The following is a 144,179-nucleotide window of genomic DNA, read 5'->3' on the forward strand; positions in this document are numbered from 1 at the left end:
AATATCGGACATAAGTATGTTCTACTTTTGGTTACTACACATTCATGTCACCACTTTCAATGTCGAAAAAATTTACCACCATACGCACCATACGTTGCAAATCACCAATAAAAAGTATTAAAATACCGATAAGTTGTTCATTTATTGACCAATTTCGGCTGCGAAACAATGAGAGAATCGTCATTAAAAATTAACTGAGAGAAATCATTACATTTCGTGTCGTTTTTTTTTCCATCGTTATACTTTATTGGTAATTGATAATGAGTGCGTTTAACAAATTTGATGTCCTATCGAGTGTCTTAATCTGTTTTGTTCTACTGTTCTTTCAGAACCTTGGCGAAAACTTCCTAATGCTCAAAACAAACGAGGCATTGAAGACGTGTTTTGGTCCTAGTTTTCATTGACAGATGCAGCAGTCGCGATTTTGAATAGAAAAAGTTCTAACTTCATTTGACAGTTTCGAAAATTTCGTCATGAAAAATAGGACCAAAACACGTTTTCAATGCCTCGTTTGTTTTGAGCATAAGACTTTGTCAGACAAAAAAAAAACGAACGTCAATTTTACATTAGGTATTTTTTTTGCATCGCAACGATCGCAACACAGCAAATGTCAAACTCGCTTCGAGCATCTTTATCGGTTGCTTCATTGCTTCAAACTCTGGAAATAACAAAAGAATCGTTCCAATTATTCGGGAAACAGCAACTTTTTATAATTTATTTTGACGAATAAGCTTATTTTTAGAAAGTAATTCTACAACATATGAAAAAAAACATAATTTTATATTTTTTAAATTGAAATGAAAATCTACAAAACTCACATCAAATTGATACAACAATCTACATGGCTCCGATGTGTCTTTGTTATTGTTTATATGTAGGTTCTAAACTGTTCTAAAAAACTTACAGTCTCCTGAAAGTCTCTTGACAGCCTTTTTGATTTATGAAAAATATTTAAAAGAAAGTCGTACAAAATTATTAAAGTGCTTTTTAAATATATTTTAATAATCGTAAAAAAATTCTGTATGCGCAGAATATTTCTATTTTGTATAGAGAATGTTATTAAATTTTAAAAATATTGTGTGTTTCCTGACACACAACTCTACTCGAGACTCTACAGTCATGTTGGAACGATCATGAGCTACGACACCACCTTTTTTTAGACCCGTACGAAGTACTGGGGTCTTATAGGTTTACGCATACGTTTGTAACACGTCGAATTGGACTCCCTGAGTAAGGGGAAACCTATTGTGGTTGTCTAGAGATGCCAAATCCGCGAAAAAAAAATGTCCGTCTGTCCGTCTGTCTGTCTGCACGATAACTTGAGTAAAACGCATCCGATTTTGAAAATTCTTTTTCTTCCTGTAGTACCAAAACCGTCACATTCACTCACCAAATTTAATACCGAAAGAGCAACATTCTCCGACACTTTTTTCTCTCAATTTTCATTCCCGCTTATGTCATTTTCGATCCTATCTGTTGGGAATTCTACTTCACTAATGAATTGAAACACTATCGATTGGGGATGCTGTCCCCGTGAATTCACTTTTATTGATCGATCGTACAATTGTAACTGACTTTTTACTTTCTTTCCTCCGTTCGTGTGTACTCTGATGTGATTCATTCTAATGGCCGTCTAGATTAGTATTTCCACGAGTGATTGTGAGATACAATTCTCAACATACTCCCACCTTGACCTTCCATAACCTTGTTATTGAGGTCAACCAAATTGTTCATTTCACCAGGGGTACGAGAAAATCTGATTCCAAAATGTTCACCTACTCAACATACTTCCATGTTCCTCGCTTTTTCGTTGTTCCCACTGCGGTACTGTCTTCATTGAATGTTGCACTGACCAAAACAATCATGATTTCTTTCTGTAATTGCATGCTGCCAAGATTTCTTGTCGATATTACTGCCAGTCCGATACTGACCAATTGGGAGCTTCCCTCGTCACAGTTGCCAGTTAGTTCGCTACTGACCGAGCCAGTTTCGGTGTTGAATTTTGTTCATCAACACCATCTCAGTCCGCCATTGACCAACCAATTCATGAAATTTACTAGCTTTTTCGTTGAATGTGTTGTGTTCATTCGATGTCGACCACTGCGGCTCGACCATTCACCCATTGCGTGAATTCGCGCTTCCAATTTGATGGCAACCACTACGATTTGACCATCATTTACCGTGCGTTGTGTATCGTTACACTTTCTCTTGCTGTCGACCACTGCGACTCGACCATGTATTACCACGTGAATTTCGTATCTGTGAGTATTCGTCGTCGACCGCTACGTCTCGATCATACATGGTGTGGATTGCATCAGCGCGTTTCCATTTCGATGTCGTCCAGTACACTTACATGTTGCTTTTATCTCATCTCTGCTGCCACTACTCCACTGAGCAATTTCTCGGCTTGTTTGTTATTGCATGTTGTCAGTCTGCCACTGACCAATTCAGGTTTAAAGTTGTTCTAGTCACTGTTACTACTCCTGGTGTTGCGCTTCTCTTCATCGTTGTGATCGTTGTATACTGTCGATTTATTTCTGCTTTGAATGTTGCCACTCTTTGACAGTCCACCACTGTCTGAACTTATTTCGACGTTGTGTTTCTCTGCATGACTGAATGCTGTCAGTTCAGCCCACTGTTGATGCCAACTCCTTTCTACCGTCAGATGTTCCCAGTCCGCTACTGTTCACTACTGCTTGACCAGCAGGCCATTACTGTGCGCAATGTACCTCTGCGCCATCTTTCGCTGCCGACCTACGGCTCGACCTTACATTATCACGTGAATTGTTTCTCTGCTCTCTCATATGTTATGTACCTCTACAGTTTGACCGACCATGGTGTTAACTTAAGTCATTTCTTACGGGTACGTTGCTCGTTCTAATCATTACATGCTGCCAGTACGCTACTAACGAATTTCGAGTTTCGTTGCATTTTCTCTCTCGCTGACTCAGTCGCTCCCACCATCCAACTTGATTTAGTATCACCATTCTTCTCGTCGTGAGACATAGACATCGTCGATTTCGCTCTGCATGTTGTCAGACCGCTACTGACCAAACCAATTTCAGATGAAGTATCTTCAAAAATTTTAGCAATTTGAGAAATCACTTGGTATTCTGTCAGGACAGAATTAACCACTGGTAAACTATCCACATTTCCACTGGCTTGCCATTATCGGATGTCGCTAGTCTCCACTGACTAAGGAATTTCGATATCGACCGCTACAGCTTGATCATCATTACCGTGTGAATTTGGGTTGTGATTCGATGTCGACCACTACGGCTTGATACATTTCTGTGAAAACTTGCGCTGTCACTCGACGTCGACCACTACGGCTCGACCATCCATTGTACCGAAATGTATGACACAAACGCTCAAGTTGTTGCAACCGCCGACTGGTTTTCTAGCAAACTCCACCCAATGCATTGAAAAGTCCGCCACGAACGACCTAGTCGTAACTCCTGCAGCTGTCGTTCACTACGAATCTCGTTGAGACCATCTGGACTTGATGTTTTGTAAGCCTCCGTCGTTCCATTTTCATTACTAGTCGTTCAATACAACAACAACTACTCAGCAGCGATAACCATTTGAACGTCCGTCCTTTACGTTACATTAGTTGTGTAGTTGACTGTAGCCATAAACAGTTCTCTCAAAACAGCTGTCACCTCCACACCTTAGCTCGTCATCTTCCAGCTCAAGTGGCAATCTTTGCTTTAATAAGTGCCGCTCAACTATGTCGATTATGCATAACGGAATCATTGATTTACTGAGCATTCTCTGCTATCGATTTTCAGCTTCAAAATTATTTGTCATTGGAATCCACGCTTGATCTGCTAAGATAAATTTCAAGGCTTCTTGAGAGAATATTTACTGCCTGTGTCCAATCCACACTCTGGTGAGCTGACTCCGGCCACATCCCCAGTAAATATTATCACCTCTACTCTTATCAAACATTGTTCGACTTCCAAGGTATCAATGGTCAGGCCTTCAAGAACTTTACCAATTTGCCTTTCTCAATCACATTGATGCACTAGTTGCTACTTTTCGTGTCCGTTGCCGCTTGTAACCATTGTGTGTTACAAACTTATCTCATTGCAGTGGCTCTGTTTTCCGCATACAATCTTTCTCGCACCAGTTAATGTTCATAATCACTGTACGCGTTGCCACAACGCTAAAACAGTTCATTCTCGACCGCTTGTCTTTGTCCACTGTCAATCTAAATCACAGCAACACCTCTCCTTAACAACGTCCACTCCCCAGCCTCCTAGGCGCTAACTCCCACACGAAAACGTCGTCCTCATCAACTGCAAGCTGTCTACATCTCATCCTCTCTACCGATTTCCCCTACTCAAACCCTCCACCTAAGAAATGTCTAAATCGTTCACGCTCAAGTTACAGATTTGTAAAACAATATCCACGGAACATAAATGAGCTCAGCAAAATTACAAAAAAAACCGCTGTGAAGTGAGCATGAACTTTTCCATTTCTCTGAAAGCAACTGAAAAACAGCAATCTAACTCAAACAGCAAGCAGCTCCACGTCTCTCAAAGCCCGACCTCAACACCCAGACTCTACTCAACAGGAACATCTCACTCAACCGTAGCCACAAACTAAATCCAATAACGTCCTAGAGTCACTCACCTGGTCGAAAATGAACTATTCAGCGAACCTCCGAGCACAACTTATCCTGCAGCCAATAATGTAGATTGCTTCTATGCTGTATCATGGCCAACAAATGCATAGTGCGACGCTCAACCCATATTGTAAAGATTGGATTTTCAGCAATCAACGAACCAACGACTGATTCGAAATAAGCCACCAACCAACGTATACGGTCGAATCACCGATTCCACTTTGTTGCGACCAACGACTGGATTTTAAGCAACCAACAAACCAACGACTGATGTAACCACATTGGGGAAGGCTCTTTCTGTACTAGCTGTAATGACGTTCCTTATATTTTCCGTCAAAATGCTGACGCCTTATCCACCATTGGCTTAAGCTTTCGCGTAATTCTTTTCTTTTTTTTTCAACAAATCCATTTCAAAAATTGTATCCTGGTGCTTCGTCCATAGAAATATTCATCTTGCTTCGGTATTCACAAGCGATGATGGCGACCAAATTTTTTCATCGGCGCGACGCTTTAGTGTAAATCGTCCTCGACACACAACTAAATATTCACTAAACATTCACAAATTGTAGTTGTTCGGAGCTTCACTGACAGGATTATTTTACTGTTGTTTTCAGGCTGCGCCACTTGTTGGGAATTCTACTTCACTAATGAATTGAAACACTATCGATTGGGGATGCTGTCCCCGTGAATTCACTTTTATTGATCGATCGTACAATTGTAACTGACTTTTTACTTTCTTTCCTCCGTTCGTGTGTACTCTGATGTGATTCATTCTAATGGCCGTCTAGATTAGTATTTCCACGAGTGATTGTGAGATACAATTCTCAACACTATCTTTATTCTTTCCCAGATGTGTCAAGTTGTTGTATGCACAATGCACACACATATAATTTTTTTAGACTTTTGTGACTGTTCAATTCGTACATTAAATCAACTACATTTTGACGTATGTACCTTTAATGTCGCCTATTATGTCGTCTATAATGTCCCCTTTTTAATGTACTTTTAAAATATGACAGCAAAAACTTCTGACGCAAAACAGTGTGTGTTCAGTTGGATTTTGTTGTTATGTTTTGTTCGGAATGTGACTTTGGTACTCCAGGAAGAAAAATAGTATACATACCACGGATCAAAAAGGTGTGTTTTAGACCACGATGGTGAAAACGGCCTTGGTCTCCGCTCCGCTTCGCGTCGCTCCATCCCTGAACGTTTTCACCACCTGGGTCTAAAACACACCTTTTTGATCCTTGGTATGTAACATACTATTTTTTCCCGTTTGGTAATGTCAAAAGACAGGCTAAGTTCGAAGATGAGTGATTTTGGATCGACCCCTCCCGAGCTGTGGCCCAATAAGTGCTTTACGGTTTTTCGAAGATATCTCCGGACATTTAAACGTTAAACTTGTAAGTGATACGTCAAATAAAAGGTATTTACAATACCGATCGACAAAAAAAAAGTTTATGGAAATCGGATGACCGACTCGTGAGTTAGACCCCTTGGTGTGGAACAGGCACAGGGTGGCAAGCAGTTTTTGCTTGTAGGTCGGCCACATTTGAACATATTTCGTCTGTTTTAGCTTTATTAGATAGGTATTGACCGTACCAATCAGAGAAATTTTTTTTTATGAAATTATGTTCTCCGGAGCGTGAGATAGGTCTCTTGGAGTGAGCTCTTATCTGGCTACTCGGAAGTACAGTGAACGTGGTGTATTTTGACAATATCTCGAGTAAATTTTGACCGAATTTCATGAATTTTTTTTTGTTTGAAAGGTATTAACGAATGTAAAGCGTCGGTACTATTTCCGGTCTCCTAACAAAATGGCTGCCGGCGGCCATATTGGATTTTATTAAAAGTGATATATCTTGGGAAAAATGGTACTTAGAGAGTTTCTGTTAACATGGAAATAATGTGTTAAGTGTGAGGACATCTATATATACCTATATACAGCTATATTGAGCTATATACAGGCATATAGAGCTATATAATAGCATATTCATCTGTGAAATGTTTATTTATAGGAAAATATAGTTAAATATAGCGGTATACAGCTGTTTAAATAGGAATTTATGAAATTTGTCTTCGTACAGGGCTGTCTATATTGCCTCCGGCAATTTAGTTGTATATGATAACAAGGCAAAGAGTGGATAATGTAATTGATTTTAAAGGGAGAATAGTTTTTCAGCAGAGAAGAAAATGAAGTAAGAGAAATGAAGAGTTTCACATTAAAGGCTTTTGATACGAATAGGTGTTTCGTACGGGTCGGCGTTAGCTATGTTCTTAATTTTGATTTCCGTCGATGAAATTTGCGAAAAATAAGGAAAATAAGGATTTTTTAATAAAATAAGGAGGAATAAGTAGGTTTTTATAAAAATAAGGAAAAATAAGGAAATAAGGAGAAGCGAGAGGCCTGGCCATATTATAACATTGGCGATTGTATAAATTTGATGTGAATTTCGTGGATTTTCATTTCAATTTTTTGTGTTTTTTTCATATGTTGTAGAAGAACTTTCTAAAAATAAGCTCATTTGTCAAAATAAATTATAAAAAGTCCTTGTTTCCCGACTAATTGTCAACTAGGACAGTATCCACAAAATCAGGCAATATCCCAGTTATCAACATCTGTCCTGTAGGTCAAAAAACTTTTATAAACAAAAATGTTTAACTTTCTTAAATATAGCTTAACCGCACTGTTCAAACAATTGGCGGGATACGCGGGAACACACCATGTGAATTTTTGTATGAAGAAATCCGCCATGTTATCATCAAGTGTGGTGTGTCACCCGCGTATCTGTATCTGCGTGACCTCCCCAAAGTTTTACAGTCTTAACATATCCATAGAGAGACTTTCTGTACGCAATATTATTCCATACACAAAATGAAGCCGAAGTAAAATACAAAATGTATGGTAACCTTAAACTGTTGTAGAAAGTGGTGACATAAACGCGTACCGGAAACAATATCGTTACTAAGAAGTACAAAGCATACATAGAAAGCGCTGGCATTTGTTGATCGTGAAAATGGCCAATTATTTCGAAGCAAATTAATTGAACATTTCTAGCATAAACATGATCAAAGTGTAAATGTTTTTGGTTATCTGGAAGTTAATTTAAAAATTAATTGAACTATAGGTATTTTAGGTATGGAAATGATGACGTAGTCTCGCTGATACTCATTGGACATTTAATAGTATGTTACATACTTGGTCAAGTCATGATTGCACGAGTTTGAATGTGTGCGAGCGTATATATCTGTGAATCTATATCTGTATATAGTGTGTAAGCTTGTGAAACGAGTGGAGCCGAAGGCGAAACGAGTGGAGTAATTCACACGAGGATATATACGAGCGCACACATTCAAACAAGTGCATGTGACTCACTTATTTGACCAAGTATGTAACACATTTTATCACATTAGCATTCGGTAACGTCGAAACCACAACAATAAATTTTGATCACACATACACACAACTCGTAAGACACCATCGATCAATTATTTAATTTCTACATAAATGAGCTGCACAAAATTCAACTATAAAATTATTTGCACCACACAATTTATGAGAACATTTTATTTATTAATCACAATGGCATGGCAACCACGGCAGAGGATAAGGAACCCAGGCAGGAGCGCTTGTTTGACTAGGGACCTGAATAATATAGTAGCCCTATGTTTTTCGCGAATTAAATTTTTCAACTTATGTCAGTGTTCATTTGAGTTCATTTTCAAACAGTGTATTAGGTCCCTCATTTGACGTTTCAATAATGAACCGCTCCTGCCAGGTTTACTTTTACTCTGCCGTGATGGCAACTGTTCGCTACAGTTGAAAATGTAAAACATTGAATTTTGATAGAACAGTTAACTAAGCAATAGCCAACCATGATCAAACCATTGATTTATCGACATACACTTCGCCACATAAACAATGAGTTTTGAAATAAATTAAAATGGCCGCACTTTACGATCACAGTTAGTAGGGTTAGTAGTGACTGTAATAGTAGATTACGTTGGCTGCTGCGAAAGTAATTCATTACACGAGGACACAATTTTGTGATACGAGCAAACTCACGAGTAAGTATTGAGCAGCAAGCTTGTTACCGAACAGTTACCGAAGCTTGTTGCTCAAAAACACGAGTGAGTTTGCGAATGAATTACATCGCAGCATCCAACGTAGTCTGGTTTATTGCCTGCTCATGCGAAAATTGACTATTACACGGCTGTTCTGCAGAAATTCTACATAAATTCAGTATCTCAATAAACCAACACCAACAAAACAAAAATAAATCTGTTCTTCCGATAAAACGTTTACAAACAAATCTAGTGTACTGACGAAATCGGCTCACACGCTACACGGTCTCCTAAAAAATTGATCCCGAAAACAGCACTCGTGTTACATTAGTATTGTCGCAACAGTAGTTACAATTGCGTTGGTGACATGTTGACATTGAATAGTTTTTCGCAGTTAGTATCCTTTTTAATGTTTTCAAAAAAATGTGCAACAAAGTGTAGTGTTTGTACTATAAGCAAAAGCATTTAGTGTTACAAGTGAAAAATACAACGAAATGTGAGGCCATAAAGTGTTACTTCGGAACATCAAAATTATTGTTACAATAAATATGGCCGACAATTCTGTGTTGCGAATTCTTCTAAAAGTATGTTGTAGCCAGATTACTTGCGTAACAAGTTTTTCTGAAATACAATCGCTAAACCGAACTGGTGTGCATACGTTATTTTGCACCAGCTGGTCCCATTTGGAATTGTATGTGACCAGCTGGTGCAAAATAACGTATGCACACCAGTTCGGTTTAGCGATTGTAACTGTGTTCATCGATCAATATTTCTATCAAAAAAATGTTATTTTAGCGACATTTCTTACATTCTTTTTCGATCGATCGATTCATTCAACAAAAAGATAAAATGAAAGCAAGGCAAATTTTACTTGAAAGAACTGTCAACTTGAAATAAACCCCAAATATCCCTAGTGTAATGGATCACTTTCGCAGGGGGTAATAGTCAATTTTCGCGGCAAACAGTGACCGTAAAGTACTTTACCATCACTGAGTCGCGTTCAGCAACAGCAACAGTCAAGTGACTCTTACGAGAGGTAGAAACATACACAGCAAAGTCAACTTACCGGGCGCTGATGTGATAAAAACAAGAAAAAGCATGATCATCGAGTCTAGATGTCTAAATAAGGAATTTTTTTTCCTGGCTGGTATGGTATACCTATCTGATACAGCTAAAACAGTTTAAATCTGTGCAAACCAAGGGTTCACTCCAAGGACTTTAACTTTAACTCCGTAGCATAAACTTTTGCTGAATCCACTTTTTGAATGGGAATTCGCATTCAAACGTTGATTTTGATAGGTTGGTTTGCATCTTTAAATTAGTTTAATCGACTCATTTGTGTAAAATGTGAATTAAAAATGGAAATTGACTTTGTATGAAATCTACCTAATTGTTATACTACCAAAATTTGAGAAATAAATAAGGAATGGTAGATATTATGTAATATTCGTGAGTATCAGCGTCACCTGGGCATCAGTTTTCTTAAAAAACATCGGCATGGGCTAACCTTCAGACCAGTGGCAAAGTTAAGCGAAAACATGTTTGCTAGAAGAATCGGTTTCACTTTTTGAGCTACATATAAAGCGGTCATCATGTCCCTTTGATACTTTACTTTGTAAGTGTACCACTTTGCATTGCAAATTACCGTAGCAATCTGTTTATTCTGATAATGGAACAGACAATCAACTGAATTTTTGAATAAAAAATGTACAAAAAATTTTACCGTGTTGTCCAGCAATTGTCCAATGTAACAGTACATTAACATTTCAGTATAAAGACACACGGCGGCCCCAAGGCCACCAACATAGTCAAACTAAAAAAAAAAATGAGATGATTAGATTACGTTGTTGGATCCCCCATGAAGTCCTATTCATACGGCCAAGAATGCACCTAGACAGCTCACCACCACAAGACAGGACATTGCAACTTGTACAGTTGACACAAAGCTGAACAGATGACCCATATAGCAGCTAAATCTAAAAAGAGTAAAAGTCTATGTCTAAAATTGTTAGTTACATCAGAAGCAGTGCCGCCTTTTCTAAAACGGATACTTTATGCAAGTGCCTGTTGCGCCCAGAAAAGACTGAAGAGCTTAAAATTACAAGAACAAAAATTGATTTATAAGAAAAACCTGATATAAAAATTGATTTCTTTTGGTTTTTCTCTTTCGTGATGCATTTTGTCAACGCACTTCACGCAAGCATGAGTGATACTATAAACAAGTTACTGAAACTTGACAGTGTGTCACACAACTGAAACACTGTAAAAAAAACAATTTCATCCAAAATAGTACTCTATTAGTTTTTGGCATAGTTGTCGACTATGATCACTTTTGCTTGAAGTGTGTTGATTTTGTTCACAAAAATTGGGCGTAAAACAGAAGTGCAATTTCTCTAATAAAGGAAGAATGGAGTCGGGAAAATCTACCAATAGTAAACTCTAAAAAGACAAAAAGAACACGATCTGGCTGGAGTATACGTATGTACGCTGTACTCAAATTAGTACTAGAACTGGTTCCAGTAGAAGAAGATGGAAAGGCAATAGTAGTGACTAGATGATTAAAGCACTTATATCACCGGTTACGAAATCGAAACTGATCAAAGAGCTAAAGCGGACCCTTAACCAACTAGGACCGATAAATCAAATCACTGAGGAGGCCTACTGGGTCCCAGATGGTAACAAAAAGGCAGATGAGTTGACTGTACACGGTTCTGCGTCTGCAATTCACAGTTCAGAACATTTTATCCCAATCCCACACTCCAATGAGTTTTCACAATTGAGAACGGGATCGGACACGAAACTCTTTATAGTAGGACCCAATAAAAAGTTATCCAAATAGTTGATTGAAATGGATCGGAATCGTATCAGGAGGGAGCGATTACCGGGCACTGACTGATTTGGCGAAGATAACGGTCTCAATTGTAGCTGTGACTTAGATAGAAAACGGGTGACAATGTCATCTGTAAATGTCCAAAGTATTACATTCTAAGATGTAGGAAGTCATGCGGTTCAACCGTCTGAAGTGCCCAGACCTGGGCCTATCGCGCTGTATAGGGTAATGTCTGAAATGGAAGGTTTAGCCTTAGCCTAAGCCGTTTAAGTTCTGAACGGGAGAAGAAACAAAGGTTCATTCGATCTCTGTTTCAAGGTCTGTAATCTGACCATCCCAAACTGATAAACCTAAAATATGTTTTAGATGTTTGACTTTACGCAATTACGCAATTTCATTTGTTGATTTTGATAGATTACAGTAATAAGATGCTGTTTAATTTGCATACCTTACTAAGTCCATTAATTTCATCATTAAATTGCGAAACGTTACATCATACGTCCTTCTGCTTTCATTCTTGGTACACATAACATCGAACGTTCCGAAATCGTGCTCGAGTAGGCACACCAGGCCATTGTATGCATCAACAAACGCGAAGAATAAGGAACTGGTAGCAATGCTAATAGTAAGACTGAAGGTAACAACAAATATGTTGTAGGCGGAGGTAATTAAATAGCCTCGGATATGATTCGGATTGACATATGGCAACAACATCGGAGAAACTAATGTCAATTTCCCATTAAAGAAGAATTCGTAACACGGGAAGGCTGAATAGAAAACCAATCCAGCGAAAATACCGGAAACATTAATTTCCAAATGATAATAAATATTTTTCGTTACATTCATGAAGATGCGCTCTCGTTGTGCAGACGCTTCGCATTTAAGCACTTTGTAAATGTATTGCACTAACGACATAAATTTCTCGTGTTTGACACTGACAAAAATCAATTTCGTCCAGACCTGTATTTAAGCACATTTTACTGACAATCCACATCTGAAAAATTTATTCTATTGCTTACCGTGGAGTTGAAAGCAATACCACCCACCAGAATGATGTTATCTGTTGACGGGAAAAAAACACAGATGGTGTAGGTAGCACAAGTGAGCACCAAGGAAAGCACGATGACAGCGAACCCAATTCTGACATTTTTTCTCCAATCATCTATAAACTCTATCCCCGAAACGTAAGCAAAAAAGTTGATACATTTCATGACTCCATTCATTCCATCGAGGGCTGTTCCACTCTTTTGTTTGTTCTTCTTGAAAATTTTTTCTTTGAACTTAAAATTGAAAATAGAGAAGAAAGGTGATGAGGTATGCTGGCTGTTACATAACATTAATCTTATAGAAGGAGTCATATTAGAGAAAATATGAACTCAAGTTACATTAGCAATTCAACATCATAATGTGCAAACTTTAGATGGCTCTGTTACATAAATCATTGTATGAATCTCGGTGCAAGTAACCTTATAGATCAATGAAAAAGAAGAGGAACTGCTCAGTTCCTCTGTATAGAATGAGACACACTCATATTCTTTTTGACGTACATCGGCCGACACCAACGCACTGTCTAGCACCGAAGCTAACTTTGACGTCACTCAAATAGAGGACTGAACCGATCAAAGTTGGCTATTCTTTTTCATACAATGGCTATCAAAAAATTTAAAAAAATAGTCAACAGGTGTGTTTTTGGCCTTCTAATTGAGTGATGTCAAAGTCAGCTTCGGTGACTTGTGACAACTGTCATTGCAATTTTAAAAAAAATGTAGATTTTCACTATTTACATACAATGTCATCACTCAAAAATAATTATTTTTCATCAATACGAAAAACGAAATTTCAAGTTTCACCGACAAGTTAATTCTTCAAGGACAAATTCGGCGGTGGAGAATCTAACCTCACAGTTAACTTTGACAGTAATAACTGAGCGACAAAGTTTACGCCAGTGAAACAATTATATTTTCTGTACGCGCCCTTGCATCAGTCTATTATTAGGCTCACGATGTATATTATGACCCACGGACCTCGGTCTCGTGTCATAATGAATACATCCTGGGCCTAATAAAGACTCGACGTCATAATAGTTATTTATGACATCGAGTGCGAAGTGAGCCGAATTAAGTACTTTGCACCTTACACTTTTATAATTTTATCTTTTTCGCCTTCGGTTCATGCAATAACTCCCCAAGTGTCTAAATAAACATGTGGACAGATGTGAATAATCTACTATTATTACATAAAAACGAGACAACAACATATATCTGAAGTGTAATTTTTGAATTATTCTTCTATAGTTAAGTAATTTTGAGATCCGAGCACCGCGCGTATGTGATAAATAAGCTAATACAATAAAACAAAAGGTTTACCTGAATCAAAATATTTGTTTCATTGACCATTGTTATGCCCTTAACGTCGCTTCAGACTCTCCTTATTCGAAGTGAAAGTTTAAGTGACCTAGCACTATTACCACTACCTACAGAATAACTACGAAGAGGATATGAGGAAGTCTGTAAAGACTGATACAGGATTGTTGACCAACCGTCTTATTCACACAATATATTTTTAACAAATTTATAGTGACATTAGCCCCAATAAAAATTACGGAAAATGTTTGCCATGCAACTCACTTTTAATTACACTAGATTCAACTCATTCCACCACACCTTGCTAACAGGAAATTTGTTCGTAATTGATGGAAATTGACCTCTGAATTATTTATGATAGAGATACGTTTCATTGTCAGTAAGTAGCGATAGCAGTAGATATGTTAGGTTTTCTGTCGGGTCTCTAAGTTTCTATTTTCTCTGTGAAATATGGGCCACTGGAATAACGATTCATGAGAGCTAAGATCATCATAAAGTTTAACCGATGAAAAGTACAATAATTGAGGCTACGATTCGTTGGGATTTGCGATGCTCGGTGATAAATATGGTGAGTAATGAGGAACTACGATTTTCGAGGAAAATACATATCGGGGTTGGATCGGGTATCCAAGGTCAGTTCGGGTTGTATTGGGTTGTGAGAATGTCGAAAAGCTCGGCCGGGCAGTGTTCTCAAAAAACGTTTCCCTGGACATCACAGCATACGGAACCTTAGTTCACATTAGGTGAGTTTGTGGTGAATTTGTATATTTCGTATATCGACACACATACGTACAACAATGTTGTAAATGTATTTGCGTCATAGGAAATTTACCCGAAAGTTGGGCTCCATACTTTTTTTTGGTCTGCTGAGGGTTTGCATTACCTTCTGTTTGTTTTCAAACCATAATTCTGCTCGAAAAAAATTATTTAGGGCTTCTCCGACAATAGGTGATATCAAATTCGTGTTAAACTTTAGGTCGCCGCTACTTTCTCATACCGTTATAATGGCTAATAATAAGCCATAACGTCAAGAACATAACATAATTATCCTTTTTTGCCTAATGACGTAACAACGATGTCATGGTCATATGATTAATTTCTCGACTTCGATAAAAATCGGTCCGACATCAAGCCTACAAAATCAATTAAACCACACGTCCACTTCTCCATTCAATCAATTATTTATAATTGGTAAAGTTGCTCGTCCGCACATAGCATAGATTGTTGTCATGTAAGCAACATTTTTGCAACACAAATATGATTATTTATGTAACTAGTGTAGTACCCGGGATTATTTTAATGACAAAATAGTACGTTACATTTCGTAAAAGGATGAATTACTTAGGAATGAACTAAACGCATTTACGTTCCATTTCGTAAAAGGATTCCCTAGGAACCAACAAAAGCCTGTGTGGCCTCAATCTCAACTCAACAAAATCTTTAGTTGTGTTAAGATATTCCTCATCATTAAACGAGCCATCAGAACAGTCGGAGCGTTTGCTGCGACTGAGCCCCGTACAAACCCGTATATCTATTGCGTACGTGACCCTAGTGCGTCTGTCACCCTACTTTGACCGTAAGCCTATTGCGCCGGTTAATGTAGTTAAAGTAAAATTATTATGTAATATGTACATCTTACAAATTGCGCATAGCGCAATTACGAAGCCCCGTACGACGTTCCTTTCAAATGAAACAAAAATTTCAAATCGCCCCCAAATTTTTTTTTTGAAGGGCCTAGTATCGGCCTCAGTCCGAGGACCCAAATTTAAAATTTTTTTCAACTAAATTCTATTCGGCCTTTGATTACCTTCCAAATGAAACAAAAATTACGAAAAACGGATGAAATTTGCTCGAGTTATATGTAAAATACACATAGGGCCCTAGTATTGGCCTCAGTCCGAGGACCCAAATTTAATTTTTTGTCAACTACTTTCTATTCGGCCTTTGATTACCTCCCAAATGAAACAAAAATTACGAAAAACGGATGAAATTTGCTCGAGTTATATGTAAAATACACATAGGGCCCTAGTAGTGGCCTTAGTCCAAGGACCCAAATTTAATTTTTTTTTCAACTACATTCTATTCGGCCTTTGATTACCTTCCAAATGAAACAAAAATTACGAAAAACGAATGAAATTTGCTCGAGTTATATGTAAAATACACATAGGGCCCTAGTATCGGCCTCAGTCCGAGGACCCAATTTTTTTTTCAACTACATTCTATTCGGCCTTTGATTACCTCCCAAATGAAACAAAAATTACGAAAAACGGATGAAATTTGCTCGAGTTATATGTAAAATACACATAGGGCCCTAGTAGTGGCCTTAGTCCAAGGACCCAAATTTAATTTTTTTTCAACAACATTCTATTCGGCCTTTGATTACCTTCCAAATGAAACAAAAATTACGAAAAACGGATGAAATATACTCGAGTTATATGTGAAATACACATAGGGCCCTAGTAGCGTTTATTTTGCCATAAATATCACCAAAAGACCTTAAATCACTTAGGTGGCCCTAACTCACGAAGGGTCGACCCGAATATGCCCATCTTCGAACTTAGCCTCACTATTTCGACTATCTTTCAGGGAAAAAAAAAATTTTGAAATCGGATTTGATTTACTCAAGATATCAACGGACAGACGGACAGACGGACAGACAAAATTTTTATTGCAGATTCGTCATTTATGAACATAGGCAAACACTTTGCCCTTACCGTCTGCTTCGAATTCCATCAATTACACACGGCATCGTAATCCTATAAGCCCCTTTGTACTTCGTCCGGGGCTAAAAAAGAAGTATGATGCGGGTGGTGGAACTCGCGTCAACCAACATCCAACTGGAAGACATGTTTCCAGCGACATGTATCACTTTCACCACAAGCATCAAAAATAAATTTTCCCCAAAAACATTTTCACGCGTCAAAATAAAAATTTTCTTTTAAAAATAATTTCACGCGTTAAAATAAATTATCACCAAAAAATAATTTCAGTCGTCAAAAATATTTTCACGAGTTAAAAATGTTTGACGCATCAAAAATACATTTCACAAACAAATTTTTACATGCGTCATAGCAACGCACTTCAAGCAAAAGTGCTATTTATGACAGCTGCCAAATAGAGTACTTTTTGTATGCACTGTCAAGTTTCAATACCCTATTTAGAGTATCACTTTTGCTTGAAGTGCGTTGGTCATAGGAAAATTTTCTTTCAAAAATACTTTCAAGTGTCAAATATAAATTTGTCACAAAAAAAATTTCACGCGTTGAAAATTTGCACGTGTCAAAAAATTTCACGCATTACAAAAAATGTTTCCACTTTGAAGAAACACAAATAATGCATGAAAGTAACAAAAAATTTCTAGCGTTCTTCCTAACTTTTCCTTATTAGTCGGTATGCCAAGTTTCAAGTCTGTAAGACTTTCCGTCTGGGCTCCTATAGAGAGACAAACAAACCAACAAACAAACATTAAACTTTATATTATAGATTAGGTGAGGTCTATCTTCATACAAAAGGCACAATAGGCTATTTTTTATTGACACATCCACATCCACATGAACAATGAATTGAAATTGAACATAGGCACACAACGTTGAAATTTATGGTATGGAAATTTGAACGCGACTAATTTTGTTCAAGGCTGTTTACTTTGGGGAGGTCACGCAGATACAGATACGCGGGTTACACACCACAGTTGATGATAAAATGGCCGATTTCATACAAAAATTCACCTACTCTGATGATTCTCGTCGTCTTGATGATGTGGTGAATTTTTTGTATATGTAAAGTCATCAGAAGTGGTGTGTTCCCGCGTATCTAATAAAATGGCGGTCTGCGTGACCTCCCCAAAGTATACAGCCTTGATTTTGTTGACACCTCGACAGCACCGGTAAATATGAATAGTACATTGGGTGCTGCGGAGGTAGTTTATTACGTGAGGGATCAATTTATGATACGAGGTGAAATAATAGCAGTGAAAAAGTGCTATTATTCCGCAGTCGGTAGATAAATTAGCGTATTCAACTCTATCCAAATGTTTATTTAGACACTTGGACAGGCCTCTCACATTTTTAGTTGAAATTAAAGAAAAATGAGGAGAAATTATTCGATAAAGCTTTAGCAATTATCACTGTAAGTGCGCTTCAAAATTCAAAATAAAACGCATCACTGCTTATTTTGACGTACCTATCGTTTTTGTAGGGTGGCAGTTTTCAATCAGTTTTCTATGCGACAAAATAATTTGAAATGTAAAAACTTGCTGGATTCGATTTTGATCTCGTTAACTGCAAAAGCTGTTGTCTGTTATTCCGGTCGAATTTCGAAAAAATAATTAATTGGTGAAAGTATAAAAGTATAAGTTTGAAAGAAGTAAGTGTAAATAAGGCTAAAACCTTGAATTGTTGGTAATAAGGACGCATGTCTGAGACAATGTTAAGGGTTACATGTTAAATCATATAGTTCAACTAGAGACTCGCGAGCCGAGAGGCGGCGTGGAACCACAAAAATATATGTTAAACCGGTCATGTTGGAACGATCATGAGCTACGACACCACCTGTTTATTAGAGTCCTTTGTGTTAAATAATTAATAGTACATTACTATGCAAGGGAAGTAAAGTGATATCTCGTATCCAGATGAGAAAAAGTATCCGAGGGCGGCAGCCCGAGGTACTTTTACTCATCGTGATAGGAGATATCACTTTATTTTCCGTGTGTAGTACGACGTTTTACTATGCGAGTGATGTAAAGGTTATTGCCTATACATGTAATAGCCTTATTACATGCACCTGCACCAGCATAGTAAAACTGTTATTTTTGCCACGCAGCGATTTTTTTTTTCTTAATTTTGATTTCCGTCGATGAAATTTGCCAAAAATAAGGAAAATAAGGATTTTTTAATAAAATAAGGAGGAATAATGAGGTTTTTATAAAAATAACGAAAAATAAGGAAATAAGAAGGTGTGAGATGCCTGCACTTAGGGTTATAACATTCGCCTTCGGCTCATATAATAACTCCCCAAATGTCTAAATAAACATATGGACAGAGGTGAATAATCTACTATTAATGCATGCCCCTCCGGAAAATAACATTATATGTGTGCGCCCCGAGGAACAACTACGAAAAAAAAATTAGGCAAATACATTTCCTTCTCACAAAAAAAGTGAAAATATAAACAATATGTTGTTGCATTGAAACGTTACACAAACGAATCTAGCTAATTGGCGAAATTGGCTCACACACCACACACACTTTTTAAAAAATATTGATCCCAAAAACATCAGTTGTCTCTACGTGCTATAACAATAGTTGTAACAGTAACACAATTGATTTGGTGACATTTTTATATTGAATTGTTTTGCGAAGATGCTACATGCAAATTTTGTGTTTTGTGTTGCTTTGGTTAAATCTGTTGATATTAAAATAAATTTTGCAGTGAAGTGAAGAGACCTAATAACGTAAGAAATGTAGTGATCTAAAAAATAAGTGAAAAACTCGGTATTTGAATTGTTTGGCCATTAGTGTTCGACAAATAAAGTGCTTGCTTGTTGTGCATTAAATTCAAGCCACAATTGCTGCAACAGTTATTAGTCTTACAATGATGTATGTAAGATGTATGTAATGAACTATTACCTCTCTAGGGAGGTAATAAACTTTCCACATCGGACACACAATGTGTTTAATTTTCCGGAGGGGACATACATTAAAATAGTTTAAACGATAAAATGGTAAAACCAATTCCAATCTCGAAGAGCAGTTCCAGTTTCCCGATAAGCTCATCAGGTGGTATTGATGGTCTGAGACCTCGCCACATTAAAGATTTAACGTCGTACACTTGTGGCAATGCAGCTGAGAAATTGAGAAAATCAATAGCCAAACTGTCTGACTTGGTGAAGAACGGAAAAATAGATCAGAATATTGTTCGAATAGTCTACAGTGGACGATTAGTCGCTTTCATAAAAGACAATGGCGATATAAGACCGATTGCGGTTGGAACGTTTTGGCGTAGACTGGCCGGAAAAGTAGAATGCTATGACATTAAGGATCCCCTTTCTGAAAAACTAAAACCATTCGAACTTGGTTTCGATGTCAAAGGAGGAGCAGAAGCAATAATACACGCTGTCCGATCATTTGTTTCCAACTCATACGATGAACCAATGGTACTCCTGAAATACGATTTCTCAAACGCCTTTAATGAACTTAAACGACAATACCTACTGGACGAAACGAAACACATTTGTCCAAGCCTATATCCGATGATGAGACAAGCTTACGGCAGCTTCACTAACTTATACTTCAACCATCAAGTAATTTTATCCAGAAGAGGGGTCCATCAAGGAGATCCATTAGGTCCAGCAGGTTTTTGTATCGGAATATCAAAACTAGTCCACTCATTGTCATCCCGTTTAAATGCATGGTATCTCGATGATGGAACAACCGGAAACAACTTTAAAACTACCATGGAAGATATTAAACGTATCAAAGACTTCCGAGAGGTTTCAGGCCTGACACTTAATCCATCGAAGTGCGAAGTACATATCATAAACGCAACCAAAGAACAGAAAGATGCCATGTACGCTGCTATATCGGAAGAATTACCCGGCATTCGTCTGATGGAAGAAATTGATCTTCTCGGATCGCCAATACATAATTCATTAATTCCAAACTTCATTAAACAGAAAAAAGACATTGTACAATCGATGTGCGAAAGACTGAAACTTCTAGATGTCCACCCGGCATTGTGCCTGTTCCGATATTGCATGTCATCGCCGAAATTCATCTATCTGTTACGAACTTGTCCAACTTTCATGTTTCAAAATCTTCTGTAAGAAGTTGATGAACTTTTTCGACAAACATTGGAAAATATTTGCAACATTAAAATGACCCCGAAAGTTTGGAGACAAACAACATTACCTTATTCATTGGCTGGAATTCGCATAAGAAAACTTGAAGATTTGGCGATTCCCGCATATCTTTCTTCAATTTTCCAATCAAAAAATTTATCAAATGTTTTAATAGGTCAATTGAATTTGGACATCGTTGACACTGAAATTAAAAAAACTGATCGATGATCTGCCGTCCAGCCTGGTACCAGACACAGAAGCAAAACGTGAAAACCAAACAAATTGGGATTACCCGAATATGAAATTAATTTTCGAAACATTGTTGAGCAATGCTGACCAAACAGATAGAGCGCGCTTACTTGCATCATCCAAAAACGAATCGTCAAAGTGGTTGCAAGTGATACCGTCGTCTGAGTTGGGACTACTTTTGAACAACAATATAGCTCGAATTGCGATTGCCATACGTTTGGGAGGGAAAGTATGCGAAAAACACACTTGCCGATGTGGAAAAACTGTCGAAGAAAACGGCCACCACGGTTTATCATGCATTAGGAGCGCTGGCAGAATTCTGAGACATGTAGGATTTAATAAAATAACCTTGAATGCCTTATCTAAAATCGATTTCCCGAGCATGCTAGAACCGCCTGGAACAAGCAGATCGGACGGAAAGCGCGTTGACGGTGTAACCATCACTCCATGGGAACGAGGAAAATCTTTGATTTGGGATGCTACAGTTAGCGACACCATTGCTCCATCATACCTGGCCCAATCAGCGAAAATCGCTGGCTCGGTCGCAGATCAATCAGAACGTCATAAACATAATCACTACATGGCATTAAAACGTGACTACATATTCACTCCTATCGCTTTCGAAACGTTCGGGCCAATGGGAGAGGACACTAAGAAATTCATAAATAAAATCGGAAAACTGTTGCAACAAAAAACTGGAGAAAGGCGCTCGACAAATTTCTTGATACAACAATATTCAATAGAAATTCAGAGAGGAAACTGTGCATCAATTTTGAAAACGTTTGAAAATGAGGATGCTAATGCCGTTTCAAACATATTTGATTTGCTATAAATCTAAAACTAATTAGAATAATTAAAAAAAAAATAAATCCGCCAAAAAGCCCTAAAGGGTGAAAGTGTGACGCAAGTCCTTGTTTCTACTTACAAAATAACTGATATCGCTGAGGGTGACGCATTTTGCGCTTCAATGCAAAAGTGCAATCAACAAAAAATTGAACCAAAAAATTTAAGATAGAAAATTTTAGAAAAAAGTTGCGTCACAAGTGGCAGATGATTTAGGACATTTTTTTCTCTATTTGAACTATTTTCCTAAAAGTAGTTTCCTCAACAGGATGCCTAGATTCCAAATATCCAATATTGGGGGTAGTTGGGGCTAAGGGGGAGAATTCAAAAAGTTGCTGTAAATATGCTCCGCCGTCTTCAAAAAAATTTTGTTAAAACATTTTTAGTAGTGGACTTGCGTCACGCCCGCTAACTAACGTGCGGGCATGAACCTTTTCTTGGTATTAAAAAAAAATGAAATTCCAATCAACATTGCTCTGAGAAAGCATTCATATTTAAAATATCGAATTGAATCGTCATAGGATGTTTTCAATAAAATTCGGACGAAGATGGGGAATGTGTTAATGTTAAGAAACTTAAGGAATTGGGTGTTGGTTGATTCCAGTTTGTTGAACTGGATAAAATCATATCTGGACAATCGTTTCCAATGCATGAGAGTCTGCCAAGATTTTCGTAGATGACCTGAAACTGTATGTTAAGATAAACAACTTGGATGATGCGCGGCAAATCCAGGACGATATCAATTTGTTCTCAGCTTGGTGTAAAAGGAATGAATTGTCTCAAAGTATCCACGCCATTAGTCGTATAAATTTATACGTCAGATAGAGCTTTTTTCTCCTTTGCAGGCGCGGATCCACCTATGTGCGGTCGAGGCGGTCGCCGGGAGACAGAAGAAGATTTTTACAAAGAAAAAAAAAATTTACAACAAAAGCCGCCTGGGCCAGAAACTTTTTGTCTTCTATCCGCCTGGGTCAGAGCAAAAGCTGGATCCGCCCCTGCTCCTTTGTATGGAAATGAAAACTAAAATTAAGATATCTTTGCTGTTTCAAGTGGTTGTTCATATTTTTTTTGGACCAAAATGTTTTAAAGTGTGTTTGGAATCGATTAACATTAACAAAATAATAAAATAGAAACAAATATTTTCACACAATCTGTTAATGCCAATCGATTCCAAACACACTTTAAAACATTTTGGTCCAAAAAAATATGAACAACCACTTAAAACAGCAAAGATATCTCAATTTTAGTTTTCATTTCCATACTAAATCGTAGAATAGAAAAACTGACAGATCGTAACAAAGGAGAAAAAAGCTCTCTCTGACGTATAAATTTATACGACTAATGGCATGGATTGATACATGTAGATCGATCTCTTTTCATTGAAAGTTGGACCCGATTATCTACTATACTGTTGTCACAAGAGTTTCTGAAATCCGTGATATCGACGTTGTGTTGGATCGGAAGCTCAGCTTTATCAGTCACATTTCAAGATTACTATCGAAAGCTTATTCGTTACTTGGCAATTTGTTTCGACTTTCAGAATCTTAAAGCTCTTACGAGTACAGGGCTCGTACTGAAATTCGATTCGTCCTTATAAGGAAATAAGGACAATTTAAATGCAAATATGAGGACATTCTAAGGACAATTTTGAACTGAAAATAAGAGCAATTTCGCTTGAAAGAAGTATTTTATTTGCGAAAGAAAGTTGTAAGGTAAGCTAGGTAGTAGCTGACCGTCTAAGCAATTTTTCAACTTTGGTCATCAGTATCTCAGAATGATTTCGATGAAGCTAAGTTTTTCCTTCGTCAGAATTTAATTTGATCTGTTCCCATTCCGTAGAATATCAGAGATATTGACAATTAATTAATTTTTATTGTAAAAAACTGATTTTACTGAAGCACTGTTTTTGATGCAGTAGCTGACCACTAAAAAACGGATGTTTTTATACCTGACCAGTCTAGTTGCAGTAGTTGACCGCTACAAAATTAAGACATTTTTCGCAATAATTTCGCATTATTCGACACATTTTCACTCTTAATTCACTGATATTAACCAATTTCAATGATAAAAACTCATAAAAACACAAAATATCAACGAATTTTAATCACATCATTTTGTACACAACAATGCACATGGAAGGTGAATTTGTCACATGAAGAAAAATGTACGGAATTTGGTGCGGTCAACTACACAAACATGGCATATTTTTGATGCAATGTTTTGACCACCATGTAATTAATCAAATATTAACTTTTAGACGCTATTTATGTTAATAATATTAATTGTCGAACTATTTACTACCTAAAAACACCAAAACTTTGTCCATTAATAATTCTTTTGTCAATAAAAACCTTAAATTAGACCACACCGATCTTACGATTTTCTTAAGAAATGTGCAACTTTGTACTGATATGGTGCACTGGTTTCATTTTATGGTTGTATCAAATAAGTAAACATAATAATCGCATTATTTTCATGAAAAAATTAATCTTTAGGCTCTAAAGATTAATTATAACGTTAATTTGCGTATTTTCATTTGTAATTATTTTTTAAAACTGATAAATAATGTAGCTGGTCAGGTACACCTGCACGGTCAGCTATACCCCCGCTTACCTTATAGTAGGGCTCACTTGTTGAACAAAATACATTTTTTGGTGCATTTTGGTATAAAAGCGTGAATTTTCTACTATTGATAAATATACATTTGGGGAATCAAAAACAATTAGGAGACTTTGAAAAAGTGACCTCTAGCGCCTCTCAAACGAAAGCTAAGGGTTCAAAGTTTTTTTAGTGCAAAAAAATTTCACGAATTTTCCGATTTTCCCGTAGTTTTTCCGAATTTTCATAAAAATGATATTTTAAAACTGAGGTGAAACTTAAGTAATTTTTAAAATTGATTCAGAAAAGTTTTTTTTCTTCGCTATTATCGTTGCACATTCAGTTTCCAAACTTTTAACGATGAAAAAGTTTTTGGATGTTCCGCAGCAGTGGTAACTAGTTTCAGTTTTCATCGAAAATTTGATCCCTTTTGCATGGCGAATTTTTTTCGGCGAAATTTTTTTTCGTAAATTTAATGAGACTAGTACTGGGAATGCTAGGCATGATCTAAAAACAAAATAAAACCAGTTTTTCGATTTTTAAAAAAATATTAAGTTTCCGAAATCTGCTAAAATCTGTAAAATTTCCTCCTTCGGCGAACTTTGACAGACCCTAAAAAATCTATAAACGTTTCAAACAGCACAAGATTCCTTATAATGCTATGCTGGGACCCTCAGCTTTCAAACGATACCAAACCCTCCACAACCGGATCAAAGGATGTATGACTTGTGATGTGAGATATGTGATTGGACCCGATTTCAAGCAAATTTCGAAATATATGAGAGGTAAGTGGAAAAGGCAAAACAAAAACGATTTTAATTATTTTGGGTGAGTCAGTTTTTGACAACTTCCGTTTTCTAATCAATATCCCTTTAAAAATGATTTTTGCAGCTTTTCCACTTACGTCTCATATATTTCGAAATTTGCTTGAAATTGGGTCCAACCACATATCTTACATCACAAGGCATACATCCTTTGATCCGGAAAATTAAAGAAAATAAAATTATTTAGAGCTACTCATACTTTTATCTATTTTTTGATTCTGTTCTGTGAACAAAAAAAATCATAAAAATTCAAACAGAAAATAAGGACAATTAGTACAGTAAGGACAAAACAAGGACAATTCTCGAAAAGTAGGAAAAATATGGAAATAATTACAAGAACGACCCCTGCGAGTATCTATAACACTCATGTTCGTTCTCATCTCAAATATGCATCAGTGATTTGGAATCCGAGCTACGACGTGCACAGTGATAAGATTGAAATGCAGTATGAGTTAAGAAGAACAGACAGACTTAGAAACGCAAGAAAACTCCCCACATCATTTACGAAAACACTTTATTTTAAATGACGTAATGTTCAAACGACATTTAGTACCGTTATGCTTCAAACAAGAATGTCGTAGTTTTCAGGTAATTCGTAACTCGCAATTAGTCAGGAAACAGATGATTTTTTTATAATTTATTTTGATTCTATAACCAAAATTAGAAATATTTGCGTTGTTAGAAACAATTTAAATTGAGCAGATTTTTTTATAAATTAATTTTTAATGATCGAGCTATGCGAAACGACATTTTTGTAAATGCTGTCAAAGAGGCAGTCAGAAGGCAGTGAGCTGCTAACACAAATACATTTAAGCAAATACAAAGGGAAATGTCATAATTATAGAGAGAAACCAAAGCCGTAAGAAGAAAAAGTCGACATTGTTTTTTGCGTTTTTTAAAAGAAGATAATGCTGTGAGTTTTGATTTCAATTAAAAAAAACTTAGTTTTTTTCAAATGTCGTCGAACAATTTTATTCTTAAAATAAGTCAACGAATCAAAATAAATTAAAAAGATGTGGCTGTTTCCCGACTAATTGACTAAAAAGTGTTTTCTTATACGTGCTCACTGCTCAGCTCACTGACACTGTTCAGCATTGGAAAACTGCATTACTTTGCAACGGAACGACGAAATTCGGCAACTGCTTATCTCTGCTTTTGTCTACTGTAAAAAATGAACACATTCGGTTAAATTAGATTGTGTCAAGTCCATGATTAAGTGTCAAGTGCAGAAAGTGTGGCTTCGATGCTTTCTTCGTAGATGTTGGTCTCTTCAAGCAGTAGGCGAGCTTCTTCGTATGTTGGAAGTCCGGAATCTCGAGGAAACAGAAAATGTAATTAAAGGACAACTTAAATAGGCAATCGAAACAAGAATTACCGTCATCGGGGAATGGTGGCGGAGTGCTTGTATAAGTACGAATCGATACTGTATCATCATCCGGGAATGTTGGAAGCTCAGATTCAAGCGGAAATACTTCAGCTGTCGTTTGCATTGTTCCACCCGATAGTCCAACATTGTTCGTTAAAACGATACATCCGGAACCGGTTCTTGTTATACGTGCAAAGACCATGTTTGTCTTGTTCGGATAAGATCCCATCAATATTGGGGTTAATGGATAATTTCCTATCGTTATTGGTAAATCAAGTGAAATCGAGACTCCTGAACTTTTTCTGACATCTCTGACTATGCTTTCGATCTGCAAAAAGTGATCGTTACAAACATTAATTGTGGAGAAATTGTTGAAAAACTTACCGAAAGTAAGTAACTAATTTTAATGATATTGCATGTTTCAGTGTCGGTTGGTGCGATTTCTGTCGGAACTTTGATGCTTACAGTCGAAAACCTTTTATATGCCTGTTTTCCACATATCCAATTGCCTGCATTCCGTTTTTGTACAGTTTCATACTCAGTTTTTCGACAGTTGTCAGACTTGATGTAGGTGATTTTCTAAATACAACAAAATATTTGAGGTAAAGCTTCGATTCATTCATGACATAAATCATTTGAACGGTAGTACCCTCAAAATATAAATACTGAACTTTGAAATTGGATAGTCAGATGTATTTTCAACCTCTACTCCACTAATAGGAATACTTTGACCATACGCATAGCCACCGATCGGAATTTTAGCTGAAATACAAATGACTCCTTCTTCTGTAGATCCCGACTGAGCGTTTGGCGAAATGGTATGTAATTTTTTGTCTGACACTTCAGCCTGTTAAATTAAATGAATTAGTGAACTATTTGAATGATAAAAATACAAACAAATTTACTCGCAACAGTGGATCATCGTTTAAATCAAACCGCTTGAAAACGTGAAAAGCCCTTTGAAATTTTTTATCGGGCCAGAATGGTATTCGAAGTGCAACGTTTGCTGTGTACTTAATGTTGCCATACGTGCCAAAAAATTCTTCTGGTAAATTCGATGGCAGCGTGCAGGTAAAGTTGTAATCATGTGTTCCTACTGGTATAATTTGCGTTTCACCTGTTAAACAGAGAGTTTATTATATTAAGTGTAGTGTTCCTCCATTTACAAAAAAGTTCTCATTTTTCATTCGGCTTTACATCCGTTTACGATCCAAAATTGAACACGATTTAATCTTGTCACGGTTCTACACAATTTACTCTTAAAAATTTATTTTGATTTACTGGCAACGGAGTTTAGTGCATTTCGTGCTTAAAGGAGGCCTCAAAATCATCCGTTTTCATTCCGTTTTGTGTACGTGTCCGTGTACAGTTGTCATTTCAAATAATGTGCTCTATTCCGTACTCCACTCCGTTTACTCACCGTATATGCTACACAAATGGAAAGAGAGAGAAAATACACGCAAAAAAATGAAATTTTGGATCTACATTTTAGACGTACATTCTACGTACTAGACGTAGTGATGTACGTCTAAGACGAAAAATGTACAGATAAGACGTTTAATGTACGGATAACTCAACCATTGATCTCATCGTCGAAATGTACGTTTTAGCCGTAGCATGATTTACGTAATTACGTTTAAGACGTAGGATGGTGTACATGTAAGACGTATAATAATATTTTGTTTGGTGTTGATGGCAAAAGTTATTTCTGAATTGTTTCACAAATTATTTGAAAGAACGTGATTTTAACGTTCATTTTCTGAAAATCAACTTCTTGCCAATAGAGTTCGATCGAATTAATCTGTGGTTATTGACACTTCATCGAAGAAAAAGAGTCTCACCAGTCATTATTGCCTTAAAGGTACTCAGATTTTCTAGCTCAATAATTACAATCCCAACAAAAATCTCTTCGAGAAAAGTGTGACGCAGTCTTTGAAATTTCTAAATAAATAATAAATTTTCTTGCTGGTCTGTTCCTGAACATCTGCCACTTTGCGACGCAGATTTTTTTGGTAAAATTTTGGTAGTTTCCAGTCTAAATTTTTTTTGTAAAAATTATTTGGCAGATGATGAGAAAACCTAAGCCAGCTTGTTTGAACTAATTGGGTGTAAAATTTAATTTTTGCGTAACGAAGCTGAAAGCGTCAACTCTAGCGATATCATTCATTTTAGAAATTGTATTTCAAAGACTGCGTCACACTTTTCTCGAAGAGATTTTTGTTGGGATATCAGTCGTTTTAGAAGTGTAGTCAACACTGCTTTTTATAACAGTTTTCAGTTTTAATTCAAAAATTTTACGAAAATCGAAAATTTGACGAAATTCGAAAATTTGACGAAATTTGACAAAATTCGAAAATTTGACGAAATTTGACAAAATTAGACGAAATTTGACAAAATTTGAAAATTTGACGAAATTTGAAAATTTGACGAAATTCGAAAATTTGACGAAAATTGACGAAATTCGAAAATTTGACGAAATTTGAAAATTTGTCGAAATTTGACGAAATTCGAAAATTTGACAAAATTTGACAAAATTCGAAAATTTGGCGAAATTTGAAAATTTGACAAAATTCGAAAATTTGACGAAATTCGAAAATTTGATGAAATTCGAAAATTTGACGAAATTTGACGAAACTGAAAATTTGACTAAATTCGAAAATTTGACGAAATTCGAAAATTTGACGAAATTCGAAAATTTGACGAAATTCGAAAATTTGACGAAATTTGACGAAATTCGAAAATTTGACGAAATTTGACGAAATTCGAAAATTTGACGAAATTTGACGAAATTCAAAAATTTGACGAAATTCGAAAATTTGACGAAATTTGACGAAATTCGAAAATTCGACGAAATTCGAAAATTCGACGAAATTCGAAAATTTGACGAAATTCGAAAATTTGACGAAAGTAATTCTCTATCTGCCACCATTCAAGAAATAACTCTAAAACCCTAATTGACCCACCCATTTCCAACTTTCGACATTTTTCACATATGCCCCTCTGTTCTACTCGTAAAACTCTGAGACTTTGCCGAAGAAAGTAACTCTCTATCTCTCATAATCGCAAAAATATTAGTCCTTTCATCCTACGCTCGAGTAGCTCAAAATTTGGTCACTCTAATCACTCTAGCTCAAACGAATCTGCCCCGATTTTTTTAATTATTTTTTTGTTCGAATCATGTTACGAATACCTTTCATTTGATGGGTCGCACGCCTCTGTAGGTTTCAATACAGCCAAGCTACAGCCGAAAACGCGTTCCCGACCCTCGAAAACCACACTCAGAAACCACTTCGAGGCCAATAAAACAAAATTCTGGTTTTTCCTGGGGTAATGGCGTATCACATTTTCATTTTTATGCCCACCCCGAGGTTCCTGCAAAATTTCATGGAGATTGGCTGACTAGTTTCCGAGATCGACCGTCGATAGATAGACAGATAGACAGATAGACAGATAGACAGATAGACAGATAGACAGATAGAAACATACAGAGTAAGTTGAAAGATTTTGATTGTTTGGAAAACGTTAATTTGGTGCATTTTCTATCAAAATGACCAACTTCAAAACGATGTATCTCCGGCAATTTTAAAGTTACATAGTCGAGTGATAGCTCGTTTTGCTCGTATTAGAAGCGCGAATAAGATAGAATTGTGGTGATACAGGCCAAAGGAAAGAAACTTAAATTCTCGCCTATATATAGTTGCCGCGTCTCAAAAAAATTTCTTCGTTCTTTTTTTGGAAGTTAGACTGCGTCAAGTCCTCCGCTATCGCTCCGGACATGATTACATAATAAAATATCCAAAAATACCGAGAATCGTATGATCATGTGTTCTAGATGAAACTGTACACTATATTTTTAAAGGAACACGTGGCAGAAATTTCATAAATTATCAATAATAGCACATCTCGTACCTAGGACCAACAGTCATTTTTAGCGTGTGAGAGGTTTCCAGAAAGAGCCGAAGGCGAGTAATACAATAATATTTTTCATATCCGACGGAGAAAAAGTGCAACGAAGTCGCAATTCTTTGGTCGTTAGTATAAAAAATTATTTTTTAAAGTTTGAGAACTCGACTTTTTTTGGAAGTCTAAAATTCGATGTTTAATCATTAGAAAATATTGCCTGAATGTTGCTACTACGTCTAAAACGTACATCCTTTTTCACATATGTTTAAAAGAAAATGTCAAACAAAAGAACTCTTCAAAGTAAACTGTTCTTAATTCAACATCCAGTTAGCTCAGCGCGAAAATCATTGACTCAAGATCGAGAGGTCCCCAGTTCAATTCATGCCCGTGACAATTCTTTTTTTTTTATTCGCGTTTGAGACACTCAGCATTTTGTTTTGTATAAAGTAATAGATCTCACATCTGTAAAGTGGGCAAAGGACGAAATGTAGTAATATTATTTCTAGAATAATAATTAAAAAAATTAAGTGAAATTTCCAATTCGTACGTTGTATACGGTGCGGTTGAATTAATTTTAACTGAGCATTTCGATGCACTTTTGATATTTTTCGATATTATTAGTCAGCTCGGAGCCCTGAACAAGGTTCCACAAAATTTTTTGATTTTCATCCGTATTTTCGGTGACAGTGGTGCATCGTCCATCCTGTCTACAGAGAGAGTGGAGGAAAACTGGTTGTGGCTTCAATCGATAGTGCCTGAAATTCTAATAACAATTGTACAAAAATGTGGTACCCTAAGTGCAAGTGAAGCCGACAGAGACATGCTAAAGTTGAAAAAACGTGATTTTCAAACAGTCATAGAGGCGTGGATACATGAGGGATGAAGCTAATAAATAGTTCTAGCAGTAGAGCAACATTTCCTCTACCAATGACCAAAAAAATATTTTTGGAGACCAACTACATAAAGGCCGACAGTAGCTCAAAGTTTTTCCCTCATATTTGGTAAAATTTGCAGGTTTCAGAGGTACCTGAGACGCACTTATTAAAATTTTTTTTAATTAAAATGGTTAATTCTGAAATGCTGGAAGTCTCAGCTGTCCATCGACACCACACATGCAATGACTCATGTCAATAGTGCCGATATGTTGCTTGAATAAGTGAAATGTGTCCTTCCACAACGAAATTTTGTGCATGATTTGAAATATCTATATAAAATGCGAAAAATCGATGTTATTTTGTTTTTTTCGTTGTTCCTATAACTTTGTTTATCAAACAAATCATTCCAGCAGTGTTTTCAAAGACTTTTCAAATCAAGCACAAAATTTCGTCGTAGAAGGACACAATTCACTTATTAACGCAACATATCGGCACTGTTGACATGAGTCATTGCAAGTGTGGTGTCGATAGACAGCTAAGACTTCCAGAACTTCAGAATTAACCATTTTATTTACAATAAAATTTAATAAGTGCGTCTCAGGTACCTCTGAAACCTGCAAATTTTACCAAATATGAGGGAAAAACTTTGAGCTACTGTCGGCCTTTATGTAGTTGGTCTCCAAAAATAATTTTTTGGTCATTGGTAGAGGAAATGTTGCTCTACTGCTAGAACTATTTATTAGCTTCATCCCTCATGTATCCACGCCTCTATGACTGTTTGAAAATCACGTTTTTTCAACTTTAGCATGTCTCTGTCGGCTTCACTTGCACTTAGGGTACCACATTTTTGTACAATTGTTATTAGAATTTCAGGCACTATCGATTGAAACCACAACCAGTTTTCCTCCACTCTCTCTGTAGACAGGATGGACGATGCACCACTGTCACCGAAAATACGGATGAAAATCAAAAAATTTTGTGGAACCTTGTTCAGGGCTCCGAGCTGACTAATAATATCGAAAAATATCAAAAGTGCATCGAAATGCTCAGTTAAAATTAATTCAACCGCACCGTGTGTAACTCAACCGTTTTATCCGTACGACTTTTTTTTGCGTGTAATGTCTAGAGCCTTTTGAAGTAGTTGCAAAACTTGTTGCAAAAAATATTTTCCTTTTACAAATTTTGCAACTACTTTGACAACTACTTTGACAACTACTTTGACAACTACTTTGACAACTACTTTGACAACTACTTCAGGTTGCTCCCAGTCGTTTGAAGTAGTTGCAAAAGTTGTCGCAAAAAACATTTTCCTTTTACGAATTTTGCAACTTCTTTTGCAACTACTTCAGGCGGGTATTGTCTAGTATAACGAATTTTGTCGAAGACTCTGTGACCAAAGAGGGTTTTTTGGAAACAATTGTCGTAATTGTAGAAATGTCGTGAGGGTGACGTAGAAAGTCGGGCAGCGCCCATTCCTATTTTTGAATATTTAAAGGACTAAAAATATAATGGTGTTAAAGGCTAGTTTACCAAATGTACAGTTCTTTTTCGCTGATTGGACAACTCTTAACAACTACGATTGCTTCCCGTCAGGAACATGAATTCAAGGTGTTACAAATACCAACGTGATAGTAAACCTATAAGACCCTAGTACCGTGTACGAGCACAAGCTTTATATATGCCTATCAGAAAAATTGCGACAAACATACTACGATACCGTAATGAAAGTGTGCAACTATATCAAAAAATTTGTCCGAAATGCATGTGATTACCTTTACCATTTCCTCCGGCTAAACATTTCCTAATGTCCAAAACATTCTCACGTTCTGTATGGTATCCATCCCTGTTTGAATCATCCTTAAAAAAACGCACATGCGCTGTTCCATTCAAGTAAAAATCAATGGAACGCACTTTAATTTCTTCCGTCAACCTTAGTCGCACTGTAACATATATTTTTTCACCACAGTACACAATTTTCTGTGGATTATGTTCAAAATTAATTTCACAAGCTGTCGGCATTCTAATGTCGACGTCTGTATCACTGTCTTTAGCCCAGCTACGAGTAATGTATACACAAGTTAAATGAGCTTTGATTCACTTTCCATTTGTTTGTTTACAAAAACATTGAATCTTCAGTTAAATAATAGAGAAAAGGCCTCACACCATACAAATCCAATTAGTCTAGATATTGATTTGAATGACTACGAGCAATATGTTTGCGATGCTGTTGCCCAGTATTTCCATTCACAAAAAATTGAAAACACAAACTTTACGCTTCATGCTATCCACAACTTTACTATTATGCGTACGTTTTCTTTACATGCGTACGCGCAAATCACTCGTTCTAAAGGAGTCCAGTTATTCCAATGTTTAGAGTCAACAGTTGGGTTTTTGCCAAATACGGTATAAACGAGTGGGGAACGTAGCAGACGCTGCGACATAAGCCCCGTACGAACCCATATACCTATTGAGTGCGCTGCGCATGAAAAGTCGAAGATGTTAAGCAGGTTAAGCCGTTATCACTTACAAATTAAAAAAATGCCTTTCAAAGGTTTCGTGCTAGTTTGGCCGCAAAAAAACGTGCCCATTATACAACAAGTTTTGTATCGTTGAATGGCCATTGAGATTTATTGTGTAAGATTAAATTTAGATTACTCCACTCCACTGACCTCTTGCAGGTTCGAACCAATATTATTGACGAAATTTTTCGATTCTGTACTCCATGGACCCATAGTCCCTACTACGAAAGCTAAGATATCAGTTATTTTGTAAGTAAAGACACAAGTTATAGCGTCACCTTCACGCTTTGAGTTTTTTTTTTTACTGATACCAGGTCTTTTAGATGCATCGGGGAATCTGACACACGCGATTATAGTATGCGACCTTTAACTGCATGTAACGAAAAGTCATGACTTTCTGCGAAATATATGATTGGTATCTTGAAAATTAACGCCTAAGTCTGCCGCTTAGTGAACCATAGTGAAATCTCTTTAAACAAGCGAATCGTGAAAACGCTTTTTTGAGCAGCTGAGACCAGACTAATAGACCGAATTGATAGATTGTACCCTGAAGGGCTGGAGCTAAGCTTTCTTGTTGTTTTTCTTCTTCGAATAGAATAGGTGCTTAGGACTCACTTTCCCGTTTCGACAACATCTGTGTATGCGCGATGGAGTAGATATACACCCGATAAGTATTAAAGTAGTAAAATTTTATTCACAAAAAATTACGCAGTCAATTACAAGCCAAAAATCGAATATAAATTTTAAAAATAGGATTTTTCGTTACTGTGGGACGAAATATTGTGTTACATGCCAAAGTAAATTTAAATTGCAAAAAAAAAACATCTTATGACTTAAAATAATAAATCTATGAAAACGTTGACATCTGAGAATATGTTATTCCTCAACCTCATCTTCATCCTCTTCGTAATACTCCTCAAATTCCTCTTCTTCTGTTGTATGTGTGACAATTTTTTTCACGGTACGTGTTTCTGTGCGTGTGATATTGCCATCCTGTATCTGGTTTTTCGTTGTTGTGGTTGTAACTGTTGTTTTAGTGGTAGTTTCTACATCGCCGCTTTGCGCTATGTAAAAGTGAATGGTATTATAATATAAATGATAACTGTGTTTTCTTGCTACTATCTGAACCCTATGTTTCGACGTTAGCAGTTATTTTCTAACATTAGGCGAAAGCTCTTAATTAAAAGAAGAAGTGGCAGAAAATGATTCCACCTGTCCGGTGAAAACAAATATTTTCTATGTATGAAGTCTAGGGAATGCACTTACCGTCGATTTTGAAAAACCTGGAAACGGGAAAAACGGTAAATGAGAAAAAATTTCCCGGGAAATTTCCCGGGAAATGAATCGTACCTTCTGTCCTCGTTCAGACATTTGTTATTGATGATTTGGGAGTTTGTGACTCGCATCGATGGCAAAAATCGAATCGCATTGAAGCTCTACCATTACACCCGTTTTTGCATTCACTCAATAATAGCACTCTACCATTACACCCGTTATCGTACCCGTCGTCAAGATATCAATGTCTAAACAACTAAGTGGCTTATTGTGCTCGTTAAGCTCTGCAGAAATGAGTTTACCGTTTCTTTATTTGCATTTTTCAGGATGATAAATAATTCCATCAACTGTGTAGATGTTCAACAGAAGTATTGGAAATCGATAGCGTGACCGAGTTTCAAAATTTCTGTTGAACTGTAAAAATTGAATTTTTTATCGTCCTGAAAAAAGGAAATAAATGATGGACAAGCTCCCTATTGTACCGTTTTCTCAAATTTTTACGATCTTGTAGATTTTCTACAGAACTGCGATTTCGGATTTCCAAACTTAAGGCCGAAAGCACAAGAGCAATTTTGCGTTGATGGCATTGATTGACAATTATGCTGCGTTTTCTTTTGTTTAGCCTATGGCGAAAATTCGATTACAATACAATAGAAATTACAGCATCATTGTCCACCTCAGCAACTCAAAATTGATCGTTTGTTCTCAGCCTAAGGCTGTCATTGACTTGCTTATCATAATATATTAGGCCTGTTCATTTTAGAGAAATAGTCTCAAATTCATCTGGCATGGTGTCTATCTGGTCCGGAAGGCTAAAATATTGGACCCGTATTTTTTTTAGAATTTTAAAAAATAGTTTAGATCTGGGGAGCGAAGCATTTGTTCATATGTACGAATGTGTTGGTTAGAAGAGTAAAAAAGATATATACCATCATTCTCCTCTCTTCTAACCAACGCTTTCGTACATTTGAACAAATGCTTCGCTCCCCAGATCTAAACTATTTTTTAAAATTCTAAAAAAAAATACGGGTCCAATATTTTAGTCTTCCGGACCAGATAGACACCATGCCAGATGAATTTGAGACTATTTCTCAAAAATGAACAGGCCTAATAATATATACAATTTGCGATGAAAATGTTTACAACGAGTTCAAATGAGATGTTTAAGCGTTACAACTTGAAGAATAAGTCCATTCAAACTGAATTGAATTATTGCAAAAGAAAAATGAAAAAATTATTCAATTTTTGAAGGTCGGTTAACCGGTAAATGACAAAAAAACTTCCCGGGAAATGGTAAACGGTTAACCGGTCTTTAATTTCCCGGTTACATTCTCTAATGTAGTCTACTTTAGCCGAACCGGTCTGGTTTGTAGGCTTTTTAAGACTCTTACTTGTTCAGGGCACAATTTTTATTTATGGTTAATGGTTCAGATGGAGTGGTGAAAAGTAAATTCATTTCACCACTAGCAAAAAAATTCTGCAGCGCAGTTGGAGAAACAGTATATTTTTAATAATGTCGCTAATTGGCCAAACCCATATGCACATGGTTGCAACAAAGGTGCACTGACGAGTCTTATAAAGACAAAATTAGCTGTTAAAAGGGTTTTCGGCAAAAATTTTGGTTTTGAGTCAAATTTGATCTGAATTTTTCGTCGATTGAGAAATGTGTTTACGAACTTGAAGAGTGTTTGAAGTAACGTTTTTAGATATTTTCGTTTTTTGAGAGTTTTTATTCTTAATCTAAAAAAATTTCGTTGTGGAAAAATAAGGCGTAAAAAGTTTTCTTTTATATAAAAGTGTTATGATGAGCAGCAAGAAGCCCATTTATTCGGCCAATACTTTGAGGATCAGGATCAGCTAGCTTTCTTCATAGTTATTGTCGAGTGGACATTATTTTGTATCTTAATACTTATCTACTCCCTATGCTGTTTCATACTGTATTTTAAAAACTATTTTGATTACTGCCGCACGGCAAATACACTCCATACCTTTTTAGTAACAATTGAGTTACAAACAAATTTTTTTTAAATTTTTTATCGATGGAGAACCTAATTATAAGACACTTTGTCTCGTATCATATGCCAAAAAAAGTTACAACTTTTTTTATAAATCATTTTGAAAGTCACTAAAAACACGAAAATTCGAATAGAAATACAGTATGTCATCAAAAATTTTTGTATTTCGATTCGAATTTTCGTGTTTTCAATGACTTTCAAAATGATTTATAAAAAAAGTTTTAACTTTTTTTGGCATATGATACGAGACAAAGTGTCTTATAATTAGGTTCTCCATCGATAAAAAATAAAAAAAAAAATTGTTTGTAACTCAATTAAGATAGAAAGATGAACAAATTTACCTCTCCGTTCGGTGGTGCATGTAGAAACACCGACTTCAGCCCCAGTGTCACTCTTGTATTCGACAATCTCGGTTTCTGCTTTCCTGGTCATCGTCCAATTTTCAGTGACTAGTGACTCAGATTCTCCTTCCTTATTGATAGCCGACACACGGAATTTATATTCAGGACCATATGTTAAATCAGTGACGGTATATTTCGTTTTATCACCACTAATTTTAGTTAGGAGCGACCAATTATTGGTTGTTTTGTTAAATATTTCAATTTTATATTCCAAGATCTCGATACCACCATTGTCATCGGATTTGTTCCACTTAAGTTTGCATCCGTCCTCAATTATATCGAACACTTCTAATGGTCCTTTAGGTGCTGATGGCTTGTCAAGAACAATAACTTCTCCAGTAGAATCAATCGTTCCCGTGCCATTGGTTAATATAAGTTTGTATTTACCCGAATCACTACGAACCGCATTTTGAATGGTCAAAATGGTGGTGCCTGCAGATTTTTCAATTTTAATGCGATTATCAGACGTTAGTATCTTAGCATCTTTTTCCCATTTGACTTCCGGTTCAGGCTCACCGCCGTAACGAATTTCGTACTTAACTTGCTCGCCTTTCTTAATTACGATTTTTTTCAACTTATCACCGGTAATGAACGGCTTAACGAATCGACTTTTCACAACCATTGGCTTAGTTGCATCACTTGGCTCACCGGGACCAGCTTTGTTAACAGCACGCACTCGGAACTCATATTCATGGCCTTCTATAAGTTCGCTAACAGTTGTTGCTGTTTCAGTAGCTGACACCCGTTTCTTTTTGACCCATTCCTTGCTCTGTTTGTCCTTCACTTCAATTTCATATTCAGTAATTTCTGCACCACCATCCTTATCGGGCTTTACCCATTTCAGCTTAACGTGATCTTTATCCCAATCAGTAATCTCAAGACTCTTCGGTTTACTTGGTTCGTCCCACGGATTTTTAGCCAGGATTGTGTTCTTGAATTCGGTCGGTTCACTTGTGCCGACTTTGTTGACAGCACGAATACGAAGTTTGTATTCTTTGTTAGGAGTAAGACTTTCGACTATAAATGTGGTTGGCTTATCGGCCGGAACTTCTCCGGCGGTCTCCCATTTACCCTTCGACGAAACATCTTGATGTTCAATAATATACTTTTGGATCGGTGTGCCACCATTTTCTTTCGGGGATTTCCAGTTAATAACGCACGATTTTTCGAAGATATCACGCACATTAACGTCTTCGGGTGCGTTTGGAACATCCTGTACCGAGATGTTAATATCTTTCACATCATCGCCTTGGCCATTGGACAATTTTATTTGATATGGCCCGGATTGATCGCGTGTCGGCTTTTTGATCGTGAAGATTACCTTGTCATCTTTAACTTGAATGTCAACATTGTCAGACGGCAATGGTTTACCATCTTTGAGCAGCGAAGCTCCAATCGGAGTCTGCTTTTTGCCGTCAACTTTTTATGAAAGCAACGTACAAGTAAATGTGTTAGAACGCATCGCATTGAGACATTCGCTTAAAATATTTTGATTCAAAATACTTACTTGTATAAGGCACTTCGAAAACAATTGGAGCCGTGATTGATCCTTCTACTACCTGCGGTGCATTAATTTGAGGTTTAGTTTCACCTTTCTGTACGGTCAGTTTACATGACGACTTCAATTTTCCAGATTCTACTGCAATTTCGCCAGCGTCAGCAACTTTCAAATCTTTGATCACTAATTGATGTTTTCCGCCGCCCAGATTCTTGATTTCAATACGATCACTTGGCTTAACGGGCTTTCCGTTAATTTTCCATTCTGCCGGTGCCTTTTCATCATCCATTTCAATGTCAAGCACCAGATTGTCACGTTCTACAGCCACAGTATCCTTGAGCGGCGTGTTAAATTTGTTTGGTTTGACAAAGAGTTTAGTTGAATCACTTGGCTCACCAGGACCGGCCTTGTTAACAGCTCGCACACGGAACTCATATTCCTGACCTTCTTTGAGATCAGTGATTTCAGCCGTTGTTTCAGATGCTGGTACTCGCTTCTTTTTCCAATCCTTGCTATCTTTGTCCTTCACTTCAATTTCATATTCGGTTATCTCAGCGCCACCATCATTATCCGGCTTGAGCCATTTAACTTTCGCGTGTGCTCTATCCCACTCAACAATTTCAAGACTCTTCGGTTTGCTTGGTTCATCCCATGGGTTTTTAGCTAGAATCGCGTTTTGGAATTCGGCTGGTTCACCCGTGCCAACCTTGTTAATAGCACGAACACGAACTTTGTATTGTTTGTTTGGTGTAAGATCTTCGATTTTGAATGTGGTTGGCTTGTCTGCCGGAACTTCGCCGGCGGTCTCCCATTTGGCGCCCTTCGATGACACATCTTGCCGTTCAACAACATATTTCTGAATGGGTGTGCCACCATTTTCTGTTGGAGTTTTCCAGTCAATAACGCACGTCTTTTCAAAGACTTCGCGGACAACAACGTCTTTCGGTGCATTTGGAACATCTTGTACGGAGATTTTGACATCCTTCACATCATCGCCCTGCCCATTTGACAACTTAATTTGATATGGACCGGATTGATCGCGTGTAGGTTTCTTGATTGTAAAGACTACTTTGTCATCTTTGACTTGAATTTCAACGTCGCCTGGTGCCAATGGTTTTCCATCTTTCAGCAGCGAAGCTTGGATTGGAGTTTGTTTTTTACCGTCAACTATTGAACAAACAACATAATGTCAATATTTTGATAAAGTACCTACTGTTTATTCTAAAATGTCAACCGCATTTCGTAACTTTCAATTTAAGAATGAAAGTTGCTGCATTAGAGAAATTCGCATCTGTCACTATGGACTCATTCTGACAGGAAAAAACCTAATAAAACACCGAGCTCTGTGAAGAGGCTGTGATATAAGTGAATGGGTCTTAAAATTGGTAGGTTTGTGAGATATGATCGAGTCGAATTGCCTGTCGTTTTTTTTTTGAAAGACGCAGAAGAAATATTCTTTATGTAATAAATTGGTGCAAAGGAAATGAGATAAATCAATAGCTGTTGTAGCTACTAAAACTACAGGCTAATTCAGACGAAGTTAAGTATCACGTTTAGGATGCGGGTGGACAATGTCATCATTTTCATACAAAAATATTGCCGAAGTAATATTTATAATGCGTTCATTTTTTAAATAGTTTTTTGTGTAGGTTTTTTCCAAATAACTGTAAACGCGAACTTTGACAACCCGAACCACGACGATTTCATCCATAGACGACATAACCTTTGAATTTTGCTGAAATTTTGAGGCGCCGTATAGTGACAGATTTCAAAAAATTTTATGTATTGAAGCTGATTCGCGCTAGTTTCGGCAGCTCATTTTTCATGAGCATTTGTTTAGGTTATGTTGTCTATGGATGCAATTTGACAATTCGTATGGCCTTGGAACAGACCTATGCAAAATTATAACATTGTTCACCCGTCTCATCTAGTCTTTTTCCCAACTTAAACAGTCTAAACCACGCAGTGCACAAAAAAGCAGTCAAATCCGATATTTCAAATTTGTGTATAGGATTTCGCATTTAAACTTTGATATCTCCATTGTTTTGATGAATAACTGTTCATACACATAGCGATGTAACCCAAATAATTCGAAGCAGAAACATCAAAATCCAATTTTTTTTTATGACAACACTAAATTCTATTCATCACAGTTGTCAGACTTGCGATGGTAAAATTTATTTGTATGCTTGCTAAGAGGACCGAAAGTAAAGCTGTCAATTCGCGGGGCAAAAGCTTTCGCTTTCGCCCCTTGAATTGACATTTCTTTACTTTCGGTCCTCTTAGCAAGCATACAAAACTTAATACGTAACTCTTCCGGCCTACTCAATCGATACGTAAATAACTATTGATCAACGCACTTCAAACATGAGTGGTCACTGAAAATGAAACTATGTAGGTCCTACGAAAATCTGTGTAGGTCCTACAAAATTGCTGGGTTGATTTGGAATGAACATTGCTATTCTGTTGATTTTACAAAATACTTGGTAGATGTTACCGAAAGTTAACTCAACAGTGAAATTGTTGTGCTTACGGTTGGTTCGTATTGATTACTGGACATATCTGCAACATGCGGGTTTGTTAATTTTACAATTTGTTGGTAATGTTAACAGAACATTTTGTTATACCATTTCAGTCGGTAAATTTTACCAATTTTCTGTAATGATTACGAATTTTCGGTTTTCTACGATATTTGGCAGCTAATGGCATTGGGAACATTGCTTACCAACTCGGATTGGTAAACATTACAAATTTTCTCCTAAATTATTTTCTAAGTATTTCATACAAATGAGTATGCCAATCGATAAAACTCATTAAAAGATGCAAACCCATCAAAATCTGGCTCTTATTCTTTAAAAACAACGGAGATATCAAGGTTTGAATGCGAACTCTCATACAAAAGTTTGAAATATAGGATTCGACCGCTTTTATTTATGCAGCGCTTAGTACCATACCACTAAACGCGTGGATAGTCATAATCGGTGCTGACTTTTTGCGATTTTTCGTGGTCTAAAAAATATTTTTAGAACTAGCAAAGTTCATTTTTTTTGGAAGTATATCAAGAGTAGATCCGAGAGTAGCGCTTTTTTGCAAATATCTTAGAAAGAGCGAACCGAAGGCAGTTCCTAAAATTTCAAAGTTCAAATCACTTACTTGTATAAGGCACTTCGAAAACAATTGGAGCCGTGATTGATCCTTCTACTACATTCGGTGCATTGATTTGTGGTTTAGTTTCACCTTTCTCAACCGTCAGTTTACATGAGGACTTCAATTTTCCAGATTCCACTGAAAGTTCTCCAGCGTCAGCAACTTTCAAATCTTTGATCACTAATTGATGTTTTCCACCGCCCAGATTCTTGATTTCAATACGATCACTCGGCGTAATGGGTTTTCCATTAAACTTCCATTCCGCTTCTGCCTTGTCATCATCCATTTCAATATCAAGCACCAAATTTTCACGCTCGACAGCCACAGTATCCTTGAGTGGCTTGTTAAATTTGTTTGGTTTGATGAACAGTTTAGTTGAATCACTTGGCTCACCAGGACCGGCCTTGTTAACAGCTCGCACACGGAACTCATATTCCTGATCTTCAACGAGTTCGGTAATTGTTGTCGTTGTCTCTTTAGCTGACACCCGTTTCTTTTTGACCCAATCCTTGCTACCTTTGCTCTTCACCTCAATTTCATATTCGGTTATTTCCGCGCCTCCGTCATTATCCGGCTTGAGCCACTTAATCGTAGCTTGTTTTCTATTCCACTCAACAACTTCAAGACTCTTCGGTTTGCTTGGTTCATCCCATGGATTTTTAGCTAGGACCGTGTTTTGGAATTCGGCTGGTTCACTGGTTCCAACTTTGTTGACTGCACGAATACGAAATTTGTATTGTTTGTTAGGAGTGAGATCTTCAACCTTAAATGTGGTTGGCTTGTCTGCTGGAACTTCTCCGGCGGTCTCCCATTTAACGCCCTTCGATGAAGCGTCCAGGCGTTCAATAATATACTTCTGGATCGGTGTGCCACCATTTTCTGTCGGAGTTTTCCAGTCAATAACGCACGTTTTTTCAAAGACTTCGCGGACAACAACGTCTTTCGGTGCATTTGGAACATCTTGTACGGAGATTTTGACATCCTTTACATCATCGCCCTGCCCATTTGACAACTTAATTTGATATGGACCGGATTGATCGCGTGAAGGTTTCTTGATCGTGAAGATAACTTTGTCATCCTTAACTTCTACACCAACATTGTCGGATGGCAATGGTTTTCCATCTTTCAGCAGCGAAGCTTGGATTGGAGTTTGCTTTTTACCGTCAACTATTGAAAAAGATATAAAGCATGGTATTACAGAAATATAAGTTTGCTAATACTTCGTAATAATGTTAATTTGAAAAAGTCTGAGACTGGTGAGCAAAATCCTTTCTCAGTATAAAAGAATTGAAGTAAGCATCACAAATCAAAAAGATCAGAAATTCGTCAAATTATTTGCTTAATTACTCTTAGTTTCGGCGTTACAAAAAACTTACTTTTGTAGGGCACTTCGAAAACAATTGGTGCCGTAATTGATCCTTCGACTTCCTTCGGTGCGTTGACTTGTGGTTTTGTTTCACCTTTCTCAACGCTTAGTTTACACGAAGACTTTAATTTTCCAGATTCAATTGAAATTTCTCCGGCATCAGCCAGTTTCAAGTCATTGATGACCAATTGATGTTTTCCACCACCTAGATTCTTGATTTCAATACGATCACTCGGCGTAATGGGTTTTCCATTGAACTTCCATTCTGCTGGTGCCTTTTCATCGTCCATTTCAATGTCAAGCACCAATTTTTCACGTTCAGTCGCCACAGTATCCTTCAACTGCTTATTGAATTTGTTTGGCTTGATAAAAAGTTTGATTGGATCGCTCGGCTCACCAGGGCCAGCTTTATTAACAGCGCGTACACGGAACTCATATTCCTGATCCTCTATGAGTTCGGTAATGGTTGTCGTTGTTTCTTTAGCAGTTACTCGCTTCTTTTTGACCCATCCCTTGCTACCTTTGTCCTTCACCTCAATTTCATATTCGGTTATCTCAGCCCCACCATCATTGTCCGGCTTGATCCATTTAATCTTAGCATGTTCTCGATCCCACTCAACAATCTCAAGACTCTTCGGTTTGCTTGGTTCAACCCATGGATTTTTAGCTACGATCGTGTTTTGGAATTCGGCTGGTTCACTGGTTCCAACTTTGTTGACTGCACGAACACGAAATTTGTATTGTTTGTTAGGTGTGAGATCTTCAGCCTTAAATGTGGTTGGCTTGTCTGCCGGAACTTCTCCGGCGGTCTCCCATTTAACGCCCTTCAATGAAGCGTCTAGACGTTCAATAATATACTTTTGGATCGGTGTGCCACCATTTTCTGTCGGAGTTTTCCAGTCAATAACGCACGTTTTTTCAAAGACTTCGCGGACAACAACGTCTTTTGGTGCTTTTGGAACATCTTGGACCGAGATTTTGACATCCTTCACATCGTCGCCTTGCCCATTTGACAACTTAATTTGATATGGACCGGATTGGTCGCGTGAAGGTTTCTTGATCGTGAAGATAACTTTGTCATCTTTGACTTGAATTTCAACGTCGCTTGTCGCCAGTGGTTTTCCATCCTTTAGCAGAAAAGCTTCGATTGGAGTTTGTTTTTTACCATCAACTATGGAACAAGACAGAAATTATTGAAAGTCCGTTAGTTCATTTGTAATGTGTTGACAACACTTACTCTTATAGGGAACTTCGAAAACAATTGGTGCTGCAACAGATCCTTCGATATCTTTTGGTGCCTTGAATTGTGGCTTTGTTTCACCTTTTTCCACGGTCAGTTTACATGAAGACTTCAGTTTTCCCGATTCAACCGTAATCTCGCCTGCATCAGCCAATTTCAAGTCATTGATGACCAATTGGTGCTTACCACCACCCAAATTCTTGATTTCAATGCGTTTGCTCGCCTTAATAGGCTTACCGTTGAGCTTCCATTCCACTGGCGCTTTGTCATCTTCTAATTCAATATCGAAGACAATCTTTTCACGTTCGACACCCGCAGTATCCTTCAGTTCTTTATTAAATTTATTCTGTTTATTGACCAATAGATCGGCTTTAGTCTTATCGGCGTTACTAGCGCAAGTGTATTGATCAGCATCCGATAGCTTAGCATCTTTGATGATGAGTTTGCGTTTGCGACCTTCTGTGATGACCTGAATGCGATCTCCGTCTGGTTTGATCTCTGTGGCTCCTTTGAACCATTTCACATCACCAAGTGGATCGTCCAACTCACATGCAAACGTAATAGTGTCCTTTTCAATGTTCTGTTGTGATTTCAGCAATTTAACAAATTTGTATGGATAATCTGTAACGAGAATAACGAATCAAATATTTTCAATTGACCATTGGACAGAGTACCGCTGAGTTCATGTAACAAATGTCAAAAACTGCGTCGAAATGTCCCGATATGCGTTGTGTTTTGAAATAGAAGGAGCACTTACGGCGTAAATTGTTCATTTCATTTGTTAAACTTTCCCCTAGTTACTTACCAATGACTTTAACTTTAGTTTCGGTTTTATCGGGCTGCATTTCAAGTTGACATGTGAAATCGCCAGCATCGTCCAACTCGCAACTTTTGATTTGCAATGTACAAACTCCTTGCAGATCCTTATTGATCAAGTATTTGTCGTTGCTAGACAATTTCATATTAGCTTTGTGCCATGATACGATGGCAACGGGATCGCTAACTTTACATTCCAATATCAGTTCATGTTTTGTATAACCATTGTAGTTTTTCTTTAATGGCTGCAGGAACGAATAGGACGGATCTGGTGCTTCGACATTCAACGAAGCTGATGATTGTACACCTTCAATATCGATCATATACTTTCCCGAATCGGCGAATTTCGGATTTAGAATAGTTAATTGATACGCATCACCATCGCTCCGGAATTTGTATTTCACACCCATGAATAGCTCCTGTGGTAAGTGTTTCAAAAGTTAGAATGAAAAAGGTTCAATTTGTGCAATGTGAACATACGTTCTTTCGAAAGAACCATTTCGCTTTAGCGTTTTGTTTCGTGAATTTTGCCAAAAATTCGACCTTCTTGTCTTTACCTTCTTTGACTGTTTGATCAACTAATGGGCTTGTAAACAAGAGATGAGCCTGCAAGAGATGAGCCCATTTTCTTTAAAAAGTCACATACAATACCAGCATAACAAATAGACAAAATCCTTACCTTTTGCACACCTTTCAAATCGCCCCACTTTGGATCGCCCTTATCCTTTCCCCATTTGGCGTACTTGCTTTTTCTCAATAAAGTGCGAAAGTCCGTAACGCCCGGCTTTGAAACGTACAGTTGCGTTTCGTCGGACACGGTACCATGACAGTTTGAAAATACGATTTTGTATTTGCCTTCATCGTTTGATTTAACGTTGCGCATACAAAGTGTGACTGTGTTGGTTTCACCATCGGTATGGAATTTGTAGCGAAGCCCTTCCGTAAGTGGTGTCACACCTTTGTAGTAGAATTTGAATGTGGGCACCGGTATACCTTGAACTTGAGCACTGATATATCCAGTTTCTCCTAATGGGTGGAATCCGTTTAATTGCCATCACACGAATATTTAGCAGACCACAGTTTTACCTTCAACGGCCGAGTAACATTCATACATGTCAACGAATTGTGGTGGTCCCACCTCACCGATTTCTCGTAAAGGCGTCGATTCGTCATTGATTTGGCCTTCAAGTGCTTTGGCGAATATTGACGACTTCCGCCCCTAAATTTATTAATTAAAAATTAGATCATCATTTGGACATGCTCATAGAAAAAAAAGAAATAGTGCCGAAGGAAACGGTGAGAAAGATCATAATTTTGCCAACGATGTCATGCCAACAATAGGGCCAAATCAACCAGATCATACCAAAGAGGACTTAAAACTGAATTCGACCGAGCCCAACCTGTTTCAGTTTCACGTGAAAGGCTGAAACGTTTGGACTACGTTATATCAGGAAAATTAAAACTCACCGATTCAAGTCAAGTCAACATGAATTGGATAAGATGAAACAATGATCTGACAATTTATGTCCGAATCTTTGACATCTGGTCGACAGATACGAATCGACTCTAAGCTATTTCAGCTCAAATAGAATGAAAATTCCAATTTTTTTGATCAGTTACAGTCGACGTCAGTGAAATTTAGACATGAATTTGATTCAGCTGTTTCACAGCTAATACACTTATACAAACAATATAGTGCCTATACGTCGTTATACGGTTGCGGTAGACTGTATACCGTAAACACATAAAAACATAGATCGTATTACTAGACTAAAAACACATTATTAATGACCTACAAATTAGCGTTTGCGTTCATACGAGAAACATTCTGAAGTTATAAACATAATAAAAAAAATAGATTTCTATGCGATTTTTTATAAAATTAGAACTAATTTAAACGTAGCAGTATCAAACTATTTTTAGAATTTCTACATCGATCGGTATACTGTGATCATATGAAAAGTTGGATATGCATCTATCTCCCTCTCTAAAATAATCTCAAATATATAATTCGTCTTAGTGTATTCGGTGGACATAGCATTATTACGTGTGTCCATCGTTTGTAACTTTTACCGAAATGCATTCAATAAAACCACACCTGTAATAATGAACGCACCTGTAATTTACAGTAACCAATCCAATTACAATGCTTCTATTTCCAACTTATTGAAACATCTGAATAGGTTGGTTCCAAATAACTGTAAACACGAACTTTGACAACCCGAACCACGACGATTTCATCCATAGCAACGTCGCTTGCGAGATGTTTCATACAAATATGGCAACGTCGCCTACGCGATTTACACACAAATATTATTGAGGTTATGGTTCTATGGATGAAATTTGACAATTCATACGGCCTTGGAACAAACCTATCACACATGCAGAGTTATGTAACTAGCATAGTAGTCAAATTGAATAGACATCATTACTTTGAAACGTGAATTTCGGTACAAAGACCTGCGGCCTCTTGTCATAATTACACATCTAGAGCGCTAGAGCATAATAAAGTATGTACTCGATGTCATAACGGTTATTTATGGTCCAATTCTACACTTAAAATACAATGAAAACATAATATTCCATTGATTCTGCGTTTGATGACAGACATTTTCTCCGCTCTTGTTTTGACAGTAGAGAAATCTAGGCATTTTCTCAACCGAACTGTTTCCTTTGTTTTTGATTTGAAAAATGATTTATTAAATCGATGATGTTTTTGTTTTAAAGTTTTCTTACCTTTTTCTCTTCCAGCACTTCACCAGGACGTAATTTTCGATTTTCCTATTGTTGTGGTCGTTTTGTGTTATATCATCGTGGTTGTCCGGAGATTGGTATGAAACGAAAAAGAAAATTTTTTGTCAGATCAACATGTCCTCGCTTAAAATGTCGGATTTATATAAAACAAAATCAGGGACGCGCCAGTGAAATTAAGATATGAATCTGCTTAAGCTGTTTTTCAGCTGGTGCACTCATACAAACATCATACAGATGGAGAGGTACACGCACTCTCTTTTGTTTCTATGAGTGGATCAGCTGTAAAACAGCTGAAGCAAATTCATTTCTAAATTTCACTGACGTCACCCGTGATCATGTCAGCTGCAGTAAATTATCACACACGTCGTACTGTCGTTATTAACAAACGCCAAATCCACGCGTAACAAGTTAGAAACGAACAATACATTCCTATGCGGACCTTCAATATTCATGTCCCGATAATGACAAGTGCCGTATGATTTTGCATTTTGACTTGTTGGATGCAATCATGACTTAATATCGGCATTACAGCTTTACAGTTATTAAGGAAATTGCGATTTTCACTTATAGGTTGACGTACAACGTGGAAGTTATAAGTAATTTCTGCACACGAGGTAAATGGAAGAATTACGTGTAGTTTTTTACTTGATATGAGTGAAGATCGCAATCTCTCTATAGTCGTCCAGTTATAGTTCTGTATCGTTCATTTTAAGGTACCTATCCGATAAAGGTTTAGTACGCTCATTCAGAATTTCTGAGGGCGTCGAGAGAAATATTTACAAAAAGACGGTTTTCTGTCAAATATGTAAAATGTGTCAGCCAGAATCATCAGATATATTTTCTACATTTGTTATTTTCAGTATTATGTATGTATGTAAAGTGAGAAAAGAAATTACTGACAAATTACTTTATTTTTAGATGTTTGTACTTCGATGTTGACTTTCGTATATGCAAAGATTGAATCCCTAAAGTATAATCGCATAATTTTCGCGATACGTAGAATGTAAGTTTTGAACAAAATGACTTGTTTTCGGTGTGTTATTCTGACCGTATGCATTCGATGTTAATTGTGTTTCATTTCCATATTCACAACAGACGTTGAGTCGATTTGGTGTGTTGAAGATGTATTGAATGAACGTAAGCACTGAGCAGTTCTTTTGAACTGGACTGACCAATACGAGTATGCGTTAGTAAGCAAACGTGACGCAAGCCATATTCTATAAAAGGGATTAAGCACTAAGGAACATTGATGACGAATAACACGCCAAAGTGGAAACGAAAATTCTCGTTCACATTTCAAAAAAGCTACACAAATTTTGACACATCTATACAAATTTGCTGTTTATGTTTACTTTATACTTTTATCACATACGGTGTGTGTGTGTATTGTGCGCTATATAAACGACGTACATAAGAGTAAACAAAATTACCCTAGAGTACTAAAGGTTTTGCAAGCAAAATTATATCACTATTCGCCTAGTCGGTTGGCCTGTAGAGGCGCCACATTTTTTTATAGTACTTCATTCTTACTGGACTATTTTTTTGTGAAACAACTTCACATTGATTCATTCCTATGAAATGTCACAGCAGTAAAGTTGGTTCATATGAAAATAAGCGCAGTGACTGCAGTAATTTTATGACAGAATGTACTAAAATATGGGAAAACTCTATTACATTTCTTCTTAGTTTCTAAACATCATTCTCCTATAAAAAGAGATGTTTGCCTACTGCGATAAAATACCTCACTGATATAAGGCTGGATATAAGAGACTCGTACTAATAATTGCGCAAGCGCTCGTATACGTACACGTCTCATATACAGCCTTATAGCAGTAATGTACTATTCTATTGTTCTTATTGATATTTCGACAAGTACCTTTTTTATTGCGTGGCTGGGATTGGAATTGGACCACAAATTTTATTAATTTTCTGCCAACTAACAACTATAAATCGGTCCAACTTAAAATAAAGTCAAATTTTTAGAACCTTTAAATACCTAATATCACTAGATGATCAAAAATAATTCTCCTTCTTTTTTTTGAGAAAGTTATAATAGATCGATTAAAAAAGAGGATTCGCTCAGTTCCGCTGCATATTTTATTTTTGTCGTTGTACGGCATTGTTTAAGTTTCCATTTAACGTACATCGGCAGACACACACACCTATTTACGAAAATGCCATCCGCGTTAAAAAAAACCTCACACAAAAGAATGAATGAGGTTACAGGAGTGAATTTGAGCAATCAGATGATAATATTTGCCTTACGGAAGCAAAATATCCCGTATTTCCAGTTGGCTTACACGGTGGTAATTTTAAATGTGATTGATTGTAATGCATTCTGAAAGTGGCCCTTAAACAAAATGTGAAGAGAAACCACGCATTTCCATTTTATCAAAAAGTTTACGTGTTTTACTTACGTTATTGATTTCTTCATATAAACGCAAAATTAAAAAAACACATTATCAAACCACAGAACGGAAAATGCGTCGGTTTTCAAAATTCTTTGCGTGTAAATTCCAAACATTGCAAAGTACACCTACATCGAATGTGAAACCGAATTTTCTTACAGTAAAACGTCTCACTAGCCTATAAGAATGCAGTTAAGCTTTGATTGTATTGAAACTGTAACTTATCTACGAACTTTATTCAATTACTATAATGTATGAGTCCGCAGTCCGCCTTTAGTAAAATTTTGAATTTATTTTTCAAGCGCTTTCTATCCTCAATTTAGACTGAATGACTCATAATTTTTGGTTGAAAAAAATAATTTATTTTATTTGATATTGGACAAATGAATCAGATAATGGTGTGTCTTAAAATGCGTGAAGCTATTAATATGTGACTGGAATATACATATATTATGAATACACATATATAAGATTGTGTAAACATTTCGGTTTTAAAAATAGAAAATTAAACGTAAAAAAATGTTCGTCCAATCGTTGTATACAAAATCAACAAGATCAGTGATCTCTAGGAAAATGCTTTTCGATTATAGTTGTGAGTATGCGCAAACTATGCTACTGAATGTTTGTGTGAATGCATTTAGAAAACAAAATTAATATCAGTTAAAACTAAGATGCAAATCTAGAGTTTTTATGGATTTCATAATATTGTTTGCCGCCTATTCCTTTCTGTACAAAAAAAAAACAACAACAACAACGAAACATCGACAAATCCACTGCTGAGCCACCAGCTCGTTTAGTTCTGCTCTAGTTAATTGAAAACATATTCGTAAATTATGTGCCATAATTACACACTTGAACATAATGGTTTATTTATTGCACTAGGCGTGTGTAAGTATAGCAAAATGTAATGTGCCAAAGCACTCGAAAAATCTTTTAACACGTTGTATTGATAGCCACAGCGATTTTTCGAAGATTTTTTTGTAAGTCAACGGAGATTGCTGTGTGTTAAAGAAATGTTAGGGGGTAAACCGTTAGAGCGTATACGTGATAAAAATAATTCGAATCGTCTTAGAATATTCGGCGACTGGAATTCGTTTTAGCACTACACTCCGGCCAATTAAACAAAAATTCATTGTAAAAATAAAAAATTAATAAATTTGAAAATCTATACAGGCCGAGGTTTTGTCGAAATCTGACAGATCAGAGGCCCAGTCAGAATTTCATTAATTTTCATAACATTGATGTCACATAAAAAAGGCTGTGGTTCTAAAAATGTGTACCCATAAAATCCACAATTTTTTTTGACCAACAGTCAAACAAGACGCATAGTCACCGAAAATTTGTGTGCATGAATTTCGCGGTTTAATGCCAATATAAATGGTTGAAACGTGTCTTCTTCAAGACTGTGACGGAAATTGCGTTTTTCCTATGTTAGACACTTCAGAATTCTATGATAATATAGCATACGAAGGAAGGGTATATCCATCCGTCCGCATGGTGTGATGGTTGAAGCCCGATCCAAGTTGGCTCGAATAATTTAAGGTCCTTCTACAGGCCGACAGAAGCCGAGTTCGGGCCAATTGTTCGTGAAAATCACAAATCAGAATAGCCCTATCACCTTCAACAATTAACGGAGCTTATCGATAGTTAAATTTATTGTATTTCCGACACTAGTTTTTTGATCGGATAAATTTGACTGACAGTTGTTAAAGTCAGCAGTGTTGATAGGAATTGAGCTAATTAATTTTATTCAACCGAACGTTCCGATAAATCGTGAAGACATAAATACGAACCGAATCGCCTAAGATCAAACTTGGTCGTCGTCCCAAGTCGGCTGGTGGAATCAATGCACGATGGGCTGACGAGCCAGATGGCCTACGTTCACCGGATGCACCTGGCGTAGCATCTGTTGCTTTGGTTGCTTTGGCCTCTCTCGATTTTGCCGCTGCAGGATTCTATAAGTAATATAAAGAATACCCCCACATAGATTGGCTACAATTTTAAACCGAGGAAATAAAGCTACACAAAACACACTAACCATTTTTTTTTTTAAATAATTTTGCTTTTGGTTTTAAATTGGATTTTTGTATAAATTTTTCATTCGCTTCGAATGCAACTAACTAATATTGACGTGGAATCAGTATTTAAGTTCTAATTAAATGATCATTAGGACGTCAATTGCCTTGTGATTCTAAGTTACGACAACAGAAAAATTCTAAAATTTATAAACACAATACGGTTGCAGTAGGGAATGCAATACCAACAATAATGCACGATTTAGCTTTAAGCATTGACATAGATTAGATTTGTGTCAAAATTGATGACCAAAAAAAGCTTGTATGGCCATTGGCTTGTCTATCTCTAACACACACATAGTGTTTTCTAAATTTTACGAAAAATCGCAAGAACTCGTTGGCCTCCAATTTTTTTTTCTTCTTCTATGTCCATGCTTCAAAACGAAATCGCTCTGACGATTAACGTTTGATCAAATAATTTTGATAATGATCTCCCAAAGCGATCGAATGTCTGTCAATAATTAATTGAACTTGGATCGAAACAGAAATTATTTTAATTTCAACACGAATACATAACAAGCACATAAAGAAATGCAATTTTACAATAACACAGAAAATTCACTTCAAAACACTACACTGAACAGTCAATGCAAATTTTCACAAAGAATGGAAAGAATTCGCGCGTTTCATAGCCAGATCTTTCTACTGCTGCCGCACACTTTGACTTGATTCACTGAGCTACTTTTGAATTTTCACGAAAATGTATTTTAAATAAAACCACTTCGCCCACGATCTATACGTGAAATTTAGCTGGAATATGAATTTTCTTTCAGGGCATATTATGAGTAAATTCAGTGATTCAAATAAATTTTTCTCATTTAAATTTTTCCGAATTTTTAGACCCGTACGAAGTACTGGGGTCTTATGGGTTTACGCATACGTTTGTAACACGTCGAATTGGACTCCCTGAGTAAGGGGAAACCTATTGTGGTTGTCTAGAGATGCCAAATCCGCGAAAAAAAAATGTCCGTCTGTCCGTCTGTCCGTCTGTCTGCACGATAACTTGAGTAAAACGCATCCGATTTTGAAAATTCTTTTTTTTCCCGTTTGGTAATGTCAAAAGACAGGCTAAGTTCGAAGATGAGTGATTTTGGATCGACCCCTCCCGAGCTGTGGCCCAATAAGTGCTTTACGGTTTTTCGAAGATATCTCCGGACATTTAAACGTTAAACTTGTAAGTTATACGTCAAATAAAAGGTATTTACAATACCGATCGACAAAAAAAAGTTTATGGAAATCGGATGACCGACTCGTGAGTTAGACCCCTTGGTGTGGAACAGGCACAGGGCGGCAAGCAGTTTTTGCTTGTAGGTCAACCACATTTGAACATATTTCGTCTGTTTTAGCTTTATTAGTTAGATATTGACCGTACCAATCAGGGAAAAATTTTTTATGAAATTATGTTCTCCGGAGCGTGAGCTAGGTCTCTTGGAGTGAGCTCTTATCTGGCTACTCGGAAGTACAGTGAACGTGGTGTATTTTGACAATATCTCGAGTAAATTTTGACCGAATTTCATGATTTTTTTTTTGTTTGAAAGGTATTAACGAATGTAAAGCGTCGGTACTATTTCCGGTCTCCTAACAAAATGGCTGCCGGCGACCATATTGGATTTTAGTAAAATAGAAATATCTTGGGAAAAATGATACTTAGAGAGTTTCTGTTAACATGGAAATAATTTGTTATGTGTGTGGGGTTTCAGGGATTCCATATACGGACATCTATATATACCTATATACAGCTATATTGAGCTATATACAGGCATATAGAGCTATATAATAGCATATATTTATCTGTGAAATGTTTATTTATAGTTAAATATAGCGGTATATAGCTGTTTAAATAGGAATTTATGAAATTTGTCTTCGTACGGGGCTGTCTATATTGCCTCCGGCAATTTAGTTGTATATGATAACAACGCAAAGAGTGGATAATGTAAGTGATTTTAAAGGGAGAATAGTTTTTCAGCAGAGAAGAAAATGAAGTAAGAGAAATGAAGAGTTTCACATTAAAGGCTTTTGATACGAATAGGTGTTTCGTACGGGTCGGCGTTAGCTATGTTTATAGTTTTTTGTCACATACGCGCGGTGTTGGGATCAAAATTATTTAACTAGAAGAATAATTCAAAAATTACACTTCAGGTCTATGTTGTTGTCTCGTTTTCGCTTATGTAATAAAATAGAGTACACACTTTTCGGCAAGCCTCAACTTCTTCATGACAAGTGTGTAATATATATTATGCGTAGATGTCTACATAACCTCAATTTTTTTGTTCGTTTTCGTTAAAATTTTCGATACTTTTTCAAGTGACTTTTAGTTGGATTATGTGTACGATTAGTGCTTAGATAACCAAAAATTAGGTGCTAAGCTAGGGCCATCTAAGTGGCTTGAGGTTTTTCGTGTATATCTACGGAAAATTAAGTTTTGCAAGAAAACATGAAAAGGCAAATGAATAGGTATTGACAGAAGTGACCGACTCGCCGACAATCTATTAGGGAAAAAGTAGTTTTTTTTGAGTTGAATGAAAGGATCGTGAGTTTGTGCCCTAATACTGGAAAGCTTCCTTAGTGTGGTTAATTGCTTTATAAATATTTTCAAAATATTATCGTTAAAAATACGCAAAAGTTTTGAACACCGAACCTTGAGGCCAGGTTAAGGCGCCTTACATGGCAATGTAAAAATTTGCGATGTATAACGTTTTAAACTGGCCCTAAAGAAAAAAAAAATCTTTTAAGTATGCCCTGCTTTCGATAGACCAGCAAAAGTTTTCCGATAAAAAAGATTATAAGGCGGAGAGATAGTGAGAATATTTTGATTCATTTCTACATCTATTTATAAGATTCGGAACAGTTTGGATATATTATTTTGAGAATATGCTATGCACACAAACATATTGAAAATACACATAGTAAAATCGGTCATTTCCAAACTTAATTTTGAACTTGCCAGAATTCAACATTATGAGAATAAATTTCAGTTCGTATTGAGAATTTTGTTTTTGCTAAGAAGTAGAAAGCGTAATCTGAGTGTGAATTTGAAATCGTTTTTCATTTCATTTCCAATGTTTGATTAGTAAAAAAGATAAGGTGACGTCGGTGACGTCTCGTAGTCGATGATTTCTGGTTTTCAGTTGCTTGCGACACGAAACGATTTTTGGTTTAACAATATAGTTTAAGACATTCATATGCCACCATGTCACATTACACATTTCCTGTTAAAATGATTGGGCTTAAATATGAATACTGTTGTATTCTGTTATTGCCTTAAACAAATGTCGTGGGTACTCGGGAGGACGTTTGATTACAACATTGAGACATAAAGACTTTTGATGTGTACATCTAAGTAACTTCCAGGTAACAGGTATTGACGTAGTCAATAAATTTTCGATCAAGATTGTGTCCGCAGTAAATAGCCTCAATACAAACAAAGCACACTCTACGGATAATAGCGGCAACTTCAAATTTAGCCGATATAATTTTGGGTCATTTTGACTCTGCCGCTATTAGAGTGTGTGTAATGTGTTGTTCGTATTGAGGCTATTTAGTCCGCAGCACTGGAGATGCGGGAAATGAATGTGTGAAAAACTAACGCCGGGCTATTGTCGTTGATCGATGATGTGGTTTTGGTTGTACTGATGACTAAGAAGAAATCCGTCCTAATGCTGTTCCAGCCACTTGCTATCTGTGGCAAATGTTATACATTAGTCAACGGTACATTAGCAAATTCGTCTGATGTGATATAAAAATCTCCTGCCCACTTTACTCTCAGCTGTCTCAACGCTGGGCAATGACAAAGGAAGTGTTATTGTCGAATTACTGGCAGCTAAAATTTCATTGACTGGTTTATCTTGTGATTTCGATGTCATCTAATCACGCTCGTGCAGATATGATATGACGATCTAGAGTCAATTACATTTATCAACATGATTTGCGATTTGTTTGCATTATTGACGCCGGCTTGTTGTTGATTTTGATTCTTCTTCGATTTGGTGGACATTGGTTGGCCCTGCGATCATACTGATGACAAGTAAAACACTTTACTGATGAATTACATGAATTTCGTGAATGATTGCCAAGGTTCTTGTCTGCCAGCTGATGATCTGCTGTAATTTTCGCCTTTGGAATAAACTGCTTTTGAGGATTCATCGACATTCACTTGCTTGACGACCTGGAGGAATTTTGTTTGGATATAAACCGATGTAATATTAAACTCAGACGATTCTATCGCCATAATCATTGGTCAAAATGATTCGCTTAAACCGGCAAGAAGAAATATACCAATCCATTCATACATGTAAACTGGATCAAGATTGAAATATTAAGACAGCAAATTAAAATTTTAACGCTACAAGTAAAAGAAATAAATTCGACTAAAGTTCCCAAGTATAGGCGTACCATACATTTTCTTAATGATTGAATCAAAAAATTATCAAAAAAGCACTATCCATCGCTGAAATCAATTTTATTTTGTAAAATGGATCAAGACTGAAACAATTAGATAACAATTTAAAAATTTGACAGTACACGTAAAGGAAATAAATTCGAATTAAGTTCCCAAGTATAGGCGTACCATACATTTTCTTAATGATTGAAACAAAAAATTATCAAAAAAACACTATCCATCGCTGATATAAATTTTATTTTGTAAAATGGATCAAGACTGGAACAATTAGATAATAATTTCAAAATTTGACAGTACACGTAAAGGAAATAAATTCGAATTAAGTTCCCAAGTATAGGCGTACCATACATTTTCTTAATGATTGAATCAAAAAATTATCAAAAAAACACTATCCATCGCTGATATAAATTTTATTTTGTAAAATGGATCAAGACTGGAACAATTAGATAACAATTTAAAAATTTGACAGTACACGTAAAGGAAATAAATTCGAATTAAGTTCCCAAGTATAGGCGTACCATACATTTTCTTAATGATTGAATCAAAAAATTATCAAAAAAGCACTATCCATCGCTGAAATCAATTTTATTTTGTAAAATGGATCAAGACTGAAACAATTAGATAACAATTTAAAAATTTGACAGTACACGTAAAGGAAATAAATTCGAATTAAGTTCCCAAGTATAGGCGTACCATACATTTTCTTAATGATTGAATCAAAAATTATCAAAAAAGCACTATCCATCGCTGATATAAATTTTATTTTGTAAAATGGATCAAGACTGGAACAATTAGATAACAATTTCAAAATTTGACAGTACACGTAAAGGAAATAAATTCGAATTAAGTTCCCAAGTATAGGCGTACCATACATTTTCTTAATGATTGAATCAAAAAATTATCAAAAAAACACTATCCATCGCTGATACAAATTTTATTTTGTAAAATGGATCAAGACTGGAACAATTAGATAACAATTTCAAAATTTGACAGTACACGTAAAGGAAATAAATTCGAATTAAGTTCCCAAGTATAGGCGTACCATACATTTTCTTAATGATTGAATCAAAAAATTATCAAAAAAGCACTATCCATCGCTGAAATCAATTTTATTTTGTAAAATGGATCAAGACTGAAACAATTAGATAACAATTTAAAAATTTGACAGTACACGTAAAGGAAATAAATTCGAATTAAGTTCCCAAGTATAGGCGTACCATACATTTTCTTAATGATTGAATCAAAAATTATCAAAAAAGCACTATCCATCGCTGATATAAATTTTATTTTGTAAAATGGATCAAGACTGGAACAATTAGATAACAATTTCAAAATTTGACAGTACACGTAAAGGAAATAAATTCGAATTAAGTTCCCAAGTATAGGCGTACCATACATTTTCTTAATGATTGAATCAAAAAATTATCAAAAAAACACTATCCATCGCTGATATAAATTTTATTTTGTAAAATGGATCAAGACTGGAACAATTAGATAACAATTTAAAAATTTGACAGTACACGTAAAGGAAATAAATTCGAATTAAGTTCCCAAGTATAGGCGTACCATACATTTTCTTAATGATTGAAACAAAAAATTATCAAAAAAACACTATCCATCGCTGATATAAATTTTATTTTGTAAAATGGTTCAAGTTCAAGACTGAAACAAAAAGATAACAATTTAAAAATTTGACAGCACACGTAAAGGAAATAAATTCGAATCAAGTTCCCAAGTATAGGCGTACCATACATTTTCTTAATGATTGAATCAAAAAACGAACTGAACTCTCTTCTCTCTTATCGGGCAATACTAAAGTAAACATAAAAATCGATTGATCAATGCGTTTACTGATTTTTACTTGAATGGAATTTATTTCAATTTAAAAGAAGCCACGCTAAACTATTCAGACAATTCGTTTTGACAACTACCTCAATCAGTGGAATTCGAGATATGGGTCGCATAGCTCACACTGAAAACGCTTGTAGCTCCCAAATAAACGACCTTTTAGAAAACCGTGAAACACTTGTCAACTAGAATGTGAAACTCTATTACTTTCTCTTTTAAACGAACTTTCTACATGCCATATTTTCCGAGCTATGGGTCCCATAGCTCAATTGTTTAAAACGTTCATAGCTTCGAAATTATAAGCTTTTATGAAAATTCCTCAAATTAGTTTCTTAGAATTACGCCCTTGACATATCCTGAAAATTTCAGCCGAATCCACCGGTAAATTTAAAAGTTTTGTTGTAACAAACTCACAAAGTAACAAAGGTTGGTAAAATTCATCTATTTCAAAATGTATGGAAATCAATTTCTTCATACAAATTTACAAGTTTTGAAATTTAATATCTCGGGCAAATCTTAACCTTAAGAGGCGTGTGATTGCTTGTTGAACTCGTATGGACGCCGAGATTGCGAATAAAATACTTTGGGGTAGTAGGAGCGGAGGGGGAAAAGTCAAAAATTTGTGTATATGAACGGACTTGCGTCACGGCCCTTCACTAACGGAGGGCCATGATAATTTCGAATTAAGTTGTGAGGCATAGGTTTGTTCCAAATAACTGTAAACACGAAGTTTAACAACCGAACAACGATGACTTTGATCCAAATGGACATAGCCTGCACGATTTTTCATATATATTATATACAAATGTTGATAAGGCTATGTCCATTTGGATCAAATTTGACAGAAATTTGACAATTTGTACGACATTGGAACAAACCTATAGGCGTAGTATATATTTTTCTAATATGATTTGTACATTGTTTTTTTGTGAACTGAACAATTGACACTACATATTCTGCCAAATTTTTATTTTCGCTCGTTGTATTTACAACTTTTATACCAGGATTTTCAGAGATGAGGTGCTAATTTCGCTTTTGGTTCCATTTTCATAAAATATTGTGTGGAAAGAAACATTTTCCAGATTTCGTTAGTTCCAGTTTTAAACATTCAAAAGTATCGATACTTTTACTGTAGATGAAAATTATTTTTCAAAATTGTATCTGAAGTAGATTTCGTTTCAATCTCTACTAGGCAATAATGAAACAAGACATAGATTCTTAATAAGTCAAAACGTTGACATCAACTCTTTCATCCTTGAGCAGGAATTGCATTGTCGAGGCAGCACCGGAAAAAATCGAAACACAAGAAAATTTCTTCGGATTTTATAGCCAAAATATTTATTTATAAAATCTACTTAGTTCCATAGAAAGTACAAAATTTGGCATCTTAAGTCATTCGAAGTTTAAAACCGTTTTCTTCCCTGATCGTTAAATCGAAACAATAAACTTCTAGCGGATTTCATGTTTTGAAATAATTTACGTTAAGAGAAGGACATTCAAAATACATTCATTTCGGAACTTAAAACATCACTCATTGGTACGTCCACAACATTCTGCGGTTGATTTATCGTAACATTGCTGTTGTGAAATTGTTGTATTATCACTTTGTCGGCTGTATAAACAGGGCCCACCTGCTGACACGAATGATGAGTTAATTTATCGCAATTCAGTGGAGTCGGACAATTATCGGTCTGGTAACTCTGATAGCTTCCTGGTTGAACACTTCGACTGAAGAAGTTATTCGAATTCGTACTGGTTGCATTTGTATTGTTCACATTTCCGAACGCTAAAGAATTCCCACATTTAGATTCTTTATTGAACTGGGTCGTTGCTGAGTAGTGTTGCTGTTGATTGTAGTGGTGTGATTCATCACAATTAGCTTGAGCAGATGACAATTGATAGTCAGCGCCAGTCACATTCGCGTCGAAGTCATATGTCATGTTAGATGTTTCGAGCACTTGTAAGAATTCGTATAATGCTTTGGAATGGTCAATTTTGTCTACTTTGTTGTTCAAAGCCAATTCAATGTTTGTATTGTCGGGTACATATTGAAATGGTATCGGGTCACTGCAGGTTCCATCGGATATGGTTTCCAGCTGAAAGAAGACATTCACCGGCTTAGTTATTGTTTGATCTCTGTATTTCGGAGTTCGGAACGATATAGCCACTTGCTTGTGGACATCTTTCGGTTGGAATTTTGCCCAATCCAGCCAGATGACGGAATTATCCGTACCGGTCTCATAGAATCGCACTCTAATGTCTCGTTTGTCCACCTTATCGCAAAGAATGATAATTTTTTTATCACCACATGCGGCACTGTAATTATCGCTTTTTTCGAAGATCCGTAATTTGACATTTGTCTTTTTGTCGCATATAATGTCAGAAACGACTGGTTCCAGTGGGATCAGGTTCTTTGCGGGATCTGGTATAAGAAAGACTTGAAAGCACAGCCGCATTTGATGTAGGTTAATCGATTTTAGTTCCTTATGTCCAAAACCAGCTGTAACAAAAATAAAATCGAAATTTCAAATAAATAAAAGGAATTTAAGGAGTCGTGAATTTGGCTTACTCTTGAATGGATCAATATTCTGTGCCTGTCGCTTTTCCAGATTTTCTTTAACTTCAATGAGTTTCGGGCATTGAATTCCGAGTTGTGGAAATGTAACACGTCTGGGCGATGCAGCTTTCGTAGTAAAATTGAACACACAAATTCCTTCGCTGCACGGCTTTCCCACCAAGCAATTTGGATGTGGCCTAAATGAAAATGCAAATTCTATTATTTTATGCTATTTTTAAAAGAATATTTTGCGATTCTACCGTCAGAGGCAGTGAAATTTCAGCATGAATTTGCTTCAGCTGATCTCCACATACAATCGAAACTGTTTATACTGTGGAAGCTGCTGCACGCACGCGCGTAGTATTGGTAAAACCGTATAATGACGTATAATAAACAGTTTGATTGTGTGGATCAGCTGAAACAAATTCATGCTGAAATTTCACTGGCTTTAACTGCATAAAATGCAAAATTTCATCTTTTACTGTATTAGATTGAATTGCCATTGCACACTGTTGGAAATATGTCAGACATCACCTGGCTAGAGACTAGGCTGATGTAATGTACGACATCAACACAGCGAATTGAAATAGAGTTGCCGTGCATAATGGGTTTCTATTTACATCACAAAGCCAAGCATATAACACATGTAATGTTAGAGCGAAAACCAGTGATTCTTGAAAAATCTTCGAATGACATAATTTTTGACCCAATTCTGTACTTTTATGCACTCAGTCTTAAGCTCGGTGGATACAATATGTTTCTCAGTTTCGCCTTGGTCAATGCCCAAACAGGAAAGTCGTATGGTTTTATGAATCTTTAGAATCTTTAGGATTTAGTATTAGGCTTGCGATGTAGACCGCAGAGTTGGATCGGTTATCCGAAAAACCGAAAATTTCGGTTCGGATTAAACCGAACCGAGAATTTCGGTTTGGATTGAACCGAACCGAGAATTTCGGTTCGGATTGAACCGAACCGAAAACTTTGGTTTTGTCGAAAAACAATATGAAATGAAGGCAGACTCGTCAAAATTGATTGATTTCATTATGAACTAACCAAAAAGAAGTAAATGGAGCAATTGCATGATACTTTTATTGAGAATTGAAAATCTCATAAGTTCTTGTCAAATTCGTTTTCTCACAAAAATCGCATGCAATTGCTCCATTTACTTCTTTTTGTTTAGTTCATAATGAAATCAATCAATTTTGACAAGTCTGCCTTCATTTCATATTGTTTTACGACAAAACCAAAGTATTCGGTTCGGTTCAAACCGAACCGAAAATTTCGGTTCGGTTCAATCCGAACCGAAATTCTCGGTTCGGTTCTATCCGAACCGAAATTTTCGGTTTTTCGGATAACCGATCCAACTCTGGTAGACCGTGCCTATTTTGGGTAAATTCTGATGAGTTAGGGAGGTTAATTTTTCAAAATAAGCCGTGCGGTGAAGATACGCCAAAAGTATGTAGAAAAATGAGAGAGAAATGACAACTCGTGATCTTTGCTTTTGTATAGAAAAGTAACGCACAATGCAGATCAAGTGCCAATACGACTCGACAGCAACATGAAAGACACCAAAGCAAACTTTGAAATAAATGTTGTTACATTCACTTGGATGCAGAATGCAAATTGCAATTATTACTGATACATTGGTCAATAAAATAGTAATTTTTGTTAAAAGTGTCCTGAAAAATTCTGCCTTCATCACGAATTACAAACTGGCGTTTTTACACACAAACAATAACAATAAAATCACTCTACGAACAATTTCACTTTTACTTGGCACACTCCATTGCGGCCACAAAAATAAATATGATATTCCATTGTGGGCTTAATTTGCCGGCCAACAAAGTTACTTTTTCAGACGCACATATAACGCTGTATAAGCAGTACTTTGATCGAACTTTTCGATCGTAGATGCAGTGACGAAAAAAGTCGAATTATGATCGTAAGGCACAAAAATATTTTTTCATGCTTCGGGGCCGAAAATGAGGGCAATTTTTCGAATTTTCTCGGGTTTCCGGCCCGCTGCATGAAAATTTACATGTGCACCTGTTTTGGACGGTTGATCTAAGGCACTTTTGCTTGTAAGCCTCACTTCGTTCGGCCTACAATCCGCGAAATTGCCTAAAATCAATCGTCCAAAACAGGTACACAAATAACCAATGTGCGTCCTTAAAAGTAACTTTGTCGCCCGGTAAACAAATCGAACAATGGAATTTCATTTCGGCCGCAATCGAGTGTGCCAAGTAAAGCAGAATTTTTCATCGCTCGTAACGAAAAATACTATTTTGGTTGGAGCGCCTTGGTTGTCGAAATTCATTGGGCACTGGGCATTGGGGAAATCGAAATGTAAAAAAAGAGCCGGACAGAAAAATACAGTTTTTGATCACTGCAACCATTTTAATCAATTCGTGTCAATAAAATGATAAGTACAATGGGAACGGACTTTACTAATGACATTCGACAACCAGCTGTTCTACTGTCAAAGAAAACAAGAACTCATGTTAAGTTTCTTGCGCGTCATTTAACACAATCAACAAAACGTTTCTTCAACCTCTTCTGAGATGAGATTGAAACAACAAAAAATACTAAAATATGACCGGTTGTGTGACTAACTCAGAAACACTTACTTGGGAATCTCATCGATCGTAACACATGATACACAAACACGGGCGGCTCCTTCGTAATTAAGTATACGAATCGATGGATAGGTTTTCGCGTCTTCTGTGCTGTTCACTCCAAAAATAGAACCGGCCGAATTTCCTTCACTAGAATAACGAAACCTCATTGATTTTGGTTGAGGCTGTTCAATAATTTCCACTTTCACATTATTATACATCGTTTAGTATGAACTTTCGGTCTTTTTTTAGGTATGTATACGTCCGCACAGAATGACGGCGAAGTTATTTGTGACTTACACTTCACGAGATTAAAAATTCAACTGAGATTTTGTGGTTTGTTTGTGGTTCGGAAAAAGAGAGACGATGCACATAAAGGAAAGATAGACCCGTACGAAGCAAAGTATATTAACATACTGAAGGTAATGCAAATCCACGAAAACTCACGAAACTTTCGGGTGAATATAATTTTTACAATGCTGGTCACTCGTTAAATTCACTTTGTTAGTATGCAGAACGTCACATTTCCACCAACATTAAATTCCAAACGACCATGCAAGCAACATAACAAGTCCTATATTCACCCGAAACTTGGGTTCCGACAAATTTGTGATCCGCTGAGCATTTGCATTTACCTTCAGCCGCTGAAGTTCAGCGTGTTTATGTACTTTGGTATACGAAGTACATTGCTAATTTCTTTATTGCATCTTTCTGCACTGGTCCTATATTCTTGAGTATGCCAGTAATCACCTGTTAATGACGTTAAAAAAGGTTCTGTTCTAATAATAAAATGTCACCTGTTTCGATGTTTTATTTAGGCCAGAAACACATGATTTGGTAAACCTAAAAATCTTTTCAAATTCACTGCAAAATAAGTCTGAATTCACAATCCTCCGTTTTCATTCCGTCTGTCTTCCATGAAATTTGGAGGCCAAAAATCATACAGTGTCCGCTTGTAAATTTCATGCTAGCGATGCGAAAATTCTTATTTTGTCCACTAGCGTTTTGTGGTCATTCTGGGAGGCACAATTTTAGGTGAGAAAGTAATCATTTTCTCCTAAAATGGCGGGTTCAGCCATAATGAGTGAGAAATATTTATTGGTATTTCTATTTTGGACGTTTGATTTTAGGCAATTTCGCGAGTTGTATATGCGAAAGTGCCTAAAATAAATCGTCCAAAACAGATACTCAAAAAAAAAATTCATGTAAGGGGTCAAAACCCGAGAAAAATCTTGAAACTCCCTCATTTTCGGCCCCGACGCATGAAAATGAGCAAATGGGGCGAATTTTCAGTAGGTTTATTTGCTAAAACAAGGCTTAAAATCTAGAAAATAGATGAAAATTTTGTCTCACTTCTTCGAAATTAGGTTTTATTAAAAACACAGTTTTTGGTTGACGCCACACATTTTGTTTTCCCAAATTTTGTATGATGGACGACTGCGATGTTCGAATTTCTATTATCTTTAAGGATAACCACAATGATATTAAGAATAATCACCAGCGTTTCATTCGCAAACGACTACAACCAAAACTAATTTTTATTTAAAGCTAACAGATTCGTGGTCGTTATTGCGGTCGCCTGTACGGTCGTATATTTTTCGAAAAGGATTCTGATGAAGAGATATCAAAAAGGGATATTATATTCGACCGATAAATTAATTCAATACTACCGATAAAAAGTAATAAATGACCGATAAATATGGTACCGATAGAAAATAATAAATGATCGATAGGAAATCCACAAGTACCGATAAAAATATTCAAAACTACCGATAATTTTTTACCGATAAAAAGTACTAAAATACCGATAAGTTGGGAACTTTATCGATCGTTAATCACTTTTTATCGGTAATCTATTATTTTTTATCGATCATTCATTATATTCTATCGATAGTTCAATATATTCTATCGGTGATTTATTATTTGTTATCGGTAGTCTTTATTATTTTAATATTTTCTTATTATTTTTTATCGGTACTTCCGTTTTTTCTAACTCAATAAAATATATTCGAGCCAGAAAATAATGTACTTTTACGGCTTTGGATTATTATAGCCAAGAAGAAATATAAAAAAAAAACAGAAAAATCACGATCCCACAATAATAGAGAATTATTATCCCCATCTATAATTTTGAAATAACTTTGAGATTGGAAGTAAGCAAGTCATGTTTGACTCTTCTTATAATAGACAAAATTTTAATTATTAGAGTTCGGCCCTAAACAACCATATACCCTACGGAGATCATTATAAGTAGGGTACATGTTTGCGCTGAAATACATCAACTGATTTATAAATAACTCGAATCAGTGAACATATTGCAGTGACAAAAGTTAGGATTTTGGACCTAAACAGCGATAGATCCTACAGGGGTGATCTACTTATACTGATACGCATCTACTGATACATAAATAACACAGATCGCACAATATTTACTGGACTTATCACAATGACAAAATTTTCATTTTTTGGAGTTTTGGACCAAAACCTTTTTTTCTCTCATTTTTCAGGGATAGATGCTACAGGGATGAATATCAATAGGGTTCGTTTTTGCGCCAACGCGCCTCTACTGATACATAAATGAAGAAGATCGGACGACATAGGTGTGTAGACCAAAAATAGAGGTGTTATCGAAGAAGCATCGGCGAGGAAAACCATTTAACGGCGTGAAAAGTATAAACTACGTTTTTTTCATCATGATGATTCCTTACACGTACCATGAAACCAATTCATTCGCTTGTTTCTTGCGGTCAAATTCATGAAAATTCCTAGAAATTCATCAAAATTCCATAAAATTCCCAAAAATTTCTCAGAATTCTTAAAATTCCGGAAAATTCTTGAAAATTCTATAAAACATTCCCAAAAATAGGCTTTGGACGACATTCACTCGACTTATCGCAGTGACAAACTTTTCATGAAATTTTTGATTTTCCATTTATACCCACCACATCAGGTCTCCCCGAATTATCAGATTTTATCCGATTGGCTGCCGATTATCGCCCATTCTGACGTAAGACTCTTGACTTTTAGTCAAGGGATTTTCCCGATTTCCCTCAAATTTATACAAATATCTGATTTTCCGCGAATCTTCCCAATTTTCCTCATTTTCTGCGAATTTCCATGATTTTCCACAAATTTATCTAATTTTCCACAAATTTTCCAGATTTACCACAAATTTCCACGAATTTTCCTGATTTTCCACTAATTTTCCTAACTTTTTCTGATTTCCCAAAAATTTCCATACCTACCAACTTATGACTTATAACTTTGACTTATACCTATGATTTCGTACGTAGTCGACTTATAACTTACGACTTATGACCATCTGACTTATAACTTATAAAATCAGATTTATGAGTGAGATAAGTCACTTTCGCAATCCTTCTAGCAATATATAAAGGGCCGTTGAAAATTATAGACTGGGAGCCTCACCACCACCACACTATTACCACATTCGTATCATTCCTCTATTATTGTGGGATCGTGACCTTTCTGTTTTTTTTTGTTAATATTTTTTCTTGGCTGTAAGAGCCGTAAGAGTATATCATTGTCTGGCTCAAATATTTTTAGCCCCGTACGAAGTACGAAGGGGCTTATAGGATTACGATGCCGTGTGTAATTGATGGAATTCGAAGCAGACGGTAAGGGCAAAGTGTTTGCCTATGTTCATAGATGACGAATCCGCAATAAAAATTTGGTCCGTCTGTCCGTCTGTCCGTCTGTCCGTCACGTCGATATCTTGAGTAAATCAAATCCGATTTCAAAAATTTTTTTTTCCCTGAAAGATAGTCAAAATAGTGAGGCTAAGTTCGAAGATGGGCATATTCGGGTCGGCCCTTCGTGAGTTAGGGCCACCTAAGTGATTTAAGGTCTTTTGGTGATATTTATGGCAAAATAAACGATGGAAATGTAAATGACACGGCAAATGATAGGTATTGTCAATACCAATCCAGGAAAAAAAAGTTTTTTAAAATGGGTGAGTGGACCGTGAATTAGGGCCTTAGAAGTGAAATGCTACTAGGGCCCTATGTGTATTTTACATAGAACTCGAGCAAATTTCATCCGTTTTTCGTAATTTTTGTGTCATTTTAAAGGTAATCAAAGGCCGAATAGAATGTTGTATAAAAAAAATTAAATTTGGGTCCTCGGACTAAGGCCGCTACTAGGGCCCTATGCGTATTTTACATACAACTCGAGTAAATTTCATCCGTTTTTCGTAATTTTTGTTTCATTTGAAAGATAATCGAACACCGAATAGAATGTTGGTGAAAAAAAAATTAAATTTGGGTCCTTGGACTAAGGCCGTTACTGGGGCCCTATGTGTATTTTACATATAACTCGAGCAAATTTCATCCGTTTTTCGTATTTTTTGTTTCATTTGGAAGGTAATCAAAGGCCGAATAGAATGTAGTTGAAAAAAAAAAATATTTGGATCCTAGGACTGAGCCCGATACTAGGCCCTATGTGTATTTATACTCAATAAATTAAAATTTTAGGGCTACTTGAAATTTTTGTTTTATTTGAAAGGAACGTCGTACGGGGCTTCGTAATTGCGCTATGCGCAATTTCTAAGATGTACAGATTACATAATAATTTTACTTTAACTACTTTAACCGGCGCATAGGCTTACGGTCAAAGTAGGGTGACAGACGCACTAGGGTCACGTACGCAATAGATATACGGGTTTGTACGGGGCTCAGTCGCAGCAAACGCTCCGACTGTTCTGATGGCTCGTTTTATTGAGATGGTTTTATTTCGAGCCGAATATTTCGATGAATATTTCCCATAAACAAAAAAAAATCCCGGCGAGACAGAACGGTATTTGGTCATTAAGAATAATAAACTACCGGTAGAAAAAACGGAAGTACCGATAAAAAATAATAAATTACCGATAGAATATATTGAACTACCGATAGAATATAATGAATGATCGATAGAAAATAATAGATTACCGATAAAGAGTGATTAACGATCGATAAAGATCCCAACTTATCGGTATTTTAGTACTTTTTATCGGTAAAAAATTATCGGTAGTTTTGAATATTTTTATCGGTACTTGTGGATTTCCTATCGATCATTTATTATTTTCTATCGGTACCATATTTATCGGTCATTTATTACTTTTTATCGGTAGTTTTGAATTAATTTATCGGTCGTTTATTAGTATCCTATCAAAAATGCTCAGTTTTCTCAGGAAAGATATCATTAAAATTAAATTAAAATCCAGTATTTAAAAAACGCATCGGCGCCTCTTAACTCATATGCGAACAGTAATATACTAGTATTGAAGTTGTTCAGTTTTCTTAGACACAATGTACGAAAAAAAAGCCCGAGCCCATTCACCTCTAATGATGATTTTCTTGATTTATTTTCAAAAGGTTTCAGGTTTCAGTACGATGCAAAGTTCTCAGTTTTAAACCTAATATTGAAAGCGTAACATTTTCGAATGATTCTGTAATTGGCATTGTAACTACAAAATCTACAAAATAAAAGTATTTCTTTAAAATGGCACTGACGATGTGGCCGTCCAAGAATCTAAAATATCTCTAGACGCTTTCTCAGCAACAAGCATAACTCCTGCATTTAAATTTGCATTTGTTGTTCTGGGCATGACACTGGCATCAGCCACTCTTAAGCGTTGAATTCCACGAACTCTGATAAAGACAGAAAAAACCACAAATTACTTCGTCAATTGCATAGCAAGAAATGAATAGTTGAACCTAAGCCTGGAATCGACAACTGCCAATGGATCTGCACCCGATCCCATTGAGCAAGTACCAACAATATGCAGCCAAGAGTAGCCGCGCTGCTTGACATAACACTTCCAATACGCCTGCGACCGAAATGCGAGACTACGACATTGTTCGGGAGACGCTTCTGTATATTCTACAGTCATTTTCTGAAACGATGTCGTATTTTCCATGATTTGAAGACCGAGCTCTATGCCTGATGAATAAAATCGTCAAATCGTTCTGAAGTGACCAAATAATTCGATTACCTTCAATCAACACATCCGCATCACTAGTATCCGAGAAAAGACGATGATCAATCAGCGCTAACTTCAAGTCATCTCTGTCTCCATTCAGATATGCTGTAGTGTTGAATCCGATCTCGCCCGACGATTTCATTCGATTCAAAATAATTTGGAGTGATGTTGTCTGTGGTACGCCCTTACCCACGACAGGTTGCTGAACAAAAACGATTTGAAGATCTGGCCAATGGTTTTGCCCATCTGCCTTAGCTCTTGATGAAACAATAAATGCTTGTGGTCCAACATCCATTCTAGTCAAGAATCCTTTCCGGTTAGTTTCGTGGTATTTCTTAATTTCCTTTTGCACATCGTCCTCATCCAGTCGTTGTAATAGAGTAGTGTCCGGGTTGTTGACAGTAAAGCGTAGTATTACTGCTCCATGATCCCGGAAGTTTTTCCCAACACCTTTAAGGTCACTTAAAACTGGAATCTGGATATTTTTCAAAATAAGAATTAATTGATAATGTAAGATTTAACAAAACTCTACCTCAGCTTTGTCCAAAATGTCTTTCGGTCCGATTCCTGACTTTATCAGAAGCATTGGTGACGAGATTGTACCAGCACTTACGATTACTTCTTTGGATGCATGAGCGATTTGAATAATTCCATGGCGTCGATAAAGCACACCGTAAGCTACTTTGTCCGAATTGATAAGAACCTAGCGAGAAAGACCCGCTATTATCGATAGAGTGTGTTGTTTGTACTGACATTATTACACACACAGAATTTTGAAAAACGACACATTTTCTGTTTCTGTTTTCTCCATATAGACTGTTATGATCAGGGCGAGAAAACCGAAGATTAGTTATTATAACTTGCTTTGGGGTACTTGTCAAAACCTTTTCTCCTCTTTCATCATAACACCCTATAAAAATACATGCAAAATTCACAAAAAACCAGTAAACCACAAAACATAAAATGTGTCGTTTGTATTGAGACTATTTGATAATTACTATTCGCACCCGAAGGTTAAGAGGGTACACTAGAGCCTACATTTGTGCGTTTCGAAATTTTTGATCGCTGATATCTTTTTACACTAGTTTTTTTTTGATATACGAACAACATTTCGAGTAAACATATGTCAGCTTTGAATAAGAAAATACAATTATATGTGAAAGTTTCATGTGCTTTAAGAAAAGATTTCCTTTGATGCAAATTTGGGGTATCGGGGTACACTTTTCTGAAAGCACATGACACTTTCACAGGCGATAGACCATTGTCATGTGCATTTGATATGTCAAATTAGTTGCCATTTTCGCAAAGCTAACCTCAACCTTTGAAAATTTTATTTTTTTAGAGGTTAGCTTTGTGAAAATGGCAACTAATTTGACATATCAAATGCACATGACAATGATCTATTGTAATTTTTATTCAAAGCCCTCTGACAAAAAATATTTTTTGAAATTACCCGTGACATATAATCTTTTCAATAAGATTATATTACCTACTGACACAGGTACTGTTATAGAAATAAATTATCTGTGACTGGTATCGTGCCCCAAAGCTTGCTGCAAATAGGCTATCTGTTAAGCATTACCTGTGACAGATAATGTGTCCGGCAAATGTTAGCTGTTGCAGCTAATGTATATTATCTGTCGCAGGTAAATTATGTTGGCTCCCACTGATAATATTTCAGCTATCACCTGTCACGGATAATGTAACGAAAATACATTACCTGTGACCGCTGTTTAGTTTTCTGTCAGTTGATATAACGTTGTTGGTATATTTTTAAAAGAAGACTCCCGTAAAAACATATCAGCGATCAAAAATTTTGAAACGCACAGATGTAGGCTACAACTTCAGCGTACTAGTGTACCCTTTTAACAGCGTCTCCCCTTTGATCTTAAAAAAATGTGAAATTACCTGATCAACGTCTGAATATGTTAGAACAGTTAATCTTTTACGTGAGTTCCGGTATGGCTTCACAAAGGCTGTGTACGTACTTTCTCGCTCGCCGTTTTTCATAGACATAGCTACTGGAGTAAATCCTACGATTTAAAATTGATTTTGTAAAAAAAAAGTTTTAATGAAAGAAGACTGTCACTCAGACGTACCTTCCGTTTGATTTCCATTCGGATCGCAAACGTTATAGCCGAGTTCCTTAGCAGATTGAAACCATGCTGTTATGATTGGTGGCATTTCTGAGTTTACTGTTAACGGTCCCCGAGTGCTATAGAAAGCTGAAATATTTTATTTTTTGCTAAAGTTTGCTGCGATTATATGGATTTTAAACCTTTTGAGAAACAGTCTTGCTGGGAACTTTGGTATTACAACCCCAGCAAAACGTAATTCATAAATCTTTATCAATTCAGTCAGCCACATCGCATTAAGATTACACCTTATCGAGATCTCAATTGACCCTTATTGACCCTTAATAGTAAGCTACTATTCGTACCTGCACGTTCGTTTTCCTTTACCAGCTTGCCAATAAACCGTTCAAAATTCTGGAAGTGTTTCAATGCATATTTGTAGGACCACAAGTCATCACCAGTTATATTCGCAAAATTATTGTAGTCGCACGGAGATCCTCTGTTGTAAAAATTACCGTTATGAGAACCAGAACCGCCCAGCATTCGACCAGTGTGACTTTTGACTATCTAAAAAATGTATGTTAAAATTGATGATGCAATAGGTTTGTTAGGTGGTAACTGCAAACACAAATTTTCACGATCACGATCACGATTTCATCCACAGAGATCGGTTTTATATGATCGGTTGATAAGGTTGCGTCTCTATGAATGAAATTTAACAGTAATTTGACAGTTCGTATGGCCTTAAAACAAACCTATGTCTGTACAACGCAATCTTCAAGGCCGTTTCAAATGACATACACGCTAAAAGAACCTCATAGAAATGAATGAATGAACGAAACATTTAACGAAACTTCAGTGAGGTTACGTCTAAAAGTACCATATCTCAAAGATGAGCTAGTTCGTTTCGCGGATTTTTTTAGAAATCCGATTTAACATTGGAATCTTACCCCTCCATCCTCTTGATTAAAATGATGCTGTGGTACTGACGAGAATATGTTGTTTATGGCTGGATGCGTAGATACATAGGCATTCAGGAATGGGTTTGCTGTAGTAGGAACCGGATTTCCCCCACTCTCTAATAGCAATACATTAAATTTTTCCGAAAGCCTACCGGCAATCAGAGAACCAGCCGTACCACCACCAACTGTGTTAGAATTTTTGTTAAAATATGGAGAAGTTTTTCCAGCTAAATTACTCACCGACAATGAAATCATACGTCGCGATTCTTGGAACGTTCAGGTCTTCACTCAGCTCAGAAAGTGTGTTTTTATAGTCCGTTTCTCTGTCGTAGTCGGCATATTTCTGAACCAGCAACGCTACGGTTGACAATATCAATGACATTAAATTCATTTCTGATTTTCCTAAAAATAAGATTTTGCCAGTGATACTACTCGCAGTGATTGAAGTGTTGTCTTTTTACTAACGCTCTGAATGATCAGAAAATGAATGCGAATGTGGAGACCAGCTATTTATGCTATCTGACGCAATTACAGCCTCATTATCTAAATTGGTGCTTTGCGAATTTCTTAAGAAATATTTTTTTTATTGTTGGTAAATATTGAATATGTACACGTGCTAAATGCTGTCAAAATGATAATTAATTTGTTTATTTACTCTCATTCATTTATTATCGAACTTTGTACTTCTCCCTTTCTGTGAGAAATTCTGCCTTTAGATGAGAAATTGCGTTTTAGCAAATCAAAGGGTGAAACCAAAGCACCTAGCAGGGTAATAGAGATTTTTACACGTCAAATAGAGTAGTTTTTCGATACCAATAATACCATTAGCAGCCTTAATGGTAATTTTGCAATGACATTATGAAAAAAAGGTATGGAAATATTCGCATACTTCGATTAAAGTGCTAATTTATTTTTTTCTGTTACCCTGCTAGGTGCTTTGGTGAAACACTTATAATGTAGTATCATCAGCAAGCTAGCGCTAAAGAGATAGAGTCGTTTTAAGGGTTGCAGAGCAATTTGGTGAACGGAAAAAAGAGCATTTAGAAGCCCCTTCAAATTGACACCAAATTCCTTTCGCCAAAAACCGAGAGAAATGACACCTTCAAACAAAAAAGATCTGCAGCTCAAAATTCTTTATGAACTATATCGTGTGGGTTCCAGGTTCTAGTTATAAAGGGGAAGGTTAGAGCTATCAGATAAAATTATTTGAATCTCATACTGGACCAAAGTTTTTTCAATCTAAACTTTCAGACTGTCGTATGTTGCTTTTTTTCTGTGATAAAAACTGGGTCCCACCTTTTGGGTGGGTCAGGTCGCTTGCTTGACAATTTTTGCAATGTAATTTTGATAGCTTATTTTTCATTCTTCCAAAGCATCTTTAATAACTATCACCGATACAAAAATTTACATTCTAATTTTTTCTTTATATGCTAAACTAATTCAATCGGTCGAAGAATACACGTAAGCATCTCTTCAAAAGAAAGGACATACTCCGCAGTCAAAGAGTAAACCAATCAAAGCAAAGTACTGCTGTTTTTGTTATCCGGAGAGGCACTCATGTATAATAAGGACACAGAAGAGAATTGTTGAGCTGTGTGGTATGTTTGGTTGTGCTGATATCGTTTGCTATGCTAGTTGATATCTCTTGTGTGCATAAATATTGTGCTCAAGGTTTTAATGACGGTCGCTCGAATGACAGCAATATCTACTAATCCGGCTAAATAGCATCTTCACATGCTATTTAACGGTCCCAAGCCCGTGAAAACGCAGAGGCGTACAGTAGGGTATTAGTAGGGTTTAGTTTAGTTATGAATAATTTAGCGACAGATAGGATATCACGTTAGGGAAATTGTCTCCCATCGATGTGTAACAGCTAATTTTGCAAAGAAATTCGAATCTAATGTGAACTCTCCACTGGTAAGATAGGTGTCCTTACTTGATCCATTTGCATAGCACATACATGTGTAGCGAATGTGTCTTGTTTTACCACTCATTGCCGCCGGTATACGTTGTATATAGTTCGCATTAGATCATTTGACAGGTGATCAATTAACCTAACTCCTGGTAAGGCAATGAGAATCCGTTTATACGATCATTGTGTATCTGTATAAGCAAACTCTCCTTGAAATTGCCACATTAGATTGGGGATGGATGCGACGCCACGTTAGGGAAATTGTCACCCATCAGAGAAATGATAAGATATGGCGCTTGGCCGGTGCAACGCCATCTGTTATCATTTCTCTGTCACCCATCGATGTGTAACAGCTAATTTTGCAAAGAAATTTGATTCTAATGCGAATTTTCCACTAGTAAGATAGGTGTCCTTACTGGTTGCTAGGAATTTCGCGCCGCGTCATTCACAATAATTGCCAAAATGACATATTTTGTATAAGGAAAATGTCACTTTGTGGTTTATTGTGAATGACGCGGCGCGAAATTCCTCAACACCGTCCTTACTTGATCCATTTGCGTAGCACCAACATGTGTAGCGAATGTGTCTTGTTTTACCACTCATTGCCGCTGGTATACGTTGCAGTATATAATTCGCGTTAGTTTTGAATTTCTTTCGGGTTAGTGATCATTTGACAGGTGATCAGTTAACCTAACTCCTTGTAAGGCGATGAGAAACCGTTTATATGAGATCATTGTGTATCAGTTATAAGCAAACTCTCCTTAAAATTGCCACATTTCGGACCTAACTCCTCGCCGATTCCTACGGGAAGAAAAGAGGGCACAGGCAGGGCCTTGGGGGCAGTTCCCAAGTGCGCTCAACTGTGGCCATTCTTTTTCAGCATCAGTACATGAAATATTTATCTAATAAAAAAATCGTCATAATTGTCAATATTATATAAAATCATGTTAAAAGTGACGCACACGCACCTCTTTGTGTTTTAATTTACAAAGTAACTGATGTTATATATTGTGGTGACGCATTCTGCGTGTGAAATAAATAATTTGAGAAAAAAATACTTAGTCGAATGTACTTAGAAAGGTCAAATTTTTGGTTAAATTAAAAATCCATTAGACAACAGTATGTTTGAAACAGTGAAGTAAATCTTTAAACTTAACGATTTCTTTTGTTCTAAAATAACATTTTTAACTAACAATACCTGAAGTAAGGGTAGGTCCGGAAGGAAAGGACAATTGAGGACATATTTTATGTATAATTAAAAATGATTTATTCTTTTTTTCTTGAAATTTTATTTTACCAAAATTCAGTTTACAAATAACTTTGATTCATTTAAATATTATGGACGGATGACTTAACTTAACTTAACAAACTTTATTATTCAAAAAAATACAAATTACAAATATAATATAATATTTCACTTGCAGCAACGGACGGCTTTCCAACTTAATTTAGAAGGTGAAAGGAATTATGGACGGATGATTACTAATTAAGGATCACTATTATGGACAAATTGAAGACAATTGATTGTAATAAGAGAAAAGAGAACTAAGGGATTTAGCACCAAGGAAAATTATTTGATGTGTGGACACAAATTTTCAGATCTTCAACTATTTTTTTTTGTCTAATGCACCTTTTGGTCGACCGATATTTTCTCAATAGATTTTTGTAATTGTAACAAAAACGTAACCAAATAAGTTAAAACTTTGAAGGATCGTTGGCCTATCCACGGCCGACAAATTGAGCCCACTCTGACGTCCGCACTCACCACCCATGGCCAGTCATCAGTCAAAGTATGGTCAACTTTCAAACAGTGCTGTACGTCTGGGCCGCTGCTATTTGCTCGTCGTGCATAAAGTACCTCTTGGTCATGAAACATTGTTTAGCCACATCCCTGCTTGCAGTTGTTTAGACGAAATGATGCTTCCGTTGTAGTTTTGAATGTGTGGCATGAATCAATCACAACATAAATCAAAAAAGGACCTAGCTGTATTTACAGCATTCTAGGGGCTTACCCTGTACATGTAATTCTGGGTATCTGCTGCTTGTTAATTATCAATTATCAAATATCAACTAGGTCCCACCTAGGTCCCTTGACTGATAATTTTTCCAAAATAATTAATCAATTAAAGTGAAAGCAAAATAAAATTATCGAGCCTCATTTTTGTCAATTGAATTTCAATTGTCAAAAACCAGATTAGATCATTTCATTTTGCTTTTACCTTATATTACACCGAGGGGTCACGCACTTCTTCAAATTTAATCCATTTAATACATTTAATCCAAGAAATACATGGGATTAAATGGATTTAAATCCATTTAATCCTTAGTGCGTCACCCCTCGTATTACACACTGTTATAATCAAGGTTCTGAAAGAATTTAGTTTTTGTGTGTCACCGCCTTCGTGATCAACTCAGGGTTGTCTTAACCTGGTTCGTTTGATTATCTTATTTTATTTTAACTGATTTTTCATCTGGGTGAGAATGGACAATTCCTGAAGTCCAAACCTTTTTGTCACGGTATGGATGTAATAATCTAACACAATTCTCAATTTGATATATTTACTTCTACAAAAATGAAATGTTGTCACTTTGTATTCGTTCAAATTGTGCAATAATCCAATAAGACCCGAGCTGTTAAATAATGTAGTAAGATACCGCAACTCGTGTCAATTACGGCCTTCGATTCGCTATAGCCGCAAACTTATCACTCGTCCGAGCTACCTAATATTGCAATACGATACCGCAACTCGTGTGAATTACGACCCTCGCTTCGCTCGGGCCTCAAACTTCACACTCGTACGAGTTGTCTAATATTAGGTGTGGCCTAGCCGCAAACTTCTCACTCGTTCGAGCTGTCTAATATTGCAATATGATACCGCAACTCGTGTGAATTACGACCCTCGCTTCGCTCGGGCCGAAAACTTCACACTCGTCGGAGTTGTCTAATGTTAGAATTGTAATACTATATGCTCACTGCATATGTAATTTCAGGTACAGAGGCCAACATGCATTTCACTCAATCCACACAGCTCACACTCTGTATCAGTATGATCCGCTGTGGTTTCCAAGGTTGTATTATTCCGTGTGAAAGAAAAAAAAATGAATTTTTGCTTTGTTTACTTGACAGTTCGCTATCTCAAGGAGTACTTTTTTGTTGAGTGGCAACCATACTTAAGTTAAAGCGGTAAATTATTTTGTTTACTTAAAAGTCATACGACAGTCCTAAAGGTTTGTTCCAATTAACTGTTAATCCGAACTTTGACAACAGGAACGACAACGACTTCATTCAAAACAGACGTATCTTCTTCTCTCAGTGAAGGGAATCATCAATGATCAATGATCAATTACCAATAATAATTATCAATTATCAACATAGTAAATGGAATAGCTTCCGACCTTAATCTCGGGAATTCCATTCCTCGTCGATTAAAAGAAATTTTATTAAAATCGGTTAAGAATTATTACTCAAGTTATCGTCATGACAAAAAAAATTGTTGCCAACAATTACGTTTTTGATAACATTTCATACAATATCGCCACAATTAATGTTGTCAATGTGTTATCATTAAATTATCATTATCACAATATCAATTATCAGCGGTGTATTATCATGTATTATCAAGTATCAACAGAGTAAAATCCTGTTTTTCTGGAATAGTTTCCAGAACCTTATACATTGCCCATCCTTGAACTTAACCTCAGAAATCCCATTCTTCTACGTTTTTAATAACATTTTATATAGCACTGTATTATTAATTACAATTATCAATAAAATCATGTTTTTCTGGAATAGTTTCCAGAACCTTATCCCGACATGGCTCATCTTCGAACTTAACCTCAGGAATTTCATTCCTCGTCGATTAAAAAAAAATCATCAAAATCGGTTAAAGAATTACTCAAGTTATCGTCGTGACAAAAAAAATGCTTACAAACAATTAAGGTTTTGATAATTTTTCATACACTGTATGGTTACTAACATTTTAGAGTATTTTCTGGCGTAAGACCCTTGACTTTCAGTCAAGGGAATTATCACATCAATTATTCCCTTGACTGAAAGTCAAGGGTCTTATGCCAGAAAATACCCTAAAATGTTAGTAACCTTACCTAACCATACAGTGTATGAAAAATTATCAAAACTTTAATTGTTTGAAATAATTTTTTTTTGTCACGACGATAACTTGAGTAATTCTTAACCGATTTGGATGATTTTTTTTTTTAATCGACGAGGAATGAATTTCCTGAGGTTAAGTTCGAAGATGAGCCATGTCGGGATAAGGTTCTGGAAACTATTCCAGAAAAACATGATTTTATTGATAATTGTAATTGATAATACAGTGCTGATAATTGCTATTGTGATAATGATAATTTAATGATAATTTAATGTGTTGTGGTGATATTATATAAAATGTTATTAAAAACGTAGAAGAATGGGATTTCTGAGGTTAAGTTCGAGGATGGGCAATGTATAAGGTTCTGGAAACTATTTCAGAAAAATAAGTATCTGATAATAATTGGTAATAATAATATTGTTCCCTTGACTGAAGTCAAGGGTCTTACGCCAGAAAATACCCTAAAATGTTGGTAACAGTTTACAGTACAGTGTATGAAAAATTATCAAAACCTTAATTGTTTGTAGCCATTTTTTTTTTGTCATCACGATAACTTGAGTAATATAATAAATAAATAAATAAACTTGAGTAATTCTTAACCGATTTGATGATTTTTTTTAGAAGGTGGGCTATGTCGGGATATAAGGTTCTGGAAACTATTCCAGAAAACAGGATTTTACTCTGTTGATACTTGATAATACATGATATTATACCGCTGATAATTGATTTTGTGATAATTTATGATAATTTAATGTGTTGTGGCGATATTGTATGAAATGTCAAAAACGTAATTGTTTGTAACCATTTTTTTTGTCATGACGATAACTTGAGTAATAATTCTTAACCGATTTTAATAAAATTTCTTTTAATCAACGAAGAATGGAATTCCCGAGATTAAGGTCGGAAGCTATTCCATTTACTATGTTGATAATTGATAATTATTGGTAATTGATCATGATTCCCTTCACTGAGAGAAGAAGATACGTCTGTTTTGAATGAAGTCGTTGTCGTTCCTGTTGTCAAAGTTCGGATTAACAGTTAATTGGAACAAACTTTTAGGACTGTCGTATGACTTTTAAGAAAACAAAATAATTTACCGCATTAACTTAAGTATGGTTGCCACTCAACAAAAAAGTACTCCTTGAGATAGCAAACTGTCAAGTAAACAAAGCAAAAATTCATTTTTTTTTCTTTCACACGGAGTATTTTTGTGGTAAATGGTAAATGGAGAAATAAAAATGGTTACTACAGTGGTATTATTGATATTTAGGTATTTATCTTCGTTCTGGTTACTTCATTTTCGCAATAATGCCACAGCGAAGAATTCGCCTAATTTAAAATACAATGCACTACGGCAATTATTTTTTATTTAATGCCACCACGAAAAAGGCTGTTGGCGCAACCTTCTAATAATACAACCTTGGAAACCACAGCGGATCATACTGATACAGACAGAGTGTGAGTTGTGTGGATTGAGTGGAATTCATTGAAAACGTCAAATTCCTAACAAAAAAGACATTTGAAATGTTGGCGACTGTACCTGAAATTACATATACAGTGAGCATATAGTATTACAAACAAGCAATTCTAACATTAGACAACTCCGACGAGTGTGAAGTTTTCGGCCCGAGCGAAGCGAGGGTCGTAATTCACACGAGTTGCGGTATCGTATTGCAATATTAGACAGCTCGGACGAGCGATAAGTTTTCGGTTAGAGCGAATCGAAGGCCGTAATTGACACGAGTTGCGGTATCTTACTGCATTAGTTAACAACTCGGGTCTTATTGGATTATTGCACAATTTAAACAGATACAAAGTGACAACATTTCATTTTTGTAGAAGTAAATGTATCAAATTGAGAATTGTGTTAGATTATTACATCCATACTGTGACAAAAAGGCTTGGACTTCAGGAATTGTCCATTCTCACCCAGATGAAAAAATCAGTTAAAATAAAATAAGATAATCAAACCTGAAAGAACCAGGTTAAGACAACCCTGAGTTGATCACGAAGGCGGTGACACACAAAAACAAAATTCTTTCAGAACCTTGATTATAATATTCTGTAATATAAGGTAAAAGCAAAATGAAATGATCTAGTCTGCTTTTTGACAATTGAAATTCAGTTGACAAAAATGAGGCTCGACAATTTTGTTTTGCTTTCACTTTAATTGATTAATTACAGTGAACGACATCTCAAATGTCTCACTGTCAAATTTTTCTGAGAATTTTATCGTGTCATTGCAAATTCACAATGACATTCTCTGAAAAAAATGACAGTGAGACATTTGAGATGTCGTTCACTGTATATTGGAAAAATTATCAGTCAAGGGACCCGACCCGCCCAAAAGGTGGGACCTAGTTTTGTTGCATTTATATTTTCTGGCAAACCTTTTGAAGAATTGTTCACACATAGTTCATCGTCGAACTTGACCTTCCAAATGTCAAATGGATAATTTTGGGAACCTAAATTTTTCACTATCAATTATCAACAACAGAGTAAAATCCTGTTTTTCTGGAATAATTTCCAGAACCTTATCCCGAGATGGCCCATCTTCGAACTTAACCTCAGGAATCCCATTCTTCGTCGATTAAAAAAAAAGTCATCAAAATAGGTTAAGAATTACTCAAGTTATCGTCGTGACAAAGAAAAATTGGTTACAAACAATTACGTTTTTCATCCCATTCCATACATTGTTAGGTTACAAACATTTTATGGTATTTTCAGTCAAGGGAACTAGATGTTCGATCAGTTTCATAAACGACATATTTTCAGATAGTTAGTTCGAAAGATTTATTTCAAAAAATTTCCAATTTATTTTTAGTGCGTGGCTGAGCAGTACATAGCATTCAAACGTTGTTTATCTAAGTCAGTCATACCGCCGGAATTACCCATACCTATACAAAAGAATTGTGCAATTAATAATCGAATTAAATAAACTCAATTAATTGACACCAAACATACCATCAATCAAACTGATATCCTTGAAATTAAAATTAAATGTTAAAGTCACATATTGTCGGTCTGTGATAAGTGTAATACAATTTCAATTCTTTTAACTTACATGCGGAACAATTGTCGCGAATCCATTTCTAGTGAATCCATAAGCGTTATAGTGCATCAGACTGAGCACATCGTATTTAACACCGAAATTCGTTATCACATTGGCATCAAATATGTTGAAATTATGTTCCATTCCCGGAATAATATTGTCCCATGCAATGGTAACGTATTCGTCTCTTTCCGTTGCACTTTGCATGTGATAGAATCCGAGTGTGTGCAGAAATTCATGGGCAGCTGTACCATTACGGAAACAACCAGTTCCCGGTTCGAACAGTTGAAGATTCAATTGCTGACGGCCGCGTCTCAGGTTACCGACTTGTGACCAACAGCCACTAGCTTCGCCCTGAATGTACATTTGAACGATAGAAAGAAGATCCGATATGATTTGACTATTTTTCCGCTTACAATCACTTCAACATAATTCGCTTCGTCGGTGCGTTGAACGAAGCGAACGCAACTAGCTGCCTCAATCAATCTTAATTCACGTTCAATGTGTTCGATTTGAGCTTGAGTGAAATAACCATCAGCATACACATATGGAACAACTGCGTCCGGCCAGCGATAGTTCAAATTAATTAGTCCAGTTTTTTCCAGACCTAACAGGGCGCGTTTTTGTCTCTCGTCAAGTATCATGTCGCCTTCGAATTGACCACCAAGTGATTCAATGTTTTGCTTGTAGTCTCCGGATTTGATGAGTGCCACTGTGATGCAATTTTATGATATATTCAGAATGACTTGGGGAAAATGAAGTGAAAAACAAAAATGGAGAAACATAAAAACTGTGGAAACTGGACTGCACAATAAAGATCAATTCGCTCCGCTTCAACTTCATCGGCTAAAAAGTAAAACAATTGCAGCACGAAATCTCAAATTTTCCGCAAAATTAATTTATATTTTTCTCTCTACTTTGCAAAGAAATAGTTATTTGTTCAACGGGGAAGAAAAGTTGTAAATTGCAATTCAATGGTGTTTTTTGTGGCAAGATCGTAGCGAGTGTCACGAGTCAACCAAGGAAATGTAATTTCCAACTTTTTCCCAAGGTAAGCACAACATTTTTCACAACAAAGTAATCCGAAGCTTCAGCGGAGGGGAGAAAATCACCATTTTCTCGCCTGCGTTGTGAAAAAAGAATTTTCAACAAAATTGTGGAAAATAATTACGAGTGATAAAAAGTTGAATTTTTCGGTGCTAGTCGTAAGCTTACAATGTGTACGGAAAAGTTCAGCTTTCATCATGAGTCAAAAAAAAACGTCTTTTGCGCTTGAAAACTGAAATGAGACGAAACCACAACACACTAACAAATTACTCAACAACCATTTTAACTACAATTTTTCGATCGTAGTTTGCGTGTCCAAATCCGTCGAATTTCAGGCTTCCAGCACAACAATGATTTTTCCAAACAACTGTTTATTGTTGCGTGCGACTTCGTCTCGTATTTCCGACGTCATTTAGGAAAAACGGTGATCCTAACTTATGTTAAAAGTTGATTTTAGCAATTCGATTCCAGAACTCGCCTCCGGCTCGAACCGGAAACTCTCATTTGATGCCTTTTAGCATAAGTTAGTAAAATACTTGGATGCTAAGCTCATTGCAAATACTAAGTCAGAAGCACTCACAGTTCTCAGCCGTATTCGCTACATATTCCTTTGGCAATGGTCCAGCCCATACCAATTGAATGACCGCTAACACAACTAGTAGTAATTGCATGCTAATTTGATTTCATTAATTGTTAAAAGATTCAGAAATGTTACATAGTTTCTCATCGAAGTCGAGGTCGTACACTTACCTTATTGACTGGTGGTTTCAATCACAATGAATGACCGAATGATATAACCGACCTACTCTCGATGGCTTCACAATCAGCTAGATAAAAAAATTGATTGTATACACATCGGATTGAATGAATGCGATTTATTATTTTGGTTTTTCAATATTTTATCAGGCGATGTGCTGACACTATATTTGAGTAGAAATTGATATGGCCATTGACGGTATCATCTTCCAATTGAATAGCATTATACGGATTAGGAGTGAAGAGTGTCTGTCGGCAACGATCGAGACCTCCACACTCAGCTCTTCAAAGGATTCACTCATTGCAACTTTGGTCACAATATATGTCACTTGTCACTTGGCAGCTCTCTGGCGAGGTGATGCCAGCCTCATCTCGGCAACGATGTATGACGATGAGCACGGTGGCGATGATTATTATTGATCGTAGAGAAATTCCGAATCAAACGGCGAAATATGCAAAAATCAATTGCTAACTCGAAAGTTAACTCGCAAGCTAACTCGAAAGCTAGTAGACGAAGCAGCGTTCGAGAAATTGTCAATTTGAAGAAAACTATGGCAGAAGAAGAGGCAGGCCTCCCACTAAATTTTGCCCTGTCCGAAATTCGGACATTTCGGACAATTTGTATAAAATTTCGGACATTTCCTGAAAAAATTTCGGACAAATGTTTTCCAGTTTTCACTAAAGAATCGCAATAGGAATAGTCTGTGAGACAATCCCTCACCAAATTTCAACGTTTTATATCAGCAGAAAGCACCCGACAGAATCAATTTGATCACTCCGCACAGAACGACGTTTTAGTCGCCGCATTTCGAGCACTGCAGACGAAAGAAGTTAAGGATCTCCCAACGTTCAGTGGAGATATTGTACTGGAATGGCCGAATTTCATAAGTGAGTTCAGGCGATCAACGGCTGAATTCAACGTTAATCCGAACAGAAATCTACGGCGTTTGAATAAAGCACTTACTGGATCCGCACGAACGTGTGTGCAGACATTGCTCACATCACCCGACAATATCGAACAAATAATTTCGCATTTAGAAATGAGCTTTGGACGTCGTGAGTGGATTTTAGAACATTTGGTACTGGAATTGAAGAATCTACCGAATATGAAGGAAGAGAACGTGCATCCATTCCAGCTATTTTACAGCAAATTATTCGGTTCCGTAACGACGATCAAAAACATGAAGGCCAACACTTATCTGGATACACCGGAATTGTTAAGAAGCTTAGAGGAAAAGCTGCCAGGAACAACGAGAAATTATTGGATCCACTACAAGGCCGAATTAATGCGTCGACAAGCAACCGTAAACATAGAATCCTTGGGTGATTGGTTTAAATTCGAACTGGATGCGCAATATGCTGGATTGTCAGCTAATGACGTAATCAAAACATCAAGATGGGAAGACGACGATGACAAGTACATTCCGGAGAGCAACGAATTCCCATGAGGCAGCAAAATTTAAGAGTCGGAAGGGTTGGAGTATGTTATTGTGGATTGCTAATCCTAGTGTGCAAATTGAAATAGGAGAATCGAGTAATTTAGACAAGTACAAATGACAACCTTGTCTGGGAGAATCACCACAACACATCTGGTGGTAGTTCTCGAAAGAAGCCTTTTCTACTCTTTGTTAACATGATAACTGGAGCAAAGTTCAACCGATTTTCAAAAACTTTTTTTATTCGACGAAGTATTGAAATCTTCAGATCAAGTTCGAAAATGGGTGGTATTGGTTCAACCATCTGGAAGGAGTTCTTAGAAAAAGCCTTATCTGCTCTTTGTTCACACCGTAACTGCACAGAGTTCCTGAGGTTAGGTTTCAAGATACATTATATCGGTCTAACGATGTAGCTGCTCTTGCTAAACGAATTTTCAATAATTGTTTCTTGTTATTTTATTTTGTCTTGTTAACAAAAGCGAATAAACCACAAAAAATTAACGAGTGTGAAGTTTGCGGCCAGAGCGAAGCGAGGGCCGCAATTCACACTAGTTTAATTTTTATTGAAGACATTCATCATTTTATAGACAATAACGGTCTAATATCAGCATAAAACCAGACCAGAAAATAAAGTTGTGAATCAAAGATTAATATCGTTTCGTAACTTCTGTAGTACGTTCAACCAAAGTATGCTTAAGTATAAGTCTCGGTCCAGCGGCACTGTAGACATATCCTGAATTAAAGCTCTTCTGACGAGACTCTGACATAGGTCCCCAACAACGAATCATATGAAAACAATTCTCTCAATGCTTTATTTATTCAAATTTTGTGTTCAATCGACAGATAGAAATTAAGCAATATAGGGGTCCTGCGTCATATACCATCTTTGTCACACTTGAGCTAATATTATGATACATAAAACGAGAACAATTTTTTTTTATCAGGGACGCACTCAGGACTATATTTTCCCTGGTGTTGCATACACTGAACATTTGAGACCCACATAAAGAAATTATTAACATCCCATTGACGCCCAGAAACTTTCAGTTTCTTCAGCCATTTCGTGTAAACGGCTCATACTGTGGATTTCCTGCAACAGGAATATTTGAATTAGAATTGGAATTATCTTTATCTTATCGTCTTCTAGTTTCGTAGAAACTCATCTAATAGATAAAAGTGCAGATTCAGTCATATTTACGTTGTGAGTAATTTGTGAAAGGTTCTCTAATGAAATTAACAAATCATCGATATGTGCGCATCGTTGTAGTCTGGTTTCTGCAACAACCGACTATCTTTGGATGCAGTAATTCGTCAGTCCATAAAGTCATTTGTTGATCTCGGACCATTTCCGTCGATTTGTTCTGGTCCTTAATTATAGCCAGATACAAATCGGTGTAGGCTTTAATCGATTGTGATGGATGCCGTCTGAAGTGCACGTCTACTGAAACATAGCTAACGCCGACCCGTACGAAACACCTATTCGTATCAAAAGCCTTTAATGTGAAACTCTTCATTTCTCTTACTTCATTTTCTTCTCTGCTGAAAAACTATTCTCCCTTTAAAATCACTTACATTATCCACTCTTTGCCTTGTTATCATATACAACTAAATTGCCGGAGGCAATATAGACAGCCCCGTACGAAGACAAATTTCATAAATTCCTATTTAAACAGCTATATACCGCTATATTTAACTATATTTCACTATAAATAAACATTTCACAGATAAATATATGCTATTATATAGCTCTATATGCCTGTATATAGCTCAATATAGCTGTATATAGGTATATATAGATGTCCGTATATGGAATCCCTGAAACCCCACACACATAACAAATTATTTCCATGTTAACAGAAACACTCTAAGTATCATTTTTCCCAATATATTTCTATTTTACTAAAATCCAATATGGCCGCCGGCAGCCATTTTGTTAGGAGACCGGAAATAGTACCGACGCTTTACATTCGTTAATACCTTTCAAACAAAAAAAAATTCATGAAATTCGGTCAAAATTTACTCGAGATATTGTCAAAATACACCACGTTCACTGTACTTCCGAGTAGCCAGATAAGAGCTCACTCCAAGAGACCTAGCTCACGCTCCGGAGAACAAAATTTCAAAAACCTTTTTTTCCCTGATTGGTACGGTCAATACCTATCTAATAAAGCTAAAACAGACGAAATATGTTGAAATGTGGCCGACCTACAAGCAAAAACTGCTTGCCGCCCTGTGCCTGTTCCACACCAAGGGGTCTAACTCACGAGTCGGTCATCCGATTTCCATAAACTTTTTTTTTGTCGATCGGTATTGTAAATACCTTTTATTTAACGTATCACTTACAAGTTTAACGTTTAAATGTCCGGAGATATCTTCGAAAAACCGTAAAGCACTTATTGGGCCACAGCTCGGGAGGGGTCGATCCAAAATCACTCATCTTCGAACTTAGCCTGTCTTTTGACATTACCAAACGGGAAAAAAAAGAATTTTCAAAATCGGATGCGTTTTACTCAAGTTATCGTGCAGACAGACGGACAGACGGACATTTTTTTTTCGCGGATTTGGCATCTCTAGACAACCACAATAGGTTTCCCCTTACTCAGGGAGTCCAATTCGACGTGTTACAAACGTATGCGTAAACCCATAAGACCCCAGTACTTCGTACGGGTCTAAAAATCGGGTCGAACTGGGTAGCCTTACATTAACCTATTTCGATTCAACCACCTTAATTTTTCAGCGAAAGGTGCAACATTGCATGATGTTTTCTGTATGGTCACTTTTTCCTTTGTAACGCTCATCAGGTTTTTATTTCTAATTATAATGACCTGCCACCACTCTTTCCATCTAGTGTTGTCCAATGCAAATTGTTATCTGTCACATGACAAAATGATCAGAAAATTGGATAGATAACAGCCTACCAGGTTTTTGTTATTACACCTGTTTCGAGTGAATGTGATCGCTCCTAATAATTTGCAATGAAAATGAGAATGACTTTGAGTTACAAATTCCATTTACGGAAAAGTGTGAAACGCTTTGTTCGAATTTCTGTTTACTCATTCAAATATTCAACGATACCTTATTGATACAAACAAAATTTCTCATAATTAATTTTTGATCATCCACTTAACTCGTGAACTCATCTGCCTTAATTTATGTCAAAATCGGATTATAAAAGCGGAGGGATTACAGTTGGTGAAACTCAGTTGGTGTTTCTATAATAACTGACAATGAAGGTAACCAGTAGAACTAAATTGTTGAAAGTTTAACGGAAAATTCTTTCATTTACCTTGTAGGTTTTCCTCGTAACAATCTCTCTGTTTGTAGTTTGTTCTGCCCTGAATGGTAGTTCCACGCGGTACTGGGATTGCTGCAAGGTAAGACTATCTTTATAAATTGTTTTAAAAAAAAATCAAAAATAGTTTATGATTGTACACTAACTGGCCTCAAGTACCTCGATAATCTATCCTACTTGCAAGAAAACAAAATTATTTGAAAGCTTGCCAATATTTGATGTTACGAGTTATAGTGGAAGGCGTGCAGCACTTCGTCTCTAAATTGGTGGTCGCGGTTGTCAGATAACCCAAAATCATTGACAAACGGTTCCACAAACAATGATGTGATCTAACAATTATTATATCATTATTTCTTCTATCACACTGTGATCCCAATACTGTAAATGTTGACGAGATTCGTGTACGAGACTGCAGAAATTAACAATAAATCTTATATTTTTCCTAAATCATAGCCATCCTGTGGATGGAACGGCAAAGGACCTTTTGTCAACAACAAGCCGGTTACGACATGCGCAGCCGATGGTGTGACACCTGTAGATGTTAATGCACAAAGTGGATGCAACGGAGGAAGTAGGTTTGCAGCTTTCAATTGGCAGAAAAAACTTTTGTCTCTTCCGATCTTTAACACTTTGTTTATTCTAGATTCTTACACTTGCAACAATAACCAACCATGGGCTGTCAACAGTAACCTTGCATATGGTTTCGTTGCTGGCCGGATTACAGGACAATCGGAATGGGACTGGTGTTGTGCTTGCTACGAATTGACCTTCACTTCCGGTCCAGTTAGTGGGAAGAAAATGGTTGTTCAAGTAACAAATACTGGCGGAGATCTTGGTGTTAGTGGGAGAAAATGGTGTTTTTGTTAATGGAGATTTGCTCATTCTAATCTTACCCAACAGGAAAATCATTTCGATATTCAAATTCCTGGAGGTGGAGTCGGACTCTTTAACGGTTGTCAGTCCCAATGGCAATCCCCTGCTGACGGTTGGGGAGGTGGTTTTCTTCTATGATAAAATCGGCAAGAAATGTATTTTAATTTAAATTTAAATTTTTAATTTGCTGTAGCCCGATATGGAGGTATCAGCAGCAGAGATCAATGCAGTCAACTTCCATCTCAACTTCAACCAGGGTGCCAATGGAGATTTGATTGGTTCCTCAATGCTGACAATCCATCCTTTAGCTTTACCCAAGTTACATGTCCAACTGCTATCACTTCCAAGTCTGGATGCGTCCGCAGCCAATAAATTTGACACAAAGAAAAATCTATTTCCAGGACCAAGTGAACATTTTTACTTTGTAAAATTGAAACTTTCTCATCTAATATTTGGAATTAAAAAGATCGTCTAGCGAATATCATCTGCTTTTTCTTTGATCACGTTTACATCTACATCGTAACTGGATTTTTAGGTCTTTTTTCTTCTAGAAAAAATACCCTATTATGGCCGGTTTGTCTGTCTGTCTGTCTGTCTGTCTGTCCGTCTTTCTGTTCCACAAATTTGGTAGTTTTGGTAGCTCTCAGTCGGTAGTTGGTATTTGTGGTAGTTGGTAGTTTCGAGCTGGATTGACATTCAAAATTGCAAAGCCACCATGAGCATATCAACACCAGGCAAATAATAATTATTTGTTATCTGATCACTGATAGCTCACAGTTAACATTGCAATTCGAAAATTTGGTAGTTGGTAGTTGGACTACCAAGGCTATAATTGACTACCAAACGTAATTTTTGGGGAAGAGATGTTTACTATTCGAGAACTACGCACCGACTGACGAAATTATTCTACATGCTCGGCTATTTATAAATCGGAAATTTGGTAGTCGGTAGCTTTGGTAGTTATGGTAGTTGCGAGGTGGATTGACATTCAAAATTGCAAGGCCACCATGAGCATATCAACACCAGGCAAATAATAACTATTTGTTATCTGATCACCGATAGCTCACAGTTAACATTGCAATTCGAAAATTTGGTAGTTGGTAGTTGGACTACCAAGGCTATAATTGACTACCAAACGTAATTTTTGGGGAAGAGATGTTTACTATTCGAGAACTACGCACCGACTGACGAAATTATTCTACATGCTCGGCTATTTATAAATCGGAAATTTGGTAGTCGGTACCTTTGGTAGTTATGGTAGTTGCGAGCTGGATTGACATTCAAAATTGCAAAGCTACCGTGAGCATATCAACACCAGGCAAATAATAATTATTTGTTATCTGATAACCGATAGCTCACAGTTAACATTGCAACTCGAAAATTTGGTAGTTGGTAGCTGACTACCAAGGCTATAATTGACTACCAAACGTAATTTTTGGGGAAGAGATGTTTACTATTCGAGAACTACGCACCGACTGACGAAATTATTCTACATGCTCGGCTATTTATAAATCGGAAATTTGGTAGTCGGTAGCTTTGGTAGTTATGGTAGTTGCGAGCTGGATTGACATTCAAAATTGCAAAGCCACCATGAGCATATCAACACCAGGCAAATAATAATTATTTGTTATCTGATAACCGATAGCTCAGAGTTGACACTGCAATTCAAAAATTTGGTAGCTGGTAGCTGAGTACCGAGGTTATAATTGACTACTGAACGTAATTTTTGAGGGAAAGATGTTTACTATTCGAAAACTACGCACCGACTGACAAAAATATTCTAACTGCTCGCCTATTTAAAGTTTAATTTATGGTAGTTGACTACCAAACTGGTAGTTGAATTCCAAATTGGTCAAACATTAGTGGAGATGTTTACTCTTCAACAGCTGGATATTGACTGATGAAGCTATTCTTCCACCTTGCCTACAAAAAAAGAAAAAAGACCTCACCAGGCTTTAGCCGGTCTATTCTTGTTCTAGATTTATAGCATATATGAATGAGAGATGTAGAAGAAAAACGTGGGCTAAAATTGTAGCTCCTTCAGCGCTTCAGCGCATCGCTACACCATCGTCTCATACAATTTTGACAGCTAACTAGCTCAAATTCGGTACTACCAACACATGTTTTTTTATTCCACAAATATTCAACTTTGTCGTATATATCACTCTTTCATATATATTTATAGAAAATTAATGTACTCTGCCAATAGGAAACAACAAACTGATATTTGCGTATCGTGAATCGTTGAGAAACATTGACGCATTTGGTTTAATTAATCCGATACCCAGGTAAAAATTTTCGTTGACATCTCAAGTTCTCAGACATTTCTGCATTTTGTGGTGGACAACGCCCCTATGAAATGAGAGGTCATTTTTAACATCACCTTGAATCATTTCGATGTAAAATCTATTGTCACGAAAGGAGTAAATCGAATTGAAAATGACTAAAAATATGGAAACACGGCTCAAGCTGCATCCGCCACACTCATCAAAGTATAAAAAAAATCTCCAAACTAGTACTAAATGATACTTTAAACCTCGCTTTAAACAAGATAAGTAACAGATTTAACCGTATGCAATAATATGAATAATATGTTTGAGTTTTTGATCAGTTTGTGGATTCTGCAGATAAAGGGAGAGAAAAGTGAAATTCGAAATGTTTTCTGATTTGGTAGTTGTAGTGGTAATAAATTTAGAAAATAAAAATCTAGATTTTCATTTGTTCAACTAACTTCCTGTTGAAACAATTACAAGCAACAATCAGTACAACAATCAGTGCCACTTTTTCATTTTTTGCGTAGTACTCTTCGATAAACAGGGTTCTTTAACTCGCTGATCCACATTTCTTGCTACAGTCGTAACTTTTCTTTACAAAGTTCCGCAACAATTGGAACGTATTTGACCGAATCTACTGATTTTTCCAGCGATGAATCTACTGATTCTTCATTCACTTGAGGAATCATAAAAAATCAAATATTGTTACGCTCTGTGGATCGGCGATAATGTACACGCAGAGCGTACAAGCAAATTACAAACCGCAGAAAAGCACCTAGCAGGGTAATAGAGGTTTTTACACGTCAAATAGAGTAGTATTTTGATACCAATAATACCATTAGCAACCTTAATGGTAATTTTGCAATGACATTAGGAAAAAAAGGTATGGAAATATTCGTATACTTCGATTAAAGTACAACTTTATTTTTTTCTTTCTACTACCCTGCTAGGTGCTTTGACCGCAGCAAAGTTAAATAATTTTTTTATTAACCAGCTTCTTCACAAATAACCGAAATCTAAAAATGTTTTAAATACTTCCTCAGTCTTCGCGCCACCTCGATAATTAAAGCGAATGATGTTTTATGTTTGGTAGAAATCTAAACGGTTGTTTACTGCTTCTAGTACTAATACTACCGATGTTTAATTCGATAGCGAAATCTGAATCCGGTCTCGTTCCCATCAATTGTCTTGTTATCAGTGTTCACATGAATTACAATCGGTCCCGTTGCATGTACTGAAAATTGATCTCGAATTTTGAACTGAAATCCTTTATGTTCATTTACACCTACATTGTATCAATTTTCCGTTTAAACTGCTGCCACAAAATAGATTGTGCCGTTGCACATTCACGCCATCAACAATTTCGGCGTGAGCCATTGAAATGTAGTCTTCCGACAAATGTTCATCGTAAACGTCATTCAAACATGAGTCATCGAAATTCGAGCCACTCATTTTGAATATTATGTCGTTGAGCCTAGTTTTGGTTAGAGAAAAATGTGGTAAAATGGAGCTATGGAGCTAAATACACGTATAACATCTTACTCAACAACAGCGTTGTTGTTTTGCTTCTTATCGAAACAGATAGCATAGCGACTGTTGCCAAAGTAACTCATTCCATAATTGAACGACTCAATCTGACCGGTTGATTTATAAAAATATTGCAAGCAACCTTTGGGTGCTATCAAAAGGAAAAAATAACTGGGTAAACATAAGTCATTGCCGAAGAAACCAATGTTTCATCTGTCAGAAGTCCAGCGATGCTCCCGTCATTCTACGCTCGACTTGCTCGACCGATTGGAATAAACTTTGTTTTGTTCAATTCGTACAGTTCATTTGATACAACGCTCACCATCGTACAGTGAGTATTTCTGTCGAAATTCGGTAGATAATGATCTATTGAACGCCCTAACATCCCAACTCAATCCACCGATTTACTCCAATCGTAATTGTCAATACTTTCTCACATTTTGCGACATGTTTGTTACTGTTTGAAAAATCTTGCTCGACCATTTTTTTCACCCAAAATTTTTACAATCCAATCCAAACACACCAACACCCGGGACCATGTTTTTTCCACGTTTCAGACCAATCCCCACAACAAAACAAAAAGAATATCTTTGCTTTACATTTTCATTTCGACGGTCATCAAACACCCTGTTTGTCGCATTTTCCCATAAGAGCACAAACAGACATCGCGTTTTTATAATATGTTACCAACGCAACGTCCTAACATACCTTCCAGTTCGTCGGCTATGATAATTGGTGATTTGTAGGTACACTCGATCTGATTCGCTTCGATGAACCACATAGCATTCGAATTCGTTTCAAGTTTGAAATGAAGATATTTTTCATCAGTTTGATATTTTACATCCCAATCGATGTAGACTACACAACAAAAAGTGAAATTTAGTTCAATGGCTTCAACTCGTCGTCGTCGAATCGTTAAATTACTGTGTTGGTTGTTGAGCAGTCCACATAAACTGAAATCGAGTCCACTGATGGACAAATTTTCGCCAGCACAATGCGTGTACGGTTTGGCAAAGTTACCGCTTGTTGATGGTTGGGCCAAATGGAAAAATCGAAAATCAATTCTTAACTATACAAATTATTGAAGAAAAAAATTAGTTTAAAAAGGTAACGAAGCTTCAGTGGACGAAAAAGCACTTCGCGAAACTGTGGCATCTTCTGAGACACAAGAAAATATAATTTAACGAAAATTTTGTGTCTTTGGCAAGTTAGAGGTTTCGTTAAATGACAGCTCGCGGTCTATATGTATACCTGGCACACATTTATACTGTACGCTCGAATAGCATAACGACAATCTGCTTGGCCACTGATTTCATTAAAATTGGACATTATAACTTTCTTTGCAGATGACCGACTGTTGCACCGGAAGTTTGGCTGGGCTTTATACGTTATTAAAGGGTTTAATTTAAGTTTAAGTTTTTAATGAAACACCAGGACACTCACGGGGTATCGTCCTCTGAAACGAAATGTCTTTATCTTCCATTGGAAAGGCTACTGCGTCTCGGACCAACATTACGGCTAAAGAAAATTTTATCAATGGAGCCAGCATCGTTCAACGCTAAAATGTAAACAGTCTTTATTGTAAAAAGCACCTTTCTTTACCAGTTCAACTGATTAGATTTGTTTAAACTGAACGTTTCATTGCAACATGTGCTACTTTTATAGTTCAACAGTCCATTGGTCGTTATTTTTGGCAGATTTTTCAATAGATATACTGCGACTGATACCGGTAGCGATAATGTTAACATGGCTACTTAACACATGAAGCAATTTCGCAATTAACACATACCATCAAGATAATAATTAATTTTCAAATTGCCTGTAAGAATGTAATTGGGTCATTTGACCATTTCTCCGATATAAATAGCCACAGTTTGTTTGTTATGAAAACAAACCCATATCTAACAATTCTATCAGTAATTAGCCGTTTATTTTTTGTAATTAAAAAATCAACATAGGCACGTCAATGCCGGTCAAAACTAGTTTTAACTAGTCTAAGTATGTAAGGTGAATCGTTGGCTCTAATGGTATTAGATGACACTATGCTTCACTGTATACTATAAAATATTCATATCAAACGAGAGGTGCTCTGAAACAGTATACTACAGTGTTTAAAGAGCGAAGAAACAGGGGAAAACCAGTTTATCTCCTGCAAGCTGATATTTCATACATTACGCGTTTCTGCATATAAACACAAACACATACATAACCACAGCCTATACGATTGGATAATTCACACATAACCCACCTAGGGTAAATTTACTTTCCATCTACTACATATTTGAAGAAAAAAAAAATCGCCGAACGGCGGAAGCGAACACGGGACCAGCAGCATATCAACCAAACATGCTGACCACTACGCCAACAAATCACATAACGCGATGCAATTGGTGTCGGTAGTGGTTTGTTAGTCACTTCTACATCGATCAAATAATCAGAGTAGTCGGAATGATGTGATTTGAACGAAATGTTGAGGTGGATAGTATATGTGTGTGAGTAAGTAAATAAAGGATTCTCTGTATGATGTTTTTTTTTGTTGTGAATGCGTTTTAAAACAACATGCTTAATTAATTAATTTTAAATCCAAATTTTTGTGGTTATTTCGCTAATGTATGAAATATCAGCTTGCAGGAGATAAGGTAGAAAATGTACTATAACTTAACTGAGCTCGATGGGTGATACGTCATAGTTATTTATACTACAAGAACTGTAAAGGGTGTTTTATGTTCGAGGAATGGTAAATGGTTCGAGACGAGGTCGAGAACCTATTTGCCATTTCGAGAACATAAAACACCCTTTGCAGTTCTTGTAGAATAATTTTTTTTATATATTGAGCGCTTAAACGCACTTTATTTGACCAAAAACAAATCACATATTCTGTGTGTATATAAACACATCATATATGTACCTTTACAGTTCAACTATAAAACTTATATACTCGACTATAAAGTTTATGTATTTGATGTTTATACGCGAATCGGAAAGCCTTCTTTATATCGAGGTTTGCGGTCAGATAAAGTGCGTTTTTTAAGCGAGAAATATAAAAAAAAATTACTATCTTTTACCACAATATAGTGGTCAACTAAATTATTTACTATGCCGAAGATCGCCAACAATTGCTAAGACAGCTAAAACCCAGTAAAATAGCTCCCACCTTTTGGGCGGGCCAGGTGACTGACAATTTTTGCAATGTAATTTTGATCAGCAAATTTTTCATTCTTAAACTTCCGAAGCATCTTAAATCACTGTCACCGATACAAAAATCTACATTCTCATTTATTTTTGCTAAACTAACTTCAATCGGTGATCAGCTTCAGTTGTTGAAGAGTACATCTAAGCATCTCTTCCAAAGAAAGGACATACTTCGGTTGGTGATATGCTGTTAAAGAGTTAACATCCTTGCCAATTAAAGGACATTCAGTCGGTGATGAGCTGTTAAAGAGTAAACATCTCTGAGGACAAAACAAGGACATACTACTACAAGGTCTTACGTAGGGTCATGATTATCTTAAAAGAAATTCTGTGAACGCAGAATTTTTCTATTTTGTGTAAAGAATGTAAATAAATTATAAAAATATTGTCTGTTTCCCGACTATGACTTTCGTTCGCCAGTGGCCAGTTTTTAGACCCGTACGAAGTACTGGGGTCTTATGGGTTTACGCATACGTTTGTAACACGTCGAATTGGACTCCCTGAGTAAGGGGAAACCTATTGTGGTTGTCTAGAGATGCCAAATCCGCGAAAAAAAAAATGTCCGTCTGTCCGTCTGTCCGTCTGTCTGCACGATAACTTGAGTAAAACGCATCCGATTTTGAAAATTCTTTTTTTTCCCGTTTGGTAATGTCAAAAGACAGGCTAAGTTCGAAGATGAGTGATTTTGGATCGACCCCTCCCGAGCTGTGGCCCAATAAGTGCTTTACGGTTTTTCGACGATATCTCCGGACATTTAAACGTTAAACTTGTAAGTGATACGTCAAATAAAAGGTATTTACAATACCGATCGACAAAAAAAAAGTTTATGGAAATCGGATGACTGACTCGTGAGTTAGACCCCTTGGTGTGGAACAGGCACAGGGCGGCAAGCAGTTTTTGCTTGTAGGTCGGCCACATTTGAACATATTTCGTCTGTTTTAGCTTTATTAGATAGGTATTGACCGTACCAATCAGGGAAAAAATTTTTTATGAAATTATGTTCTCCGGAGCGTGAGCTAGGTCTCTTGGAGTGAGCTCTTATCTGGCTACTCGGAAGTACAGTGAACGTGGTGTATTTTGACAATATCTCGAGTAAATTTTGACCGAATTTCATGATTTTTTTTTTGTTTGAAAGGTATTAACGAATGTAAAGCGTCGGTACTATTTCCGGTCTCCTAACAAAATGGCCGCCGGCGGCCATATTGGATTTTAGTAAAATAGAAATATCTTGGGAAAAATGATACTTAGAGAGTTTCTGTTAACATGGAAATAATTTGTTATGTGTGTGGGGTTTCAGGGATTCCATATACGGACATCTATATATACCTATATACAGCTATATTGAGCTATATACAGGCATATAGAGCTATATAATAGCATATATTTATCTGTGAAATGTTTATTTATAGTGAAATATAGTTAAATATAGCGGTATATAGCTGTTTAAATAGGAATTTATGAAATTTGTCTTCGTACGGGGCTGTCTATATTGCCTCCGGCAATTTAGTTGTATATGATAACAAGGCAAAGAGTGGATAATGTAAGTGATTTTAAAGGGAGAATAGTTTTTCAGCAGAGAAGAAAATGAAGTAAGAGAAATGAAGAGTTTCACATTAAAGGCTTTTGATACGAATAGGTGTTTCGTACGGGTCGGCGTTAGCTATGTTTTCTTTTTTATATTGCCAATGACGATGCCTATGACCATTCGATGCGTATGACCATTCGTTTGTTCTGCCAAATAATACTGTACCACCCCTACCAACGATACTTTTTCGTTTGATTGTAATGTACCAATCCAACGATTGTTGTACCAATCCACTGATTGCTGTACCAATTTATTGCTGTACCATCTCGACTGCTTGTTGTACCAATCCAATGATTGTCGTACCAATCCAATGAGTGTCGTACCAATCCAATGATTGTCGCACCAATCCAATGATTGTTGTACCAACCCAACGATTGATTATTTCTAATTTGCTTGACTTGTCCCTTGATCACTTAAATGTTATATATTATATGTTAAAGAACTAAATCCACGCGTTTAGTGGTATGCTTTGTAGCGCTGCATAAAAAAGCGGTCGAATCCGATATTTTGAATTTTTGTATGGGAATTCACAATCAAAGGTTGATATCTCCGCTGTTTTTATAGAATAAGAGACAGATTTTGCTAGGTTTGAATCTTTTATGGAGTTTTATCGATTGACATACTCATTTGGGTAAAATAATTAGAAGAAAATTTTTACTCAACATTTCCCATACAAAAATTCAAAATATCGGATTCGACCGCTTTTTTATGCAGCGCTACAAACCATACCACTAAATGCGTGGATTGTAAACGTTCGGCGTATTTTGCTCCTTAAATACTAGACTCTAGAAAGGTAATTTCAGGGTAAATATGGTCTTATATATTTAAGCGTTTGGAAGCATCTCGACGATGAAATTTGAGAATCGTCTTCTTGAATGGTCCTTAATCGTAAAGTGTGAAATAAGAACGGTTCTTGTTTTCATCGAAACTACTGCAAATGGAACAATGAATCAATCGCCAGCAGGAGTTGACAATGAGAAAAGAAAAATATCAAAATGGCTGTAGGACAAGGCAGCTCTGTCTTGCTGTCGGACCTTGACAGTGGAAAATTTGAAAAACTTACATAAAATAATTCGAAACTTCCTGCCAGTTTGTCATATGCAAATTTCTGCGTCATAATAGATCATTTTCAAGGCCGTTTGAAATGCCATAAACGTTAAGAAATGCCATAGACGTTTAGAAATGCCATCCACGTTAAAACTCTCTCATACAAATCAATGATTGAACAAAACGTTTAACGAAACTTAAGTGAGGTTACGTCTGAAAGAACCGTATCTTGAAGATGGTCTATAATCGTGTTCGAGGTGCCATTAACCATTACGACGGTCAAGGGCAAATGTGATTCGAACTAATAAGTGTCAAACATAAACGAAAGAGCATTGACACCTGTACGGATAACATCTCTTTTGACGTCTACTCATTGTCTCTGAGTGCTGGCGTCAGTCTAGTATACACCTTGATCAAGAGCAGACATATTCAGTTTGAGCGTCAGTAAAACAACGTTATCGTCTATTTCTGGTGAGTCACGTTTACTTTTTGTTATTAGAATTAATGTTACAATTGTTATTGATCCTGTCACGATCAATTATTGATAATTAACGTGTCGTATATTCTTTGTAACAAAATGATTGTTAGGTTCGACAAATGTTGCAAAAAAATTATTTATCCAAGCCTGTGATGGTAATCTAGCGTCTCCAAGCATTTCACATTAAATTGTGTTGAAATGTAAGACATCATTCATTGCGCTTTGACGGCCAGATTTCAATAGCTGAATTTTTTATTGTTAAATCTGATGATAAGCAGGTTTGAATGAAACTTAAAAAAAAATAGAATTGTCAAATCTGTCTGTCAGAACGAATAAATCTATAAAACAAAAATAAAAAATGGTCGACTTCTGGTTGAAAATATTTGATTCTGAGACGATATTTTGATTTGTTGTTCTTTGACTCTTCTTTAGCAGTCAATGTGAATGGTGTTAATCTCGCCTTGTGCTACTTTGAATGAAAAAGGACGGACGCCGGCGTCAATATTTTTGATGTAGTTTTTACCTCTTATCAGCATTCGGTTTCCGATAATTTATTATATTTGTTGTGGCTACCTCAGAATTGTCAATGTGGCTTTGCTTTGTCGAATTAATCGAAATCTTTACGTGCCTCGAAGTACTGCCTTCCTTCTACGGCGTGACTGATTTTTTGCAATTCGCACACCAGAAGCGGACCTTTTCGTATGTATCTTCTAATGACATCGTTATGCTTAAAACAAACGAGGCATTCAAAACGTGTTTTGGTTCTATTTTTCATGACGAAATTTTCGAAACTGTCAAATGAAGTTAGAACTTTTTCTATTCAAAATCGCGATTGCTGCATCTGTCAATGAAAACTAGAACCAAAACACGTTTTCAATGCCTCGTTTGTTTTGAGCATTAGCTGCCCAACGCTCGTACAATTATATTAATCAGTGTTATGAAACTGAAACGAACGAAATCGGCGATTAAATAGGGCAAGTCCATTTCCATTGTTTACATTTTACCGACATTCACGCCGTATATGTACTACCTACAATTTGAATTTCAAGTGCACGAGCGGATGAAAAAGTGAACCGAAAAACACATCCGAACGCATCCTTGTTTGAAAATGACGCTGCGTTAGAAAGACTGGCGTGGGAAAGATTTTGAATTTCGACCGCACCTGCGGCGTGAATTTCAAGTATTCTGTCGGGGATTAAACTGATAATTTGTATGGAAAAATATAAAGTTTTTCGCGAATTATTCAATTCATGTTTCGAATTTAGCGGAATAAATAATTATTTAGTGAAAAGACATTTACAAACTATTTTATGTGGCATTGCGGCAAATGAAAATATTCGAGCGAAATATTAACGAAAAACGTTTATCGCCAAGCGTCGGTAATGCATTGTCGGTACAAATGTGAACAATAAAAATGAACTGACCTGCCTTATCATAGGGAACATTTTGGTTCTGTTTTCAAGTCTTGGACCTATTAATACCGCTCGGAACAGGAGTGAATCTGAAACGAGAAGCCTGAATTAAATAAGAAGAGTTTAGGTTGAACCTTGATCCAAACTGTTTTATTTCAGGTCTGGTAACTTCAGGCCAATCTGATTGTAATCGGGGCCTTATAAGTAATAGCGATTAATTAATGACCAACCAAATAATGTTGTTAATAATGAGTTTTTGTTTTTGACTACGATTGAGCTTCAGTGAAACTAAAAGTTAAAATTTTCTTTCCCAGGAATCCATAGCGCTGAAACGTGTGGGGTTTTGCAAGTCTAAGAATCGTCTACGACAAAAGATATAAAACAACGAAGAATTTCGGTGATTATACGGATGAGGAAGAAAGAAGTCGTCGAAATATAGAGATAAAATAATAGAGACGAAGTAACCTACTAGACTGTTTATAAAAATAGCGAGCAACTTAAGTGAAATCATCGTCAGACTAATTGGAACATTTATTCAGAATGTCTCGTTCCTTTTTAAACAAATCGTTAAATCGAAGTGGAAAAAAGGCCTATGCATCGGCCAATAACAACGCAATTACCGAGAATGATAATCGCTTGAACAATACTGTTTGTGGAGCACCCATGAAAGCTCCATCCATCAAATTTCAACGAAACAATTCCCATCCAATTCCGAAAACAATTTGGAGTACCTCGCCGGTACGAGAGAATGTAAAACATTCCAGTCAACCAAAGAGTTTACGAAAGTTTCTCAAATTCATTCGACCGAACTCGGGAAAGAAAAACCACTCAACGTATCGAGCTTGTGCATACGAACTTGATGCACCAGCTCTATCAGATGATCTAAATGCGTCTGCAAAGGCTGAGCAAAACGTTCAGAGTCAATTGTACCGGCAAAATATTACCAAACGTGATGATGTGGTTGAACGTGCAGTCCCAAACAGTGTTCTCAAATCATCCATTAACGGTATCTATGATGTTGGTAACGATAATGCACTCAATGAATTTGTGGATTTTGTTAGTCCGGTCACAATAACAGATTCAGTTCAATCCATCGGTTCGAGGCCATTATATCAGAGAGGTAAGACGAACTAGTCACACAAATTGGTTTCCATAGAAATCAAACAGAGTTCCATTCCAGGTAAAAGAATCGACGGCACAAAGGACATTATATCGGAACTCGATGAGCTAGAACGATGGAGCCAAAATATATCACAAAGAATTTTAGCTGCAGCGGAACCGACTGTAGACATGGCAAGTTCAAATATTTATTTATTGTTTCGCTGTTTGTATGACTGATTTCGATCCAAGATCCACGACATAATTCCATGAATATTTATTTTTAGAACGTTAATGTCATTAATTGCCAACCAAGAGAAATCCAACCGAAGCGAAGTGTTCTAAGGAACACCATTGCATTACCAGTGCATTTTTCGTCGGGATACTTCCGTAAGACACCGGTATCGCTGAGAAAATGTTGTTCACCTGACTCAGTATCCGCAGTACTAGCTGAAGAGGCGATTGAACGAGACTACGATATTTTAAAGTAAATGTCCATCCCATACGCTTCGGTATTGGAATATGAAAATTTCTCATTATTTTGGTTTTTCTCAACAGCAACGTGAAACATTCAAACATCATTCTTTTGATGGCAGCTAGCTACCATCAGAAATCATTGGTACACATGACACTGGTACTGGAGCCCGTCGATTACACACTGAACTATTCCATTCATGAAATGGACACAACAATGTCGGTAGGTCAGTCCATATCGGTTGTTCAACAAATCGCTAGTGCTGCCTTGTATCTCCACGAGTGTGGCTACATCCATTCGAACATCTCCAGCCACAATGTCCTTGTACGAGAAAATACGTGGTGCGTGAAACTTTCATCGTTTGAACTTACGACGGAGGTCGATTTTGCTCGGACGCGAATGGAGCTTATGACCGAATATCGCCATAAATTGTCAACACTGAACAGCCGATGCGACGATGCACGGGCAGAAGATGAGACTGCTTCGATGTGGGATCAGTACAGGCAAATGTCAAAACTGTTGCCAACGCTGAAATGTTCTCCCAATACACAGCCGAAGCATTTGAGTAAGATGTCCAGACATCTAAGCTATGACACCACCTACCGTCAACATCTGTCGCTGCACAATTTTCAAGCACCAGAACTTTTAACCACGAAAGAGCGGTTTGTCTTTCCAACACAAAAGGCTGACATCTACTCGCTGTGTCTACTGCTATGGGAAATGCTGAACAATTGCGTGCCCTTCGTTGTGTATAGTCAAGTGGATATGGAAAGAAAGATCCAATCGAACAATCTGAGTTTGCCGTTTTTTGAACGGGAAAAGTGCCAGCCGTTCATGGACATGTTTAAGATTGGCTTAGCGTTAACTCCTGAAAAACGAACAATCGATGTACAACAATTGATCACAATGCTGGAGAACATCCAGTTTAAAATTCAGTCTGATAAGAAGGACCAGGAACCACACGTAGGACGGACCGATACCAGTGAAGATGACTCCCACCACCATCATCATCAGAATGAGAACCTACACATAAATATGGTTCCAGAGGAGCATCCAATAAATATGAGCTTATCGACAAGTTCAATATTTTCTCCCAATTCTACGGAATTCAATCAACACTTACACCAAAACGAAGTAACCAGCACGAAGACGAAGCGAAGGAAGTCTACACAAAAATTCTTCAAGAAAAACACTTTTCGGCAATTGTTCAAGGATTCCAGGGAAGCGGTACTCAGTGACGAATGTGAAAGTTTATTATCTCATTCTCAACTAAGCAAACAGATTGAAGCAATAGCTAGTGAAATTTGTCTTAATCAATCCAAAGAGGATAGTGAAAGCAAGTTCAATTCAATCGTAGCAGCGTTGTCATCCGAGGAAAATGAATTTGAATCAAAAATGTTGGAAGAAAAACCGGCAGACAGAGGTAGTGGTAACCTGGACTCGTCGGAGAATAACTTTGGAGAAAATTCATTTTTAAATTCTCCCAGTGCCTGGAAAAACGAAATCCGACTCAATTCCGGGTTATCAACTAAACGTTTGAAATCAGCGAATGAGGACATCGACGAACTGTTGACTGAAAACCACGATCAATCACAGCGATTGAACGATAGTAATCAATTGAACGTTAGCATACGTATCGTACACAATATTGCCTCACCAAAGAAAAGCTCTCTGGTTATGTCAAAAATTAAATTTTTTGATTCGAACACGAAAACGTCATGCAACACACCCCGTACATCAAATACTAAAGTTAGCAACAATCGCAGAGTAGACGACATCGACGTAAATTACTCAGCCAATTATCCCATTAAAGATTCGAGTTTCAAAGAATTAGTCGAATTGGACGATATAGCACCTTCCACATTAGTGCCCAATTGCGGCACTTTACGAATGTCCCAAAGAGAATATCCATTGTCAAATGTTGATCAGCCCGTCATAACCAGCCATTCTAAAGGTTCACATGATGCAGCAGAAAATACCAAAGCTGGTGCTTCGAGATGGCCATCGGTACGCGACAGAATTTTGCAATTTGAGAAGCACAGCGGCCTGACTACGAAACCATCGCCACCGTTGCGAGTAGCAACAGAATTTGTGAAAAGCATATCAAAGTACGTAATCGGCACCCAATCAAATGCCGTAAGGGTCACTGAAACACCAACAGTAATCAGGCGGCCTGTTGAGAGTGAAAGTATTGTGCCAGGTGTTGCCTTAGATAAACAGATTCACGTATTTAATCAAATGACCTCGGCTCGTCAAAAACAGTCTCCTGAAATTACATCAAATACGAGTCAACCACGTCGAAGATCGGCAGAATTAGACGATGCAGACCGACCTAAAATTGTGGAGATGATTGGAGCTTATCACACTACGTGTGCCAGCCGAAAAGGATTATTGAGTCCTACTGCGGAAATAACAAAAGATGGATCATGTCATGGTCAAACGAAATATGCTAACAAGGATTGCACAGGCACAACAAAAATGTCGGCAGATGAATTAAGAGCTTGTAAGTTATCAGATTGTATTTTTAAAAAAATTTCTAATTTATTGTTAATCCATTATGTTCCCCTCATAGCAACATGCGACTCGGATGCTGACAGATCATTCGACGTAACTGATCATTCGTTATCGTCGCCAGTGACAAACAGCCAAGGAACACCTCAGAGGCGCTATCGTGTTCGTGTGCAAGTAGATCAGGTAAAAGATATTTTTCTTCAATCAATTAAATTCTCCGAGTCATTTTAAATCTTATTTTTCAGAACAATCATTCCATTGAAGACCTGTACATAGACGACGATTTTGATCAGGGACTTGGCCTTGGCGCTAACATAGAATTACAGTCCGATGGTTCCGATTTCTTCAACTTTGACTTCATTTTATAGGAATGCTAATTCCGAACCCGAACCGAAAAAATTGTGCACGTTTCCAGTAAAATAAATTAGCGTCGAAGCAAACATTATAGGGGACCTTTAAGATGGTATCATTGGTTTAAATGGATTAGCATAGTCTATTCTAACATACACAGTCGATCAAAACATAATTCAAGATGCACAAACAGAAAGAGAAAAGGATGAACATTGGGTTGGGTTTTCTTATTTTTCATAGAAGACGTATCTAACAAGGCATAAGAGGTTAACTCAGAACCAGGTTACATTGGAAAGTCACGTTTACACTTGGTGTAAAGGTCCAAAACATGCTCAACGGTATTAAGGACAAAGAAAACAAACAATCGGCTGGTGTATATTCCGTACCATGCAACTCATGCGATGGAAAATACATTGGACACTCGAAAGTTTAGATTAGATTAGAAGACAATCAAGGTAACGTCCGAGTATACCACAAATCAGTGATTGCAAGACACAAAATCAACAAAGGTCTGGGGAAAATAAAAGAAGGATTAGCCATCCAACAGCACTTCAGTCCATTAATGAATACCGATCCGGTTAATTCTAATCAATTAATGGACACAAATTACAAAATTCAAAAACATCACATAGAAACCAATAGGAATACAATTAAGAGCCTTACTCTTAGCGAGCGAGCGAAGCTCATGATTTTGATGTTCACTCGGTGAGGGTCAAAACTAAAATATGCTTGATATGTAACCGTACGTTAAATAAATAAATAGTACATTATAACACGATGTGATCAGTAGATAGTGATTTTTGAGTATGTTATACATATCCTCGAAGAATACAAACAAACAATATTTACAACGAGTGTTAGTAAACATTGTTTGTTTGCATTTTTCGAGAATATGTATAACATTCGAGATATTGACTCTCCTGATCACTTCGTTTTATACTTTATTTCGAATGTAGAGATATGTTGAAACTATTAACAATTTAACACAAATAAACGTTAGGTACTAAATGTGAATTTTGCTTTTAATAATTTCGGTGCACACGAAATTCCAAAAGGTAAGAAATATGGGACGGCATCAAGTAAATATGATTATTACAAAAATCGGTTACAACACATGCAATTCGTATCAATGCGCATCACAAGATTGGGATTTTACGAATTTATCATAAGAGTCATACTGTCGTACAATCTACTAACGCAAACACAATTATACATTCTTTTTGGATTCTTTATTTTACACTAAACGAGTTAATAAATATTATTCACCTGTATTCAAATGTTTATTTTGACGAGTTGGTGATTGTGATCCTAAGTCGAAGGCGCGGATCATTCTCCTAGTTTTCGAGAGGTCTTCAAAGAAGGTTCTTCGTTCAACATTTTCCATTTCTCTAAAGCTTCATCAAAATTAACAATAAAAGTTATGACTTGAGAGTTTACTTGTTATTAATTTGTGATTTTCAATGACATCAAACCATCACCAATGCGAGCGGAAATTTAGTTCAAGAGCTTTACAAAGTAACCAAATAATAACGCCATGATGATGTTCATTCTTTTCATTGGAATCGGACAATAAAATGTTAAAGCTACTGCAGAATCCCGATATATTAACAGTATAGTAAGTAAGTGTGTATAGTTAAGTGACATTTCGAAAATGAGAGAGTAAATCGAGGGGTGAGTCACTTCCATTTAATCCATTTAATCCATTAAATCCATTTAATCCAAAAAAAAATTTTTTTGTTTTACCGAAATAATTAGGCCACCCACCTAAAAAATTTGTAAACTAATTACGAAAATTAGATTCGCACGATCCCCACGGCGTTTAAGTACTCGTGAGACATAGAAAAATTTTTTTTTGATAAAAATGGTATTAAATTTATTTAATCCATTTTACACCAAATCTAAAAGTGGAATTTTATGCTTTTTAACGTTCTAGTATGACTTGTAGTACGTGGTTCGATCAAAATCAACCATTTTTAAGACTTTTAAAGTATTTGGTAAAATGAACTTTTTTCCTATTTAATCCAATTTTTATTCCATTTAATCCATTTAATACCATTTAATCCATTTAATCTAAAAGTGACTCACCCCTCGGAGTAAATGAGCTCTGACGCCTTGCGGTACTTGTACTCTGGATTGTTTATCAATTTAAAATGTCCAATATTTCTCTGTTGGTAACCTTATTTCAATTATTGTCTAATTCTGTTCCAGCCACAAATAATAAAGAAGAGAAACGTACGCCCATTTCGCTTGAAGAGTTACATATGCCACTGATCGCATTCAACATCGTATCCGAATTATTAAAAGTTTACGTTGATTGAATTTTGAAATGAAAGTTGAGTGTAGTGTGGTTTCTATTACTTATTTTTTCAAGGTTTTGGATAATTGGAGCCATTTTGGATTTCGTTTTTTTTTTAAACAAGAATATAAATAGTTTATAGGCGTTTGATAATGCGTCCCAGGCGGTCACTGATAAATTTAAAAAATATTTGATTCAATTGGGTTTCATGCATAGATTTTTAAGAATACAAGATGAACGTTAAAATGAGAGCAAAAATTAAAATGAATTCACACCAATTTGAATTTTAAGTAAACGATTCAATGAAAAAGTAAAAGTAGTCCTGGCACTAATCTTTTTGCATGAGATTTGGAAATGACAGAAAACATTCCGACTTTATGTGATGATCAAACTGGCATGAGCACAGAAACTCAAAATCGGCCAATCGGCAATCGACTTTGACCTGATTGGTGAATATTTTCATGTTGTTTAATCTAAATTTGGGACAAAATACCAAAGGATTGTAGCTGCAATTTCAGCTCGCCTTTGATCGTCGGATTGTGTGAAATTGAACGATTCATTTTGTAGTGAGAGACACTTTCGTAGGGGAATATTGTCTCTGCTACTTAATTATGTTCTTTCATTCAAAAATGCGTCGGGTCACCAACGGGCCAACCCATGAAGCAATCAATGAAATACAAAGTAGGAATACATGCCATGTAGAGTTACGGCGAAATTGGATTTTATCGTTCGGTACACCTCCACATCTTCACAAGATGCTTTCATTACAAAAAAAAAATTTCAATCGATAGCTCCAATAATCCAAATGTTAAATTTCTTTATGTAGAAATATTATTCTTGCTCAATTAAAAACCGCCGCGAATCCTGAAATAAAAAGTTATGCAAAAGAAAACACATGTGCACAATCAGTTTAACTCGTAATGTTCACTATCGTATCTGAACGGCAAACGTCAGACAACTGTCAGTGTAACATTAAACGAATCGTCAAACCTTCACTGAGTGAAGAATTTTTCGTTCCTGAACGAGCCCTCCGCACTTTCCATTTTGAATTTCGACCGCACTTACGGTGCGAATTATGCACAGCTTAACCAGCTGAAAAACAGAGTAACTTTTGCGAATAGACATCTTTAGGAAAACAGCAAGAAATTTTGGGGACATCTTTCTTCTTGGTAGTGACTGACCAACTACTTCTTGCTAACAATTGATCAACTATTTCTTGTTGGTGTTGTTTGTATTAATTGCGAATACAGCAACCTTCCTGTTTAAGAGTGAATTTCACTGTGATAGACTTGTCAAAATTCACTGGTTAAACTTAACGAAGAATTACTGTACGAGCTCATGTTATTGATGACTTTTGAATTCGCCTCCGTTGATAAAACTAACACTTAGCTGACGTCATTGTGATGATAACCTGCAATTTCAACTCGATCTCATACATTACATTATATAATGCCAAAAGGTTTTAGTTAAAAAGTTGCGGTCTAACTCTTATCACATCCACAGTAAACTTGCTCGTAAGTAAATTCATGCATGTCATTAGTTAATTAGAAAAACTGCTTTTTGAGTGAAACGAAAGAAAAATAACGCCTTTGAAAATGAACAAACAATTTAGTTTTATTCGAAAATTGTATTTTATTAGTCACGCTACGCAGGACTATGGCATTCAGTACGAGATCTTGGTTGGTCGTTGCAATGATAATTGCGATTGTTTTAGTCATTGCTGTTCAACAAATCGAAGGTACAGTTCTTCATTTATAGATCGTACAATGCAAGTTCACTTGTATATACTATAGAAAGGTCGCGATTATTCCAGTCCGTTCAAGATTTTGATAGTGGGTGAAATTAGTAAGTTTTAATGACATAGTGGGAAAATGTGCGGTTATCAAAAGCGAACACCTTATGTAATTTGTGAATATTCTTGTACTTATACAATGTCAATCATACCCGCACGTTAGCCCAGAGGGCGTGACACAAGTCCAATTATGAGAAAAAATTTAAAATAAAAAAAAAACGTTTTGTCGTAGACCATACAGCAAATTTTGAAATTCTCCAATTTAGTTCCAAATGAACCTAGTCTATTATTAACGATCAGCGCATTTGTGAAAATCGGTTGTCAGTTGACCGAACTATAAATCTTTCAAGTAACGCAAGTTGTATTGAAATTGGTCGATTTAAATAACGCACTCACGGCACTCACAACAATATGAAAAATCTTTCGTTACTTCGTGTTCTGTTAGTACCAGTGAAAATGCTAACTTCTGAACCCTTCTTCAGATTGATTTTTTAAATTTTGGGAGTACGTTCTGGCAGGGACTATTTTTGAAATTTTTGAGTAATTGCGGTAGGGTGGTGCAGTCGAGGGAGAATACAATGTTTCAAAGATAAAAAAATAGTTTTTCGTCCGAATATTTAAGCTAAATTCACAGCCGTTTACATGGCAGTTGGAATTACAAGACAATGCAAAGTGATCTAAAAAAAAATAGAAATGTTACATAAACGAAGAGCTAAACGGAGAAAAAAAAGTCCAAGGCTCTGAAAGAACAGGTTAAGATACGAAGACGGGTGAAATACAAATTTTGACAATATACATGTTTTGTTAAACACACTTTCTATAGATTATCATTTTCAGACCATGTAAACGTCAGACACGATTCCAGCTGTCAGACATTTCGAAAAATATCGAATGAATTGAACTAACGATTTTCATGTAAGAACCAGTAAATTGAACGCTGTTAACGTCAAAGAGGTTAAGGACTGTTTGACGAAAAATTAAGTGGGGTTACGTTGATTTGTACCGTATAATGACAATGATCTATAAAAAAAACTTTAGGATTTTTTTTTACTTTATCAATATGACATTTCACACAATCTGAGTGTGTTTAACAAAACCTGTGTAAATTGTCAAAATTTGAATATCACCGCCTTCGTGATCAACTCGAACGATAACTTCGTGTCCGCGTGCTTTCTGGAAAACGTGAAATTATCGTTTTGTGTCAAAATGTGTTGGCTTTGAGGAAAAATCATACACAAATCACCTGTTCTTTCAGAACCTTGAAACCGACGACAGTGAATTCAACTTTATTTTCAATTAATTATTTCAGGAGCATGCTATATCGACAGAAAGGGCGACCAACATTGTGATAGCGAGCCGAAATGTATAACACGTACAGATGAAAATGGTCACGTACATAAAGTGTGCGTTGGATAACGTATTGCATCTTCAAGATATTCATTGAAATTTGACATTTTGAACTAATAAAAAATTATGTTGCGAAAATAAAAATGGAAATCTCAGAATTGTTATTGTATGCTTGGTGGTGGTGTATCTCAGTCCAGATGACTTTAATTTGAACTTTAGTTTACATTTAGTGAGTTTTTTTGCAAATTAAACGATAAAACTGGCATGAAAATAATTAAGCCTTGGGAGTTGTGAACGTAGAATTATAATTCGGTTCTCCTACACCATCAAAACCTTTTGACATTTGATTCCTTTTTAAATGTTCCGTTTTTTTAAATGTTCCGTAACAGATAACGCTGCGCCGGACAGCCAGTGTGGCGACAGCAACGCCATCTGTTATCACTTCTCTGGGATCTTTTCGGTCAAACGTCAATTGACAATATTGACATTTCAAATGAAATTGCTGTGAAAGACGACGCTAGCAGAAAAAAGTGATACTTAAAAAATGCAACAAAAAGATCAGAGTAATTATTTAGTGAAACCAAATGTAAGTATTTTTATCTATTTCTATAAAGTATTTTTATGTTTGACTTTATTTGATCTGGCATCATGAACTATCGACATTCGACGAATAAAAAAGTTTGGCTAATACAAGCTTCCAAAAATGACTATTCACAGCACGATCTGTGAAGAGGATGCTGGTGCTCCAGAGGGACTTGACGTCATAAGATCGCATTTTTCGCTCTTTTACAGTTCAGCAGGGAACTTCGAGGTTGCTTACTTTCCAATGTCGTACATCCCTTCGAGGATTGTCGTATATTGGTAGAGATATGTAAAAAAGACAGATCGGGCTTTCATGTTTTTCAAAATAAATTTTTTATTTTAGGATGAGCTTGCTGAAATCTTCGAGAATGGTGCAGTTCGCAGAGCCGTTATTGACAGGAAAATTGGTGATTGCATCGGCATTAAAAGAATGAAAGCGTCGGGACGTAAAGGAATTCCAGAAAAGTTGCCTAGTCACGTATACATTAATGTCACACATTATATTGAGTTAAGCAGATTCTTGAACGACATGGTAAAGGCAGAGACATTGCACCCAGGCACAACGAAAAAGTGGATTAAGTTTGTACAGTGCCATTGGGAGTACGATTTTTATCAGCGATCACCGATTCATCACGACGTATACTCAAATAACTGTTGTCGCTGTCGGAGTTATGTTAACAATTTGGCAGAAAGAGCAGTTTGGTGGTTTCCGATTAACAATCAAAAATGTATAAAAATTTCTTTTAAAAAATATTGTAATGATGACACATTTCAATGTTCAACATTGTCGATCAGAACGTACGGTATACTTGAAGCAGAGCTGACAGTGGAGAATGTAGCTGAAAGTGAAAATTTGAGAAGATCATTCTAGACGCAATAATATTTCCAATATTATGTTGAAAATAGTTAAATAAGAATTAAAACGAAAATTCTCTGATATTCTGTAAAAGTGGATTTTACCTTGCCGTTCGGAAATTGTCATTTAGAATCAGAATACTTACAAATACAATTTTAAATTATCAATTATCTGGCTTTTTATTTGTTAATGAAAACTTGATTTTTAAATTTCAAACAAAAACATTTACAGTTAACGACATCTCAATTGTCCATCTTATGATTTCCACGTTTTCAATGAATTCCACACATTCCACACAGCTCACACTCTGTATCAGTATGATCCGCTGTGGTTGCCATGGTTGTATATTATTAGGAGGTTGGACCAACAGCCTTTTTTCGTGGTGGCATTAAATCAAAAATAACTGGTTGCTACTGTGTTGCGTATTTTGGTTAAGAATAAGATTGAAACGATATGATCACTAAGTTGAATTGTGCCACAAGCATTATTCACTTAGAATGTACACGTACAGTGTTAAAAGAGAGTCGAAATTTTGACATCGAGATCAGTTGAATTAACTGGTTTTTTTCCTTTTTACATACAAAATTTTGACATATCACCCATCGACCTCAGTTAAACTAACTGGTTTTTCCCCTGTTTTTACGCTCTTTTAACGCTGTATAAAAGTCTTTGTGCTGTATATAAGAACCGATAAATTCACGAAATCTCTGAGATTCTCGGTGCCAAGATAAACTGGAGAAAAAACGATCCAAATAGGACAAAACTTAAGAATTTCTGTATACAAATTGTTATGCGTTTCTGATGACCCAAAATATATAAATTTTCTAACATTCCCATAAATATTAAGACTAAAGGCCAAAAACATTTATATTTACTCATCGAATGAGTGTAATGTTTTCCGAAATTGATTATACACAAAATTTAGAATAAATAAGGGCAAAATTGCACAAAAACTCGATTGAAACTGGCAAAAAGCTAAATTAATACACAAAAATGTCACTTTGAAATCTGTTGACAAATGCACAATGAAAATATTATGAAAAGAATTTGACATATGTCATGGACCAAGGATGCGGATCTCAGAACTGAACGAGGTACAGCCGATTGTCATTTTAGTAGATGTGTGTTGGTTACACAACCTCTTATGATTAGTAATTTGTCTAATTTAAACTCAACAATGTCCACGTTTGACCTGCAAATTTTAGTTGACGAATAAGTTCTGAAAGAACAGGTTAAGACACTCATAAAAGCAGCTGTCATTAAAATATGATGAGTGTAGTCAGTGTTTCAATACTTCAATACAAACATTTAGTAGACAAGAAATCTCTTCTAAATTGGTTTACTGTCTTCGTTATCAAGTCAGATATGAGCTAGCCTGTCTTTTTAGAATTTTGATTGACGCTACTTAGTGCTTGGACACGCAAAGTAGTTAATGAGAACTTAAATTATGTACGTCAATGATGCCGATCGACAAAATCAAAAATGAAACTGAATCAGTATTTAGGTGAATTCTTCAACACAGTAGCAACCAGTTATTTTTGATTTAATGCCAACACGAAAAAAGGCTGTTAGCTTAACCTCCTAATAATATACAACCATGGCAACCACAGCGGATCATACTGATACAGAGTGTTTTCTGCGTGGAATGTGTGGAATTCATTGAAAACGTGGAAATCATAAGATGTGAGACAATTGAGATGTCGTGGACTGTAAGCGAAAAATTTGTAAAACAAAATTCAAAGATATTGAATCACAGCCGAAGAAATATAGTTTTCGGGTTTTACAAAGGTATTTATCATATTTAACCCACACTTTATCCCACAACAGTGGAATCCATAAATTTGAATTTCGTTTACACAACGATCACAATGACGGCGCTGCAGTCACACTTTCAAAATGTGATATATGGTGGCTAAACTAAATTTTGGTTTTAGCTACTCTTTCATCTGTTTTTTTATTATTACATTATGCTTCCAAATTTTTATGTCATATGAACCGTTTGAATTTGAAGAAAGATGTGTTGTTTATATTGAAGCTATTTAGTTTTATTTGTTGACAACATTACACAAGACACAAACTATACACTGTAAAATCATGCACTTTCTTGACGTTAAAATATTTCTGGGAGACTCAAACTCCAAGCGACAGACAAAAGCTCCAAAGCAAATACAATAGTCGCCAACATCAATAAACCGAACCAAACTTGAAGCATACCAAGTATTTGTAAAATATTGAGCTTCCGTGGAATGTTTTCCTCAGAACTCTCTAGCAACGTATTATCTCCGCTGGAAACGCTCCATTTGAATATCAATCCATTTTCATTCATGTAAGTTATTTTCTTGTCCAATGACTCCTTCAAATAGAACCGCTTCACCAGATAAATAATGTGGGTGTACTTGGAAATTGTGATCGTATGTGCCTTTCGAAAGGCTAGTTGGGTATGCATTTTTCGTTGTACATCATCAGCAAGCCGAATTTCGAATGTAACATATGCCTCTGTTTCAGTAACGAACTCCCACTCAGTACTCGGATCGATAAACTTTAACCTAATTTAAGCAATTGTCATCAATTTTCTCACAATTTCTGAGAAACACTCACAAGTCCTTGAGACGCGTGTCAAATTTTAAAAATGGACCAAAATCTCCCTCATCCAATTTGATCGAAATACCATTTTTCATCAATTCGTCAAGGTTTTTCACACTCGGCACCATTTGGTTCTTTTTAATAAAAGTGAATAACTGGCCCTGGTATACGTTTTGGAAAACGATTGATGCCAGCGTCCATACCATCAGTAAAAATCTTGCAAAATGTCCTGCCGGTTTGAAGATTGCTCCAGCAGTTACAAGGACGCTTAATAAATTGAAATACGGGGATCCACTTGCCCCAACTTTAATACCAACCACGAATGGGTAATACGGTTTTCCTTTGCACTGAAGGAATTTAATCACAGCAACTGCTATTGCAATTGTCATTAGTATGCACATCCACGATGTTATTGTAAACGGGAAGAAAATTGTTTCGAATGCAGTGTAATGCCTGGGATATGGTACAACCAACATGAGATCTTCATACGTATATGGCACGGTACTGCTGATAAGGATTTTAAGGAAGTGCTCATATAGCAGTGCTCCGACTAGCATTTCATACTGCCTTTGCTGGATCTGAAAAATGGTGCAGTTAGCTCGGCAGGATTTTTTTAAATTACCTTTTAAAAGCATTTTATCGATCTATAGTTTTTGGATTGTTCTAGAATTGTTCTATTTCCAATTTAATATAACTTTTCAACAATCAAAAAGGACCAAAATGTCTACACACAATGGATTCCTAATTTTTTGATAGGATTAGGTAGGACAAGACATCTTCTGCATGCCTTCGTATCCATAGAAGAATATTATTCATAAAAGACTCATAAAAGGTTTCGTTTTAAAAAAGAACTTTCACATGTACAAGCCGTGACGACATATTGCCTGGTATATTGTTCTTAGTTTGTATCAGTACATCTGTCGCTATGGCCTGATGGGAAATGATATTTTTATTACTTTTTATTATCGCCAAAGACCATACCTTTTTTGGCTACAAGTGTGCCCGCTCTCAACCAGAGAGATGATATGGCGACAGGCGACTCATCTCTCTGCTCATAACACATGGTTATCGGCGGATGTTTAAGTCAAAAAATGACCAAGCGGCTAAAAAACAGGTTTAATCGCTACAGCTGTAGAGGACAATGTCAAACTTTCAAAGTCACAGGAAGTCATAGTAGGAGTGAATTGAGTTCTTAAAGATAATCAATTCAATTTCCAATTTCGCTAAAACTCTTCCGTTTTCACGCTTTAAACATTTAATAAACTTACCATTCCGAAAGCTCCGAACGCAGTTTTATTCTCATAATTCACTGACCCAATACTTTCACCCCAATAAATCGAAGTATTTAGAGTGAAATTAATTTGCTTTGAAATTTCATGCAGAAGAACGTACTCCATTCCACCGAAATTGTAAGAACCATCTGAATTATTGCCGGCTATAAATATGTAAGGACGATATGGTGCTACTAGAAGTGAAATAGGACAATGGAACAAATTGGCAGTTTTTGGTGGAAAAATGTGCTTATTAGCTTGCAGAAAGTGGCCACTTTGAAATGAATTCCAAATGACTGGTTTAATTTTGCCGCAATGAGTTGGAGTAAATGGAAAATATGTGTGCAGCAGAACTGATGGTGTAGTTGCATTTTCGTACGTTAAAATGTTAACATTGATAATGTTGTCGTTGTGCCAAAAATCTCTAAAAATGTTGATCAGATCACTGTTCTCGTTCTGACCGATAAGTGAATTTGTCTTAACGATTGTGTAGTAGCCAAACGAATCCAGTGAAGTTGTAGTAATGGTCTCCACAATTAATCTAAAATTCAATAGTATTTCAACAGTGTTGTAATGAACTATCACTTAACGCTTATGTTTTTGTATTCTCTCAAATATGTTTTCTTTTATATTCTATTCATTGTCAAGGCGGAAATCAGATTTACATTAAATTTTCTAGTTCTCCGATTTTGGCATTTGAAAAAAGAAATCTTAAAGTCTCATTTATCAGGAAAAATTCAAACTTGTCGAATCAAGAATCATTCTGCTACTTATGTCGCAAATTTTTCTGTTGTTATAATTTTCTAAAATTCTTTCTAAAATTTTTCGGATAAATTTTTTGTCGAATAAACTTTCGCGTGCTTTCCTCATCAGCTGCTATTTGTGACGAATATCTTTTTGCGTGTCGAATCGTCACCAATACCGATATCAGTTCTTGTGTAAGTGGATAACAGGACTTGCGTCACACCTCCACTGTTAGTGGCTTGGGCGATATCAGCTCTTTTGTAAGTAGACAATCATATTGTGCAGTTTGAACTTTGAACGAAAATATTCTTCTTACAAATTTGTATATCCTTCTCTTTGATCTGAACCTTCCAGCTTTCTTTTGACGAAAATCGAAAATTTTACGAAATTCAAAAATTTGACGAAATTTAAACATTTGACGAAATTTGAAAATTTGACGAAATTCAAAAATTTGACGAAATTTGAAAATTTGACGAAATTCGAAACTTTGACGAAAATCGAAACTTTGATGAAAATCGAAAATTTGACGAAATTCAAAAATTTGACGAAATTCGAAAATTTGACGAATATCAAAAAGTTGATAAAAATCGAAAATTTGACAAAAATCGAAAATTTGACGAAATTAAAAAATTTGACGCACTTAAAACGATCATAGATCCCAAATAAGCGACTTTTTAGTGAAACCATGAAACACGAATCAACTAGAATCAAAAATTCTATAACTTTGTCTTTTACACGAGGTTTCTATCTGCCGTATTTTCCTAGTTATAGCTCGCACTTAAAACGCTCATAGCTCCCAAATCGGAGATTTTTGGTGAAAACCATGATACATTTGTCGACTAGAATGTGAAACTCTATAAAATTGTCTTTTAAACGAACTTTCTATCTGTTTTTTTTCCTAGTTATGGCTGACATAGCTCGCACTTAAAACGCTCATAGCTCCCAAATGGGAGATTTTTGGTGAAAACCATGAAACACGTGTCAACTAAAATCTGAAACTCTATAAATTTGTCTTTTAAACGAACTTTCTATCTGCCATATTTTCTGAGTTGTGGGTTCTATAGCTCAATAGCTTAAAACGATCATAGCTCCGAAATTATTAGCTTTTATGAAAATTCCTCAAATTAGTTTCTTAGAATTACGTCCTTGTCATACCCTGAAAACTTCAGCCAAATCCACCGGTAAAATCAAAAGTTTCGTTGTAACAAAGTAACAGTGACAAAGTAACAAAGGTTAGTAAAATTCACCTATTTTTTCATACAAATTTCTGCAAATTTCCAAGTTTTGAAATTTAATATCTCGGCCAAATCTTAACCTTATAAGGCGTGTGATAACTCGTTGACTCGTATGGACGCCCAGATTACGAATAAAACAAATGGGGCGTAGTAGGAGCGGAGGGGGAAAAGTAAAAAAAGTTGTGTATATATGTTCCTCAGTCCTACGGAAAAAAAATTTGTCAAATTTTTTAGTGTGAACGGACTTGCGTCACGGCCCTTCACTAACGTAGGGCCATGATCAATCCTACTGAAAAAAAAATTGTCAAATTTTTCAATGTGAACGGACTTGCGTCACTGCCCTTCACTAACGTAGGGCCATGATTGAATTTAACTGTAAATTTATTATTAATATCGGCAGCGTTTTAATGGTAGAATAATTTAATTATTTGTAGGTCTGCTGAGAGAGAACTAAAAAAGTGTGGTTTCCGATAACTTTTGACGAGTCATATTCAGTGTTTTCATGGTGTGGCGAGTGCTGTCTGTTAAAAAAAAATTCTAGTGAATGTTCAACCTTTTCGAAATTTATTGAAATAATAGCAAAATCAAAAGGAGCTTCCGGTACCATTTGCTCCCTGCGCAAAAGATAAATTTACGTGGAATATTTTCAGTTCATTTTTCGTAAATTTTTACAAGAAATTTAACTTTAACTAGTAGGAGGCAGTAAAACAGAACATATTGGATGCTGTTACGTGATTCAATAATTCGGAAGCATTTTGTGATGCTCGGAAACTCTCTTGTGTATTTTTGAGCAACAATCTTAACTGTTGAATCACTGTCTTCGACAAGTGTGGTTGAATACTTCGTCTTTCCGGCTCAGATATACAGACCCTACACTTGTCGAAAAGCAGTATATCTCATTGTAACCTACTATATGTGTCAGAAACAGAAACAATTCATATGATTTAAATGAAATATGGCTTGTCAAATAATGGGCATTGAAGTAATTAAATCATGAGTAAAATTTCCGGCGATTCACGAGAATGTCAAGAAATATCCCTGAGGGAAATTGCATTTTCTTACGAGGGACATTCGATAGTAACGATATTTTTTGCTCCAACAAAAAACGAATTTTGCCAAAAATTCGTAATGTACTAATTATGGAGTACGGTTAGACAATTGGGTTTTCATGCCTTGGGGCCAAAATCGAGGTCAATTCTCGAAATTTTTACTCGATTTTTTCTCTTTGCATGAAATGATTTTTTTTAGAACTAGGTTTAGAACTGCACCTACGATCGAAAAGTTCGATCAAAGTACTGTTTACACATATGTGCGTCCGAGAAAGTAACTTTGTCGGCCGGTAAACAAAGCCAACAATGGAATTTCATCTATATTTTCCGGCCGCAAACGATTGTGCCAAGTAAAAGTGAAATTGTTGTAGACTGATTTCTTTGTTATTGTTTGTGTGTTTCGTCTCATTATGATCATTACGACACAAAAAACGTAGTTCGTAAAAATACTATTTCGTGAAAAGTTCTAGGTATATTGCAACATGTAGACTTGTAACGTAGCTCACATGAAAGCATGTATTTTTGTATGTCACTCTCATTCGTTAGTTGTGTCACAAATTACGTGGATTTTCCCGCATAATATACAGGTAATACCGACACAGCTTCAGTTAAATCGAGCTCTTTGCCTGCATTGCAAATTATGCATCATGAACTGTTATGGTTGCACAACAAAGAAGAAGATTATTTATTGCCTGTTTACATGCGACTTTAATTTCGCAACCGCAAATCGATTATTTTGAATTTTCAGTTTACAATTCTTATATTATACTTCTACAACACCCGTCTGGCGATATGACAAACGTGGATTTATTACCGAAATGATTCGTATGAGTCAATCAAAATTACATTACTCATACGATCAGTAATGCCATTCAAATAATCCTGATCATGCAGCAACCATGCTGTTGATATGTTACTATCCATTGAAGCGAACACACTTCGTAAAATGGAATTGTGCATTGTGTCCGTTTTGTTGCTGGTAACGAAAACATTATTGGACAGCTTCGAATAAAACTGTTGGATAATTGCGATGATGGCCGATGCAAACAAATCTTCCCGGTCAGTTGTCGGCTCTAAGTTTCTTATTGTGCTGACTGCAGACGGTACACACAATAATAATGCTGTAATGTATACTTTCATTACTACGAAATTCACTGTTACACCTATACCTTTACTAATATGATTGAATTACCACAATAGATGAATGAACATTTAAAGGCTGAAAAGAATAAACCATTACAATCAATCTAATCGTTTTTTTTTAATCAACGAACTGATTTAGGCAACCCTACTTGTTATCTATTAAGAGCATTGATTTTACCAGTTCGGACACACAAAATACACCGCTACAGTAAAACCACAACAATGCAATCAGAACACGCGTGTGGTAAAACGGAAATATAAACACGTATTAGCAGTTGTATAACTGGCTGCCAGTCATGGTTTACTTCCGTACACGTCCGACGTATAAACATACGATCGACACGGATCGTCATGAACAGTCAAGGTGTGGTTGAATGGAGTTTAATTGAACATGTCGTCGCAAATTTGATATTTTTGGATATTCTTAGTCTGCTTGTGACCCTGAACAACGTTCCACAAAATTTTTTGATTTAGCAAGTGAGGTGTTGTTGGAAAGCTGAGACTAGCAGCAAAACAAATCTAAACAGTTTGGCTGCGAAAAACTATCATGAGTGTGACTTAGGTGTTGCTGAGTTTCACAAATATGGCCAAAAAAGTGAGAAAATTTTTGAGCCACTATAAAGTTGCTATGTTGAAAATTTGGAAAAGTAATTTTTTGGATATTGGTAGAGCTAATGTCCCTCTACTTGTACAACTAATTACCACCTCTGTGACTCAAGTATCCACGCCTGTAGAACCTTTCAAAGATCGTCATTTTTAAACTTCAATGATTCGCCACCTGCCCACCTTGAATCCATGGGAATTTTTTTTTGTACTATGACTATTAAAATTTTATTCCCTATCGATTGCAACCCCAATCAGTTCTATCGCACCCACAGAGCACTCTAGGGGGCCTTGGTCCGGCTGCTCCGGACTGCACGGATGAAAATCAAAAATTTTTGTGGAACGTTGTTCAGGGTCACAAGCAGACTGAGAATATCCAAAAATATCAATTTTGCGACGACATGTTTAATTAAACTCCATTCAACCACACCGTGCACATCGTGTACAGATAGTGTAATAAATAGGTATTTTGCTAATTAGTTATTAAATGCGCTTGTTTTGCAAACTAGATTTATGTAGTGAGTGGTTAGATATCGTGTGCGCAAAACCCCCATTTAATGACGTGCTAATGACAAGATTTATCTATTCTACAACACATGATCGTAGCATGTCAAGAGTAAAGGGACTCATAACGTCAAAAGCAAAGCAAAGTTGACGTTTTCGTGTTAGTGGTGTGTGTGATATAATTTTTCAATCAATTTCGGGTCATAATTCCTCTAGGTAGTCTACCTCTATGGATCGTAGTAAGTGTTGAAAGACAAGCTATTTTGTAAAACGTTTGCGTCCGAACTGATAAAATCACTTCTCTTAAATGCTAAACAATTTATCATGTTTCTCTCATTATGGTACAATTAGAGGAAGGATATTTTTATGGTATACCCAAAAATAGTCAAATAATTAAAACGACCTCTCTACTACATTGTCACATGTATATATTTATTGATGGAAATTTTTGTCATTTGACGAATAGAAAAAACACCGATATTTGACCAGAATGCTGGTAAATTAGATATAATCGTTTGAAATGGGTAGCTAATAGCTACTAGCTATCCTTAGAATACTTAGCCATCTACTATTAAGTAACGTTTTGGGACTCGATTTTATCTGGTTATTTACCGTTCGACTTTTTTTTCCTTTTATTTGAATCACACAAAAACGCAAAACATGAATAGGGGACGCAATTGAGATCCATGTCAACTTCCAATTTGACTTCGTTTTTGGTGAATCATCATTCTGCGGAGGAGGTGACAAGCATTTGCGATAATTATTTTTATTTTTAAATAACTATTGTTTCAAAAATGGTAAGGTTAATTCAGTAAATTGGTTGATCGTAGTATAGTATACTACTAGTATACGAACTCATCGAAAACCTAAAATCGCTAAAAAGGTGGAAAAAGTATAAAAATAAAAAATTTCCGAATTTCACCATCATCATTTTTTTATTAGCCTAGAACTTAGTCCAAGATTTTATTTTTACAATAGTTGCATTTGGCTTGATTCGGCCAGACAACTAGTAGAAGAAACTATGTTTTTTGCAGTTGTAGACTCAGCAGCATCATGAGAAATTCCAACATCTACAGCGCGTTGTACGAGAGGAAACAGATTGGGAGATTTCATGCTGTTGTTTGTGGTGTTTATCGAATTGTCGTCGTGTTCAATGGGTTCGTACGTTAAATGATCTGGCTCAGACAGCAGTTCCATACCAATTACTGATTTACATCGCACAAGTGTGCATGACTCGTCATTTTCATTTCGTATTTGTGACGCTTCTTTGATGTTTACATGTCGTTGAAGTGGATCAGTAGGCCGAATGGTTCCGGTCAGCAACTTTTGCTCATCCTTCTTATTTGAATGTCGCGGAAGTAAATTTATTGGAAGAGACGGTCTGTATTGAAAAACTACGGATGACCCTTCCCGATTACTTCCGCTATCGGTTGCAATCAAATTTAGTCGTCGCTTTTTTGACGGAGAATGATCGTACAGGAAACCTGTGTTCAACAAATCTTGTTGGTCGGTAAGTTTACGTTTTTTTGGAATAATTTTCGGTCCAATTGACGCATTGCAACGCACTGCTCTTGACGATCCACAAATATTCCATTCCACGTCGCTTGATTCTGTGGTTTGAAAATTTAGTCTTATGTTTTGTTCTGTAGAATGTTTCTCTAAAATGGCCGCTGTCAACATGTTAGAAGCATTCCGAATTCTATGACACTTTCCGAAGCTAACAGAAATGTTGTATCGTGAAGTGGTAGTAGGCTTTTCCGATCTAAATTTTTTATCATTTGCTGATATTGGTTTATTAAACTGACGCTGCTGCTTCACTGCTGAACGATCTTGTTCATGGCGTCGGGTACTGGGATCACGTTTCAAGCATCTTTTCTTACTTAACCGAACCGCGTCTTCGAACATTGTGCGACTCCTTTCATTAAATTGTTCGATTCCGATGAAGGCGTTGGCTCTTACTAAAGGAAGGTAGGTAATTTTTCTGTTGGAAGTCATTTTTTCGATTTCCTTAGAGTTTTACTGTTACAATTAGTTTTGAATTAAAGGAACGTTTGTCACTGAATTATTCGATTCTAAGGAATTTTCAAATTCAGTAAAAACTGAAAATGGGTTTCACAAACTTCTTGTTTTTTTTGCAACAACTTCTTTTTATCACAAAATTTCTTTTTTGACGTTATATTCTGAATTTCCTTGACAGTTCTTTATAACTCAACACTCAACTTAGATCACAATTTCCGAAAAAGAAAAATTTGTTGACTCCTTAGCTCGAACGATCGACTAATAATGACGTTAATTTTATTAGTAGAAATTTGATGTCACAGATTCAACTATAAGACGCCAGTCGGTGACGCCGTCAAAACTTTTCGTGCGGCATAAGCTTGTATCAGATAATTTTTGCCATTTTGAAAATATGAATGGCACCGGATAAGAACCAAAGTCGATCTGCACACCGTATGCACATCCGGGAAGACCCACGTTAGATCCTATGAAATCTTACGGCGATACAACCGTGAGATGCCTGATCAATTTGATTGTAATTGCAAAGGAAACTTGATGACCAAACGCAGACGGCAAATATTGAATTTTGATCGTGTAGTTTGCTTCCATTGCACGTCAAGAGTTGCACGGTTTGCAGAAGAAAGAAGAAAATTGAAGCCGTTTTTAAAAGATCGAAGCATGTGGTGGAAGCATGGATTACATCGTCCAAAAAAAGAGAGTCGATCTTACATACCATCTATCAGTCGATGAATTTATAAACCTATTAATTAGTCATGATGTTTGTGTTAGACCCATAATGTTAGACGAATAACTTAACAGGAGGGTATACCATGAATTTGTAAATGTTTTTTTTTTCCTCGGAGCTGAGCACACCCTGAAAATCGAGTCTAGCTACGGCCCTGATATCTGAGCCGAAGGCGACGTATGCAACTACCCGAGTCAAAATATTAGTTCTCAAGCCGAGGTGAAAGACTTTCACGTTACGAAAGCAATAATAACGCCATCTACAAAACAACGGCTGAATTGTAAAGTTTGAGATGCACACCCTGGATAATAGAGTGTTCCAGTTCGAATATTCGAACAGCTTTCAAAAATGGATGCCGTGGTACGCAGCTGTCCAAAACCAAAACAAAGCAAAAGAGGACAAAATAAAATTTTTGTTTTGGGTGTTTTTATGTTATTGATTATTTGTAAAATCAATTAAATTTTATTATTTGATGATGATAGTATTCATAAATAACAGGAAAACACTCAAAACAAAAATTTTATTTCGTCCACTTTTTTATCTTGGTTTTTGACAGCTGCGTACCACGGCATCCATTTTTGAAAGCTGAAACTCCTACTTTCAATCAGAGATGGCGTGGTGCGTGAAACTTTACAATTCAGTCGGTGTTTTGTAGATGGCGTTATTATTGCTTTTGGAACGTCAAAGTCTTTAACTTCCACTGAAAGACACGCGTGAGTTCACATGTTCACAATTTAAGTCCGAATGTTATGAACTACCAAGCATCACATGTGTTTAGTTTAAATGTATGCCCCTCCGGAAAGTTAACATTACATGAAGATGTATATCCCCGGTCCCCCTACGCTAAGACATATTTTGTGTCTATTCGGCAAAGTTCATTCACGGGCCCATAATGCAGAAACTCGTATGATCTACTTTGTATAGTAATATATAGTAATAAGTAAGATTTAATCACTTAGTTTCATCTATATGGCCAACATCTGATTAATTCCACTGATATATTTTGACAGTATCGTTACAATTAAAAGGAATTATAGTGAAATTCATTCATTAAAATCATCGGGTGTGATTATTTCAAAAGAATTATGCGATAACTAAATAAGGAAAACTAAATGAAATTAGTACACTTAAAAAAATTGACTAATTATCACATTTTCGTTTTCACCACTATAACCTGACCAACGAAGACATGCTTGATATTGAATGGTTTTTTGGTTTTTGTCACAGTGTCGTTAAATGTAAAAAAATAGTCTTAAGAAACTACAACAGAAAGTGTTCAGAGAGTGTGTAAAAGTCTGAATAATAAAATCTTCATTAGGCCTGTTCATTTTAGAGAAATAGTCTCAAATTCATCTGGAATGGTGTTTATCTGGTCCGGAAGGCTAAAATATTGGACCCGTATTTTTTTGTGGAATTTTAAAAAATAGTTTAGATCTGGGGAGCGAAGCATTTGTTCAAATGTACGAAAGCGTTGGTTAGAAGAGAGGAGAATGATGGTGTATATCTTTTTTACTCTTCTAACCAACGCATTCGTACATTTGAACAAATGCTTAGCTCCCCAGATCTAAACTATTTTTTAAAATTCTAAAAAAAATACGGGTCCAATATTTTAGTCTTCCGGACCACATAAACACCATGCCAGATGAATTTGAGACTATTTCTCTAAAATGAACAGGCCTAATCTTCATACAAGGCAGAATTTTTAAACCCGTACTAAATACAAGGTCTTATAGATTAACATTCAACTTTGAGAATTCACCTATGTTTCCATGGGCAGAGTTGTTTATCTATTCCCACTGTCCTCACAATACTTCGAGTACCTAATCAGTGAGTGGTTTGGTTTCCGTACTTGACGACCTGAGCGACAAGATAGAATCTATCCAAAAGAAATTTATCATACCTTCCGTAGTCCGTATAACCGTGACTAGGTATGTTGACTGCCGTCTCCCCGCTACGGCCATAGATGTGCCTTTTTAGGTCTCGAGCTTCTCTCTCGTAGAAAGATCACCTTATTTGTTTCTGATATAATAAGCGGTAAGATCAATTCGCCTGATCTTCGTTCAAAATTAAGCGTTATCGTGCCTTTACGTGCTTTGAGGAATCATGAATATTTTCGGTTGAATCATCACCGGACTAATTATGGGTTTTTTGAATCAATGACTGATTTATCCAGAGTGTTTAATCATTTTGTATTCAGGCTTAAATTACTGCGCTTGGAGCTGGTTATAAAGTCAACTATTCGTTCTCGTTCGTTGTCATTGCATGGAAAACCTATTGTGGTTGTCCAGAGAAAAAATGTCTTCGCTGACATGCATTTTGATTGCGCAAATATAAGTGACTCCTGGGAAGAAATAGTACTAGAACAAAATGGAGAAACGAGTGACCCTCAGGGCGATTCTTTTGGAAAACAGCCAATCGAAACCGGACGCAGTTTCCAATGGAATTTTTTATATGTGCCCAGAAAGGTATTCGACCCTAGAAGCCAAAACCAATTTCAAAAAATTTCTTTGAAGCTTGTGTGGCTAGTATGATGGTGATCAAAAACCGAAAACATGCACTTTTCTTACAGAAATTTCACTAGTTACAAGAGCCGTACATGGTTGAGTGGGGTGTCATTATTAAAGTAATTTTATGTTGTTTCAGGGCAAGTAGAGTCTTGCGGAAGACTACGATGAAATATGATTACTTAAACATTTCAACTCCTGTGGGCTGTTTTTTTTTCAAAAGAATCCCTGACAAGCATGTTCCCCGATGTTTACCAACCAGATGTTAAAAATCAATTAAGTTAAATTACAAACATGTTAACAAATGACAAATGCCTTGTCAACTTCTTTGTATTTAGTCATAGCCAATGAAAGGACGATGATTTTCTCGTCTGATAATAATAATAATTCCCTTGACTGAAAGTCAAGGGTCTTACGCCAGAAAATACCCTAAAATGTTGGTTACCACACAATGTATGAAATGTTATCAAAAACGTAATTGTTTGTTACCATTTTTTTTGTCATCACGATAACTTGAGTAATTCTTAACCGATTTTGATGATTTTCTTTTTAATCGACGAGGAATGGGATTCCTGAGGTTAAGTTCGAAGATGGGCCATCTCGGAATAAGGTTCTGGAAATTATTCCAGAAAAACAGGATTTTACTCTGTTGATAATTGATAATTTAATGTGTTATTCTCCAGTGACTGGAGAAAATAGTGAAAAATTTAGGTTCCCAAAATTATCGATTTGACATTTTGAAGGTCAAGTTCGACGATGAACTATGTGTGAACAATTAGTCAAAAGGTTTGCCAGAAATTATAAATGCAACAAATTAATCGATTTGATAATTGATAATTAACAAGCAGCAGATACCTAAAATTACATATACAGGGTAAGCAAATAGAATGCTGTAAATACAGCTAGGTCTTTTTTTGATTTATGTTGTGATTGATTCATGCCACACATTCAAAACTACAACGGAAGCATCATTTCGTCTAAACAACTGCAAGCAGAGATGTGGCTCAACAATGTTTCATGATCAAGAGGTACTTTATGCACGACGAGCAAATAGCAGCGGCCCAGAAGTACAGCACTGTTTGAAAGTTGACCATACTTTGACAGAGATGGCTCAATCCTACAAAGTTTTAACTTATTTGCTTACGTTTTTGTTACAGTTACAAAAATCTATTGAGAAAATATCAGTCACTCAAAAGGTGCATTCGACAAAAAAAAATAGTTGAAGATCTGCAAATTTGTGGCCACACATCAAATAATTTTCCTTGGTGCTAAATCCCTTAGTTCTCTTTTCTCTTATTACAATCAATTGTCTTCAATTTGTCCATAATAGTGATCCTTAATTAGTAATCATCCGTCCATAATTCCTTTCGCCTTCTCGCTCGTCCGTCGCCATGTAAATAAGCATCTAACACACTAACGCTAAATTAAGTTGGAAAGCCGTCCGTTGCTGCAAGTGAAATATTATATTATATTTGTAATTTGTATTTTTTTGAATAATAAAGTTCGTTAAGTTAAGTTAAGTCATCCGTCCATAATATTTAAATGATTCAAAGTTATTTGTAAGCTAAATTTTGGTAAAATAAAATTTCAAGAAAAAAAGAATAAATCATTTTTAATTATACATAAAATATGTCCTCAATTGTCCTTTCCTTCCGGACCTACCCTTACTTCAGGTATTGTTAGTTAAAAATGTTATTTTAGAACAAAAGAAATGGTTAAGTTTAAAGATTTACTTCACTGTTTCATACATACTGTTGTCTAATGGATTTTTAATTTAACCAAAAATTTGTCCTTTCTAAGTACATTCGACTAAGTATTTTTTTCTCAAATTATTTATTTCACACGCAGAATGCGTCACCACAAGAGATATCAGTTACTTTGTGAGTTATAACACAGATAGGTGCGTCACCTTTACCCTGGTTTTATATAATATTGACAATAATGACGCTTTTTTATTAGATAAATATTTCATGTACTGATGTTGAAAAAGATTGTTCACAGTTGAGCGCACTTGGGAACTGCCCCCAAGGCCCTGCCTGTGCCCTCTTTTCTTCCCGTAGGAATCGGCGAGGAGTTAGGTCCGAAATGTGGCAACTTTAAGGAGAGTTTGCTTATAACTGATACACAATGATCGTATAAACAGTTTCTCATTGCCTAACAAGGAGTTAGGTTAATTGATCACCTATCGAATGATCGCTAACCCGAAAGAAATTCAAAACTAATGTGAACTATATACAACGTATACCGGCGGCAATGAGTGGTAAAACAAGACACATTCGCTACACATGTATGTGCTATGCAAATGGATCAAGTAAGGACACCTATCTTACCAATACCGGCGGCAATGAGTGGTAAAACAAGACACATTCGCTACACACGTATGTGCTATGCAAATGGATCAAGTAAGGACACCTATCTTACCAGTGGAAAGTTCACATTAGATTCGAATTTCTTTGCAAAATTAGCTGTAATTCATCGATGGGTGACAGATAAATGAGAACAGATGGCGCTGTGCCGGGCCAGCGCCATATCTTATCATTTCTCTGATGGGTGACAATTTCCCTAACGTGGCGTCGCATCCATCCCCAATCTAATGTGGCAATTTCAAGGAGAGTTTGCTTATACAGATACACAATGATCGTATAAACGGATTCTCATTGCCTTACGAGGAGTTAGGTTAATTGATCACCTGTCAAATGATCGCTAACCCGAAAGAAATTCAAAGCTAATGCGAACTATATACAACGTATACCGGCGGCAATGAGTGGTAAAACAAGACACATTCGCTACACATGTATGTGCTATGCAAATGGATCAAGTAAGGACACCTATCTTACCAATACCGGCGGCAATGAGTGGTAAAACAAGACACATTCGCTACACACGTATGTGCTATGCAAATGGATCAAGTAAGGACACCTATCTTACCAGTGGAAAGTTCACATTAGATTCGAATTTCTTTGTAAAATTAGCTGTTACACATCGATGGGTGACAATTTCCCTAACGTGGCGTCGCATCTACCCCCAACCTAATGTGGCAATTTCAAGGAGAGTTTGCTTATAACGGATACACAATGATCTCGTATAAACGGTTTCTCATCGCCTTACAAGGAGTTAGGTTAATTGATCACCTGTCAAATGATCGCTAATCCGAAAGAAATTCAAAACTAATGCGAACTATATACTACAACGTATACCGGCGGCAATGAGTGGTAAAACAAGACACATTCGCTACACATGTATGTGCTATGCAAATGGATCAAGTAAGGACAGCTATCTTACCATTGGAAAGTTCACATTAGATTCGAATTTCTTTGCAAAATTAGCTGTAATTCATCGATGGGTGACAGATAAATGAGAACAGATGGCGCTGTGCCGGGCCAGCGCCATATCTTATCATTTCTCTGATGGGTGACAATTTCCCTAACGTGGCGTCGCATCCATCCCCAATCTAATGTGGCAATTTCAAGGAGAGTTTGCTTATACAGATACACAATGATCGTATAAACGGATTCTCATTGCCTTACGAGGAGTTAGGTTAATTGATCACCTGTCAAATGATCGCTAACCCGAAAGAAATTCAAAGCTAATGCGAACTATATACAACGTATACCGGCGGCAATGAGTGGTAAAACAAGACACATTCGCTACACATGTATGTGCTATGCAAATGGATCAAGTAAGGACACCTATCTTACCAATACCGGCGGCAATGAGTGGTAAAACAAGACACATTCGCTACACACGTATGTGCTATGCAAATGGATCAAGTAAGGACACCTATCTTACCAGTGGAAAGTTCACATTAGATTCGAATTTCTTTGTAAAATTAGCTGTTACACATCGATGGGTGACAATTTCCCTAACGTGGCGTCGCATCTACCCCCAACCTAATGTGGCAATTTCAAGGAGAGTTTGCTTATAACGGATACACAATGATCTCGTATAAACGGTTTCTCATCGCCTTACAAGGAGTTAGGTTAATTGATCACCTGTCAAATGATCGCTAATCCGAAAGAAATTCAAAACTAATGCGAACTATATACTACAACGTATACCGGCGGCAATGAGTGGTAAAACGAGACACATTCGCTACACATGTTTGTGCTACGCAAATGGATCAAGTAAGGACACATATCTTACCAGTGGAAAGTTCACATTAGATTCGAATTTCTTTGCAAAATTAGCTGTAATTCATCGATGGGTGACAGATAAATGATAACAGATGGCGCTGTGCCGGGCCAGCGCCATATCTTATCATTTCTCTGATGGGTGACAATTTCCCTAACGTGGCGTCGCATCCATCCCCAATCTAATGTGGCAATTTCAAGGAGAGTTTGCTTATACAGATACACAATGATCGTATAAACAGTTTCTCATTGCCTAACAAGGAGTTAGGTTAATTGATCACCTATCGAATGATCGCTAACCCGAAAGAAATTCAAAGCTAATGCGAACTATATACAACGTATACCGGCGGCAATGAGTGGTAAAACAAGACACATTCGCTACACATGTATGTGCTATGCAAATGGATCAAGTAAGGACACCTATCTTACCAATACCGGCGGCAATGAGTGATAAAACAAGACACATTCGCTACACACGTATGTGCTATGCAAATGGATCAAGTAAGAACACCTATCTTACCAGTGGAAAGTTCACATTAGATTCGAATTTCTTTGTAAAATTAGCTGTTGCACATCGATGGGTGACAATTTCCCTAACGTGGCGTCGCATCTACCCCCAACCTAATGTGGCAATTTCAAGGAGAGTTTGCTTATAACGGATACACAATGATCTCGTATAAACGGTTTCTCATCGCCTTACAAGGAGTTAGGTTAATTGATCACCTGTCAAATGATCGCTAATCCGAAAGAAATTCAAAACTAATGCGAACTATATACTACAACGTATACCGGCGGCAATGAGTGGTAAAACAAGACACATTCGCTACACATGTATGTGCTATGCAAATGGATCAAGTAAGGACAGCTATCTTACCAGTGGAAAGTTCACATTAGATTCGAATTTCTTTGCAAAATTAGCTGTAATTCATCGATGGGTGACAGATAAATGATAACAGATGGCGCTGTGCCGGGCCAGCGCCATATCTTATCATTTCTCTGATGGGTGACAATTTCCCTAACGTGGCGTCGCATCCATCCCCAATCTAATGTGGCAATTTCAAGGAGAGTTTGCTTATACAGATACACAATGATCGTATAAACGGATTCTCATGGCCTTACGAGGAGTTAGGTTAATTGATCACCTGTCAAATGATCGCTAATCCGAAAGAAATTCAAAGCTAATGCGAACTATATACAACGTATACCGGCGGCAATGAGTGGTAAAACAAGACACATTCGCTACACATGTATGTGCTATGCAAATGGATCAAGTAAGGACACCTATCTTACCAATACCGGCGGCAATGAGTGGTAAAACAAGACACATTCGCTACACACGTATGTGCTATGCAAATGGATCAAGTAAGGACACCTATCTTACCAGTGGAAAGTTCACATTACATTCGAATTTCTTTGTAAAATTAGCTGTTGCACATCGATGGGTGACAATTTCCCTAACGTGGCGTCGCATCTACCCCCAACCTAATGTGGCAATTTCAAGGAGAGTTTGCTTATAACGGATACACAATGATCTCGTATAAACGGTTTCTCATCGCCTTACAAGGAGTTAGGTTAATTGATCACCTGTCAAATGATCGCTAATCCGAAAGAAATTCAAAACTAATGCGAACTATATACAACGTATACCGGCGGCAATGAGTGGTAAAACAAGACACATTCGCTACACATGTTTGTGCTACGCAAATGGATCAAGTAAGGACACCTATCTTACCAGTGGAAAGTTCACATTAGATTCGAATTTCTTTGCAAAATTAGCTGTAATTCATCGATGGGTGACAGATAAATGAGAACAGATGGCGCTGTGCCGGGCCAGCGCCATATCTTATCATTTCTCTGATGAGTGACAATTTCCCTAACGTGGCGTCGCATCCATCCCCAACCTAATGTGGCAATTTCAAGGAGAGTTTGCTTATAACGGATACACAATGATCTCGTATAAACGATTTCTCATTGCCTTACGAGGAGTTAGGTTAATTGATCACCTGTCAAATGATCGCTAATCCGAAAGAAATTCAAAACTAATGCGAACTATATACAACGTATACCGGCGGCAATGAGTGGTAAAACAAGACACATTCGCTACACATGTTTGTGCTACGCAAATGGATCAAGTAAGGACACCTATCTTACCAGTGGAAAGTTCACATTAGATTCGAATTTCTTTGCAAAATTAGCTGTAATTCATCGATGGGTGACAGATAAATGAGAACAGATGGCGCTGTGCCGGGCCAGCGCCATATCTTATCATTTCTCTGATGAGTGACAATTTCCCTAACGTGGCGTCGCATCCATCCCCAACCTAATGTGGCAATTTCAAGGAGAGTTTGCTTATAACGGATACACAATGATCTCGTATAAACGATTTCTCATTGCCTTACGAGGAGTTAGGTTAATTGATCACCTGTCAAATGATCGCTAATCCGAAAGAAATTCAAAACTAATGCGAACTATATACAACGTATACCGGCGGCAATGAGTGGTAAAACAAGACACATTCGCTACACATGTATGTGCTATGCAAATGGATCAAGTAAGGACACCTATCTTACCAGTGGAAAGTTCACATTAGATTCGAATTTCTTTGCAAAATTAGCTGTAATTCATCGATGGGTGACAGATAAATGAGAACAGATGGCGCTGTGCCGGGCCAGCGCCATATCTTATCATTTCTCTGATGGGTGACAATTTCCCTAACGTGGCGTCGCATCCATCCCCAATCTAATGTGGCAATTTCAAGGAGAGTTTGCTTATACAGATACACAATGATCGTATAAACGGTTTCTCATCGCCTTACAAGGAGTTAGGTTAATTGATCACCTGTCAAATGATCGCTAATCCGAAAGAAATTCAAAACTAATGCGAACTATATACAACGTATACCGGCGGCAATGAGTGGTAAAACAAGACACATTCGCTACACATGTATGTGCTATGCAAATGGATCAAGTAAGGAAACCTATCTTACCAGTGGAGAGTTCACATTAGATTCGAATTTCTTTGCAAAATTAGCTGAAGTTACACATCGATGGATGACAATTTCCCTAACGTGATGTCCTAACTGTCGCTACCTTATTCATATCTAACTAAACCAACTCAACCCTACTAAAACCCTACTTTACCCTCTGCGTTTTCACGGGCTTGGGACCGTTAAATAGCATGTGAAGGATGCTCTTTAGCCGCATTAGTAGATTTTGCTGTCATTCAAGCAATCGCCACTAAAAACTTCAGCGTATAAGTATGCACATAACAAATCTCAACTAGCATAGCAAACGATATCAGTACAACCAAACATATCACACAGTTTAACAATCCTCTTCTATGTTAATATTCGTTTCATACACAGCCCTCCTATTATTATTTTTATATATGAGTGCCTCTGTACTTGCTTTGGAGATATGTTTAGTCTTTGACAGCTGATCACAGGTTAAAGCATGTCCTTGCTTTTTCAGAGATGTTTACTCGTCGACAGCTGAACTCCGACTAAATTATGTACTTGTTTTGACAGAGTAGATATGCTTACTCTTCGAGAGCTGAACGCAGACTAATGTATGTCATTGTTTTGGCAGAGATGTTTACTCTTTGACAGCTAATCATCGACTGAAATATACCCTTGTTTTGGCAGAAATGTTTACGACAGCCAATAACAGAATCAAGCATACCGTTGTTTTGGCAGAGATGTTTACTCTTCGACAGATGAACTCCGACTAAGGTATGTCCTTGTTTTGGCAGATGTTCATTCTTTGACAGCCAATCACCGACTAAAGAATGTCTTTGTTTTGACAGAGATGTTTGCTCTTTGACAGCCAATCACCGACTAAAGTATTTCCTTACTTTGGCAGAGATGTTTACTCTTTGACAGCTAATCATCGACTGAAGTATATCCTTGTTTTGGCAGAGATGTTTACTCTTTGACAGCTAATAACCGACTCAAGTATACCCTTGTTTACTCTTCGACAGCTGATGCTGAAGTCCGACTAAGGTATGTCATTGTTTTGGCAGAGATGTTCACTCTTTGACAACCAATCACCGACTAATGTATGTCCTTACTTTGACAGAGATGTTTACTCTTTGACAGCTCATCCTCGACTGAATGTCCTTGATTTGGCAAGGATGTTTACTCTTTGACAGCTCATCACCAACCGAATTATGTCCTTTCTTTGGAAGAGATTCTTCGGTGTACCGTGTACTCTTCGACAGCTAGCTTGAAGTTAGTTTATACATAAACATAAATTAGAATGATATGTAAATTTTTGTATCGGGAATAGTGATTTAAGATGCTTTGGAAGTTTAAGAATGAAAAATAAGCTGATTAAAATTACATTGCAAAAATTGTCAGGCAAGGGACCTGACCCACGCGAAAAGTGGGACCTAGTTGTAATAAAATAATATTTATACTAAAATGAAGCATTCGTTTTCTCAGTATGTTGACAAAATGAAGTTCAGCATGGTAATCTGTATAGTAAAAATATTTTTATTTGTGAAGCTACCCGTTAATTGTTCAATACAATCGATTCAGACAAGTAACTGTGAAAATAAACTAACAATGAATTGGTTGTGGAATCTCAGAAATAGCAATCGATGCCTGAATCTAATCGTGGGGACAACATTCATTCCGAAATGTATTTACGATCAAATATTTCATTCGAAATTCGTTATAAGAATGTCCGATTTGAGTGCTATCGAAGCACGTAACATTCTTACATTTTCGCCGACAAATTGTGACAATTTTTTGTTTTTTCTACAAAATCCTAATGACACTTTTGGTTTACTCAAATTTGACCGCATCAGGCGATTCCTGCCCTTCTCTCAGCTATACTTAATAACGGCGAACTCTAATCGTATTGAATTTGATTCAAACAATCTTCATTATATCTATGCAAATGCATTGTTTGTATTTGTCGTTACCTACGCATCGTCGAATAATTTGGATTTCCAAAGAATGGAACATGTACTGACTGGAGAAACGCTCAATTTATCTACAGTAACGAGAAAGGATGTTATTCGATATTTCGGATCATATAAAAATCATCCTTTTTTTGATACCAACTACAAAGCAAAAATATTTCGTGTCAGTCTATTCAAATGTGTTCCGTATGTAGTTTACTTACCCGATGGCACATTCGATGGCATTCAACACCGACTGCTTAGAGAAATTGCTAAAGATTGGAAAATCGAATACATTAAATGCGATTTTTCCAGCACCATAAAAGTTCCTTGGAACAAGGTACTCAGTAATGTCAACGATGAAATCAGCGATTTGGCGATGTGTTCTAACTGGATGAGCAAACCACTCTCCCAATACGATACGAGCACTTACTTTGATTTTCAATGCGGAACATTTCTTGTACCTAAGCCGAAAATCCTAAGTCCGGCATCATATCTTTATTTGTCACTGAATGTAAATGATTGGTATGGATTTATCATGAGTTTGATTTTAATGGCTTTTTGCTTTACGATATTTACAAAAATTGGTTTAAATTTGTTTGGCTCGTGGAAAGATTTGGCTTACAATGATTTGAAGCGATCAGTGATGGACGCACTGGATATGGCCACTAACCATGGACTCAGTAAATTTCCCAAGGAAAATTCTATGAAATTGCTAGTGTATAGGTTCGAATTCTCTTAAACACGGGAAACGTTATATCCTCAATTTAATTGCTGGATTTTTATAGCTGGCTGATCGTTAGTTTCGTAGTTGGTATTGGCTATAGTACTGGATATACAAGCCTTCTTCAAAAACCCGTATTTATGAAGCCTTTGGACACTTTAGAGCAGTTGATTCACAGTAGTAAATATCATATTTTCTTAAAATTATAAGCTATAAGCATATCACATCAAAATAAATTCAAGAATCGTAGAAAAAAAATTATCTTGTAGGTGGAAAAGCGGAGAAACATAACATACGTTACGTTACAAATGCAGAAAATTTTATTTAGCTGATTCACTCATACAAGGACAATAACAAGGACAAGAATTATACAATACAGAAACTCAAAAAAATACGCTTTATCTTTTCATTTAGATTCAACCAGATGTATCCTTGTTGTCGAGCATTTTTAATTTTTATTAGAACTTATTTTTAAAAAAATCTAAAGTTTTAGATTCGAAAAAAAAACTTGTCCGAAATGTCCGACCTTACTGGGGGTTTCCTCGCTATCCATCTAATGAAATGGTGATTCGCGTGACCATTTCTTTACAGCCTTGAAGTTTTCAACTAGAAAATAAATGTTAAAAAAATGTCGAAATGTTCAAGCGGATGCACATCTCTTAGTCTGATAAACATTTTCAGATCTCATCATCTTGGTGAACAATGAACAATTCGCTAAAAGTTTGATTGAAACGGGCTCAGAAAGTAACATTCAATTAGCGAAGCATATTGTTTTGGATACTGACACAATTGATCCATCAATTCGAGTTAAGCGTATCGATGAACAGGCAGTATTTGTTAAGGTCATCTTAAAGAACTACATCGGCGAAATCAATAATGAGACGGATCCGCAGTACAGGCTACGAATAATGAAGTCATGCATTCTGAATCAGTATACAGTCGTTGTACTAAAAAAGTACTCATTATACACGAAATACGTCAATGAAAAAATACGTGGGTATGGAGGTCAGACAGTCCATGATTATCTCTAAAGTATTTAACATTCTATTCGTTTTCTAGGCTCCAAGAAAATGGTATACTTACTTATTGGGGATTGCCTATGGAAGGTACAAATAGCAACTTCATGCGGCTGTATTTCACCGATTCTGGCACAACACAAAATGAAGGACCGAAAAAACTTTCAATTCAAAGTTTGAGCGGGGCATTTTTGTTGTTATTAATAGGACTGTGTAGTGCTGTATTGATGTATACTTTTGAAAGAATATTTTGTTATTGGTCGGGTATAAAAGGAGAAAAGACTTACGCTTCTTCTGACAAAAACCATTTCCAATCAATGACTTCAAAACTTACCCATTTCTGAAAGTTAACTGTCTCTCAAAGTCATAAAGAGTGTTATGATGAAAGAGAAGAAGATATTTTGACAAGTACCCCAAGGCAAGTTATAATAACTACTCACAGTCAAAATATGTAAACACTGAAGAAGGTAATGCTCAGTTACGCACGGATCCCTACTTCAAGTGAATTTAGTTTAGTAATATTCACGGGCACTGCAGTTTTCCGTTCCAACAAATCATCTACTAGCATATTAGTTTAGCTGTAAAATACTATTATATTTTCATTTGTATTTGTAGGAATACTAAAATATTTGTCACAAAATGTTCACTGCTTTGATTGAAAGCGGATGATGTATGACCAAAAACCTTCAAAACATGAAAAGTTTGTCACACTTTATTTATTACTTGATAATCTGCAACTTTTCACCTGTGAATCTTGATTGTTTAGCATATTGGTGCTTACAGGCAATGGAAATAGTTAAATATAGATCATTCTGATTATATTGCGGGAATTTTTTTAAATTAAAAAACCTTTATTAAATACACTAAAAATTACACTGCACAGGGAACAAACACTATTGTGAACTTTATAACCGAATTTTACTTTACAAGCGAATTAAAAAAAAAAACTTTTTGCACCAGAATCACGAATTAATCACTTGAAACACCTCTTACTATTAAAAATAATTAATAAAAACACAAATCGAAAAATATCAGCAATATTTTGGTATGAATAGGTTGTGATTTTTGCCATTGTAAGAAGAAGAAGAATGACGTTTCAGGTCTATGACGCTCAGTAAATACACAATTTGTGAAACTATTTATGTTTCAGGATGTAGTATACGTTGAATAAATTGGTTTATTGAGTCTATATCTCAATTTCAATAGATCATTGAAGTGAAAAACAAAAAGAAAATGTTGACATTGGCGCTGGCGATCAGTTTCGACGGTCAAACCATGAACTTTCATCACAACCCATTCATAGACGATTTTCGACGTTCGAATCGTATTCGATGTTGTCTGCGCCGTTATTAAATTTGACTTCGTAAGGGACTGCTGCAAGCAATTTTAATGAGAGATAGTACAAGTTTAATACAATAATAAGTATAAACAATAACAAAACTTATTTCAAAAAATTGGAAGACTGTCATTTAAAAAAAAATTGATTTAAAACTTCAAGCGTTCGGTGCAAATTTTCGTGATCTGACTCTTAAACTCCAAGTGGATAAGCAATGTGATTAGATAATCGAACTTTGATCCTTCTGAACCGTTAGTTGCAAAGCAGTCAATCAATTTGAAATAGTCAATCGTCACTACTGATAAAAAACGTTTAAAATATTATCGAATCAAAGACAATTCTTCAGTGTGCTCACAAAATTCACTGTAATATTTAAAACTCATCATGCGACAATTAATTTTGATTTTGGTCATTTTAGGAGTATTTTCTACAAGTAAGTTCAACCACGATAAGTTATTACATAGACATTATTGAGTCGAAGTTCTATCATTTACAGATGCAACTGCTGTCAACTGGGATGGACTACGAGGTACTATAATGCTATTATTTAACGAAGTTAAACCTAAAGCTCAAATCTGCACTATTGCGTATGAAGTTACATAGTGTGCGAAAAAGAACCTACATTGGTAGATACAACGCTTTTTGCAATTGACACTTCAGATACACTGTAGATGGCGTCAATTTTCTATGAAAAAGCAAATATCATGAGTTATCATCGCATTTCTCTCTCTCTCTCTCTCTATCTCTCTCTCTCTCTCAAACTCTCTACTGTAAGACTTACTTTCTTTTTTTCTCTGAACTTGCCTTATAACTATTCTTAACTAGTTTTTTTTGTGGATATAAGTGAATATCGAATTCCGTAAAGCGCTACTAAGTACCTGATCTGTGATTTAAACTGTGACGTTCTCATGTTTTGACCTTTTTCTTTTCCTCATTTCTATTGACGAGTCAATTTACTCTTGATTATTAATTGTTTCTACGACGTTTTTATTTTATTTTTACTTTATTCTTTGTAATAACGTTTTTCCTCCTCGTCTTTGCTGATATATTTATTTTTATTAATTCTTGATTGTATAATGTCTAAAACTTTTTTTTTTTAGTTACATTTGGACCGGTAAGATCGTTTCCGTGACCGTAATTACGATGATTTACTGTATTGCATTTATGTTACTGTTTCTTTATACTTAATTAGGCGCCAAATGAAGTCTTTTTTGCAAAAATGCCAAGAACTGCAAACGAAGCGGTAAATCGGATTTTATTAATTGTTTTAGGCGCTCTTATAAAAAAAAATCGTACTACAGGCTACAGAAGGATGGTACTCAGTTAGTACAACTTGTGAAAATTCTGGACAGTATGCGGGGTTCAGATACCGATTGCGAAACGATAACAGCATTAATTTACTTTTCGATAGAAATGGAATAATCGCTGGAATTCAGGCACTAGTGAGTATAACTAAATTCAAGTTGAATATTGAATGGAAAATCAATTGGGAAGCTTTGATCAACAGTTGCCACATGATGAAATTATGAGTCCCAACAATCGATATCGTTATGACTTGGTTCCAATGTTTCGTAACGAAACAATTGCTGGTCGCCCTTACGTAGTTTTGACAGCATACTTTGTTCGCCCAGGTATCTTAGGCAACTTAACTATTTTTTAAAGTAACGCTAAATCCACTCCAAACAACTACACATTCTCAGACTTGATTTGCACCACTGGCCGAACTGTTCAGGATTTCATGAACCAAGGAACTGGAACGGGTCTTTGGTTCCAGAATGGTTCAGGTCCAAATGTCCTGATAAATGTGCCACGTATGCGTGCTGCCGCTTCTCAATTAGGCTGGACGGATTGTGAATGTTTTCCAGGGATGGGACTTCACAACTTTTACGAAGTGAGCGCAAGATTTTCAGACCTGCTAAATAAACATTTGACAGATTCTCATTCAAAAATGATCAGGTCCACAGATGGCACGAAACGAACTGTGACCGTGTTCAACCAACACAAATCACTTTCAATTTAGATGAAGAAATGACTGGATTTGTTTTCCAAATTAGTGGCCCTTCAACTGCTGCTCGTTTCGAATCTCCACCAAATGCGGCCCTTTATGTAAGCTACAAAATTCAAAATACACGCGCGGAAAAGTGAAAGCCAACGCATTCTTTGATTTGAAAAGTGTTGTGCTTTGTAAAAGATTTCACATGTATGTGTAACAAGTGAACAGTCGAGTTGAAGACCATATCGTTGATGGATACCTTTTTATCTCGACTTAATAGATTTTTTTTCTTTTACTGATATTACAGGCGATTATTGGCCCTGAAAGAATTCCACAATGCATCATTGATAAGAATACCGAATTCGGATTTTCGAGTATCCACGTTTACATGATCGATCAACCCTGGACACTTGGATGTACTAGATAAGTTTTATTTTATTATTCGTTTATAGCGATCTGAATAAAGCTCAGTCAACTCAACACTAGTTTTTTTTGCCAAAATTCTCTTCTATAGAAAAAATTCTCCTGCGTTATGAATTGCGTGAATATGCCCTGGAATATGCAAAAATAAAGAAAAAAAAGGGGAAAACCTCAAAAAGTTGAAATAAATAATTTGCAAGACAATTTTTGAAATAAGTAAATTTAGAAGCATAATTTCAGACGATTTCTTTTACGGAAACAAACCAGGCAGGAGAATTTGATTTGACAAAAAAATTAATTCAATTTATGTCAGTGTTCATTTTCATTCCTTATTTGACCCTAGGTCTCTTATTTGACTTTTCAAAAATAAACCACTCCTGTCTGGTTCACTTTACTTTTCCGTGGGAAAACTAATCCGAACTGACAACCCTAATAAGTTGGCAAATGGACGTTTTTTCTCTGAAGATAAATTAAATTATTTCCTTGAGTGAAAGTCTCTATAGCAAAAAACATTGTTTACAGTATCCGCTTGCCATTACTTTTGAAGTGTCTGAATATACACTACTATACTGTGTAATGAAATTACAAGCGGACAATGTCCGATTGTTGGACCCCTAATTTTGTAAACAATGTGTGTGCGGTTGCTGCCTCTGTCTTACGAATGACTAGATTGTGTCTGACGGAAATGGTGGAATCAATTCCATTTATGTCCACGAGGTCACGATGAAAAAAGATCGAATTTCCTATAACTGGAAACCAGAAAGGTGTTCAAACATGGTGTTACCATCATAAACGAAGTTTTGCATCTACTATAAAAATTTGTTACATTTTATTTTATTTTTAAAAGGAATAGTAGATTACTATAACTGGGCTGCCGCCCTCGGATACTTTTACTCACCTGGATACGAGATAACTTGTTACTTCCCAGTTATAGTATGCTATTTTACCTTACGAGGGTGGTAAACGCTTTGTCCTAGGGTAGTAATGGCCTCATTACTTTCCTAGTAAGGTAAAATCATATTGTTAGACAGCGAAAAAATAATCCCTCCAATATTATTTCCTTTTATGCACTTTAACTGACTCGAATCGAAGACCTTGATTAAAGTTATACGAGATGTGTTGAGTCGATTTAAAATAGAGGACAATGCTATGATGGACCATCATTGATGGTGTCATTCATTGTGTCTTTTTTTGTTATGAGGAAATTGGAGAAATTACCATCAGTCAAGAAACCCTAAAGGGCAAATGTGACGCAAGTCCTTGTGTACTTACAAAATAACTGATATCACTGACGGTGACGCATTCTGCGCCTGTACGCAAAAGTTTCATCAATAAAAATTTGAGTCAAAAAATTTTTAGAAAGAAAATAACACCAAAAAAAAACCATCACAAGTGGCAGATGTTGAGGAAACAAAAACTGTTAAAACATGGAAGAAATAGGTCCCGAAAGAATAGAATTCAAACGGAAGAAAGCCGAATCATTCCGATGTTAAACGTTTAAGAGTTGCGAAAGAGAACTTTACCATAGGAACCAACTAACGAACGAACAAACGCAGAAAATTTCAGATATCTGAAAACACAAAATTTGGAATTTTTCATTAAAAAAACGACAATTTTGAAATTCGCGACCACAAATCTTAACCGATTTTGACGTGTGATAGGTGATGGATGCTCAGATTACAACTATCAAAAAATCAAAAAGTGTTATCATTTTTTGTCGTATGATTTTTTACAATTTATTATCGTCAGCACGAATTTAGTCACAACTTTCATCATTAATATAAACTGCGTCTCCAATTGAAACCGATCCTGCGATTCGTACACCCATTTGAATACCAATAACAGGAGGCTCATTCGGTAATATTGTTCGAGTTTTGACTAGAGTTTTTAATGGCTCACCTTCTGGGTGACGTTGACCAGTCTCTGGATTTATGTTAGTCAAAATGCATCTGCGAAAAAGAATAAAACAATCTCACATGTCCTGGCTTGAATAAATAACAATTTTCACCTTGTACAAGGCTTCAAAACGCGGAAAACTACATTGTCTCCAATGCGAACCCACTTCCAACTATCTTCATCGTAAGCTGCAGGACCTTCTATTAATAGATTAGGCCGGAATTGCAACGGCGTCACCGGATGATCCAGTTCAGAGTTTAGCTTATCCACCGATCCTTGATTGATCAGCATGTAGCTAGTTTTGTCATGATAACTTCCGGCGTCTTCATCACGGTATGCTTTATATTTTCGGTCCGGTTTGTATATACCTTTTGTCGAATATTTATGTGGATAAAATGATAAACGGAAAATACCTGGCTGACCAACTATGGATTCAGATAGCCAATCAGCCACATGGTCACCAGCATCGATTCCAACTACTTTCGAATACCAGCATTCTATCTCAAATTTCGGTGGCCGTTTTCTTAACTCATCCAAATTTAAATTGTAATTCGGTCGTCCAGGTGCTGACAAAATCAGTTGGTTACCTTCAACTTTAGGTTGAATAAGTAACATATTCGGATAGACTCGTGCAGTCACTTGTTTGTTGTTTCGTGATATAATGAATCCACGATCAACTAGCTCATCACACTCAACACCAAGCATGTGACACTTAAATGAGTTACACTTGATTGGCGCGCATGA

General features: G+C 36.3%; 10 protein-coding genes and 1 long non-coding RNA gene across 19 annotated transcripts in view; 4 read left to right on the top strand and 7 right to left on the bottom strand.

Moving 5' to 3' along the window:
• Positions 1-7,463: 7,463 nt before the first annotated feature.
• On the bottom strand, positions 7,464-14,029 carry LOC119067637. Its single transcript, XM_037170736.1, has 8 exons — positions 13,892-14,029; positions 12,545-12,805; positions 11,974-12,485; positions 10,572-10,671; positions 10,419-10,508; positions 10,203-10,358; positions 7,663-7,724; positions 7,464-7,512 (listed from the first exon to the last, which is right to left on the bottom strand). The coding sequence occupies exons 1-7, from the start codon at positions 13,919-13,921 to the stop codon at positions 7,671-7,673; spliced, it is 1,203 nt and encodes a 400-aa protein (XP_037026631.1). The 5' UTR covers positions 13,922-14,029; the 3' UTR covers positions 7,464-7,512; positions 7,663-7,670.
• Positions 14,030-25,962: 11,933 nt separating this feature from the next.
• On the bottom strand, positions 25,963-33,792 carry LOC119067636 (arrestin domain-containing protein 2-like). Its single transcript, XM_037170735.1, has 6 exons — positions 33,157-33,792; positions 27,512-27,723; positions 27,256-27,453; positions 26,991-27,185; positions 26,616-26,934; positions 25,963-26,553 (listed from the first exon to the last, which is right to left on the bottom strand). The coding sequence occupies exons 1-6, from the start codon at positions 33,401-33,403 to the stop codon at positions 26,453-26,455; spliced, it is 1,272 nt and encodes a 423-aa protein (XP_037026630.1). The 5' UTR covers positions 33,404-33,792; the 3' UTR covers positions 25,963-26,452.
• Positions 33,793-34,580: 788 nt separating this feature from the next.
• Positions 34,581-53,575, bottom strand: LOC119067630 (twitchin-like). 6 transcript variants are annotated; one of them, XM_037170726.1, is made up of 14 exons: positions 53,461-53,575; positions 52,862-53,014; positions 52,617-52,778; positions 48,398-48,442; positions 46,748-46,880; positions 46,341-46,687; positions 46,142-46,267; positions 45,651-46,080; positions 44,843-45,466; positions 43,616-44,776; positions 42,246-43,406; positions 39,102-40,259; positions 37,535-39,013; positions 34,581-34,967 (listed from the first exon to the last, which is right to left on the bottom strand). In XM_037170726.1, exons 2-14 carry the CDS (start codon positions 52,862-52,864, stop codon positions 34,780-34,782), a joined length of 7,017 nt encoding a protein of 2,338 aa, XP_037026621.1. In that variant the 5' UTR covers positions 52,865-53,014; positions 53,461-53,575; the 3' UTR covers positions 34,581-34,779. The 6 variants fall into 6 exon arrangements, with proteins under 6 accessions (XP_037026621.1, XP_037026619.1, XP_037026620.1 ...); XM_037170724.1 differs by having other exon boundaries at positions 52,862-53,038; XM_037170725.1 differs by having other exon boundaries at positions 53,442-53,575.
• A 6,907-nt stretch (positions 53,576-60,482) lies between these two features.
• On the bottom strand, positions 60,483-64,695 carry LOC119067635 (embryonic polarity protein dorsal-like). Its single transcript, XM_037170734.1, has 4 exons — positions 64,330-64,695; positions 61,715-61,899; positions 61,314-61,645; positions 60,483-61,241 (listed from the first exon to the last, which is right to left on the bottom strand). Exons 1-4 carry the CDS (start codon positions 64,536-64,538, stop codon positions 60,642-60,644), a joined length of 1,326 nt encoding a protein of 441 aa, XP_037026629.1. The 5' UTR covers positions 64,539-64,695; the 3' UTR covers positions 60,483-60,641.
• Positions 60,714-73,826, bottom strand: LOC119067632 (oxygen-dependent choline dehydrogenase-like). Of its 2 annotated transcripts, XR_005085978.1 has the most exons (10): positions 73,578-73,826; positions 73,326-73,522; positions 72,741-72,942; positions 72,400-72,525; positions 72,209-72,333; positions 70,833-71,003; positions 70,313-70,775; positions 70,035-70,260; positions 69,753-69,968; positions 60,714-60,723 (listed from the first exon to the last, which is right to left on the bottom strand). XR_005085978.1 is itself a non-coding variant. In XM_037170729.1 (9 exons), exons 1-9 carry the CDS (start codon positions 73,726-73,728, stop codon positions 69,815-69,817), a joined length of 1,815 nt encoding a protein of 604 aa, XP_037026624.1. In that variant the 5' UTR covers positions 73,729-73,826; the 3' UTR covers positions 69,723-69,814. The 2 variants fall into 2 exon arrangements, 1 of the variants encoding a protein (XP_037026624.1); XM_037170729.1 differs by lacking the exon at positions 60,714-60,723 and having other exon boundaries at positions 69,723-69,968.
• Positions 73,827-82,131: 8,305 nt separating this feature from the next.
• LOC119067640 (meprin A subunit beta-like) lies at positions 82,132-84,284 on the bottom strand. The gene is made up of 6 exons (XM_037170740.1): positions 84,208-84,284; positions 84,038-84,129; positions 82,827-83,122; positions 82,423-82,764; positions 82,323-82,341; positions 82,132-82,255 (listed from the first exon to the last, which is right to left on the bottom strand). Exons 2-6 carry the CDS (start codon positions 84,126-84,128, stop codon positions 82,179-82,181), a joined length of 825 nt encoding a protein of 274 aa, XP_037026635.1. The 5' UTR covers position 84,129; positions 84,208-84,284; the 3' UTR covers positions 82,132-82,178.
• A 4,520-nt stretch (positions 84,285-88,804) lies between these two features.
• On the top strand, positions 88,805-90,293 carry LOC119067642 (endoglucanase-like). Its single transcript, XM_037170741.1, has 6 exons — positions 88,805-88,882; positions 88,943-89,023; positions 89,395-89,512; positions 89,585-89,778; positions 89,842-89,935; positions 90,008-90,293. The coding sequence occupies exons 1-6, from the start codon at positions 88,877-88,879 to the stop codon at positions 90,184-90,186; spliced, it is 672 nt and encodes a 223-aa protein (XP_037026636.1). The 5' UTR covers positions 88,805-88,876; the 3' UTR covers positions 90,187-90,293.
• A 9,546-nt stretch (positions 90,294-99,839) lies between these two features.
• LOC119067628 lies at positions 99,840-105,904 on the top strand. The gene is made up of 7 exons (XM_037170721.1): positions 99,840-99,909; positions 101,643-102,448; positions 102,509-102,621; positions 102,714-102,913; positions 102,985-105,404; positions 105,474-105,595; positions 105,658-105,904. The coding sequence occupies exons 2-7, from the start codon at positions 101,869-101,871 to the stop codon at positions 105,778-105,780; spliced, it is 3,558 nt and encodes a 1,185-aa protein (XP_037026616.1). The 5' UTR covers positions 99,840-99,909; positions 101,643-101,868; the 3' UTR covers positions 105,781-105,904.
• Positions 105,905-109,420: 3,516 nt separating this feature from the next.
• LOC119067646 lies at positions 109,421-111,353 on the top strand. Its single transcript, XR_005085980.1, has 3 exons — positions 109,421-109,573; positions 109,712-109,797; positions 111,161-111,353. It is a non-coding gene; the product is annotated as an uncharacterized LOC119067646 (long non-coding RNA).
• Positions 111,354-133,750: 22,397 nt separating this feature from the next.
• On the top strand, positions 133,751-141,599 carry LOC119067639. The gene is made up of 11 exons (XM_037170739.1): positions 133,751-133,761; positions 137,089-137,102; positions 139,491-139,559; positions 139,623-139,655; positions 140,227-140,240; positions 140,319-140,369; positions 140,428-140,568; positions 140,634-140,757; positions 140,827-141,017; positions 141,083-141,232; positions 141,427-141,599. Exons 3-11 carry the CDS (start codon positions 139,511-139,513, stop codon positions 141,544-141,546), a joined length of 873 nt encoding a protein of 290 aa, XP_037026634.1. The 5' UTR covers positions 133,751-133,761; positions 137,089-137,102; positions 139,491-139,510; the 3' UTR covers positions 141,547-141,599.
• Positions 141,600-143,256: 1,657 nt separating this feature from the next.
• Positions 143,257-144,179, bottom strand: part of LOC119067816 (uncharacterized protein YcbX-like) — a 4,662-nt gene continuing 3,739 nt past the window's right edge. For 2 of the 3 annotated variants that reach the window (XM_037170978.1, XM_037170977.1), the window contains exons 4-5: positions 143,548-144,147; positions 143,257-143,488 (exon numbers count right to left, since the gene is read on the bottom strand). In XM_037170978.1, coding sequence (XP_037026873.1) covers positions 143,296-143,488; positions 143,548-144,147 — 793 coding nt within the window. In that variant the 3' untranslated portion in view covers positions 143,257-143,295. Of the gene's footprint in view, positions 143,489-143,547 lie in introns of all 3 variants that reach the window. The other variant, XM_037170975.1, reaches the window with a different exon arrangement.

This window comes from Bradysia coprophila (assembly GCF_014529535.1).
Source record: "Bradysia coprophila strain Holo2 chromosome X unlocalized genomic scaffold, BU_Bcop_v1 contig_128, whole genome shotgun sequence".
NCBI lineage: Eukaryota > Metazoa > Arthropoda > Insecta > Diptera > Sciaridae > Bradysia > Bradysia coprophila.

Excerpts from the sequence above, each read along its gene's own strand:
- LOC119067637 (XM_037170736.1), bottom strand. The coding sequence starts at position 13,921 with ATGGTCAATGAAACAAATATTTTGATTCAG. Across the intron at positions 12,806-13,891 it reads AAACAAATATTTTGATTCAG|TTCAAAGAAAAAATTTTCAA; the intron begins GTAAACCTTTTG and ends TTCAATTTTAAG. Across the intron at positions 7,725-10,202 it reads ACTTTGCCACTGGTCTGAAG|ATAACCAAAAACATTTACAC; the intron begins GTTAGCCCATGC and ends ATTAACTTCCAG.
- LOC119067636 (XM_037170735.1), bottom strand. The coding sequence starts at position 33,403 with ATGCCGACAGCTTGTGAAATTAATTTTGAACATAATCCACAGAAAATT. Across the intron at positions 27,454-27,511 it reads ACGATGATCCACTGTTGCGA|GCTGAAGTGTCAGACAAAAA; the intron begins GTAAATTTGTTT and ends TTAATTTAACAG. Across the intron at positions 27,186-27,255 it reads TCAGTATTTATATTTTGAGG|AAAATCACCTACATCAAGTC; the intron begins GTACTACCGTTC and ends TGTTGTATTTAG.
- LOC119067630 (XM_037170726.1), bottom strand. Across the intron at positions 44,777-44,842 it reads TTTCGAAGTTCCCTATAAGA|TTGATGGTAAAAAACAAACT; the intron begins GTAAGTGTTGTC and ends CTTGTTCCATAG. Across the intron at positions 40,260-42,245 it reads TTTCGAAGTGCCTTATACAA|TTGACGGTAAAAAACAAACT; the intron begins GTAAGTGATTTG and ends TTTGTTCAATAG.
- LOC119067635 (XM_037170734.1), bottom strand. The coding sequence starts at position 64,538 with ATGTATAATAATGTGAAAGTGGAAATTATTGAACAGCCTCAACCAAAA. Across the intron at positions 61,900-64,329 it reads ACGATCGATGAGATTCCCAA|GCCACATCCAAATTGCTTGG; the intron begins GTAAGTGTTTCT and ends ATTTTCATTTAG. Across the intron at positions 61,646-61,714 it reads GAATATTGATCCATTCAAGA|CTGGTTTTGGACATAAGGAA; the intron begins GTAAGCCAAATT and ends TTTTTGTTACAG.
- LOC119067632 (XM_037170729.1), bottom strand. The coding sequence starts at position 73,728 with ATGAATTTAATGTCATTGATATTGTCAACCGTAGCGTTGCTGGTTCAG. Across the intron at positions 72,943-73,325 it reads TTAATCAAGAGGATGGAGGG|ATAGTCAAAAGTCACACTGG; the intron begins GTAAGATTCCAA and ends TACATTTTTTAG. Across the intron at positions 72,526-72,740 it reads AAAGGAAAACGAACGTGCAG|CTTTCTATAGCACTCGGGGA; the intron begins GTACGAATAGTA and ends AAAATATTTCAG.
- LOC119067640 (XM_037170740.1), bottom strand. The coding sequence starts at position 84,128 with ATGCAATTACTACTAGTTGTGTTAGCGGTCATTCAATTGGTATGGGCT. Across the intron at positions 83,123-84,037 it reads AGCGAATACGGCTGAGAACT|TGGCACTCATCAAATCCGGA; the intron begins GTGAGTGCTTCT and ends ATTGCATCACAG. Across the intron at positions 82,765-82,826 it reads CGAATTATGTTGAAGTGATT|GGCGAAGCTAGTGGCTGTTG; the intron begins GTAAGCGGAAAA and ends ATGTACATTCAG.
- LOC119067642 (XM_037170741.1), top strand. Across the intron at positions 89,024-89,394 it reads GGTACTGGGATTGCTGCAAG|CCATCCTGTGGATGGAACGG; the intron begins GTAAGACTATCT and ends CCTAAATCATAG. Across the intron at positions 89,779-89,841 it reads ATACTGGCGGAGATCTTGGT|GAAAATCATTTCGATATTCA; the intron begins GTTAGTGGGAGA and ends CTTACCCAACAG.
- LOC119067628 (XM_037170721.1), top strand. The coding sequence starts at position 101,869 with ATGTCTCGTTCCTTTTTAAACAAATCGTTAAATCGAAGTGGAAAAAAG. Across the intron at positions 102,622-102,713 it reads CGGAACCGACTGTAGACATG|AACGTTAATGTCATTAATTG; the intron begins GCAAGTTCAAAT and ends ATTTATTTTTAG. Across the intron at positions 105,596-105,657 it reads TTCGTGTGCAAGTAGATCAG|AACAATCATTCCATTGAAGA; the intron begins GTAAAAGATATT and ends CTTATTTTTCAG.
- LOC119067639 (XM_037170739.1), top strand. The coding sequence starts at position 139,511 with ATGCGACAATTAATTTTGATTTTGGTCATTTTAGGAGTATTTTCTACA. Across the intron at positions 140,758-140,826 it reads AGCATACTTTGTTCGCCCAG|ACTTGATTTGCACCACTGGC; the intron begins GTATCTTAGGCA and ends ACACATTCTCAG. Across the intron at positions 141,018-141,082 it reads GACTTCACAACTTTTACGAA|GTCCACAGATGGCACGAAAC; the intron begins GTGAGCGCAAGA and ends AAAAATGATCAG.